The 112,552-nt window shown below is 36.1% G+C and overlaps 8 protein-coding genes and 1 long non-coding RNA gene across 22 annotated transcripts; 4 read left to right on the top strand and 5 right to left on the bottom strand.

Annotated features, from left to right (window-relative positions):
• Positions 1 to 1,906: 1,906 nt before the first annotated feature.
• rpl30 (ribosomal protein L30) lies at positions 1,907 to 4,818 on the top strand. Its single transcript, XM_026288983.1, has 5 exons — positions 1,907 to 2,009; positions 2,124 to 2,172; positions 2,872 to 3,017; positions 3,157 to 3,287; positions 4,715 to 4,818. The coding sequence occupies exons 2-5, from the start codon at positions 2,152 to 2,154 to the stop codon at positions 4,768 to 4,770; spliced, it is 354 nt and encodes a 117-aa protein (XP_026144768.1). The 5' UTR covers positions 1,907 to 2,009; positions 2,124 to 2,151; the 3' UTR covers positions 4,771 to 4,818.
• A 1,467-nt stretch (positions 4,819 to 6,285) lies between these two features.
• Positions 6,286 to 16,867, bottom strand: laptm4b (lysosomal protein transmembrane 4 beta). The gene is made up of 7 exons (XM_026288982.1): positions 16,576 to 16,867; positions 15,279 to 15,396; positions 13,742 to 13,815; positions 13,349 to 13,471; positions 13,169 to 13,267; positions 12,261 to 12,356; positions 6,286 to 9,115 (listed from the first exon to the last, which is right to left on the bottom strand). The coding sequence occupies exons 1-7, from the start codon at positions 16,666 to 16,668 to the stop codon at positions 9,041 to 9,043; spliced, it is 678 nt and encodes a 225-aa protein (XP_026144767.1). The 5' UTR covers positions 16,669 to 16,867; the 3' UTR covers positions 6,286 to 9,040.
• Positions 16,868 to 18,855: 1,988 nt separating this feature from the next.
• On the bottom strand, positions 18,856 to 27,570 carry mtdha (metadherin a). Of its 4 annotated transcripts, none has more exons than XM_026288980.1 (11): positions 27,061 to 27,570; positions 26,304 to 26,456; positions 23,372 to 23,456; positions 23,088 to 23,252; positions 22,921 to 22,968; positions 22,556 to 22,723; positions 22,140 to 22,223; positions 21,465 to 21,589; positions 21,282 to 21,383; positions 21,058 to 21,172; positions 18,856 to 20,466 (listed from the first exon to the last, which is right to left on the bottom strand). In XM_026288980.1, exons 1-11 carry the CDS (start codon positions 27,412 to 27,414, stop codon positions 20,399 to 20,401), a joined length of 1,467 nt encoding a protein of 488 aa, XP_026144765.1. In that variant the 5' UTR covers positions 27,415 to 27,570; the 3' UTR covers positions 18,856 to 20,398. The 4 variants fall into 4 exon arrangements, with proteins under 4 accessions (XP_026144765.1, XP_026144766.1, XP_026144763.1 ...); XM_026288981.1 differs by having other exon boundaries at positions 23,088 to 23,249; positions 27,061 to 27,568; XM_026288978.1 differs by having other exon boundaries at positions 26,304 to 26,459; positions 27,061 to 27,564.
• A 1,782-nt stretch (positions 27,571 to 29,352) lies between these two features.
• Positions 29,353 to 35,258, bottom strand: rrm2b (ribonucleotide reductase M2 b). Its single transcript, XM_026288977.1, has 9 exons — positions 35,083 to 35,258; positions 34,410 to 34,559; positions 32,850 to 32,966; positions 32,634 to 32,767; positions 32,135 to 32,229; positions 31,898 to 32,031; positions 31,644 to 31,748; positions 31,440 to 31,553; positions 29,353 to 31,349 (listed from the first exon to the last, which is right to left on the bottom strand). The coding sequence occupies exons 1-9, from the start codon at positions 35,092 to 35,094 to the stop codon at positions 31,197 to 31,199; spliced, it is 1,014 nt and encodes a 337-aa protein (XP_026144762.1). The 5' UTR covers positions 35,095 to 35,258; the 3' UTR covers positions 29,353 to 31,196.
• Positions 35,259 to 35,413: 155 nt separating this feature from the next.
• azin1b (antizyme inhibitor 1b) lies at positions 35,414 to 41,763 on the bottom strand. The gene is made up of 12 exons (XM_026288976.1): positions 41,595 to 41,763; positions 40,047 to 40,190; positions 39,327 to 39,503; positions 39,021 to 39,194; positions 38,748 to 38,920; positions 38,183 to 38,311; positions 38,012 to 38,093; positions 37,837 to 37,911; positions 37,587 to 37,749; positions 37,275 to 37,390; positions 36,976 to 37,193; positions 35,414 to 36,575 (listed from the first exon to the last, which is right to left on the bottom strand). The coding sequence occupies exons 3-12, from the start codon at positions 39,426 to 39,428 to the stop codon at positions 36,500 to 36,502; spliced, it is 1,308 nt and encodes a 435-aa protein (XP_026144761.1). The 5' UTR covers positions 39,429 to 39,503; positions 40,047 to 40,190; positions 41,595 to 41,763; the 3' UTR covers positions 35,414 to 36,499.
• Positions 41,764 to 48,055: 6,292 nt separating this feature from the next.
• Positions 48,056 to 66,778, top strand: atp6v1c1b (ATPase H+ transporting V1 subunit C1b). Its single transcript, XM_026288975.1, has 10 exons — positions 48,056 to 48,352; positions 48,449 to 48,502; positions 48,760 to 48,845; positions 49,097 to 49,159; positions 49,236 to 49,351; positions 49,934 to 50,002; positions 50,529 to 50,621; positions 51,159 to 51,252; positions 51,618 to 51,741; positions 66,534 to 66,778. Exons 3-9 carry the CDS (start codon positions 48,840 to 48,842, stop codon positions 51,738 to 51,740), a joined length of 564 nt encoding a protein of 187 aa, XP_026144760.1. The 5' UTR covers positions 48,056 to 48,352; positions 48,449 to 48,502; positions 48,760 to 48,839; the 3' UTR covers position 51,741; positions 66,534 to 66,778.
• Positions 66,779 to 68,622: 1,844 nt separating this feature from the next.
• On the top strand, positions 68,623 to 69,723 carry si:ch211-215i13.3 (brain and acute leukemia cytoplasmic protein). 4 transcript variants are annotated; one of them, XM_026288974.1, is made up of 3 exons: positions 68,623 to 69,011; positions 69,258 to 69,337; positions 69,585 to 69,712. In XM_026288974.1, exons 1-3 carry the CDS (start codon positions 68,828 to 68,830, stop codon positions 69,675 to 69,677), a joined length of 357 nt encoding a protein of 118 aa, XP_026144759.1. In that variant the 5' UTR covers positions 68,623 to 68,827; the 3' UTR covers positions 69,678 to 69,712. The 4 variants fall into 4 exon arrangements, with proteins under 4 accessions (XP_026144759.1, XP_026144756.1, XP_026144755.1 ...); XM_026288971.1 differs by having other exon boundaries at positions 69,258 to 69,382; positions 69,585 to 69,700; XM_026288970.1 differs by having other exon boundaries at positions 68,625 to 69,011; positions 69,258 to 69,382; positions 69,582 to 69,723.
• LOC113119453 (uncharacterized) lies at positions 69,186 to 69,740 on the bottom strand. The gene is made up of 2 exons (XR_003294457.1): positions 69,646 to 69,740; positions 69,186 to 69,282 (listed from the first exon to the last, which is right to left on the bottom strand). It is a non-coding gene; the product is annotated as an uncharacterized LOC113119453 (long non-coding RNA).
• A 1,911-nt stretch (positions 69,741 to 71,651) lies between these two features.
• Positions 71,652 to 111,442, top strand: spire1a (spire-type actin nucleation factor 1a). 8 transcript variants are annotated; one of them, XM_026288962.1, is made up of 20 exons: positions 71,652 to 72,204; positions 75,862 to 75,893; positions 92,118 to 92,351; positions 95,635 to 95,760; positions 98,840 to 98,911; positions 99,022 to 99,186; positions 99,766 to 99,852; positions 99,983 to 100,112; positions 101,865 to 101,906; positions 103,658 to 103,705; positions 105,064 to 105,233; positions 105,309 to 105,402; positions 105,506 to 105,648; positions 106,270 to 106,287; positions 107,761 to 107,787; positions 108,371 to 108,508; positions 108,685 to 108,755; positions 108,840 to 108,867; positions 109,220 to 109,374; positions 109,806 to 111,442. In XM_026288962.1, the coding sequence occupies exons 1-20, from the start codon at positions 71,892 to 71,894 to the stop codon at positions 110,053 to 110,055; spliced, it is 2,343 nt and encodes a 780-aa protein (XP_026144747.1). In that variant the 5' UTR covers positions 71,652 to 71,891; the 3' UTR covers positions 110,056 to 111,442. The 8 variants fall into 8 exon arrangements, with proteins under 8 accessions (XP_026144747.1, XP_026144750.1, XP_026144748.1 ...); XM_026288965.1 differs by lacking the exon at positions 101,865 to 101,906 and having other exon boundaries at positions 71,653 to 72,204; XM_026288963.1 differs by lacking the exon at positions 106,270 to 106,287 and having other exon boundaries at positions 71,653 to 72,204.
• The last annotated feature ends 1,110 nt before the right edge of the window (positions 111,443 to 112,552 follow it).

Raw genomic sequence — 112,552 nt, 5'->3', positions numbered from 1 at the left:
GCACACTCCCATACTCGAGTATTAATAACCTGCACCTGTTCACAGTCCAGTCACCATCTCACCTCCACATAAAAGCATACATCTCAGTCAGCAGTTGTCTGATCTCGTAACTTCACAGTGGAACTTTTCCTGTCTCAAGTCACCTGCATTGACTCCTCTAACATACCTCTCTTCCTATACCTCCTTATCAGCACAAAGCTCCTAGACTCCTGTGTTCCTCCTATGATTCCTCTCCTATGTCTCTCCCGAGGTGTTTGCAATGATTCATCCACCCTGGTCACCCCACTGTCTGTAAGGAGAAAACGAGTATCAATTCCAGCTATTGCTACCATAATCTTCAGAATGCTTCATACTGCATTACTTCCTGCTTGATGAAATACCTGTTTAAATAAACTTTGATATCACTTACCTACTGTTCCCGAGTCTGTGTGTTACAATAAGGTCATGATTTTGATTGACTTTGAAAGTGAAGTGACATTCAGCCAAGTATGGTGACCCATACCCAGAATTTGAGCTCTGCATTTAACCCATCCGAAATGCACACACACAGAGCAGTGAACACACACACACACACACACACACACACACTGTGAGCACACACCTGGAGCAATGGGCAGCCATTTATGCTGCGGCGCCTGGGGAGCAGTTGGGGGTTCGATGCCTTGCTCAAGGGCACCCAAGTCGTGGTATTGAAGGTGGAGAGAGAACTGTACATGCACTCCCCCCACCCACAATTCCGTCCGGCCCGAGACTAGAACTCACAACCCTTCGATTGGGAGTCCAACCCTCTAACCATTAGGACACGACTTCCCAATACAACACACAAATCAAACTTAGCTTCATGTGCTATTCATAAAAAAAAAAAAAAAAAAAAGTTGGATCACCTGCTTCTGAGATTCTGAAGTGTGCAACCATTTTGGACACTTTATTATGCCATGAGCCACATGAGAGGAACCAACAAGTTCACAAAGTACACAACACAGCTGACATGTCGCTCACATGACAGTGCCAACAAGGTATGTGTGGATTTAAATCTACACCCATGCAAACATGTACTTTATTAACATCCAAGAAGTGATTTCTTCATTAAATACAGAATATTTTCTGACTATTTGTGTCATTTTAGATAATTAGTTTAATTGACTTTGGGTGAATGAGGGAAAATATCTGAGGTGCTTTCCCACTTTACTAAACAAAGAAACAAAAATATAAGATCATTTCAGATGTTCTTGTAATTTTGTAGTTTTTTGACTATTTGTCTGTATAGGATATGTTCAAAATAGTAATAATGAGAAATGATTATGTTTGACAGGTATAGGCCTAGATTTTTTTTTTTTTTTTTTTGAGAAAGCCTTACACATTAACATCCGTGATGTTTTCATTGGAAAGATCATTTTATAGGGTTATTAAAAATAACCAGAGAATAACCAAGGGATTAAAAAAAGTAATTCTTAGTTTATTTTAAAAATAACCACCCTGCAATGTTCTGGGAACGTTTTTTTATAGTTACAAAATAAAAATATAAAAAAAATATAACCTGAAAAGAATGTCTCCCTAACGTTAGTATTTGGTTCTAATAAAACGTCAGGGGAACGTTCTGTGTTTGCTGGGTTGCAGTGGTTCTCAACCGGGGGCTTGAGGCCCATTAAGGATTATCAGCAAACGTCGGAGGAAGCCTCAAGTTAAAATAAGAAGCATTAAAATAAACTAATTCATCAAGAATTTTTTTTTTATTTACTCCCTCAACTGTTTTTTCTTTTCTTTTTTATAACCAGGGTTCAAATTTCCTGAAAACTCTAGTAACATGATTAAAAACGTGTGATTTCTAAACATGGAAAAGCTGTTTAAACTAATATGATTCTTTTCTGAATACGCGTCACAGGGGGGCTTGTTCTGAGATCAGCGGTCTCGAGGCTTCGAGTTCTCGCGAGACGGGCGCTTGAGGTTTACGCGAGCGGTGCACGCTGGGAAGCCCTTTCTCTACGAGGCCATCTTGGTGTGATCAGGAGGTGAGCACAGCTCTGTCGGAAACTATTAAAATACTTATTTTAAGACTTTCGTCAAGGATACAAACGCATAATTTTGAAAGTGTAGGTCTTGATCTGTCGCTCTTGTGTGTTCAGGTTGGCCAGATCGGACTAATCAGGAACAATGGTGGCTGCAAAGAAAGCGGTGAGTGCTCGCCGGAGAACATCACGTGGAAGCTCCGCTACAGGCCTGACTATAAAAAACAACACGTTTTCATCCACAGTTTTTGATTTATAAGATTAAAGTTACGCAGTTGAATTGTTAATGTGCAACATTACGGTGTAAATGTTTGTCTCTATTCGGGGACGGGCTGTTGGTGGGCTAATTGTGAGCTAGTTCATGAGTGCAGCTGCTTGACAGGATGTTTTTTCCAGTAACGTTACAGAGGTTTTGCATCGTGTGTATATCATTATTAATATATATTTAATACGTGTCTCAACAAAATGTAATGTGTCTTTATCAGACAAACGCTTATTACATAAATTCAATTATGTCTGTATGTGTTGTGAATGTAGAACGGGAGCAATACTTATGAAATGTCATCGAGACACTATAACTTTAGTATTGAATTGTGGTTGTCTGTGAAGCAGACGTGATATGGTCATGTTATGTGTACTGTTTATAAGTTCATTGATCTCTGTGAATGGGATGTGACTTGAATTGCTTTAGAAATGTAGCTTATTTGTGTAAAAAGTGTATATTAATGTGCTAGACTCTTTTTTTTTTAATGCAGAATTCACACCCTTTTCAAAGCAACTACTGATAATAGTCTGATGTAAACTATATTTGAGATGTTAGTCACTGTATTATAGTGTATTTATGGTTTTATCTTTGTCTTCACAGAAAAAGTCCCTGGAGTCCATTAACTCTAGACTGCAGCTTGTGATGAAGAGCGGGAAATACGTTCTCGGATACAAGCAGTCTCAGAAAATGATTCGCCAAGGAAAAGCCAAGCTGGTGATCCTTGCCAACAACTGTCCCGCTCTGAGGTGCGTGCTCTGACAACTGCTTCGCGAATCCACTGTCATTATGCATATAATCTGTGGTGTTTTAGTCGATACAATTGTGTAAGAGTTGAGGATATTTTAATGAATCGTGGGGGTTTTTTGTTGTTGTTTTTTTTTCTAGGAAATCTGAGATTGAGTACTATGCCATGTTGGCCAAAACCGGAGTCCATCATTACAGTGGAAACAACATTGAGCTCGGCACAGCCTGTGGCAAATACTACAGAGTGTGCACACTGGCCATCATTGACCCCGGTGTGTGTTCATGCATCAGCTCCTTTCAGTGGGAGAACTGATGTGACTTCATCTTTAACTTTTTAGGGATGCACGATCATGATTTATCATGCCCGATACTAATTTGTTTTAGAAGCAACCTGGCCGATAGCGATTTTTTTTTTTTTTTTTTTTTTTTTTAAGCAACAAACAAAGAAGGAAAGTGTGCATAAACAAGATGTTTATTTGATATTTAATAGGCCAAACTGGCTTTTGGTTATTGAAAACAATAACCGTAACCATCGGAAATTAACGGCAGTAACTGCACAGGAAGGAGCCTACATTCAATACAACCATAGATGGTAAAAACATCAGCATTTAGCTTTTGTTTTTGAATTGGATTGAAACTACATAGCACTGGCCTTAAGATTAACTGTAACCATGTGAAATTAAAGGCAACAACTGCATAGTTCTACTATCCAAACAACACGCATTCAATAAGATGTTTCTTAATCCGCATGCAGTATTTTAGTTTTTAAATTTGGTTTTAAATAAAAAAAAATTACCAGGTAGAATAAAAAAGTAGGTTATGCTATATAAATTATTCCAAAATGTTAAAATCAAGTAATGTTGGTGTGAATGAAACAAAGGTGAAAAGTGTTTCATCCAATTGGATTCACATATATATTTTTGTACTTGAGCCAATGAAAAATAACTATTTGCTCAAGTTAAAAAATATAGATGTGAATCATTACCCTAAAATTTTCTAATTGGATGAATGAAACACTTTTCAGTGTGCTACAGCAGGTGATTTTTAAATCCAATTAAGTCTAATTAATGTATTTTTAAGGTAAAATTTAATTATCATCCTATACAGAACTGACGTTTACTTCTGGCTTCTCAAACGTGTATGTAAGTTTTACTTAAAAAAAAAAAAAAAAAAAAAAAAAAATATTCAGTTTTGTCACAGTTTAGTCTATATAGTTTCTCATCCAACACGCAAGAAGTTGAGCTGAACGTCGCTTCACTGTCTCCGCTTGTGTAGGGACAGGTACAGTACGCTCGTGCAGTGTGGCAGTACGCCAGCTCCTGATCGCTTCCTGTTATCTGTGCCTCAGACATGTAGCTCTGCACTTCCAGCACTGAACGGTTGCCCATATCCTGCGCACAAATTTCTAAATACTTCCATAAAAACTGACATGATTGCAAATAATTAGAATTTAGTCTGTGCACGCGGGCGCACTTCTGGAAAAATTGGCTAAAAAAAGAAAAAAAAACGTCCGGTTTATGGCCGGTCAACCGGTGCAAAAACTTTTGATGCATTTTAACTGTACTTTTTAACTGGTTTAGTAGATTATATATATATCTTCGACATTGTCCGACTGTCCTTTGCGTTTTCAGTATTAATGTTGTAACATTGTGTCCAGGTAAAATTTATTGTCATTAATGCCTTTCTCTTGCGTTGATAGGCGATTCTGACATCATCAGAAGCATGCCAGACCAGCAGCAGCAGGGGGAGAAGTAGAGCCATTTCCATCAGATCTTATTAGAAATAAAATTGGTTGAAACGGTCCTCTGTGGTTTTTGGTTAATTTTCCTCTCCGATTTTGTTCCGAATTATCGTCTAATGTATAAAAGGCATGAAACCCCCCCCCCCCCCCCCCCCCCCAACACACACACATGACATATCTTTCCAGAATCCTTGATTTGGTCATGGAAAATGTTTATTTTTCTCAGTTTCTTAAAAGCATGAACGGAGTGCAATATTTTCTCTATATTAATGAAAATTATTATGTGTGCTGTGAATTCAACTTGAGCCACAGCAATAGGATGGATATAAAGCCACACTTTCACAACTTCAATATGCACTACAATTTTGCCACTAGAGGGTATAATATGTAATGCTTTTTTTCCCCTTAGTTTTGCAGTTAAAACGTTTTTATCCGTACAGGGTGAATTACAAGTAGAATTCAATGTTATCTTTTGGTTTGAAAAATTCTGTAGCCCAGCGCGAAATCTTTATAAATTGGTCATCCATTAGATTTAATTGTAAAATGTACTGAATAACTTGATTTTAAATTGCTACCAATTATATTTTGCACATGTAGTTTTTCCTCGTTTTAAAAGGCATATGCTTGTTTAAACATATGTAATCTATTTAATAAATTTAGAAGAGGTTGACTTCTTTTACAGGTTTGCGGATAAAATATTTAACGAGATATTCGAATTGCTCACCTCCACGGTTATCTGAATTAAAATTGATGATGTCATTGCATTGGCAATGTGCCAGTGTCAGCAATACATAGTTTGTGTAAACCAGGCACATTAATACTGTAAACATGCAAAATGAGACTCTTTTTTTTTTTTTTGAATTGTAAAATGCATTCACAAACCTTATATCAAAACGGTTCACATACTCCCTAGTGATTTAATGCAGCCTTTGAGATAAGGCTGAGGCATTAGAAACATGCTTCTGCATTTACATACTTTTTTTCCCTCCTAAGGATTTTCAGCACAAAGTAAAAATCTGACATGCCTAAAGTGCTTGAGCAGAGAAAACATCAAACACTCTCTTCACTGACGTGATTGCCCTAGTTTCCTCAGTCACGTGTAGTCGGTTTTGAAGTCTAATTCTTAAGTACCCACACAGATAAATATAATCAGCCTCAACTGAGCGTGTTCAGTGAGCTTGCAAAATGAAAGGATGAATAGGGAACTGGAGTGATGAGCGTGAGATTGCAACTGTGCTTCAGTAAGAACCTCGGGCTGTGTTTCATATACTAATGCATCACTGGACAGCATCCTTTGAACATCAAAAGTAGGTCAGTGGATGAAGTGCATCTATATTTCAGTTTCTTGTAACTAAAGTAATTGGTAAAAACCCTGACACAGTTCTGCTGAGGCACGACTGAAAGTAGGTGAATCCGTCTCCTCTGGTCAAGCAAAGATAATGCCACACTTTAATTGTGAAGTCACTCCACTTTAAACTATCCCAGGTCTCCCTGGGCTTCCACAGACATCAGGCAAAAGACAGCCATAATGAAGCATTACTGGAATATTTTATTGTTTAGAAATAAGACATAAGCCATTATCAACCCAGTACAGAATGTGTAACGAGACAAAAACAAACATTCTACCTACTGACAAGACATTGTTCTGGGTTTCTGAGAATTCATTTTGTGATATCCATTGATAATTACTTCATTTTTATGAGAAATATTGTGAGAATATTATAATAGAAATTACAGGTCACAATAGCAAAAATTAATATTCCAAATACACAGCGTAATTGTTTTTTATGATAAAACTGTTTATATGAAGCTATTTCGGAGAAGCTTAACTGAAGATGAAAGTCTACGCACAGGACGTTGAAAGAAAATTCCTAAATCTATAAATCTACTTTCATATTTTCTTCTATATCTAATGTACTATGATGAATAAATGTAAGTATATAGTCATCTTCAGCTATGGAAACTTGTTATAAAATACCCTTGCATAGCCACTGTATATAAAATTACAAATGTTCCCAATAACAGAAGCTACTCTGAGCTAGAAGGTGACTGGGGGAGATGTCATGCCATCTTAACTCGGCTACAAGCTAATCTACTGTCGGGGTCACATCGTTTACTTTGCATCTGTCACAATTACTGATTAACACACCATTCATCACAGACAATAACATGAATGAATAATATTGTGCAAAAACATTGCAGTCTGCAGCCACAGATGGTAACCTAGTGATAATGACAGAAAATGTACACTAGATCTCTAAACAGGTGCGTGTAACTTCACAAAATGACAGAAATGATTTCCTAACACCCATAATTCCCATTTATTCACTGAGCACTGTCTGGTTCAATGAAGGTCAAGATAAGTCGAAAGCATTTGTGGCATAATGCCAATTACCACAAAATCTTGTCCCTTGTATTCTTTAAAAATAAAAAGAAGCAAAAATTAGGGTAGGTTAGGCACCTACAATGGAAGTGAATTTTTTTAAAGGATTTTAGATGTGAAGCTTCTAGTTTCATAAACGCACTTACTTTAAATATTTTTTCTTAAAGTCTGTGTATTATTTGAGCTGTGAAGCTGTTCAAAGGGTTAGTTTAACCGAAAATGGATTTAAAAATGGATGGATTTATTAATTGATAAAGTCGTTCCAACCCCTTAAAACCTTTGTTCATCTTCGAAACACAAATTAAGATCATTTTGATGAAATACGAGAGGTTTCCGACTCTGCATAGACAGCAATGCAACTGAAGCATTCAAGACCCAAATAGGTAGTAAGGACATTGTTAAAATAATCCAGGTGACATTAGGGGTTCAACCTCAATTTAACGAAGCTATGAGAATACTTTCTGTGTGCAAAGAAAACAAAAAATAAAATTAACGACTTTATTCAACAATCTCGTCTCTTCCGCATCAGACTTCGACATGCATTCATGGGAGTACCACATAAGTATTCTCGTAGCTTCGTAAAATTATGGCTGAACCAGTGATGTAACATGGACTATTTTAATGGTGTCCTTACTACCTTTCTGGGCAAATTAACTCAATAGTTAATGACAAGATTTCCATCTTTGGCAACTATCCCACAAATCTATTTTAATACTCAATTTAGGGGTTAAATTGTAAAATGGGATATAATGTAACAGAAAAAGCTTGTGATTTATTTTTACACTAAAATCATGTTGACACACCGTGTAATTTTAACAGACTGGTCCATTTCACTTCCATTCTAAGTTCCTCATCTTTAAAGATGCGTTTACCAAAACTTTAGAAAAATGTTGAGACAAAAAAGGTCCATTGTGTATTGTCAATAGCGTAGTGATGTCTGAAGCACGGCTAGTCAATTTTCAAACCAAGCAGCTTTTGTTCGTCAATGTGGAGAATTTGCGTGCAAGATTTAATGTTGTAAAATCCGTCACCACCAAATTAAATTCTTAATCGCATGGATTCCTAGTAAAACAATGGTAAATGTGATAGTACCTTAAGCCAAATTTTTGCTTTTTTATTTTATTTTATTAAGTAAACAAGTGAAAAGTCCTTTAATTTAAAATCAGATCTCCCATGATGCATGAATCTTTCAAATGTTTCAGTATTAAGTGTATTCAGCTTTATAATGGTTCACAGGATCGTTCAGTCTTTGCGACATCTAAACCATCTAAAACTAACGATTAGCATTAGCATTTGATTGATTGAAAGAGAATATTAATCAGTGATTGCATAATGTTTTGGGACATTGTGTATAAAGGAAGACTTACAAAAATGTCATTTTGTTAGATAAAATGGTGTAGAATAGCTCACTTTATTTTAATTTATTTTTTATAACTAATTTAGTTATAGTCTGAGTTATATTCTTTTTATTTCGTTTAGTACAACGAAATTAAAGTGTAAATGCCGGCTTCTTACATTCAGTATATTTCTAGGTAATTCCAATTTTTTAAAAGTGCTCTTACGTAACTCCCGTGTTTATCATGCACGCCGGATTCAAATCTCAGGTATATCAGTAGACAACAACACTACTGAGTAGTTCACAGTATTAAAAATGCCATTGCCGCACATAATCGCAGAAAGTGCAAATCAGATTGGAGCTGATACACAGGATTGGGTTGTGGACAGCTGGGCAGCCTCGTCGAGGGAAGGGCTGCTCAAAGTCATACTGCTGCCTCCAGAGAGGAGACTTGCGTCACACAGCGACAAACAGGAGACCGGGGCCACGGAATGGACTATTGTGACGGAGAGTGTTTCTTTGGGGAAGGTTTGGAAGGAGCGTTTGAAAGAGAGTGGTGTGATTCTCAAGCTGAAACATACTGAGGAGGGGGGTCCTTCGGTGGCATGGTGACGACCTCCTCATAGGGTGGAAGTAGTACCTGAAAATAAGACAGTAACATAATAGTAAATGCTTTACGTATTCAATATGTTCCCCTTTTATGCTGTACACTATATTCTTAATTTAATCAAGACACAAATAATAAAAAAATCATTAGCATACACTGGTTGTCATTAATATTAGCTTATAGTATATAAATTTAACTGTAGTATAATCTGTCAATTAGATTTCAAACTGGAATGAAACAGAACACGTTATGCAAAAAGTTCTAAATGGGGGGCTATATTTCTGTATAAAATAAACTGTTACTTAGAATGCTTTTGACATTTCTACACAATTTTGTGAATGATAGAGTTTAAAGAAATCTAATATGTCTAATATCAATTCTGGTTCATTCATCACACTGGAGATTATTGGTCAAGTTGAGAGCACTGCATTGTGGGATACATTACTCTAGTCAGCTTCTGCACATTTTGGCAAATGCAGCAGGTTATCCATATAGAGAGCCCCCCACATGAACATTGGAGAGAAATAAACAATGTCACAGTGGAACAAAAAGGAATAATGGCTACAAACTGAGAATTCATTTTCCACAACTTAGTTAATTCCTCAGTTGGTATTTTTGTTTTCTTTGCACACAAAAAGTATTCTCGTAGCTTTATAAAATTAATGTTGAATACTTTGTCACATGGATTCTTTTAACAATGAATTTGCTATCTTTCTAGGCCTTGAACGTGTCAGTTGCATGGCTGTCTATACAGGATCAAAAAGCTCTCGGATTTCATCCAAAATATCTTAATTTGTTTTCTGACGATGAACTCAGGTCTTACGGGTTTGGAACAACATGGGGGTCAGTAATTACTGAAAGAATTAAAAATTTTGGGTGAACTAACCCTTTAAATTATGATTTACCTAATTAAACAAATTATTACAAAAATGGCTACGATATAACTAAAATGAGGGGAAAAAATTTGTACAAACTGGCCCTGAACCAAAACATTGGGCCTAATTTATAAAACACGGCCAGGAATTAAAAAATTATGTAAACAAATTCTTAATTCGTCGTCACAAGATCATTTTTTTTCTGTACATTGTACACTATACATCTTGGTATTTCTTTACATAGTGTACATATTTGATATCTTGGATATACTAGCATTGTTTTTGTTACTATTTTGAATAAGATTTATTATTTAGAGATTTTACGTTTTCATCCTAAGTTAAGTTTGTTACATTTTTGCTTTGCTTTTATCGTTTTTATTTATTTATTCAAATGTCTACATAGTTTACATTAAGTTTTATACATAATGCATACTAAAGATATAATAAGTGTAGCATGGAAGTATGTTTTGAAAATAGCCATTGATCGATGGTGCTTTAGAGGATGCAGGTTTGAATCCTGTCTGTGCCTTACTGTCTCTATCTGTAAAAAATACATTTTAAAAATTTAATTTGTGTTGCTTTGCTAGCCACCTGTAAACCAAGGCCATGTCAGACATAAAACTAAAGCATTTTTAAGCAAGTCTGTGTCAGAGGGTCCTTGAAATGCTATCTGTGTTTCCACAGAGGGAAGTTCATTCTCCCTATACAGAAAAACCAGCCCAAAACTTTCTCAATTATTATGAAAAGGTGAGCTAATTAGTAATATGGTCATGAATGCCCCGAGGGGATCACATTTTCTCCTTGTCAGGATGGCTGGAATGGGGATTTCAAATGAACCAAACAAGTGTGGACAGTTATGTAACTGCCTGCAGCTGAATGGTGAAAAAGCTCCATGCTTCTCAATGGCCTTTTATTTCAGTTCTTTCTGTCTCTTTTTAAAGCATCTGACCACTCATTATACTGGCTGTCCATCTGTGGAATTCAGCTGTGGAACGATTTAGTCAAATCACCCACCCATAAAAAACTTTTTTTTTAATAATTATAAACATACAAATAAAATGCATTCCTCTATGTCACTTTAGATAAAAGCATCTGTCAAATGCATTAAATGTAACTCTTCATGCATGTGAGTTGTCAGTGACTGGAGGGTCAACAGAGCAGCAGGACAGACAGACAGACAGATGCAGTAAGACAGGATTACTTATGGCAGACAGCAGTGAGATTAGAGGAAGTAGATGAACACAGCACACTGCCCTCTCTAATGCCCTCCATAAACACTGACTCAACCATACAGAGGGCACGAGGAGAGCGTCATCACGATCCTGCTGCGATGCACGTCCGAACATCCCCTATAGCTGTGCAGAGATAGACTCTATGTGTTTTTATGACTGAACTACATGTTGGGCAGGGAACCGAAATGGGTGATTCTTGTTATATTTTGTTTGGTTAATGGTATTAAAACAGTTGTATTATTTTGCTGACATGTACAGCATGACCAGTTTAGCCTGATTTGGGAAAGAATGACTTGTGTGGATCAGTTACTGTCAGTGAATCGATTGATACGACTCACAAACTCACTGAATCAGCCTAGATAATCAAATCATATTCAATTCACATTTCACTTACTGAACCATGATTCATTACTTTGTCCAAATCCGAATAAAAGTTAAAGATATACATTCAGAAAGTAATTATTTCGCATTTTAGCAATGTTTAATTTTAATGTAATTTGTAATGTATTTTTTGTAATTTAAATGTTACCTAAATAATATATTTTTTAATTAGGTATTTTGTTTATAAAATATGGTATATGGTATAATAAAGGTTGTATCTTGTGTTTGTTGCCTCCTTAAATGTAAGTAAGGACCTGGGTTTATTAAATAGAATCAAAATCAATCTCCTAATGATTATTATCCATAATTACACTACCCCCATTCAAACATTTCTCTGTTCTTAAAATAAGTTTGAATTTATTTAATCAATAATACAGTATAAACTAGTGTAATATTATTACAATGTAAAATAGAAAATAGTTATTTCTTCCTGTGTTGGCAAACCTGAATTTTTAGCAACTTCACAACAGCTTTTATTTTTATATCTGCTGAATACAGTACAGTATGTAAACAATATTTATCTTGAAACTATGATACATTTTTCCAGGATTAGTGATGAATAGAAGCCTCAAAAGAACAGAATTTAGTCGAAATAGTCTTTGTGTGTTATTATGGAGACATTTGCAAATATGAGTGTAAAGATACAAGACTCCGTTAAACAGTTTAGGTTCATGTAAACCTCTGACTTACTGTAGTGTCATTCGTGGTGACATAAACCAGGACCTCTGTAGTGCTTCTTCCACTGACGTATCTGTAGCAGTTCCACACACAGGCAATAAGGTAAGCCTAAAGAGAAAAAGAGAAAGAACAGCCGCTGATGCTAAATAAAACACCATCATAAATCATGTACATATGGCTTAAGCAATAAAAAATAATGAGCCACAGATACAGTGCCTTGTCTACACTATTTAGTTTCCAGCGGGTAAGAAATTATAACAAGAGCATATGGGACAAATAACATAAACGTCATTTTTTTTTCTTTTAAAATCAATTTGTTTGTTTTTTAATACACAAAATGACAGTATGAGCTAAGGTTGTGCTATAACTGGTCACCTTTCTTTTTTATTCTTCATTTTTAATAATGACCATCTTTTTACATCAAAGAACTAGTTCACCCCAAAAAAAAAAGAAAAATTAATACAATGCTGACAAATCTTAAAACTATCAGCCAAAAATTGGCTTTTACTGTTCAAGAAATTAAACCTTTAGTAAAATGTTCAGTCTAAATGTTTTTTTTTTCAACACATTTGCCACTAAAATCAATGATGACGTTCATTCTCAGAGGTGATTTAGACATATCACAATGCAACAAACAGCCTAGTAGACTGTCATGCATACAACAGCACGAGGTTAATTTTAGCACACTGTGTTTATCCCAGCAGAGTAATCTGCCTCTCTCTAATGCGTGCAGGCTTTCATAAAGCGATTTGTATCACATCTGAAGTCTACTGGAAGAGTCAGGCTTCTAGAAGGACGACACAGTGTTTGTCTAAAGCAGTCACCCTGCAGGCTACTGTGCATCACATCTAGCTATAGTGAACAAAACATGATCTAGCACGTCACAATAAAGGGAAAGCAGTACAGTTGTTTCTCTTTACCTTAAAGGCTAAGATGCATCCAACAAAGAGGAGCACTGCTAATACTAGGCACATGTTGTTTGTGGACATCAAGTCCTCTTTGTATGGAAAGGTCCCAGGCTGTTAAAACATAAAGACACATGGAATCAATAACACAATGATGCTCAGCAAGTCATTTTAAGAGTCAGATCAGACACGTACCAACTGCTGAAGATAGTCCTGTATGGTGTTGGGGTAGACAATAACACTTATTGCTACCAGTGTATTAAGAGCAAAGTCAAAGATCTGGTAGCAGAAGAAAGGAATGATCCATGCAGCATGTTGCTGAAAGAAAAGAAAGAAATCATTTCACTACGGAGCACAAAATTATGAATTAAGCATTTAATTTGATTGATTTAGCGGAGTATTATTTGATGATCTTCAATCATCTTTCAATCACCAATGGAAGTTCTGTTATATTAACTCACCCTGCTGTTTAAGTTCAATGCAAGAAAGCCAGTCTCATGGGTTTGAAACAACATGATGCTGAGTAAATTATGGCAGAACTTTCATTTTAAGGTGAATAGTCCATTTAATAATAAGCAAGTTTCAAACCTTATATGCACCGTATGTCGCCATCCCACAAATCAAAATCATCAGCAATGAAATTGCAGCAGCGATACACATGTCTGTAAAGGAAATACACAACATCAGATCTTCACAAGCAATATTGAGACTAACAACCAAAATGTACCATCTAGGATTGGGTCTAAACATCTAAATATCATGATTTCTCTTGTAATATGACAAGAATTTCACTAAATGTAATTTTGTCTGGCATTCACTTCGAGTCGGGATTCTGCTGAGCTCACTACAAAAACTCAAATAATGCTTGGGATGAATGTTTTTATTTTTAACATCAACTGTTTTAATAATGCAAAATCAACTATTCTCCTTGTAAAGTTCATAGAGAATTTCTTGTAGGCTATATTTCTACAAATTAACTGCAATAACTGAAATGTAGACTGGGCCGGATAAATCGAATAAGATCCAAATCATATCGACCTGAATGAGGAATTTAATAGAAATGGATCACATTAAGACTGTCGATCAGAATTCAAACAGATCCGAACATTAGTGTCAATAGCCAGAAATATCATCAAAGTGGAAAATATATCTGTCTAAAATGTAATAAATTTTCTTGTTAAGCATTGAAGTTTCTTTGAAAATGCAGTGAAATATATCTATTTATAGATATCTAGAATTGTCATTATGCCGTAAAATTTCTTAAAAAAAAAAAAAGTATTGCAATATATCCGTCACATGTGATAAATTATTTTGCATTGAAATTTCTATGAAAATATATCTGTGTACATTTCTGAATGATTCATTCATGGACCACCTTACTAATTCATCAGAAAAAGCTAGAGACTGACATACGAGCCAGTAACATTGTCCGCCTAAGTTAACATTTTAGTAGCTCGGCCTAGCTCTCACAAACATTACAGGCACCATGAACTAGTTACCTGACCTGCTATATATATAGTGCTGTGTTTCCAAAACCAGACTCGCATTCTCTCCAAAACACAGGCATATCTCATATTCTTGAGAAATAAACAACAAAAAGCTTTATAGCCTAGTAAGCACATAGTGGAGCAAAACAAGTGAAATATCTGCTCTAACTCCTTATAAACTCTGGCCTTAGTTTATAATTTTCCATCTTTTTAGAGTATATAATATTAACATTAACATCCTGAATTACTATTGCAGATTGAGTTAACCTAATGGCTAATATTACAGGGTTTTACTAATCTCTGACACTGAAAGTACATTGAGTTCAGTGGTGCTGCTCTTTGAAATGGAGCTCAAATGTTAAAGGACACTCCACCGTACACTCTGTCTACTTCAGCGCCTGTTACAAAACAGGCTTCATATAACAGATGCAAAGCTGTCCAGAGTAATTACAAGGAATCATAGTTTGAGTCCTGCTGATGAGAGCCGGTTTTAATCAAAGTCACCAGAGCCAGAATCTATAGCCGCACAGACAGCAGTGAAACACGATAGCAGTCTTTGAAACTTAAAAAGTGGATGAAGACTTGTTTGCTCATACTGAAATTTAATAGCCATAGGGGATTAAATGACTCAGACGTACTTGCATCGTCCATGACATCCAGATCCGTGCCGAGGTCAGAGCTGGTGAGGTGGTAGTGGTACTGGACCGGGTCATTGAGAGCCGACAACAGGATCAACAAAACCACTGCATTGATCAGCTGAAAAATATTATTATACAACTAATTATTTTTAACAGAATAAGATGAAAACGTCATTGTCTATTTATGGTGTAAATTACATTTTGCAATAAACTTTTTAGATTAGTGTACTGCTCAGTTTGTTATTAAGTTATAATACCTGCAGTATCTTGTGTGAAGCATAAACACACAATATAAAGTATTTGCATTCACTTTCATAATACATGTTTAAATTAATTAATTCATTTATTAATGATATGTGTGTGTGTGTGTGTGTGTGTGTATATATACACACATATATATAAATTGTATATATTATACATAATTGTACATATTATTCTAGACCTGCTGAAATGTTTGACATTGCTGTTAGACTTCCCAGACCAAACAAAATAAGTCCCATGAACCATAGTCTAATGTTAGCTCTGCACAACTGACAAATCATAAATTAAATGAATCTGTGACACACACACTGCATTTATCCTCATTCAGTGTCTCTGATAATGTTTTGTCTGTGACAGCATTTTCCTGTCTGTGTCAGTAAGCATCACGGTTGTTTTTAGGTTAATGAATTCTGCTGTTCCTTGCAGTGCAGAAGAAACTGGACGGGACCAGAATAATCTGTGCATTTGCATCTCCTATGTTTCAGCATTCTGACAGAGAAGAATGATAAGATCAAGGATTTATTTATTTATTTCATTATCACATAAAAGGGCTCTGGTGTCTAAAACAAGCCTCAACTTTCAGATTAAGACTAGGTGGAAGTAGGACATCGTGGGAGTAAATACGATATTGTTTGGTTGTTCAATTATTTAAGGCTTCTCTGGTTTTCTTTTTAATTCTGTTTTCAGATTCTGGCAGCAGTGTTGCTCTGTGGCATTACCACAATAGCCTAAACAATATTATTGGACATTATAAAGATGTGTGCAGAATTTTAAACATCAAACGGATGTTTTAAAAAAACACACACAAGATTTAAAAATAAACCACTATTTTTATTCATTTTTAATTGTCAAAGACAAATTTAATACAATACAATAAAGATGTATTGTATTGTAAATGAATTAATTTAGAATTCTACTAGTGTAATTATTATTTACTAATAAAGATCATGTTCCAAATAGTTTTTGTTGGATATAAAAATAAACAGAAGGGCTATAAATACGTGTGTTATTAAATGTAAGAGTTGTATTGACTCACCATATACCAGATGCCCAGGATAATGGTGCCCGTCCGTACATGACAGCACAGACAGCAGCTGGTCGAGTACCATCTGTCCCACGGAGAAATCATCTTCACGTCCAAAAACAGCACGATCTAGTTCATGTATGGCCTTCTAGCTCGAAGCAATTGTTGTTGTTTTTTATTTAAATCGATGTTTTTTTCAGGGCTACAGCTCACCGTCGCAGCATTCGGTTGCCGTTAAATCCTGAGTCGTTTCCGTTTCCCGTTAGCGTCCCGTTCGTTCCCACCGCTGCATTAATCCAGCTCATCTCCGCACCACGTGACCGGAGGGGGATTTGACGTGACGTCAGACGCAGGGGAGTCCAAATTAGGATTTATTTTTGATACAGTTGACAACAACAATGTTGTCATTCAACATGGGGCAATTTGTCACAATGGAACCTGAGTTTATCAGCAAAACTCAAAAAAAAAAAAAAAAAATTTAATAAAAAAGAATGAAACTCTAAAAATACAAATATTGTAAATAAAACACAATTATAAATAACAATTAAAACATAAAAAAAACGTATAGAATTAAAAAATAAACTAGCCCAGCCTGAAGAATATAATATGAATATATTATAAATGTTACAAAATGAAACGATGACAAAAACTGCTGGCCTCTTTGCTTAAACTAGACACGGCTGTGAAGGAAAAACAACTGATATTTTATAAATATCTCTACGATTTTTTTTTAAATCGTACGTCTATTTAAATCTTTTACAGTGACTAAACTGTCCATGGTGACAGGAGTTATGAAAAACACTGGAGCAAAGATGTCTTCAGATTTATCTTCCCTTGGTTACAAAAGTGTACATAATCTGCTCCAGTGAGATTATATGAAGGATCCAGTGTTGATGAGGACAGGGCTCTACGTGACACAGGAGGTGAGCAGATGGGCCATGCCAATGAGACTGTGTGTGTGTGCTAAGCCTCTGTGGGCGGCAGCTCCTTCACTGCATCAGTGGATTTAAAGCTCTCAGCTCTCAGAGAGTCTCAACCGATGGAAGTTAGTGTAACAACATGGTGGCTGTACAAAGAGTGCAATGTTCTCAGGTTCACCTGGAACTGGAACTTTCACAACTCAGAAATATATTTAAATATTTTTGTCCTCAGGGTTTTTGATTTATTATTATTAGTTCTGTTTTTTTTTGTATTTGTGTTTTAGTTGCACAACACTCAACTTCTGTACATAATTGTACTAGCATTCAAAAGTTTGGTGTCAAATTGTATTATTATTATATATATAAATCATTACTTCTATTTTGCAATTATGCATTTGCTCAAAAGTGACAGTAATTGAAAAAAAAGAAAGAAAAAAAGCCTATTAAAATTTTTCCTCACTTTTGTTCGTCAAAGAATCCTGAAAATAAATGTCATGGTTTCCCCCAAAAAACTTTAAGCAGCACAACCATTTTCAATATTGATAACAATAAGAAATGTTTCTTGAGCACCAAATCACCATATTAGGTTTCTGAAGGATCACAGGTTTGCATGATGCAAATGAGAGCCAACCCAAAACTTTTGAATGCTTTATATTGGTGGGCAAATACACTCCCACTGACTACTATATTAAAAACAACTATTTAAAAACAGATAACTCTTATAAATATTGGGATTAACAAATGTCTTTGCAAATACCTACTTGTATGAATTAAAAAAGACAAACTATATTTCTTTATCAGGTTTTAACAACAGTAAAGCATGGCTACCACAGAGAATGGTTGCTAAAAGAAGTCCCTATCTCTTTGGGGGGGAAACATAAATCAATAAAAAAGGATTAATGTACCACAGATCTAAAATGAAATGAGAAAAAGGCAGGGGCAGCCGCCTCTGTACACGTGACAAGAGACTGCACTTATTGTCAGGCTGCTGCAAAATCGAGCAAACCAACAAATCATTGTCTAGTATATATTTTTAGTGCATTTGTTGATGGATAAATAAAAACACACAATGTGCTGTATTTGGAGCATAGATTTAAAAACAAGTCAGTATGAAAACAACTGAAAAAAAAGAAAAAAGAAAAAAAAAGACCAATTGCAATTCAGCCTGCAAATATTATGATTAGGCTGTGGGTTGTATTTTGAATTCTGAATTGTTCTATTGATGTAAAATTGAACAACAAGACTATTGGCTGAATTATTTGCAGAAGTGTAATTTTTTTTTTGTTGTGGCTTGATGCATAAGAGTACCTTCCTAAAAAAAAAAAAAAATAATAAAAAAAAAAAAAATAATAAAATAAAAAACAAGAAAAGCTCTGAGCCCAAACAGCATTTTCTTTTATTTAACAAATCAACAGCTCTAAGCTCAAGAGCAATCTTCTTTTATTTAACAAATCAACATAGAAATATTGCATTGACTTAAGTAAACATGATCATTCTTCAATCCATAAACCGGTAGAAATACATCGTTCGAGTAACCTCTAGAATGATAAACCAAGGCAGGCATCCGATGCTAGTCCAGAGTGCCTCAGAAACACATGATCTACTGAAATTTACAAAACGACCATGGGCAAAACACCACTAAGTCAACCCGAATATGAATATGCATTAAAAATCCCCCTCCCAAACCCACCCCACATCCATCCATTCATCATCATCATCATCATCATTCATTAAAGCCTATTTACAATGAGTGGTACTTGCACGAGCAAACAGAGAATCAGGACGTTGTTCATCAATATAAACGTTATTAACTTCATGCAAGTGCAACACTGACATCAATTAAATCTGAAACCAAAAAAAAAAAAAAAAGACTTCAACATGACGAAGAGAACAGAAAGCATACACTACTAAGTATAGATTAAGGCAACAGATTCCTGATACTTATACTGTTTTAGTGTCATGGAATTAAAGCTGCGCTAATCATCATCAACGTTCCCAATTAAAATCACATAAACCTACTAACTTACTCAGTCAAATCAAAGATGAACAAAAATCAAATGTTCACATTGTGCAAGAAAACAAAGTAAATACACATGGTATTTTACAACCTTCAGCACAGTGCAATTACAAAGAGTTTTACCATAGAAAAAAAGCCCTTATTGTTTTAAACATATGGCGTGGCTTTTTCAACTTTAGTTTGCAGAATATAAAGCATTAGAGTCAACAAACAGTTGATTAAAAAGGGAAGAGTCATAACATCTCCAAGATCCACATGCCCAGTTACATGGGTAAAATATATATATGCAATCAGGACGGAAGAAAAGCTCTAAGAAAATAAGATTAGCATTAAAAAAGGTTTCTGTAATATAACTGTTATTTATAGGGTTACAGTAAATCACCTGCTGTTTTTTTTTTTTTTACTGCTCAAGCTATGTTCCAGAAGTACTGCTGGGGGAGACACCGGCTCGCAGCGCCTCTCTGTGGCTTCTAACTCTAACTGCAACACTTCAGCAGCACTAAAGTGCCACAGGAACAGTAATAGATGGAAAGTAGTTCCTTAAGTTTTCCAAATGAAATTCAACACTCCAACTTCAAAACCAGTTAAGTAGCAGTTAGAAAATAATCATGAATGTTTTGCTCCACTGAAAGCATGTCTGATATCAAGGATGAGAAGTATTCCTTAACAAACTTCAGTGTAGTGTAATAGTGCACATGGTAGTGTTCCAGCCCATGGACTGCTCACCTTTAATCTAGATTAGTCTTTTTTTTTTCCTTTTACAGAGTCTGTTGTGTTTCTATTTTTGATTTTATTATTATTATTATTATTCACAGTAAATGTATTCAGTATAAAATTCTGTACTGTGAAGTTATTGCATAATCTATTTGCATAAACTATCCTGGATGTTATTTGCGGTTCATGTTTCTCTCCTGGCCTTTTTCTTCTGAACTTGCTTTGGTTGTTCCCAATTCTGATCAGATTTCTCTGCGGGAGCAAAAATAAAGAATTTTATTCAGCATGATTATTATTAGTTACATTATTATTATTATTATTATTATTATTATATACTGCAGGGACCCCAAAGTCAACTTTGAACATTTAGGATTTAAAATGTAATTAAACCTGGAAATAAAGTTTTAAGATTTTGAGGAAAAAAGAGGGGGAAAATTAAAGATATTCTGAAATGTACATTTTTAAATAATAATAAAAAAGTTTAATCCAAATTATGCAGGAGATATTCTCTGTAATGGGAAAATGGTATAAAAAAGGAGGAACATTTTCACTCTACTTTTTTGACAGTATGTGGTCAAATGCATTAAGTCACATATGCACATATGCTGAACATTCTCACTAGGGATATTACAACCAAACAAAATTACTTTATATAAATGTTAAATTAAATAAAATACAACATTAAACCTTTTCATTTAGTTTAACTTGAAGTACGCACAAAAATAACTAAATCCAACAGATTACACATCCTATCTAAATTAACAAAGAGTACTAAAACTGAACTAAACAATCTATTGTAATACTGTATCAATGATACTACGATCTGATCTGTGATCCACTCACTTTGTGAAGACTGTGGAGGGACGTTTTGCTTGGATCCCTCATCTTTAGGAACATGAGGAGGATGAGGCTTGACAGTCGCACTCTTCTCTGCAGGAGCAGAAACTACTTGAGTCACCTGGAAGAGGAACGTACAACTTGTTCAGTCATGCAGAACTCAAGCAGGGTTGACATTTAAGTATTTGTTCATTGTGCCACGGCTTGGTTTATTGGGACGTGTTGGTTACCTCAGCAGCTGGGCCGTCTTCTTCCGTTCTCTTTTTTTTCTTTCGTCTTTTGGATTTTCCACTTCCTGCAGGATCTACCTTGTCGTTGTCATCATTGGATTCCTAAATCCAGATGAAATCGTTAAATCTACTAGAAGTTTTGTTGATATAAGTTACAAAAAATAAGACTGTGTTTTTTAATACCACAAGTGGCTTGGAAACAGGCATCTCTTTCAAAGCGGGGGGATCTATTTTGTACTCGACATAATTGTCCCACGTCTCAGTTGGAGCGCTCCAGTCTGAGCTCAGGTCCTCGGTGGCAAGACCATCTGAAATCATACGGAGATACTGATGAGGTTAACAGTCTTTCATAATGTAGACTACCACTCAAACGTTTATGGTCTGTGTTTTTTTATTTATATTTTATTCAGCAAGAACACTTTATATTGATCAAAAGTTACAGTAAAGGCTTTCATAAATGGTACAAAAGATTTTTTTAAATAGGTGATTTTCTTTTGAACTTTCTATTCATGAAAGAATCCACAAAAATATTAAACAGAACAACATTAATTTGTGTTCGAGCAAATCTGTATTTATGAATGATTTCTGAAGGATCATGTGACACTCAATACTGGAGTGATGATGCTGAAAATTCAGCTTTGCCGTCACAGGAATAAATTAAGTTTTAAAATATATTATTATAGAAAACAGGCATTTTAAACTGTGATAATGTTTGACTGTTGTGTTACTGTGTTTCTAATCAAATAAATGCAGTCTTGATGAGCATAAGGGACAAAGACATTTTAAAAGGTCTTACAGATCACAACCTTTTGAAAGAAACGTTCATCAAGTAGATAGAGTCTAGAGTTTTGATCTTACTGAAGTTAGGCCATTGACTGTCAAAGGTGGGTCTACTGTCCCATTGCCTGATTTCAGAGTTCGATTTCGTCCCAATCTCTCCACCTGCAAAAATACACAGAAAAGCTTCATTCTTCAAGTTTGTAGTTTTGTTAGCCTTCAAGAACACAATTTTGTGCTCTTCACAAGCATGACAGTATCTGATGGGATCATTCAGAGCAAGTTTACTGGGTTCCGTTCTGCCTTAACTCTACCATAGGTTTGCTATGTTACTATAATTTTACGCTTGACATCTTAACATAAAATTAAGCAAGGTGAAATAATAGAACAACCATCTACCATCTGATGATTACCACACAACAAGAAACTTTAAGATCGGTCGCAATAAACCCATAAAACAAATCACGGCAGGGTCATAAACAGCTCTGATTTATTACCCTCGGACTCTTGTTTCCTGGTGGTGTTCTCACGGTTCTTTTGCCCAGGGGTCTTTTTCCCAGCAGGCAACTTTTCGTTGTTTAAAGCGTTTGTTTGGGTTGGCTTCGCAGAAACCTCTGTCCTTCCTCCACCATTAACAGAGTTCACATCCTTGCAGTTAGACAACACTAAAAGAAAACGGTGAATCTGATAAAGTAAGTTCTGTCACATCATTATCGTTTGTGGATGGTAAGATTCTTTTTAAAGAAGAAGTCACAAATTATGCATTTATTTGATCAGTAAAAGCATTAACACTGAAATGCTACAAACTGAACACAAACATTCACAGATTCTGTATTCAGTCTATGAAAAGTGTCATTTTTACCTGAGGGTATAATGGTGTCACCCTTCGAGGCCTTGGCACGTGATGACTCTGCAATACAAAGGAAGAGCACTTCAATGGTCAAAGCTAACATGGGTCTTAAAGGAAATCATGCCGGTGAACATTTTCTTGGATGCCATGAACAAGCACTGAATTTAGGAAATGCCTACCCTTGTTCTTTTTGGTGCCAGCAGGGGCTGTAGCAACAGGTTGCTCCACCTTCTGGCTGGCACGATCTCCAACCTCAGGACTCCCAGAGCTGTCACCAGGGCCCTTCTCTTTTTTGCGCTGCTGACGTTTTTCTCGATGACTGACCTTGGTTTCCCAAGCACCTGCTAAACACAGTCATACTGAAAGGGCATCTCGTAAAAGCAGCTCATTTGAATCACGAACAAACGACCTTAATGCTGAAAAAGTGAAGTTGACATTACAGTTCATTAACCCAGTTTCATACCTTCATCAGGTTCCTTGCCATCAGTGGAGGAAACAGCTTGGGTTGGCTTCACCTCTGGTTTTGGTTTCTTCTTGTTTTTCTTGGTCTACATAAGAACCAGAAAAATTAATTTAGAAGTATCTTTCTCTCACGCTCACACTCACTACAGGCACATAGTGACAGACTGTTATAAAGCTTTCTTAAAATAAGTATTCGACCTTGGAAAAAAACATGCCTAAAGTCGAGGCCTTGGGACAAAGTACACAGTTTCCCCTCTGGATGTACCCTACATTTGCTGTATCTGCATTCTCAAATTACAGGCCGATACTGACACCCGACCTCTCTCTCAATCACTGTTTACAGACTGAACCAAGGCTGATTCAAACTTTCACAGCACTGCTGTGCAAAAGAGTCAAAAGTACTTTCCAAACCGGTCAAGTTTTGTTAATGTGCCCTACAAGTGGGGTTGGAAATTTCATAATTACAAATACAGAACACATGAATGACCAAGCAAAGCATATTTGATGATGACCGTGCATATTTGATGTGTTAATACAGATATATAATAGGAATAATACCATATCTATAATCTACTGTCTATAAATATAGAGTCTATAGTGCAGACATTCATAAACTTTTTGTCTGCCAAACCCATTTGTCTAATTTCACTTGCAAAATATCCACAAGCAACCCATGAGAACCAGAACCCTAATTGAATTTTTAATAGTTTAACAACAGATTTGCTTGTTCATTGTTCTCTGATTGTCACATGGTGTGCAGGTAAACAAATAATGCATTTCATTTGCCTTTGTAAGTGTTTTATCATTACGTCAGAGTTACAATACTAATATTTATTGATGCTTTTATTAAGATAAGACAATATGTAGACAGTAAGAATGGTGGAAGAGAGAGAGGATAAGGGAATTAGGATAGGTTTGCGAGCCGAAACTCAAACTCGGGACGCCCAATATGCAATAGTTCAGCACTAGGGGTGTAACGGTTCACAAAATTCACGGTTCGGTTCGATACGATACACTGATGTCACGGTTCGGTTCGGTTCGGTACGTTTTAGATACAGCAAAATGCAAAAACATCTCAACTTTTCAGAATGCCGCAAGCGCACCGCGGGTCATGTGACAAGAACTAACCAATCAGCTTCATCCTTTCCCATAACAACGTTGAAACTCAGCCAAGATGAAGGAACAGCTGATTATAGTTGTATATGGATTGCAATTTTGAAATAAATTTAGTAGCAGAGCTACTGCAAGCGATTTTTAGAGCTGCAAATCCATTTATCCTTCGCTGAAATTTCCGCGTCTCATGGAGAGAGCACGTCATTGTTGCTTAGCAAAGACAGACGCCTCATGACCGCTTCTGCCCGAGCGCTTTGGAAAGGAGGAGAAAGACGCGCCTAGCGTTTTCCACGCGTTTTTAGGCGCGATATGTGAACGGCCCCTAAGGCGCTCGCTCACTCAGCACGCGCTGAAGGCTCATTGCAAAATGTCTAATGCATTTAACAGACCAGAAATATAAGATCCTAAAATAACCAACAGGTCTGGTGTTTGGGTGCACTTTGGATTCCCTGTAAGCTATAATACTGGTGTCTAAATGCTGCAGGCATAGTTTGTTGCGTGCATGTTTCTCCTTTTTTTCGTCTTTTCCCAGATACTGACACAATAAGGTGATGTCGGCGTAAATGAGTTGACATGTTTCAAGTATTCACGCTGGTGTTTTTTTTTTTTTTTAAAGCAATGAAGCAACCGCGCGAAGCCCTCACTATATAGGATTTTAGAAAGAATGCAGAGCACTAGTGTAGTGTGCAAACTTACCACAGTGTGGATTTCAGAAAGTGTGCAAAGACTTCACGTGCACACTTACCATAACATGGATTTACAAATAATGTTCTAAGGAGGGGCTCTCATGTCACTCTGATCGAGCAGCTCATAGATGGAATCATGCATCTCAAACAATATGTTTGAGAGTCATCTTCTTTTTCTAGTCTGTTAAACGCATTGGCCATTTTGCAACGAGCCTTCAGCGCGTACTGAGTGAGCGAGCGCCTGACTGAGTCATAACATAACATAAACATAAGTTGGTGTTTTTTTCTTCTTCGGGAGTGTCAGGGGCGTTGCCTGTTACGTCGTTTGGGTTATTGGGCTACCTTGTTGAACGCATATCATTATATTTCTCTTTTTTTTTTCCAAATATAATTAATTAGTCCAACGAACCGTTCGGTATGCATAATGCGTACCGCGTACCGAACCGAAAGCGTCGTACCGAACGGTTCAATACGAATACGCGTATCGTTACACCCCTATTCAGCACGCTGCCTACAAAGCTATTGGCACCGACTATTTATTCTTGAATTCTCCACTTTTGGAATCGCTTTCAGAATTGTTTTATTCCAGCTGATGAATGATAAAGCAGCCAACTGAGATTCACTCAACTTCAAAGAGCAAATATTTCAATCAGAAGACAATATAAATACAGCATGTGCTTATAATTTATAGATAAATATAGTTTTCCTTATAGTTATCTTTATATTTATCATTCTTAGTGTGAACAGGCTTTTAAATCACTCAGTTTTAAAGGTTTGCTTCACATCCACTTATTATATCATGTATAAATATTTTTATTCAAAGTAGCTACTTGGAATTTTTGTATTAATCTTTTGCTTTGTTAATGTCACTTCCATGTTGTTTCTGACTTGAGCGTTTGGTATTACATCACAGAGATATACAAGTTTTTCAGTCAAATCACTGTACAAGCATGTTCAACGTTTTTAGCAAATCTCCAAAGAACTCTAACTGTTGTGCTTCTCAGAAAAGCAAAAGAAATGCACCACAGCTGCGCAAAAATGCCTTTTTACTACAAATTATTGTTACTACAAATATATCAACATAAACAAATACATTTCCTCAACAAAACCAGCATGAATACTAGGTGGACCAACCTTTGTGTCCGCAGGTATCTGTGCTGGAGCTGGAACTGGAGCTGGAACAGGTGCTTTTGCTGGAGCTGGAGCAGGAGGGGGTTTCTTTTTCTCCGCAATGACTTTAATTTCCTCCCGAGGTTCAGTCACTGTCTGTCCATTGGCCTGGGCCTTCTGCTGCGGGCACATGACAGTTACACACCGACAATTACAAACTCCTCATTTCCTTCCTCTATCAACCGACAGTGCTTGAAAACAACCCTTACGCCATGAAAACCGTCACTACGCGGATCTTTTATAATTTACTCAAAAAAAGGCGGCGTTTAGCCAAAACGAAACTTATGAGCGTGTCTGCTAAACTGTGCTACGTGGCTCTTCTAAGCTACCGCCTTCGTGTCTGTTTTATTACTATAACTTGCTCGTAGTCAAATAACAACGTCAGATTTGTTAATTTAACACTAAAGGTGAGGATAAGCAATACGGAATTAAACAGTTATGATTGGAAAATAATTTCTGTGTGAACAGCTGATTCTTAGCGGTTTTGACAGGTTAGCACTTTAGCAGCTAACGTTGACGTTACTCGCGCAAAACCTCTATCAAAGTCAAGTCAGCTAAATATGATTTTTAGGAAGAAAATGTACCTCAAAACCTAGAAGGCTGCCTATCTAGATTTCATTTTTGGGTATCACACAAAGGCTGTCTAGGAAGACTGATGTCTTAGTTTTGAATCACAGCCATTAGCATTAGCAAATCACAATCTCAGGCCGCTTAACTTTACCTTCTCGGCTGCTTTCTTTTTGTTCTTCTTTTTCGGTTCGCTCGGTTCGGTCTTCACAGTCTTCGGTGGGACGGCGGCCTTGACCGGGGTCTCAGCAACGGCGGTGCTGGGGGTCTCAGGAACGGGCACAGCTCGACGCCTCCTCCGTCCACAGGCCGCGAGCAGCAGAAGCACAGTCAGCCCGATCAGCGCCGCGCTTAGAATCAGCCACGACGGACACTGCTCCGGCTTTATCCCCAGATCAAGCCCCAGCTCCAGCCGGAGGAAGTCCAGGCCGGAGGACAGCAGCCCGCGGATACGGTCAGACACGTACTCGGCTCGCTGTGTAGCTAAAGCTCGCCAGTCCTGGTCCATTTTAAGCAACGGACAGGAACCGCACGCAGACTGAGAGTGAGCTGCTCCTGGCAGCGCGAGAGAGTGAATGGAGAGAGGGAGGGGCTTTGCGATCTCTCGCCTTCTTACATTATGACTGTGTCTCAAAACATATTAATCTGACTATCTAGACAACACTTTTGGTCGTCTCTGGAGGGCGCAGCATTTTTGGTCTTATGAAAAAATTTGTAAGGAATGTATCCTCTTTATATTTTTGAGAATTTTTATCTTTAAATAAAGTTTTCGGCCTCACTTCCTACTGTTACTTTTTTTTTGATTGATGTAGACTGACTTTGACTTATCTTTTTATTAAATTAGTAATAAAAATGCGACAGATTCTTGAAACAATATTCTTTTTGATGTTTCTATTGATTTGTTTGCTTTCCTTAGCTTATGTTTCCGTTAATTAATGCATTTATTTTTCTTTCACAGTTCCACAACTGATACTTTCGAGAAAAAAAAAGAAAAAAAGGCTGCATTTACTTACCTTCATTTGTTTCAATTTGTTCTACCACTGATCTATAATAACCATTATATTGACCAATGGTTACCGTCCATCCATCCATCATCTCACGCTTATCCGGGGCCGGGTCGCGGGGGCAACAGTCTAAGCAGAGATGCCCAGACTTCCCTCTCCCAAGCCACTTCTTCCAGCTCTTCCGGGGGGACCCCGAGGCGTTCCCAGGCCAGCCGGGAGACATAGTCCCTCCAGCGTGTCCTAGGTCTTCCCCGGGGCCTCCTCCCGGTGAGACGTGCCTGGAACACCTCCCTGGGAAGGCGTCGAGGAGGCATCCGAAATAGATACCCGAGCCACCTCAACTGGCTCCTCTCGATGTGGAGGAGCAACGGCTCTACTCTGAGCTCCTCCCGAGTGACCGAGCTTCCCACCCTATCTCTAAGGGAGCGCCCAGCCACCCGATGGAGAAAGCTCATTTCGGCCGCATGTATCCGGGATCTTGCCCTTTCGGTCATGACCCACAGCTCATGACCATAGGTGAGAGTAGGAACGTAGATTGACCGGTAAATCGAGAGCTTTGCCTTACAGCTCAGCTCCTTCTTCACCACGACAGATCGGTACAGCGACCGCATTACTGCAGAAGCTGCACCGATCCGTCTGTCAATCTCACGTTCCGTCCTTTCCTCACTCCTGAACAAGACCCCAAGATACCTGAACTCCTCCACCAACCTGAAGTGGGCAATCCACCCTTTTCCGACTGAGAACCATGGCCTCGGACTTGGAGGTGCTGATTCTCATCCCAGCCGATTCACACTCGGCTGCAAACCGTCCCAGTGCACGCTGAAGGTCCTGGTCTGAGGAGGCCAACACGACAACATCATCCGCAAAAAGCAGAGACGAAATCGTATGGTCCCCAAACCGGACACTCTCCGGCCCTTGGCTGCGCCTAGAAATTCTGTCCATAAAGATTATGAACAGAACCGGTGACAAAGGGCAGCCCTGCCGGAGTCCAACATGCACCGGGACCAGGTCTGACTTACTGCCGGCAATGCGAACCAAGCTCTTGCTCTGGTTGTACAGGGACCGAACAGCCCTAAGTAGGGAGCCGCCGACCCCATACTCCCGGAGCACCCTCCACAGGATGTTGCGAGGAACATGGTCGAATGCCTTCTCCAAATCCACAAAACACATGTGGACTGGTTGGGCAAACTCCCATGAACCCTCCAGCACCCTGGAAAGGGTATAGAGCTGGTCCAGTGTTCCACGACCGAGACGAAAACCACACTGTTCCTCCTTGGGCTCACCACCTGCAGGAGGTAGTGTAAGGGGCCGGTGCATAGTGGATCGGGTAACAGTCGTAGGCGAGACCCTCGACGACCCGATCTCTGGACACGGAATCTGGCTTTAGGGACGTGGAAAGTCAATGGTTACCGTATTTTAGATAAAATCAATAAACAAATAAATCTGTGGTAATCTTTATTCAATCTGGGTTTGTCATAAATCAGAAAACAACACTGATTTAAGTCTCAATAGCTGCATAATAACACTCAAGAAGATTTCCCTTTCAACTGAATTCTTACGTAAATGTAATAATTCAGTTTTTTAATTTTTAATAAATATACAGATATTTCTAAAATTCTGTTTTTGACATTATGAGGTACCATAGCTTAATGAGAAAAAGAAAATAATTTAAACTGCAACATAACACAACTGAAAAGACTGAAAAGAAAAAGAAAAAAAAACCTGGAGGGGGTCTGAATAGATGTTTTTTTCTTCCCAGTATGTTAATAAGCCTGCAGGCCAGGATTTCCATTTGCACCCTATAACTTATAGGACTTATAAGTTATAATTGCAGGGATGTTAAAAGTCCTCAAAATGAAACTTGAGTTAAAGTACACATACTGAGTGAAAACGTACAACTTTAAATTGTACTCAAGTATTAAAAAAAGTACCGTAATCTAAAAATCAATTAATAAAAAAAGATTTTCTTGTTTTATCATATTGAATGACCTTACAAAGTTTTAGTTGGATAGATAGAATGGTTGGGTAAAGGGAAAAAAACAAAAAAAACACAATGAACATGACAAAATTAATAAAACTATACAAAATTAACACAACAGCAAGCCATAAAACCCAAGTTGAAGGATCAGTGTCATCTTAAGTGATTACAGGCATGTGTAAGAAAAACACTGATGTTTTAAATTTCACTCTCATTTACGCTTTGTGTTGTTTTTGAAGAGTGCATTACATGGACTAAAATATTTATTGTGGTTATCTGAAGAAAGGGACTTCTGGGATGACATGAGGGTCAGTAAATAACAGAATTTTAATTTCTCATCTTCAGAGCAAGATGTGATGCATATTCCAGACAGAATACAACTCATCAGGGGCATTAAAGGTTATTTTCTTAAATATTGGTATGTGACTGATTTTGATTAATTACTTTAATTAATAGGCACATCCTGTAATTGTTTAGATTAAAAAATAATTAATTGACAACCCCAATTGTTACTCAGTATATCATTCTAATACCTCTTATCCACTTTCCATTTTCTGTCATGCAATATTTTTGGAGATTTGTAACATTTAACAAATTCAAAGCTATCATGGCCACCAAAATATTAACTGTATTTAAAATCTCATTATTGATTTGATTTGCATTCAATCTTGTGCATTCAGCTAATATTTTGCACAGACAGCTAATAGACAACAAATAATTAATTAAACTGGCTTAAAATAAATTGAAGCCAGACATTTCCCTGATGAAAGTTACAAGTAAAGTTGAAACTTACCTGATTACTGTGTAACATAAAATAAAATGCAAAACTGTAACATCTGTAATAAAGTTAAAATAAAATTCTGAGGACTTTATAGTACTGTATTTTCCTCTGAAATGTGGCCCTGGAGCATAAAATCCGTCCTATGTATTCAGCTTTCAGATAGTGTATAAATCTCAATTTAAAAAAATTGACACTTGGGTCACAAATGTAATCAAGTAAAAGTACAAGTAGTCAGTTAAATTGCACTTGCGTGAAGAACAAATCCCCCAAAACAATACTTGGGTACAGTAATCAAGTAAATTGTAAAAATATCTAAAACATCTTTGAAATTCTGGAAGTTTACAAAAAACAAACCAAAATAAAATTAAACCTAAAAAGTCTACAGTTTATTGTTCACGTTCTTCTCGGACTTAAAAGCAAAACAATTAAAAACAAAAATTTTAAAAAGTCAAATTTCTGACTTTTTTCCCCTGCAGAATATAATAAAACTGTCCCAAAAAATAAATAATAATTCCTCTAGTTCATCGTTAGAAATCTGCATCGAGAGTGAATTCACAGTCCATCACATTTGACATCACTCCAAGTCGTTGGTATTCACCCACCCGCTTCTCGAAAAAATTTGTTTTTCCCTCCAATGAAATCGACTCCATGAAGTCGAAAGGGTTTTCTGACTTGTAAACCTTTTGAGACAGAATTTTAAAAGCATCGTCATATAACTATACAGATTATAAGACAAAAAAATCATAACACAATCCTGATAAAATACTGACTTTGGGCAATCCTAGGTCCATTAGCAGCCGGTCAGCCACAAACTCAATGTATTGCTTCATGAGAGAGCAGTTCATCCCGATCAAATTGACGGGTAAGGCTTCTGTGAGAAACTCCTACAGAAAATCATGCAAATACAAATGCAATTACATTCAAGTCTGAAAAAATGCATTCTGCATTACTCAAGTACAGCAAACTGTACGTACCTGTTCGATGCTCACAGCTTTTGTGATGATGTCTTTCACTCGGTCAGCAGATGGTTTCTTCACCAAGTAGCTGTACAATAGACATGCGAAATTACAGTGCAGCCCCTGTGAAGGTTCAGATGGCACAATCAATAATCAATAACAGCCTTGATTAGATTTTCAGTGGGACTTCTTATTATCTCTAAAGTTTTTATCATGGACACAGGATAACAAGTCTTGATCAAAACAAAATGTAAATATCTTAAATATTTAACCTCATCTCTGCTGATGAGTTCATTGGAGTAGGTGAGTCCGGCCATCAGGCCTCTTTTCTTCAACCAGTAGATGGCAGCAAAGGATCCAGAGAAGAAGATTCCTTCCACTGCTGCGAATGCTACTAATCGCTCTCCTACAACCAAATAGATAAATGTATATATACACTGCTGCTGATCAAGTGTAATAAATATTTTATGCTCATTTTAGGAAGAATTATTATTTTTTTGTTCACACACCAAAAGTTGCGTTTGTGTCAGAGATCCACTGTAAGGCCCAGTCTGCTTTTCGCCTTACACAAGGCATGGTGTGAACTGCATTAAACAAATAGTCCCTGTAAGAAGAAGTTTGGATTTAGAGAGAAAACAAATATATATAAAAAAAAAAAAAAAAAAAAAAAAAAAAAAAAATCTATATATATATATATATATATATATATATATTATTATTATTAATATTATAATATATAGTGCTGTTGTTTTGTTTAATGTCACTATCTATGATTGTTTATAACATGTATATTACAATTTTAATCAAAGATGTTCACAGGTAGAGCAATCATTAACTTTGTGTCTTATGTGTACAATAGTTTTTTGTGGTAAGAAAATAATGTTTTGCAAAGTTGCTTATAAACCACACAAGGTATTTAACTGAATCTTACACCTGTCACCTGTGTACAAGCACTTTAAAAGCTGTAACTGACTTTAAGTAAAGAAAAACACTTTTCACTCAAATCACCTCTCTTTTAGATCCCTTATGTAGGTGTTGATAAGCATGCTGTACATTTCGGAGTGCACGTTCTCTATGAGGATCTGAAAGCCGTAGAAGGAGCGAGCTTCTGGGATCTGCACCTCTTGACTGAACCGCTGCACCTGTGACAAGTAAAGACATGATGTTTGGAAATAACTTCTTGATCTATGCAGTATGAAATTTTCCATTAGGAGATGCACTTGCCAGGTTCTCGTTGACTATCCCATCACTTGCTGCAAAGAAAGCAAGTACATGGGATATGAAGTGTTTCTCTTCAGACTTTAGGCTGTCCCAGTGAACCAAGTCCTTTGATAAATCCACCTAAACAAACCATTGAAATGTTTATCAATTAGAGCCCCTTTCACACTGCACGTCGGACCCGGCATATTGCTGGAACATTGCTGGGTCGCCTTTTGTGTGAAATTGATTCCAGCATTGAAACCCGGGTCGGGGACCTAGTAACATTGCCGGGTTCAACCCGGGACGAGCGCTGTGTGAACAAAAGCCAGATCTAATGCCGTGTCGAAGTGATGATGCGCATTATCTTGCGACTCTTTTACCGGCTGTTTTGAAGGAAGATCAACATTTTCTTCAACCGGTTTATTGAATCGAACTGTCAGAAACAACTACTGATGATCCGAAAAAACCGATGCAACCGGTTCTTGACTCGTGAAGGAGTCATTATCTGGCTCGGCTCGGTGTTCATCTCTTCCTTCACATCAGTTCAGTCAGTGTACTGTAAGAGTACATTAATTACTCCGGGATATTGGTTTGTTTTAACTCAGAGGGAGTGTCAGCCACATTAAATTCATTCAAGTAATTTGTGGATTAAGTCATTTATTCAGACAATGCTGAATAAAGTCGTAGTTTTTGCTATTTTTGGACCAAAATGTATTTTCGATGCTTCAAATTCTAACTGACCCTCTGATGTCACATGGACTACTTTGATGATGTTTTTCTTACCTTCCTGGACATGGACAGTATACTGTACTAGTTTCAATGGAGGGACTGAGAGCTCTCGGACTAAATCTAAAATATCTTAAACTGTGTTCCAAGATAAAAGGAGGTCTCACGGGTTTGGAACGACATGAGGGTGAGTTATTAATGACATAATGGGTGAACTAAACCTTTAAGACTAGCAATGTGTGCTAGTAAAGTAAATAAAGGACATTTTGATTTCATGTGTACTTTAAACTTTTAAACTGTTTACTATATTATAATGAATATTTAATATTACATTTAAACTTTGACATGTTGCATATTAATTTTACTATAGATGAACCTCAAAGCATATGTTAGTGTATCCTGTGTTACTCTATTATGATGCTCTATTTGAGAGCATTTGTAGTGTAGGTATAGGGCCCAAACATAACCTTAAGCCCTGTCCTATGTGATATCTATATCAGCGTCCTGTATTGTCTGTCACAAACTCTGTCTGGTCGATTCGAATTGGCTGTCAATGTTTTTATCGTTTATCAGCTGGGAAAAAATTGATCTGAGAGCAATTTCAACGATATCATTCTGTGCTATTATCGTTATAGCCATGGATTGGATCACGCTGTTCTTACAAAGTGAGAACAATCACAACTTTATTATTACAGTTTTTTGGGGTGAATTTAATACCACCAGAGCCCCGGCGTGGCGGTCGCACGTTGTAATTATTTTGATGGTACAACAGTACAATACATTCAAGTATTTTCATCCAGAATTGGCAAAATTATCATCTTAATATTAAATTGATAAATAAATACAAATAATATTCACCTCCTCGACTGTCCAGAATGAAGCCTGGGCTTGTTTGTACATTTTCCAGATGTCAGGATACTGAATAGGGAAAATGACAAATCGCTTTGGGTTTTCTCTGAGAAGGGGTTCGTCTTCAACACTGTTTGTGTCAACATGCCTGTGACCGTTCTGCAGAAGAAACATAAGTTAATAGAGGAATACGCGTGTTTAAAGATTTCAAATTCACTATTGTCTTCATACATCTACATCATTCATTATGAAAGCGCGAGGGGAACGAACCGATGACGAATCTGCTTACGAAAAATTTAATTGGCCGGCTTTCATCTACACGTGATTTCAACGACAACACTCAATTCTATATACATAAAATATAACAGCAGAAAATAACCATCAAAATCCGTTTTTGATTCCGTGTATCCAGAGCCGTGTTTATCCGTACCGTAATGCTACAACGTATATTTAATCCACATATCGCTGTCGCTATCCGCGACACATAATATTTTTCCTGACACTATCATTATTATACAAAATACGTTAATTTCATTTTCATAAATGATATATATCGTTGTATTTAACTCCACGGTTACTTTACCTAAAGCGCGAGGCTCTTATGAAAGCCCAGAGCCGCATACATAACAAGGCAGGCAGATTCAACATTTATTCTAATGCTTTAGAGTAAGTTTATTATTACCTGATATTCCATAATGTTCGCCAGAGTGTGTCTTAGACCAGAGTTCACGGTTATATTCGTCTTTGGTCAGCAGCGGTCTCTCTGCGTCGTCTGTCATTGAGGGTTAGCTCTTGTTTTAAAGTCTAGGCTCACAACACGCGTCTAGCTCCTCCTCTACTGTACAGAAATTAACCCTTTCGCTTCTCATGTCTTACATAAAGCTAACATTATTAAAATAAGGAACCACCCTCAGCTAGTTCAAAATATATGTAATGTCAGTCCGCATTGCTTTGAGAATTCAAGTTTACATCAAGCACTTTGAGACAAACAAAAAACCGACTCGATCGTATTTGCTCAGAAATGTATTAAATTAATATTTAATTACTTTTACAAGCACAATTTTACAGCCAAAAACAGGCAATGGTCCATTAGTGGACTTAGACAAAAGGTATATTTCATTTCTAAGAGGTCTGATATTATAAAACAGTGAGCTGTTACAACCAAACTTAGACACCATGCTAGAGACACAAGAGGTTTAACATGAATTTGAAATATACAACATTTGAATTTTTACGATTTTAGATTGAGAACTAGTGCATTGCAGCATTTCATCTGATTGTGGTGAAACTTGTTTTTTAGGTGTTACTTAAAGTTAATGTGATCTCTGTTGTTAACAGAATCATAACACCAGGCAGTCTTTATAGTTTTATAAAGCATACCATTAAAGAAAACATGAGCCCAATTTACATGGATCTTCAACTGATAAACTGGCAGAATGTTTGAAACCTTTTGAAGGGACACTGCAAATTACAGCACATTCAACCACAGAGCACTGTGAAACATATAAGGACCTTTGGAAATACTGTCATGTGATGCACCACATGTAATGAGGAAACCATAATTTGGCATGAGGAGCACAGAGAAGCTCCCTAATCCTATAAAACCCTTGAAAAGTGAGAACAAGAGAAAAGGGACAGAACTGCTAAACCAGTTTTCACTTGTTCAAGCACTATTTGTGCAGAATCTAAAATCTATCCTGATTTGAGACAAATGCATCTTGTTGTACGGACAACTCATTTACAAGACTGTCAGTAGGTCATCTATATATGTATACACAATAAAATAAAATTAGTTTAAGATCTATGTAAACGGTGTTTGATTTAAGAAACCCAAGATTTGGGTGCCATCTCCACAGTTATCCATTTTGTTGCATATGTTATTTCAGATGGGTTTTCTGTCATTCTTTTTGAGTGATAAGGAAAGTTAGCCTTGTGTAATTGTGAGAAACTGAGGTAACAATATCAATCAATTAGTTTTTGACCAAGTCATTATTTCTCCCCCACCAAAACAAATATAATCTTCCACCCCTTGACTGTAGGAATGTTGACTCTGCAAGCTATTCACATGACCAGTGGTTAGTGGACAGAGCTTGGCTCTTTTACAAGCCATACTGGACCAATGAGAGGTTTTTCATGGTATCATCAAGAGAAATTCCAGCCTCTTGCATCTCAAACCTAGCGGAAAACAACAAACAGCATGATTTTAACTTTAACCCTTGTGCTGTGCTGAAAGTCCTTTACCTAATTATGCTATATTATCACCAAATCCTGTATTCAATCTTTCTGTCAACATGTTTTCTTTCAATAAGCACATGCTTTGTATTGATCCAAGCATATGCAACTCAGTTTTTGAGCGAAAAAAACAACAACAAAAAAAACAATTTTTTGTTGAAAATTTTGCCAATGTTCACTCAAAAGCTCAGATCAATGAGGCCTACGACCAATCAGTTCCAGATAAAAGCTAAAAAAAGATTGAATCCAGAACATAAAGTGACAGAATCACTTTTTATAATGGGTGAAATAAAAACCATTTGAAGCCAGAACAAAAGGTCAAATGCAATGTGATCTTAATCACCAGTCATCTGTGGAGATGGTGTAATACACAGGTGGTTGGTCTGTGTCACTGAGGGTTGCTGGACCCTCCTGACCACTGGCCCCCATGTTGCTGAAAATGAGCCAGTCCCCAACAGCGAGCTCAGGGAGCAGGCAGTGCTCCACCACCTGGTCCAGTGGGTCACACGATGGACCCCACAGGCTGCTGGAAAACACGGGCTCATCTAGGGTGAGCGACAGCTGAGAAACACAAAACAATGAGTTTAGAAATCTCAGGCTTATAACTTAATCAACTATTGTTTGTACATGAGTGTTATTTACCTTGTGGACAGAAGGTGTGGTGATGGCTTTTCCAAACAACTTCCCCATGAAAGACCCATAAACACCATCGTTCATGTAATATACAAATTCTGGTCCATCGTTTGGGGCCAGCTTATCTGGAGTGCAAAAGACACAGTGAGAAAATAAGGCAGATGTATCTAATGCCACATTTGAAATTGATCAAAAAAGTTCATCAAGCTTGTCCTAAGACAAGAACGCATTTTGGTTTTAAGTTTTAGGACAACTTTGATGAAAGGTTTTGATCCACTTCAAATGTTGACAACTGTATATCTCAAACATGATGGGACTCACCATGAGTGCTGCTATGGAGATCCCGGTATATTGCTTTTTTGCCAATAACATTGACAGCCAGAGTGAAGGAAAACACAAAGAAATTTCCCGGTTCACCGATGACACTCACTCCAGATGCTGAGGGGAAATAGGCCTCCATTAGGGGTTCAACGATCGAATTTACCTGATCAAACAGACATGAAAGAAAAGCTTTGAGTAAGTGGATGATATTCAAAAAAAGAAAAACAAATAAGACTCATGCTTGCCGTACCTGTTTCAACTGAAACTCAGAACCACTGAATCCTCCACCAATATCCAGGATCTTCATGTCAAAGCCTAGTTCCTTCTGCAGAAGTAAGGAAGACTCAGCACTCCAAGAGATACATGACATGTACTAATAAATATAAATTAAATGATTGTATTATAACGTAAATATTACTACTCACCGCCATGTCAAAGATGCAGCGGGCGTCTGACAGTGCATGGGTGTATGCTTGGGGATCTCGGCATGATGCTGGTACCTGGAACCTGCAGAAAAAAAGTCCCACTTTCTAAAAGCTCTAAACAAGACAAAGTGATTCTCAGCAAATTAGTGGTGACCAAGTCAGTTGACTTACGTGACTCCAACCACATTCACACTCAACTCCTTGGCCATTTCCAGAAGGTGTCTACAGCTCTTCAGGGAGCAACCAATGGTCACACTTGCTTCCTCAACCTGTGCGTCAGTAGACACTTGAAGCAAAAGCCTGTTAAGAGAAGAACAGTGCAGAAGGAGAATTACATCATAATATTATATAATAAACACTTACTATAAATAAATAATACAATATAAAATAAACTACTAACTATTAACTACAAATTTTGCTTCAGTAAAATCCTAATTTGCTTCTTATTAATAGATAATAAGGTATTTGTTAGTTTAGGCATGGGTTAGGATTAAGAGCTCTAAAACACGGTCATGCAGAATAAGACATTAATACGTTCTTTATAAGTACTAATTAATAAACAATATGCAAGTAAAATGTATGCTAATAAGTAACTGGTTAATACTAGATGATTGGTCCTTTAAACTAAAGTGTAACTGAAACTTTAACTGACTTTTGAATGTCCTATAAAATACACATGCATATATATTGTCACAATGTATATTATACACATACACAGTATGTTTTAAGGACTTACTTTGCCTCTGGATGAACACGGGCAATTTTGCGAAGCTCTGCCTCATTTTCACACACCAAATAGTTAATGCCGATCTTGGCCGCATGTTTAATGAGTGAAAGCTGCTTACAAACTCCAGACAGGATGATGTTCTCAGGAGGGACATCATGATTGAGTACCAATGTGGTTTCAGCCTGAAAGTAGTAAGTACATTTCTATAAGTTGGTGTGCCTTCAAAATATACGTTTTTAGATCTTTCCAATATCTGTAGCTAGGTATCAAATAAAAAGTTACCTTATTTGCACAGACAAAACCAACGCCAAGAGCAGACAGGACTTCAATGACTACAGGGCTGCTGTTACAGCTGACTGGGTAGAAGGGGCGAATGAGAGGCATAGTGGTCTTCCACAGGACATGCTGTCTCATTAGGGCCCCAAGGTCGGCCACAACAAATGCATTCTTTTCAGCCTGATAAACAAAATCAGATCGATCAATGAAAAAGACAGAAACAACACCGCTGTGTTCCATTTGTTCACTAAAACAGATGTTCATAACACAGCCTGACATTTACTTGGAGAGAGACTGATTTTCTGAACTCACCAGATTCTGCTCATAGACGTGGTTCTCGATAACATCATCAAGGGTCGTTCCTCCCTCAAGTAGTTCAACTAAGTAGTTTGGTGCATCAACAAATCCTTTCATCTCAACCGTATTCCGCAAATCCGACAATCATAGAGAGTTTACTGAGCCGCTGGGGTATTCTGGGTATGCAACAAACTGTTCAGGGGAAACCAAAACATAGTAGTTTCATTACAGCAACATGCGTAACATACAAATATCATTAGGTTTTCACACAAAACTTTACGTCAAGGTGTACAACTACAACACCGACCCACATATTTCAAAACAGTGTGTTTAATGAGCAAACTTTGAACTGGAAGTTCAAAGTCATTGTAAGGTTATCATTGATCTAAATAGGGTTTCTATGAGGCTAATAAAACACAAGAGGCAGGGAAAATGAATCACATAACTAGAGAAAGCATCACAAGTCCATCTTTAGAGATGATGACAACACACAGGCTTCAAGAATGTGGCCTACAGGCTATTTTGATGGTATTACCAATGGATTTGTGCAGTAGAAACGAGTGACAAAGTTGTTACCTATAAGCCACCATCAGTGTTATGTAAAACCAAACACAATCCACTACAGTTGGATGAGTGCAGACAGAGATTTTCAGCATAATTCAATAAATCATACTATTATGTAAATGTCTCCCAACGGTGCTTCAGGAGGGATGTGTCTAATGTTTATGAACTCACATGGACAACGTGGGAGATGGTCCTCTCCTGCTATCAACTAGGATCCCAAGGCGGCTCAGCGTTGAAGTCAAACTGCTCGCGGTAGAGGGCCTCCCCTAGGCCTTCTGGGTAGCGATTATACACTCGCAGAGAGAGTGGGGAGCCCTGTGAAGCCACAGAAACAGGTGTATACATCAGTATTTGACTTACAAGAGCAGCTGATGGATTAAGTAAACTTATATAAGACAAATGTACCCAGGCAGGTTAGAACATTTCTGAAATAACTCTCGACTTTTCTTAATACAGATGCATTACACATTTTCAGCATCGCTTTATTTGTAGGCTGTGTTTTTATGAAGTGACCGCTTATTTATTGCTGTACTTTGTACTTAACTAGTTAAACGGACCCGATGATCAGATACTCCATGTTCTCATTTTTAAGCATTCAACAACACAGTCTTATCTGGATCTTCCCACATGTTATCAATAAATGAAGTAACTTGCTGAACATTTATCAGAGGTCATGGTGTTTGTTTCTACACGTGGACACCGCCTTAACCATATAAAGCCTAATGTAGCATGGCATGACACATTCATTTCTTAAGCATCTAAATGATTAACAACTTCATTAACATTTGGCTGGAGAAACACAACCTACTACTTTTATATTGTTAGTAACATCGTAAGATGGACAATTAAGGGACTAAAGCAAGTTGATCACCTTTTAGAAACATCATGTTAAAGCATGAATATCAAATATAATATATTTATATGATAAATATGAAATCATCTTTGCATTATATTTTTCAATCATCTTACAAAGAAATTTTATTGAAAGGTACAGAATGACAACTAATATATATATATATATATATATATATATATATATAAAATCCATAATTCAGAAACTCATCTTAATGTTCTCACTATATCTTAATACATGGGTTATGAAATCCTAATATATATCCAAAAAAATAAATACTTTAGAAAAAAATTATTTTCTCTAAAGGTTCAATAAAGTGTTCTAGTTAAAAAAAAAATATATGTTCCCAGCTATTACTTCACATGTCAAACTTTACATTTATAGTTATTATGGTATAATAAGCATAAAAGTGACTTTTGTTTTGGTATGAGGTACGTTAATGTTTTACCAAAACAGATGTTTCTTAGAAAAACAAGATTTTAAACACACTTAGGCCTAACTAGTGTCAGCATAATAGACAATCTTATATTAGAAAACAGTTAAGTTATTATATACATGTAATGTGTAACACGCTCGTCATTCAATAACCTGATAGGACATGTCATAAGCGCCTGGGTTTGTCCACTGAATCAGCTCACTAACCGTTTAGCAGACTAAACCCGCGCCATTTATATAAATAAACATGTGAAATCCTCATAATTTGTGAGTTTTAAATGTATTTCTCGTTGTCCTTCACGCAGCACCGCCGTTGCCCGTATAACAAGCGCGAGTACAACCAACCGCCATGTTGTGTCACGGCTCCTTACAGCAGACGGAGGATTTCTCCGGGATGAAGACTAAAAAACAACAACAAACGCAGTACTTACGTGAGATAACGGCCTGAATGATTTGGAAAATCGTCTTCTCTTTTTCGGCGGAATTTTTAAAGAGTGGTGGGGACACAAATAGAAGAAAGAAGATGGGCTGTGTGTGCCATATGCCTGGGCGAGGATAGCTCGGCGGAACACAAGAGCGCTGCTGTCGGTCTCAGGAAGAAATGTTCGCTGCTGCTGGAGGTAGTGATGTGTCGTTCTTGAACGATTCGTTCATTTTGAACGAATCTTTAATGTGACTCGGGAAGAACGAGTCGTCTCGGGGAGTGATTCGTTCAGTCGCGCATGCGCATTATTCTATGGGTTCTGTTCTAGTAGTAGTAATTCACCTGTCATTCAATGCAGTCTTGAGCCGGAAAGAGAATTGATTAGTTCATAGTTCGAGTCTATCGGGTTTTTGACTCGTTCCTCAATCACGTGACAGCCCAATACGTTAAACCCAATGCAGCATGAGCCGGAAAGAGAATTGATTAGTTCATAGTTCGAGTCTGTCGGGTTTTTGACTCGTTCCTCAATCACGTGACAGCCCAATACATTAAACCCAATGCAGCATGAGCCGGAAAGAGAATTGATTAGTTCATAGTTCGAGTCTATCGGGTTTTTGACTCGTTCATTAATCACGTGACAGCCCAATACGTTAAACCCAATGCAATTTGAGCCGGAAAGAGAATTGATTAGTTCATCTCATGAGTCTTCGGGTCGAGTCGTTCCTTAATCACGTGACAGACCCATACGCTAAAACCATAGACACTGACAGTAAAAGAATGCAGATAATTGAATAGTTCATCTTTCGGTTCTTCGGGTTTTTCGTTCTTTTGTACTGTGTGACAACATTGGCTAGAGTAATTAGTTCATTTACAACTTTCCTTAAAAAATGGGTGCGTAGTACTTATTTATTATTAGTATTATTTACTCTTACAGTAACGTGATGCATTTCTGGTTTCAAATTGTTGTTTTTAATTTCTGTCATGGTGGTACTTTTCCATAACACTGAATGTGGAAATAAATAGTTGGTTATGCTTAAAATGTTGATCTTTTTTTCTGTCTGTTTGTTTTTGTTTAGTTGTGCAGTTATTAAATCAGATTGTCTGTGTAAACCATACTTTTGTAACATATGACACTTTATAAACATTAAAAACACTGTACATACTTTTGAATAGTTGTTTATTGTTTATTACAGAAAAGCTTTTTAACAAAGAAAAAAATTAAATTAAAATAATAAAAATGTAAATAATTAAAAATGAAATTAAAATGAAAAGATAATAAAGCCACAGGGTCTAATAACCTTAACAAATGAACTTTAAAAGTACAATATATAAAAAAAAGAAAAACTAAATATTGCACAACAAGCTATTCCCAAAATAATTTTAAACCATTTGAATAAAAAATAAATGAAAATTAAGAGATACTAAAGCAATGGAGCCTTATAACAATAACAAATTACCTTTTAAAATCACAACAACAAAAATATTGCACAACAAGCTAGTCTTTTTCTAAATAAATAAAAATAAATAAGCTTTAAAATAAATAACACACTGTGGCTATATTTTTAGGACTTGCTTTAAGGCATGTTTACATTATTAAAAAAACAACAAGCTCCCTGACCTTGGATGGGCTGAGTCTGTGAGTTCTTCTATCTGAGATAATCTGCCCAGTTTTAGAAAAAAAAAATTCAGATGGCACGGATGTGGCCACAATGCAAAGTCTTGTCTTTGTGACTTCAGAAAGGCTTGTGTATACTGGTGAACATCTCCTCCACCAGGCCAGAGGGTCTGATGTGCGGGGTAAGAGTGGCTCTGCAAGGTTGGCCATCATAGCATCTGAGGTCTCAGAAGAGGTAGCAGAAGGCCTCAAACTTGCTACCCTTTCGTCAAAGTCTTCCCAAAACATGGCCCCTGCACTGGCAGTGAACCAGGATCTGAAACTCCTCACTCTGAGCTGGGTTAAAACTGTTAAAGCTGAAGTTATCATAACCTTAATGTCTTTAACATTTGTCTTTAACATTAATAATTCAAATTCAAAATGTTATTTGCTTTTAATGTATGTCATTATGTCCTTTTTTGAGCAATCTTCTTATACATATATTACACCAATATGTCAAGTCTGCCTAGGAAAAGCAATTATTATACCAGCAAACTCAAAATTGGAGTAAAAATGAACAAACTAGTCTATAAATACTTTTTATTGTAAGCTTGGATTATTATATTATTATATAGCCTAGTGTTTATTTACCGATAGACAGTCAAGAAGACAAATTAATCAAAATTTTATTTATAACAGGGTTTTATTTATTTATAAAATAATAACAAACCACAGATCCTCAACAAACAGTAACAAAAACACAGTGACAAATGTCAGAAATAGCGCATGGGGCTGTCACGTGATTAAGGAACGAGTCAAACTCGACCCGAAAGACTCATGAGATGAACTAATCAATTCTCTTTCCGGCTCGAGACCGCATTGGTTTCGCGTATGGGGCTGTCACGTGATTAAGGAACGAGTCAAACTCGACCCGAAAGACTCATGAGATGAACTAATCAATTCTCTTTCCGGCTCAAGACCGCGTTAGTTTCGCGTATGGGGCTGTCACGTGATTAAGGAACGAGTCAAACTCGACCCGAAAGACTCATGAGATGAACTAATCAATTCTCTTTCCGGCTCAAGACCGCGTTAGTTTCGCGTATGGGGCTGTCACGTGATTAGGGAACGAGTCAAACTCGACCCGAAAGACTCATGAGATGAACTAATCAATTCTCTTTCCGGCTCAAGACCGCGTTAGTTTTGCGTATGGGGCTGTCACGTGATTAAGGAATGACTTAAACCCGAAGACTTCTTGTCAGATAAGAGGTGAGATGAGCTAATCACAGACTGAAGACCCAGGTAAAGAATGAGTATTTTTTTCTTTATCTCATAGCATTTTATTTTTGTATTGTTTGTCGTGTGATCATCTTTGCGTAAGTACTAGATGTGTTGGGGAGGTAGCACTTAATATTTTAATAACATTTTGCTAAAATGAACGAAATGAACGAAATGACTCGAAAAAAGATTCGTTCATTTTGCTGAACGAGACTCAAAAGTCCGAGTCGGTAAAATGATCCGAACTTCCCATCACTAGCTGGAGGAAGGCGGGAGAAACGGTTGATAGAGAACAAGGGGCAGGGCCTAACATACTGTTTCTACTACAGCAAAGGCTTGGCTTGCGAAGAGCTACGTGACTGGCTCAAGTCTGCTCGTCCTGGGGAGGATTTCCAAGAAACGCCAGCCCACTCTCATTAATATTCATGAGCTCAGCCTTTAGCTTAGTAGGACTCGGATAGCGGTGGGCGGGGCCTCCTGTACTCATGAAAGAATCATGTTCTTATGGCAAATTCCTTTTAGAGAAACACGTGTATGGGCCGACGTGGGCTCTGTTTATATTGCTCAATACTCTGCTTGTACTTTCTGACACGCTTCACTTCTCTTTTTTTGTCATTATATGAAAGTCATTGTTGTCTAATTGAGAATTATAGTATTTTTTTTGCCGTAGTGTAATGTACATTGTTATACTATACAACCATATCACCAGATCAACCAGTGAAATAATTTAAAAATGTAGTTCTGTAAATTTTTTGTTAAACGTTTGATCATCATCAAACATCAGTTGTATTCCTTCTGATTCACAATGAAGAAATCAACAATGCTGAAGTTTACAGCTGGCTAAGCTGTCATTACAACATATCACAACATACACACCACTGTAAGATGCAAGTGTTTTCAAAGCTGTTTATTAGGTGAAAGGTCATATTTTATGGTTTCAGGTTCTAGTTTGTTTGCCAAAGAATTTCAGATAATTCCCTTAAACAGACTAAAAAGCTTAATTTTCAGACAAATATCTTGTTACAGTGCACATGCCTACACTGAAGGTCTTGTTTTGTTTCAGTGAATTGATGGCAAACATTGAGATCCTTGACACTTTTTCTGCAAATCATGTTATTTACCAAAAATAATACATTTTAATTGACTTGAATTTAACATATTATCTTGTATCAGTTAAGTAGTAACATAAATGTGTATCAGTTCATTATCGTATTGTGGCATTACTGGCAGATTTCTATGCTGTTGGACACCATGCTGTACATGCTCAGATAACATTAACCTATATTTTATCTGCTATATCATATTTACACAACCAGTTTAATTTAGGTGAATTAGTGAATTCAGCAATTACGATATTGAATCTCAGGAACATCTTTTTTTTACAACTGTATGTATGAAGTGTTAGTTACTAAAGAATGTAATACGTTTTGAGTATCACAAGTTTAGAGTTTTTATGCAAAACAAAGGTTGTCTGATTATATGTAAGTTGTATTTAGATAAATATAGATTTCTTAAAGCTGCTCCAAGTTTGGCATTTAAACAAATCATTTATTTGAATTGTTCTTTAAACATTTTAATAAATTGTAATACTTAAAAGTAGCTATATTTTTATATATGTATTTTGGCATATACCAGTTTGTTATTTGAAGGGTTAAAAGATCCCCACATTGCGCATTCTGAACGCATTGTCAACTAGAGCGAAACACGTCTCTCCGATCAGCTGACTGGAAGTTTGATGATGAAGTGTGTTATCTGTGTTTCAGTAATGTTTTATTAAAACTATTTTCAGTTTTAACAGATTCTTTTGTAGATTATTGAAGTGACTTATATCAATGGTAAGTATCGCCGAATAAGATTTTTTTTTTTTTTTTTTGATAGTTGTGACAGGCTATATTTACAGACATCAGAAAAGCCCATTTAACCCATCGCATCACGTAATAATAATTCCTTACATTTATATAGCGCTTTTCTCGGCACTCAAAAATAGAAGGGATAATCTTCTTAATCACCACCAGTGTGCAGCATCCACCTGGACCTGAACGTGTACTAGGCTAAATCAGTGTGCACTTGTTCAGTCTTTAAATGCTGTTTTATAACAAAGTTCGGGAGGAACAGTCGCAGTTCATTAACCTGATTAACACAAGTGGAGACCAATCAGTAATCAACTCATGACAAGGTATAAATAACAGCAGAACCTATCTCTGTTCATCGACGGTTTTCAGCATCCCTCCTCCACCCCATTTCTCCTCACTTATAGATCCATCTACTCTTACCACAACCGGGGGGAGTACTCTGGGTTCGGGCCACATCCCGAGCTCGGAGCCCTCCACCCGGACAGCACGCCAAATACGCATAAACTTACGGTATTAATATACGTAGATGTGAACTCGTGAAACACACGAGTAAAAGCAGGACACCTGTTATATGTTGAGGGGGACAGCTTTTATTATCTACTGCTGCCAGTGTTGGGTAGAGTTACTTTGGAAAGTAGTTAGTTAGGTTACAACGTTACCATCAATTAAAAGTAATCAGTTATGATACAGCGTTACCTATTCATAAAAGTAACGCGTTAGAGTACTCATGCATTACCAAAAATTAAAAGCCGTTTGCAGCGGCTCACACACGACAGACACAGCCCCCGGCCCCTTTAAATGCACCTAGAAGTCGTGACTCCCGACAATGAATAACGTCAGTCATCTGACTAAATTAACACTGCAGGATAACATTAACAGGAAAGACAGTCAGCAATCGGCTATTCCACATGGCGTTTTATTTATTTATTATCACAGAACATATTATTAATCAAAATTCGCACCTAACGTAACCAAGTATGCTTACTTGTAAACACAACCTTAAACAGGCTTGCAGATTTAAATCCATTTAGAAATGATGAACAACCAGCCAGCCAATGATCTAACAGAAATTAACAGCTGCCTGTCAAACAAAAATGATAACAAACCGAATTAAATCCTTCACTGCCACACAGGCAAATGACAAATCGCTTAATAGCCGAACTAATAATCATTAAAGTGTCACTCACAGTCACAAGCCTAAATTCGCTTTAACACAGTCCTCTTACATTTACTCTTCAAAGTAGTGATTAAAACGTAGCGTTAAATTTGAGGTAGAATTTTTGGCGACAGAAGCTTTTCACCAAAGCAGAGTGTGCATTTTACCGTTATGTTCTTTTCTTTTTCGTTGACAAATTGAAAATAATGTGCATACTTCCATAAACCAAACGCTGTCCTCTCTGCCATCTTGCCGGGAGTTCGAAAAAAAAAAACCCCCACACACACACACAGGGTCAGGCGCAGGGCACAGACGCATCACAGCCATTGACTTTACGATCACAGAGTTTCGGCTCCGCTGATACATCCGCAGGTGGCACATTAGACCTAGGCATACTGTCTGACAAAAAGCAGGCTGCAGTCGGGATTTTCCTTTCCTTAAAATAACGGATTACTTTTTTTAAAAAAATAACGAAGTTACTGATTACTTACGCACGAAACTAACGCGTTAAGTTACACATTTCAGGAAAAAAGTAATTAGAGTACTCTAACGCGTTACTTTGTAACGCGTTACCCACAACACTGACTGCTGCTGAGTTGTGACTGGTCATTTTTATGCAATGAAATGTAGAAGTGTGAATTTGCTCATACAGTCAATCTTGGAAGGACCTCTGTAATCTATTTGACAGTGTCTCATTGGCCATGAGAATTGAATCTCTGTGTTAAAGGACCCTCTGCGTGATCATTTGAGCAGCCATCATGACAGAGTTCTGGTTGATCTCGGCTCCTGGAGAGAGGAACTGCCAGCAGACATGGGACAAGATGAACACGGCCATAGCTCGGACCAACCTGTCCACTAACCACAATTTCAGCATACCTGAACTGAGGGTAAATGACTCCTCGTCTTCTAACTCAGTTAAAGCACTGGTTTATTTACCACACATTTCTCATCTATCTAATAAGTTCTGGGGTGTTTCTCAACAGGTGGGGACTCTGGATGTCAGATGAGCTTGCCAAACTGGACTCTTTCGTAGAGAGGTTTCATGTCTACATTTGACATTTTACCAGAGCGTTCAGTTAAAAATTATCCATTTAATTATTTTTTAAATATTATTATATTTTGATCATTATCAATTACACACTATAGTTCCTATAGTTCCCTTGATGGGGTTTTGAAGCTTCTGTCATGTTAAGTTCTCTAAATATATTTAAATGTATATTTAGCCAGCACAGCTGTTAATTATTATTATTATTATTATTTTTGATTTTCTTTCTTTATTGCTTTTATTTCCCAGCGTAGTGAGGAAAGGGGCCCAGTACATGGCTGATGTGTTAGAAGACAATCGAGATAAAGTTCAGGAGAATCTTTTCACCAATGGAGGCAAGTGAACTTAAAATCCTCAATACATACTAACCACAACATTGATGGTAAACAATGCTACTCTTAATTATTATCTAATGTAAAAAAACAAAACATTTATATAACATTTTATAAACATAAAAATACATGTAATCTTTCATAGTCTAGTCAGTCATATTTTAATGTCCTAGCACATTACCTTATAAAGAGTATTTATAATGAATAAGTCTTTCCATACTGTTGATCTGGTCAAATATGTTACACGGTTCCAGTGGGATATGGCCAAGTATCCAATCAAACAGTCCCTTAAGAACATCTCAGAGATCATGTCCAAGGTGAGGCGTGTTATCACTGTTCATAATACAAGGAGATTGATTTTTCTTCAAATGTCCTGTTTTGTTTTGTTTTTAGCTAGTGAGTCAGATTGACAGTGATCTCAAAGCCAGATCTTCAGCTTATAACAGCCTAAAAGGGAAGGTTCTGGAAACTGAGTCTGGAGAGAAACAGAGTCTGGAGAGAAAGAATTTGTAAGTAGGAGTTTCATTTTCTTCCTTATTTTTTAGTGAAATTCGGTGTTGCTTCATTTTAAGTGACCTTAAATAACAACATGTCTTGTCCACTAGAGGGAGTCTCTTGACTAGGAGCTTGGCTGATATAGTCAAGAAAGATGATTTTGTTGTAGACTCTGAATACCTCACTACTCTACTTGTAGTTGTTACAAAGTAAATTAATCTGGATTATTTGTGTTTTCTTTGTATTTTGTGCTTTTGAAAATTCTGTCTGTATTTACTCACCCTCATGTTGTTCCAAACCTTTGTATTTCTCTATTCTTTATATTGTAAAAGAAGAAATTTGAAATTATATTGGTCAGAAAACAGTTTCTGTTCCCATTGAATTTTTACGTAAAGTTTTCTGTCTATACTGTGGAAGAACCATTTTTTTCTTACCAACAAAATTAAGAATATCTTCATTTGCATTTTGCAAAAGGTGTGAGTAGATGACACCGTTCTAATTTGTGGGTGAACTATCCCTATAACTTAGAATGAACACATTTAGTTTTATTATATGTGTTGGAAAACTCATTTTGGTCCTTTTTATGGCCTAAAAAGGACTAGTTATCCTGACTGGCAGAAGACACATGAAACTCTTTCTGAAAGGGTTATTCCAAGATCCACAAAGTGAGTAAAATTTAATGATGATCTTAAAACAAACTCACCTAAAGTATACAATAAGGAACTTTGTGTTGCCTGTATTTCAATCTTGACATCATTATGCTTTGCTTTTGGTGGACATGTAAATTTGGCTGTTGACTGTTGCTCTTCTGTTATTGCGGTTACACACAGTAATACACAAATTACAGTACAGTGCAATATGCTTCTGCACGCAAACTATGCTGTCCAAAACACTGTGCACTCTTTGTGCTCAATTCATCAACAAGAAATCATAATGAAGACTAAGGAACATTTCCACACAGAGAACAAATTTCATTCAGCAGAAAGAACATTTCCAAGACTTTGAATAGATCTCATTAAACAAAACATGAAACTGTGAACCGTGAACCTGAACAGAACTGTCAGTTTTTAGAAAAATGAATGAAAGGTCTAAGGCAGAAACAGTTTGTACACTTAATGAGTCAGAAGTTAGAAAATGAGAAACACCTACAGTACCTAACTTATGTTTTTTATAAATCATCCTTTCTGTTAGGCTTTTATTTGAAGACCAAGACAGCGGGTTGTTAAGTGTGACACTCTTCAGGAAGGCTGTCGATGACTTTAAACACAAAGCAAGAGAAAACAAGTAAATCCTTGAAGCTTTACAGTCTATAGTTGTTATTTTGTCAAATGGAGCTGAAAATCAGTTTGAAACCATCCTGTAGTCTGAAGTCCTTAAGTGTATTTCAATGTCAGATTTGCAAATATACTGCTGTTCAAAATATTTTGGGTCTTATGTTCACTAAAGCTACATTTAATGTCATTTTTCCTTTGATGGCAAAGTTGAATTTTTAGCATCATTACTTCAGTCTTGTGTCCCTTCATGATCCTTCAGAAATCATTCTAATACACTAACTTATAACAAACCTGTAATAAAAGTTTTTTTTAGGATTGTTTTATGAATAAAAACATATTTAAAAAAGACATTGTCTTAATTGAAAATACTCTGTAGACCGTTTTATCCCATATTTCAAGTGTAAAAATATTCTCAGATTATGAATAACATACTGTTGTAAGACTGTTATGAAGTTTCACAATGTGTTTTTGATGTTTACTGATGCCATCATGTCTTTCAGCTGAATCAGAGGAAAGCTGACCCTGTGCTACTGATTTTGTTTTTCAGGTTCACGGTCCGTGGTTTTCAGTACAATGAAGAGGAGATGAAAGCAGACAAAGAGGAGATGACTCGCCTCTCCACCGACAAGAAAAAGCAATTTGTATGCATGCAGCTGTCTAAATTTGATTCTCTATTGAACATGATAAAAATCCTCCACAATGTTGTTGATGAGTAACCTCAAAACCCATCAACCTCACAGCCAGCTTGAGAGGCCCCGGGCCTTGATTAGTCTTCATTTGAAGTAATAAGAAAGAGAAAAGAAAAGTAGTGATAACAATGGTCAATCTGCTCTTCTGCACCTCAGGGTCCTTTGGTGCGTTGGCTTAAAGTAAACTTCAGTGAGGCTTTCATCTCATGGATCAAGGCACTCCGGGTTTTTACAGAGTCAGTCTTGACTCTTGTTTAAAGCGTATGAATTGATTTCATATGTAGCTGTAGTAAGACCTGCATGTTTATATTGAACAGGTATGGGCTGCCAGTCAGTTTCCAGGCCATGCTGCTTCAGCCAAACAAGAAGAATGTAAAGAAACTGAGGGAAGGTCTGCAGGATCTTTACAAACTCTTGGACAGCAGTGCAACTGTTATTGATGTGAGCTATTATAAAGATTATTTTATTTTTTTGGAAGAGGTCTGTTATGTTCACCAATGCTGCAATTATTTAATTAAAAATACAGAAAAGTAAATAGTGGTAATAATGTTAAGCACTGATGCAATTTAAAGGGGTCATATCATATGACATTGCTAAACACAACATTATTTTGTGTGTTTGTTGTAATGCAATGTGTTTATTTGGTATTTTCCACATATCGTAAATTATTGTTGCTCCTCTGCCCAGGCTTTCTGAAACATAACATTTAGATTTTTACAAAGCTCCTCGAGCTGAAATGCATGGTGTGCTATGATTGGCCAGCTATCCAGTGTGTTGTGATTGGCCAAATACCTCCAAGGTGTGATGGAAATGTTACACCCCTTATCATATTTGGATCCACAAAGTGTCTGCATAACATGGCAGCAGACATTTGGGTGGTGTTATGCAAATCTTTCCACACAGTTAAGTAGATATGTGGGGTGTGTTTAAATGAGGCATTTATGGATCTTATATATGCACAAACATATTGTAACATTTAAAAGATAAAGGAAAACTTGAAATCGCAAATTTGAAATCAATCTGCCATCACAAGAATAGGTTAGATTTGAAATATATTAATATACAGTTTATTATTATTATGGCAAAGCTGAATTCTTATTAGCAATCACGGCAGTCTTAAGTGTCACATGATCCTTCAGAAATCATTCTAATATGCTGATTTGCTGCTCAAGAAGCATTTCTCATAAATTATCAGTGTTGAAAACAATTTACAGACTACCATTCAAATGGGTTATGAGATAAAAATGACTACTTTTATTCAGAAAAGATGCATTAAATTGGTCAAAAGTGACAGTAAAGACATTTATAATGTGACAAAAGATTTATATTTCAATTAAATGTTGTTTGTTTGAACTGTCTATTCATCAACAAACTCTACAAAATGTATCAGTTTCCACAAAAATATGAAACAACATTGATAATAATAGGAACCATTGTTAATAATTTAGCATCACTAAGGCCGGGTTCACACCGCAAGTTGCAGCAGAGCAGAAGCAGCGCGTTAGCAGCAGGTAGGCAGAGCAGAAGCAGCGCGCGCCTATTTTGCTTTCACACCGGCAGCGGAGGCAGCGCGCAACTGAACAGCAGATTTTGGTCAGAGTGCTCTATAATGGGTACGTTCGCATTGCTTTATTTCCCCATTTAAAATACATTTAAATAAAAAGACTTGGCAAGAAGCTTTTTTAATTAATAATTTCATTGTTACTTTTGTTGGATCTTTGTTTTGCTGTCTTTGTTTTCCGTGCAGTATACGTGTTGTTGATAGAAGAAAGGCCATTGCGCTATATTTGTTATTAAGGAGACTAAAAAGACGCAGACTTTGGGTTCATCCCATTAACCGACGTAGGAGAGAACATGGTGCATATTACCATCTTGTCACTGGGTTTGTTTGCAATCAAATTTACCAAAAAACACCCTGAAAACCAATTTAATAAACGGTTTTAAATTATGTGTATTGTAAATGGTTCACAGCCTTGACTTCCTGCTCATCTTGAAATCAGCATTTACTTGTTTATTATAAATGCATGTATCACCTGCTTTTGTTATTTGTGTGCTTATGTGTAATTTAGAAATTGTAAATGAATGGTTCCAATTGAATCAATTTTGAATCAAATATTGAGTTGTTTGCTCGTGTGCCAGCGAAAGCGTCAAAAACACTATAAAATGTATTACCATCTGCAATAAGAGCCGCTGCAACTTCATCCCATGCTTTTTCCTTCTCCTGCAAGTCTTTATAAAGCACATTGTGTGGATCATAAAGAACTTGATATTTCTCAACTTCCACGATGAGACGAGTGTCGTCCATTATTGTCTTTCCAGGTGCACTCTGAAGACCACTGCCTGTGACACCACGTGCTGTTGTTTATGATTGTCAGCACGACATCCGTTCTTCTGCCAATATATAGTCCTAGTTAAAAGAATACGACAACTACTAATAATAAATAAATCTCCAAGGCTAAACTAGCAATATAAATTATTTAAAGTTGTTTTTGTATTTCGGCAAAATGTCTATTTTTGGATAGAACTGTAAGTACTTTAACAGATTTTGTAAAGAAAAAGAAAAAAAACAATTTATGAAAAAAAATATAATAAAAAATTGAAAAATATGTGGTTTAAAATATCATAATTTTTTAATGTAATTTGCTAAGAACACAGTAGATATCATTAATGCAAATTTTGGGCAAAATTCGTTTAAGTACATGTGTATTTTGGCCATGATCATGATCATTTTGGCCATGGTCACTTTATCTTCTATACATATTTTTTTTATAATAATTTCCTTTTCGTAACATACTCTAGTTCTTGTTAAAACACCCTAGATGTGCTTTTTTTGTGCAGTTAGAGCACTTTTTGTGTGAAATCATATTTATTTTGTCTATCAAAGGTGTACTTTCACTTTAACTGAGCGTCAGCAGAGCAGCAAAAATAGACCCAGCGCCGAAACGATCGCGCACCCGATTCGAACGTTATCACTCGATTGAATGGGGCGTTATCAGCAGTTATCAGCCCATAGAAATGGGCCAGGAGGGGCCTCCTGTGCCTACTAGTAGGCTCAGAAGGCCGTGATCATCCATCCAAATGGTTGATCACCCACAAATATACAAGAGAAGACTCCAGATCCAATCCCAGAATTCCTGCGGGAACGTTGCGATATTTCCTGCTTAATATTTTCAGGTAAGACTATTAAAATTATAAAACTGAGCATTTAAACTGTAATGGAAAACAATACATACACTCGTATTGCGTGTCATGATTGTTGACATGAGATAACCGTATAGCGAAACGTTATCGCTAACGTTAGGCCATATTACGTTATTAGCCTGTCGTTACGTTAACGTTGCATGCTTTATTATGTGAGCATTAACGTTGCTGTATTTACTTCTGAAGCTAATGGGAGAATTTAGTTTCTAGTTAAACGCAAAATTAAACTGTAAACATTTAAAAACTTTTTACACTCTTACAGGCTTATTGCATATTGTGTATGCTCGATAACGCCTCACTGAAGCCAGATCATAGGACTAATGTAACCCATATCGACTTGAGAGAAATATTAAACACAAGACATATTTTAAGGCTGTTTGGAAACCTTGGGATCTTGACTAGAATGTAAAATAAAGTTCTGTGGGTTTGAACAAAGCTTGGCTGGATTTGATCCTATATCAGGAAGCTTTGGATCTGTCTTTCTATCTATATACCTTCTCAAAAATATAAAGGGAATACTTAACAACACAATATAACCCACAAGTGTTCCCTTTATTTTTTTGAGCAGTTTATCTATATAGCTAGCTAGGTGTGTATCTATCTATTTATATAATCTATCTTTAGATATAGATCTAGCTCGATGTCTATTTATCTATCTATCTATCTATCTATCTATCTATCTATCTATCTTGCAATCTATATATCTAGTTATCTAGCTAGCTGGATCTATCTAACTATCGCACCAAATATCCCTCATCTGACTGCATCCCATTTTCACTCATGTGTTTCTGTCTTTTAGGCTGTGATAAGAAGTACGGTACGGGTTGCACTTTGCTTTATGTAATAATTGTCAAATATTTTGATTTCAGATATGGGAAAAGCACTTAAGATGAGCACACGTTTCAGGAACGTTAAAATTAAGCTGGTGAGGAGGTCTATGGTGGGCCCTGCAAGTTTTCTACCTCAGTCAAGGTCTTCCCCATCCCAGCTACAAACAGAGCCACCCTTCAGACCCTTCTATTACATCTCAACTGACTGAACCTGATGATGTGACACAAGCTGTTCTGAGAGCGCATACAGTAAGGCAAAGAAGAGAGAGCTTCATGCCTGGGATGCAGTCAAGGATGAGATGCTTAAGGTGACGTTTGAATGTTCAGCACCGATCACTACCCAGTGTGCTGTCTGCCGAGAACATGCTGATTATAGGTGCATTGAGTGCAGCTCCACTGCAGTGTTCTGTGAGGTTTGCCTGAAGAGGATTCACAGAAATTTACTGCATCTTCCTGAAAAGTGGAATGTAAGAACAATAGCATACAGTCTTACATTGCTATTGCTATACTTGCATACAGACAGCAAACTCACAGTAATGTCAACAGATTCATTCGATACTTCGAATTGTTTTAGCACTATGCAGTATCAACTGTTAGTGTCACAAGTTTGTTGTTTTAACAACATTAGAGCTATCCATCTTTCTTACAGAGTGTTTACTATGAGCCATCCTCCCTGGGATTATTCCTATATTTACCTGAAGCCCATGGCACCCATGCTGTGTACACAAAGGACATGAAGATCATTGTCAGCACAGGTTTGTCATTTTACCTGATACAAAATCTTAATGTATTTAATTTTATTGACAGGTTAAGGAATTCAATCCTATTACATGTGGAGTAATGATTTCCTTTAAGGAATTAATCAAATTTGTGATGCAATAAAAAAAAAAAAAGTCATGATAGTTATAGTTTATATACTATCATGATAGGTAAAAATGTATAGCCTGAATCCACTGTAAGTCGCTTTGGATAAAAGCGTCTGCTAAATGCATACATTTAATTTAATTTATACTGATATGGTAGTCTCTATAGTAGTACTAGGTTATGTTTTTATGTTATTTTCCTCTTTATAGAGGGACGGACAGCCTTCTCCGTCCCTCTGCTAGAGCTTTCTGTTTCTCTGTCACTGGAGTGTCAGGTTTCTGTTGAGGGTTTTTCGCAACACCTCATATCCCATTTTAGGCATCACCACTTCCGACAAAGAAGTTTGGTTGATATTTGCCCACAATTAAATGATGGAACAATATGCCTAGCATGTCCAAAGGTTGGTTATAATTCCAGCGTGGTTCTTGTTTGATTAAATTAATGGCATAGAAATAAAATCTGAATTAATATCAAACTTAAAAGTTAATTTGTGTATGTAGTATTGTAATAGAATAGTAATAGTATAAATGTATAAACCTGGTGCGGGTACAAAACCAGTGTTACTGTAAGTGTTTGTTTTCCAGGCGGATGGAGATATGATTGTCACATTGGATGCCAACTTTGGCCTTGTGAGGAATCAAAGCTCTGGGACAAGTGCGGTTGATCCATTACACGGAACCCGCATGCTTAGAGGAATACCTGCTATCACATCTTGACAGCTCAAAGCCTCGAGGCGAAAACTTGTGAAAAAAGATCACTATTCCTCTCATAAATCTATGTTTTCCTTAAATATTTAGGACTGCAGTAAGCTGCTCTCATTCAAGGTATTATAATATAATATAATATAATTACTTTACTGCGTTACTTGTGCAGACATGTTGTTTTACTAGGTCTGATCTATTTTAAAGCTTAGGCACTGTATTTAAGCATACATATACACCACTAGTCTGTCTGTATGAGTACAAAATTAAAAAATAAACTGTCTATAATTGTTACTGTACAAGCACAATAAAATATTTATATAAAAAATATTGCACTACTGTTATTTTGCATAGAATACATTGTTCAACAATATTTTTGCACACTCATCCAACTGCATTTATTACCACTGTTCTCACGTTCCTGCTCTTCATAATGTTTATATAATCCTTCATTGCTCTGTTCATAATGTACATACAATCCCTACATTGCATTCATATTTATATTCTGTATATACTCTGATCAATATTGTATATAGCAACTCCACTGTACATTCTGTATATCATAGCTTTACTTACTCTGCACTTTTATGTATATGAAACACTATATTCTTGCACTTCTGGTTAGATGCTAACTGCATTTCATTAGCTCTGTACTTGTACTCTGCATAATGACAATAAAGTTGAATCTAATCTAAAAAAAAAAATGTGTTTACCATAATGTAATATGTTATTTACTGTAATGTACAAATGTGTGGGAGGTGTTTTGTTTTTTGTGAGCTCACCATCAAAATCCCCTTCGACTGAGTTGAAATGAAAATAAATTATTGGATCTTGAATCCTCTGAAGCAACTATGAGTTTGTAAAAACATAAAATAAAAGGGAACATAGAGGTTTATTGACTCTACGAGTTACAGCCATGTTTTCAGCCATGGTGCTCTGCACTTATTCACAGCACATTTAAAGTCAATGAAAAGTAATTTACTTAATAAATAACATACAATGGATTTACAGTCATAATCCTTATGTGACAGTGTGCCACATTCAGTATGTGCCTACATAACTGTTATTGGCTTGAAATTCTCCAGATCCAAGCCTATGTAATTTAACACATTTTTTCTCTTCTTCCCATTGGCTGTTTTCGTTTTATTTTCACTTTCTTCTTTCATTGAATGTATATTACATTTAGTTTGTTCGTTGTTCGTTGCCATGGTTGTTACGCTGCTATCGCTGAAACCACGTGGCTTGCATAACGTACTTCCGTCCAAAAGTATTTTATTCACAAGACACTTTTTTTAAAATGATGAATTCAACATTTGTCCACGAAAAAACAACAACAAACAGATAACTCAACAATAAGATATGTTAATATAACTTTTGCACATTTCTCCTTCGATTCAGAGAAATACATTTTTGGTAGCAGAAGGTTACGGAAGTGCATTGTGTTGTGGGCGGGGTTTGCGCGTTCTACATTTCGGCTAAAAAGTCTTAAATAAACAAATATATTTAGATTTTCTTAACGTAAATCATCTAGATGCAGCGTAATTAATAGATTGGTTGTACTAGATATTTGATATATTCAGTAGATATATCTTTTTACAACCCTAATTTCCAACCCTAATTCGCAAACCAGATACTACAACTGCAGTGCTTGATTTGTATCAAGCTGCACTGAGTAGCTATAGGGAATTGTAGTTTTTAAAAAAATCGTGTATTTCTTAGAATTGGATATTGCAAATAGTGAGTTGAGAGTACAGTGTGGAGTTTGGGCGGATTGTAAACATATCTATGTAAACAGATTTTAAATGTCTAACTTTTAAATGGGTTCAAATTACTTTTAACCCGATTTGACAATATCCAGAGCTGTTGACTATATTTACATCATAAATGAGGACAAGAGCTCTCTATAACAGTTAGTCCCATGTGTGTAGCCCTTTTTATTGCTTTATTATAAGCCTTCAAATATGCACCAAGGTGATGTTTCAAAGGTCAGTATTTCAAAACAGGAGCTATGTAGAATCTTCATACTTACATATGTTACTCTCTGGGTCAAGACCTTTCTAACAATGTATGTGGTTTAGCTCTACGACAAAGTTTTAATTTTCTCATTTCACATGCACAAGCCATCTCGGGTGTAGTTTCAGAGAGCTATTTGAAGGCTCAATAGCCATAGCCTATATAAAAAGAAGCTATTTGCTTGTTTGTTTGTTTCTGACTTTGTAAACAGATTTATGAACCCACAACATGACAAATACCCTGTCCGCACACACACACACACACACACACACACACACACAGAGAGACTCATTTTGCATTTCTGTTTGGTTCCCATGTGGCAAATCTAATTATGGGATGGTTCCCCCAAAAATGAAAATTCTGTCATCATTTACTCACCCTCATGTCATTCCAAACCTGTATGAGTTGCTTTCTTATGTTGAACATAAAAAAAGATAATTTGAAGAATGCTGGTAATGGCTGGTAAAAGTTAAAGTTTTTACAAGGTTTCTGAGCAGAAGATCATTAAATGTTTTCTCTGTCCATGTTACCAAAACTCATGTGTCATTTAAAAAGCATGTTTGAAAGCATGTCAATTAATTTCTTTGCATTCATCTAGATGCAATGTAATTAATAGTTTGGCTATACTAGATATTTTATATGTTCAGTAAATATATAATTTTACAACCCTAATTTGCAAACTAGATAAACTAATCAGATTTTAAATGTATAATTAATTATATATAATAAATATAATTGTGACCGACAGCACTTTGAATTAAATGTAGTCTACCCACGGCAGACAACTGCAAACAAAAGTGGAACACACCAGTCCTCCCTCACATAAACTGACAATAAACTTTATTTATCTGAATCCAAGGAGAAACAATTGATATCCTTAACACAGATAAAATGATACCCTTCACATTTTCTCTTAAATGTTTATCATTAAAATAAAAGCGTAACAGTAATTGTGAAGAAAATACTTCAGAGTGGAAGTAAGCAATGCCATAGAAACCATTTAAATTTAAAATAAATAAATTGTAGTGTTCAGCTGTATACCAAAGTTTCTACAAGTACCAGTAACCATCTTTTCAATATATTTTTTTGCCAAGCATCTCCTACTGACAGCAAAACTGTGAAAAATATAAAGTTATGTGAAGCATCTAATCATAACATGAAATCATACTCTGACCCACTGTTGTGAATATTAAGGTGAGGTCCTTGCTAAAACCCAGCCCTACTGAACCAATGACGAAACAGGTGTATATATATATATATATATATATATATAAAAAACCATGTAGACTCAATTCAGTACAATATAACTTTATTGTTCCCCACATAAGTCCTGTATAAAGGAGAACACATTGATGGTGCCAACAAACAACAATAATAAATAAAAATGGGGTGAATGAAAATAACAAAAAGATCACAATTTTCTTCTTACGTGTGAAGTGTGGTCATTACAATAAATTTGCAGCATACACTCTAAAAAACGCTGGGTTGTTTTTTCAACCCAACTGCTGGGTTGAGGCCGTTGGATAGGACTTTGGGATGTTTTAACCCAAGTTTGGGTTGAAAATAACTATCTTTTTTAACCCAGCGGGGGTGGGTTGAGGACGCGGACGTGAAGGAGAGCACGCACGTCACGTCAAAATCGTACGTCTCTCCAGTGCGAGCAGCCGCCATTTTCTCAGCGTGATAGAAGCGAGAAGCGAGTGAAAGACTATGGTAAGTAACGTTAAATATTCAAAATGTAAAGTTATCTTTTATTGTTTACCCGGTTGTATGAAAGGAGGAAGGTTTTATGAAAGGCGGAAACAAAGGAGCTTAACGTTATATCTAACGTTATATAAAAAAAAACGGACGCGGTTTTCGCCTTGGACACGGAGGTCTTAACTGCCTCATGTAACGTTACTGAACGGAGGATGTACTTTTAATATAACGTCTGTGAATGTATTTTGTCATATTTACATAAGATTTTACATTATCTGTTCTCTTTGAGGCGTTAACAGACGGTTATGGTCACGGTTACGCTCATGTGAATTTGTCTTTTTTTTCGCGGTTAAAATGGATGTATGTTTGTCTCCTAAAGGAAACGGCATTGTGTAGTAAAGACTAGCATAATTATTTTGAGGCTGTTGAAGTGGTAACTGTTAAAAGTATGTTTTACATGTAATGTTTCAGACTTGTCCAGCTCCTGTCTTCATTGTCCTCGCGCTGAGAGTTAAAGACACAGAAGCTGTTTGTGTGAGGAGTCACAGACCTGTGTGAGGATGAGGAGGAGGTGTTCTTCTGAAGAGAGGGACAGACGGTTTAAGGAGAGTAAACTTCAGAATAACATCAAGTTATCTTTATTTTTACTAAGACTAAAATAATGTGTGTGTGTTTTTTAGATGTTGAAATCCAGAGACAAGATAACTTCATTCTTTTGAGACTGATGTAAGTTAAATTATTATTACTTTTTTTTTTTTGAAAATTTATGTTTCTGTTGTGTCCTGCCTGTTAACTTCACATTTTGATGCAAAAACAGTGTGATTTTATATATGTATGTATGTATATGTTAATATTTTATTGAAGCCATTGATGTCCCTCTTTGCAGAACTCAAACTAACTGGAGTTAAGGACACACAAGTCTGCTTGTGTGAGGAGGTGGTTTTCTCAGCTTCTTCTGAAGAGAGGGAAAGATCGTTTAAGGCAAGTAAACTTCATAATTTCATGTTATCAGTTGTTGTTTTTTTACTAAGAGTAAAATAATGTTTGTTTTTTGTTTTTGTAGATGTTAAAAGCAAGAGACATGGGAGGAGATCATTCCCTTGAGATTTTATGTAAGTTATTTTTAGAAAATAAATTTTTCTGTTGTCTCCTGCCAGTTTACTTCACATTTTGATGCAACAACAGTGTGATTACATGCTCATTTCATTAAGACCATTGATGTCTGTGTTTTTTATTGCAGAACTCAAACCAACTTTGGAGTTGTCTTGTCTGATTTGGAGAGTCATTATTCTTGGTCTGCGCTCTTAGAGGTAAAGTTCACACAAAAAATAATTTACTTGCCCTCAAGTCATTCCAAACCTATAAGACTTTTGTCTGTCTTTACAACATAAATTAATATATTTTTAGTTTTCTCATAATATTTGTTAATCCATTTATAGTTTAGATAATCAGTATTTTCAAGCTTCATAAATATAGAGTTATTGTAGAAGTAAATTCTGATATTTATATATGAATACATCTTAAATTATATGATAGCAAACATGTATGTTCAAAATAAAATACTGGTCTCCCAGACCAGCAATGGAGGACACAAAAAGAGAATATTAAATATATTCATATGTTTTCCAAAAAATGAACAGAGTTTGTATGAGTCTGGAAAAACATGGGGAGAGTAAATTATGAACATTTTAATTATTTGGTGAACTAACGGTTTGAAGAGCAGCCCTCCATGTACATGAATATTGTGAGGTATGTGAATGTCATGTCTGTTTTAATGTTTCAGTAAAGAAGCTTTCTGAAAGCAATATTTATTCAAACAATATCGCATGTCCTCACACTAGTGCTGCCATTATAGACTTCATGAGAGCTGTGGTAGACTGAGACATTAAACAACCGCACAAAGTGTTGAAACTTTAAAACCGATTATTTACCTATCCTTACGGATGTGAATACACCTCTACCTGAAAATGGATAGTTTAATTAAATGTTTAATTTTTTCAAATGTGTTTCTCTTAGGCCACTGATGAAGAACAGGCGGTGACTGGGATGAATCCTGGTCAGAGAGGAGAATCTTATTTCCCCTAAACTGATGCAGCGGTGGTTTTAAAGGAGGACGCTGCCCTGGATGATGTAGAAGATGTCAGATGCTGTGCTGATGGGGTTTCTTCATGATTACATCAGTTATGCTAAAGAGATCATGAAAATTTACCGTGATGCATGATCTGTATTCATGGACAATGAAACAAACTGTAAGTGTATAATTTGTTAAAAAAAAAAAGTTAAATGCTTTTTCTGTGTTGTTTAGTAGAAAAGTTTACACTCTGTCATTCATACACCTGCTCACATTCTTTCACACACACACACACACACACACACACATGCGTCTGTTAAAGGTTATAATATCAAAGTTAATGTTGTGATTAATTTGTGTACTGTCATGCCAGAATAGTTGGAAAAAAAACTAACTAATTGTAAATTTATTGTATGTGTTTTCGTATATTTTTATACAATATATACAATTGAACAAAGTCCAATTTGATCTTAAGTTATATTCATCAAATGTTCAATGCTTTGTTTATGAACTCTGTAGCTGTTAATGCCATCCTTTTCTGCATTTCTTCTAACATGTTACTTTTTGACTTTTCTCTTGTTTTTAATAAATATTTTCCTTTTGGTAATTATTATTTGTGTGTAAAAGTGATATTTAAAATGAACAACATTTGTAGGTTTAATGCCTAGCTCAATTTGGGTTAATTTTAACGTAGAAATGCATTGTTTCCCCACATGGCTACACTGCGAGTTTATTTTCTGCCAGCAGGAGGCGCTAAGAGCGAGAGAGGTAGGTTTCTCCGGTAACGGCTGCAGAGCGGTACTGAGCTCACAAACGCTGCCTTATCAAGCACATGCGAAATGATATCGAACATTTTCTGAATACAGTAGTTTTCCTTCTGAAATACAGTGATAAAAAAACACCCGCTCTGTTTTTTTAAACCCTGCAATATAGTCATTTTAAACCATAAAAAAGGCAACCCAGCAGGCTGGGTTAAATATGATAACCCAACTGGTTGGGTTAAAACAACCCAGCGCTGGGTTCGTCCCTTTTTGACCCAGCGCTGGGTTGTCAAAATAACCCAAATTGGGTTGTTTTCAACCCAGCAGTTTTTAGAGTGTATGTATGTATTGTGTGTGTGTGTTTGTATGGATGGGTTGGGGGCCGTCAACACAGTAAAAACAACTCAAACAAGTAACAAGATACATCTTCAGGGTGTTAGCATGGTGTCTTGACACTGGCAGTGAAGGCACATGTTCTTTTTAAAGCCACGTGCTGTGTGTGACCATGATTGGCACACTGTGCACTGAGACCATGAGCGCCACTTCTTTCTTGCATTCTTCTTCTTATCATCAAAATGGATGCGGCAGACACAGCACAAATTGCCTCCATCTACCAAAGAAAAAACACAAATATTTTGAAAGTCAAGCCAGTTAGTTTAAATCATACTCATCACTATATTTAAAGCAACATCTCAAAGGCAGCTTGTTCATTTTTAACTGTTGCCAAAGGAATATGTGGGTATTGTACATCAATTCATCTCAGATCTTTAGGAAAACTCTGGGTTTTTCGTTTCAGAAATGGATGTAAATCAAACCTGAAACAAAGGGGTAACTACATTTTAATTTAACAAATCTCATGACCACTTTTTTATTCAGCTGTTTCAAGTTTGATATGGTGGTATGAGTCTTTGACAATTTCTTCAATGTGAGAATATTTGATGTTGATAGCCTTGTAAACAAAAATCAGCTGGAATATTTTTTTGTAACGAACTCATTTGAAATTATGATAAAAACTAGAGATAAACAATCCAGTTGTCTAACACAATGTTCTGCACACACCACAATTGCTGTTGATCATCCTTCCATCTAATACTTTAAGAATACCACTAATGCTTAGCAAATGAATCCTGTTTCCAAACCTCTAACTTCAGTTTCTTTAAGTGCATTGTAATTTGGGCATCCCTCACCTCAGGGTTTAGGTCCTGCGCCCACCCATGTGCCCTCAGTGCTGCTGCCGCTTGAATGTATTTTTGCTTTGCATCTTCCCCCAATGTGGCGCACCTGCCCTTAATATCATTCATTGTGCCTGAAGAAAAAATAGATGCACAGAAAACTTAACGCATTAGTCAGCATCTCCTTTTAAAGTAAATTCATACAAAGATAATCAGTACTTGGGTTGTGAAAACCATTTATTTGTAACAACTCTGTAAAAACAAGATAACGTGTAAAGTAGATGCCCTGATGATTCTTTTCAATACACTCAGCATTCTTAAACTGATGAATGCAATTTGTGTGAGTGAAGTACTTCCCAAATACTATCATGAAAATCTGTTTCATGACACTTCATGTATATATATATAGATAGATAGATAGATAGATAGATAGATAGATAGATAGATAAATTATATAAATATATACACAGCTAGCAAGCTTTAGAGAGAGTGAGAGAGAAAGAGAGAGACAGACAGATAGACACAGACAGACAGCTAAATATATATATATATATATATGTGTATATATATATATATATATATATATATATATATATATATATATATATATAGATAGATAAATAGATAGATTATATAAATATATACACAGCTAGCTAGCTAGTATAGAGAGAAAGAGAGAGACAGACAGACAGACAGACAGACAGACAGACAGATAGATAGACAGACAGACAGACAGACAGACAGACAGACAGACAGACAGACAGATAGATAGATCCAAACCCACAGAACTTTATTTTACATTCTAGTCAAGATCCCAAGGTTTCCAAACAGCCGTAAAATATGTCTTGTGTTTAATATTTCTCTCAAGTCGATATGGGTTACATTAGTCCTATGATCTGGCTTCAGTGAGGCGTTATCGAGCATACACAATATGCAATAAGCCTGTAAGAGTGTAAAAAGTCATTTTGACAGTTTAACTAGAAACTAAATTCCCCCATTAGCTTCAGACGTAAATACACACTCATATTAGCAACGTTAATGCTCACATAAAGCATCCAACGTTAACATAACAACACGCTAATAACGTAATATGATCTAGCGATAACGTTTGCAGACACATCGCAATACGGTTATCTCATGTCAACAATAATGACACGCAATACGAGTGTATGTATTGTTTTCCATTACAGTTTAAATGCTCAGTTTTATAATTTTAATAGTCTTACCTGAAAATATTAAGCAGGAAATATCGCAACGTTCCCGCATTCGTCCAGTAGACTTCCGATTACCGGTGAGCAGGAATTCTGGGATTGGATCTGGAGTCTTCTCTTGTATATTTGTGGGTGATCAACCATTTGGATGGATGATCACGGCCTTCTGAGCCTACTAGTAGGCACAGGAGGCCCCTCCTGGCCCATTTCTATGGGCTGATAACTGCTGATAACGCCCCATTCAATCGAGTGATAACGTTCGAATCGGGTGGATCGCGGCACTGCTGCTTCTGCTCTGCTTCTGCTACGCTCTGCCGCGCAGCCTCTGCGTGCGGTGTGAACGCTCTCATCTGTTAACATAGGCGCCGAAAAAAATACGCGCTGCTTCTGCTCTGCTGCAGCTTGCGGTGTGAACCCGGCCTAACAGTTGAAAAAAGGGCTAGTTCCAAACCTTTATGAGTTATTCTCTTCTGTTGAACACAGAAAGAAGATATTTTGTGTTACCAAACTGGCAGCCATTGACTTCCAAAGTATGAAAGAAGATACAATGGATGTCAGTGGGTACCAGCAACTGTTCAAATACAAAATAAAAAATATATTCAAATACAAAATAGTTATTAAATAAATGCAGTTTTGATGAGCATAAAAAACTGGACTAATTGAAGATATCGAGATGTCACAGCTGATTTGTTCAGTTTTATTGTGTTGTAGGCATCTATGGACATCCCAGGTCTGAATCTCAGCCAGCAAGAGTACTATCCGTATGTTTACTAGAAGATCGACTGCAACCTCCTTGACTTCAAATAGAATTCAAATTCAGATGCACCATTCCATCCTGCATCACAGAGACTGAACCCAATAATTTATTAAACACTTACTGTTTGTCTTTTACCTTCCTCTCACTGCCTCATTGCTTTATATCACTATTTCAGATAAGAGGTCTCAGAATCTCACCATCTGTGTTATTGGTTTCATTTGTTTACAAATGATGAATTTTCAGGGGTTTTAAAATTTGTCCTTTGAGGGGATGTGTGGTCCAACACTGAACACTTGTCTTTTTCTAAGCCTATAATGGCTGTGCATTCTGTTCTTTTTAATGTTCTGTTGGTGCTTACTATGTGCGGGTAATGCAGTGATTATGTTTAATTGTGCTGTTGAGAACCACTTTGTGTGTTGTCTGTGTTTGTGCTTCTACTGTGAGATTAAATGCATTTATGTTTTTGCTGGAAAAGGTGAAATTCACATGATAAATGTAAAGACCAATCAAAGTCAATAAAATTATAGCACATAATTATTATTTGTTTGCTGTCAGGAGTGAGGAACTATATTTAAATTACTATATATAAATAAAATAAATGAATGCATTTAGAAGACACTTTTATCCAAAGCGACTAACAGTGCTAACATTTTTTACCTAACGTGTTCCCTGGGAATTGAACCCACAACCTTGCGCTGCTAACGAAATGCTCTACAACTTGAGCCACAGGAACATACATACATACATATATACTTACATAAAAGATAAGAGATAAGATAAACTTTTTTGTTTTAGACACACAGTAGAGCTGCTGCTTAACACGATAACATGCTAAATACATATAATACAAAGAGAGGCCATCACTGTCCTGCTCACAATATACATTATACACAATATACAAACTAAATTGCACCCTACTCAGTGTTCAACACACCCTTGGTCAACATAAACATATGTTGTTACACACGCTAGATGGGTGAGAGAAAAAAAAAATTATTATAATTGTTGACCTCTGCCTAACTTATGGTTTAATGCTTTAATGGACAGTGGGACAAAATAGTTCTTGAAACGGTTAAGCCTACATTGAGGAACTCGAAAGCGTCTTCCCGAGGGAAGAAGTTGGTACTCAGTGAAGGACATAAGTAGGATCTGAATTTTTTTTGGGCCTGTCTAGCATATGTGACCCTGAACCACAAAACAAAAAGATACATCACAAAAAGATATAAGCTAAATAAATAATAATCCTTAATTGGTTAGGATACAATATTTGGCTGAGAAACAACAGTTTGAAAATCGCCAAATCTGAAAAATCTAAATAAAGAGAAAATTTTCCTTCAAATATTACTAATCAAAAATTAAGTTTTGATATATTTACAGTAGGAAATTTACAAAATATCTTCATGGAATGTGATTTTTAATTAATATCCTAATGATTTTTGGCATACAAGAAAATCGATAATTTTGACCCATATGTATTGATGCAACAAATATACCAGTGCGACTTATGACTGGTTTTATTGTCCAGGGTCACATATGCACTGAATGTGCTGAATTATTAGAAGGAAATGACTGTCATAAAATGACTGTCAAATATCACTCTCCGTTTCCTTAAAAACAGACCATTGCAGCACCACTGTAAAGTAATATCAGGGCACTTTTATAAGACATTAAGTCAAGGGAAAACATATTTTAATAATATTTTAGAGTTTTTATTTAATGACTCTCAATGACTCTTTTTAATTAACCCCTTTTCATTATAAAATGTCAAGTGGTGTAACATCAGACAGAAAGTTGTAGGCTATATCTACAAAATATAACCTACTGACATAAATATGCCTATATAATAGCGATCAAAAATAGCTTGGTTACACCACACTGACATTGATTTAGAATTTATGGACAAATCTAGCATTAAATTGGAAAATAAAAAACTAGCACTCTCATCATCACTCATGTGTAGCCCATGTGTGTGGTTTATAACATATAAATATAAAGGTTTGCGTGTGAACACGTTTTTGGTGCTAAACCATGTCTCTAAAACCGTAAACGTACTCCTCTCTCGTTTGTTTTGGTGCAAAATTGCCTCTACAGTATCACAATAAACTGATGACGTAAAGGATGACAAATCTCAAGTTTGGTAAATGCACGAGGGCACTCATTCACTCACAGCTGCGCGTGGGACGGGAGCATAATCGCGCGCACTCGGCTGCTAGTTGTATTAGCGCATGCATCGCTCCATCTTATTTCAATGGGCTGCGGTGGGAGTCGAGCAGATGCTATTGAACCGCGATATCATGAGAGCTGGACCAGAGAAACCGAATCGACGTGGCTTACCAACACTGATGCTGAAATCCCCAACGGCGTGACTTCTAAAAACCGCGTCGTGCGTGGAGAATCTAGCCATCTTATTAAAGACCATTCAAAACTATCAGGTATATGCTGTTTTGGTCAAAATAAAAGTCTTATATGTATACACATACGGTTGAAAATATAAGCTGATATTTATCTGATGTAAATGCAAAAGTGTGTAGCTTTAAAATGCTGAGGGTTTTCTCTCAATTAAAATCAAAGTTTGTTTGGCTTCATTAGGCTCTTCTGAAACGTCATTTAGTCCAAAAATAGTTTTTAATTCAGGCCAAAAAGAAGCTTTTTGTGAAATATTGTCACTTCCTCCCCAGGTAGAGGTACTATGGAGGCCAGATCCTGTGGAGACAGAGGCAGACAGATGGTTAATGCTGGAACTCAATGTGGAAAGCAGGTTTTGACTTCCAGCACCTGCACAAAAACATCCTGCAGTCATGAGGTTTCAGTCACTGAATCAAAAACGAACAGCTATTTATAAAATATTACACATTCAGATGTACTGTATCATTTGCATAAATCGTCAAACTTCAGGGTTTTGACATTGTAGCCTACAGACAAAGCAGACTGAAAGAACAGCTGTGTCAGTGTTTGAATAAGTCTGCTTTTCGTTCGATATATGGCTTGTTTGTGTTTTACAGCAGATAAGTGACTCAAAGCAGACAACGCATAAGGAGGAAACTAATCATACTGAAGGGGTTTCACCTAATGCTGCATCTAACCCAGGGGATCCATGAGGGGAAAACAACCCCATCTTTGTCTGATGCGGAGGATATACCTCGAAACCCAGAGGAGTTCAGCCATGTGGATTATGGGCTAAATAAGAAACCATAAGCTGTAAAGAGAAAAAGAGCTTCATGAGAGATGATATCTTATTAATGTACACTTAGCCTATAGAAATATGCTTTGCTTTAGTTTGTTGCATAACTGGGTTAAAAAGATGCATCTGATCATTAGCATGGCAAATATAGATTTTAGTCAACCCTGATATCCTCACAGGAGTTACTGAGCAGAGCACATTCATAATGTTAATAAAGTCAAGTTCATAAAATACATTTACGTTAATAATGTTGCACAAAGGAGTTATTGCTCGCAATTAATAAAAGCTCTCAGAATTTCACTGTGCAATTTGAATGCTAATTACATATTTTAAAAAGACAAGGCTACTGAATATTTTTATCATGCCTAAATACTTGTAAAAGCACAATAACAATTATAATTGTTGGTTAATAATAATAATAATTGGTTAATAGTAATTATCTAATGATTGGTTTGTTAATATTATGGCCCTCTTTCTTAATGTTTTTATACAATTTTGTTGGTCATTCCATTCTTGTAAATACTGCACTTTACTGCAGTTCACTGCATATTACAAGGTATTTTTGGCATGTATCTGAAATAATCAGTTATTCAATTTTAATTTAATTTTTTTACCCTGTTGTATTTAGCATGGGCAGTTAAGTGCTGTAAAATCACTGGAACCACTAGATGGAGCAGTTTATCTTACATTTCAAATGCACAGGCACAGATCTGAATGCTGCATCACAGTCAGAAATGTTCAACTTATCCCAAAACTATGTGAATTAATGTCAAATACAAAGAGCAATGTTGTTAACTCTAGCAAAATGTATGATGCAACACTGTATTTGTGTGTGAATTTTATTTAGATTCTACTGTCCAACACAATAATTATGCCATCCCTCATCATCCTCACATCACAACAATTGAAATTCAAAATATTTTATAATTCATAACAGCAAATAAAATACCAAATATAGAAATGCATTAACACAGTTTCCTCTGAAAACATATCTGACACATGGTATAGTCACCTTCACACTCCAGGGACAGACGCTGCAAATTAGTATGTGCAGAGCATCTGCTGCATGAAATGTAATGCTATTCTTTGTCAGTGTCCAGGAAAATAAATAAATAGATAAATAAAACAAATGGGGCATATTTAAGTCTCTACTGATTTTTGCAATATGCTATTTGTTGCTTTTTGAAAAGAGCTGTGAAGTTTTACAACCAACCACCACTGTCTTGTTAGACATGATGTGTTTTTGACATACAGCAAATAAAGCTTGTATGGATAATATGCACAGTATATTAACTTACACAAGAGAACTCGCTGTTTAAGATTTTACCAATTTAGAAATTTTAATTTATCAAATTCTAAACCAGACATGATATTTAAATTAATTTCTTCAAAGATCCCATAAACGTATTATTATTATTAATAATATTATTTGCTTTTACCGTTTGGATTTCTCTAGCTGTCACTTATTTGGTTAATTTAGTTTGCAATTTGGAGTTGTCATCCTTTTATAGAGAAATGGGCACAGCAGCCTAATTATTTATGAATCAGCTTTAATTGGGCAATCAAAAAACTAAATGTTAATCTATTTAAATTTAGCATGGGCCACTGGTGCAAAACCTAGGCCTACTGGCTTATTCCTCAGTCATTTGACCGGCGCCAAGCGTATTTGTATACCAAATAATTGGACATTTAACAGGTTAACATTTAAATTTGACAGATTTAAATTAAACGTTTTCATCCAACTTTAGGTCAAGATTTAACATATGTAGCGTACTAACATTAACTTTCAGATGTGCTACCTTGTTATTTTTTAAACATTAGACACTGTAAACAAACTAATTCTAAAGTTCTTACATTATCATAAAATGTGGTAAAAGTCTTCTTAACAGTTTGTTTTGTGAAACACCTGGCTGAGGATGTGACTGACTCTGAGACCATGCGGAAAAGTCATCCGAGCGCCTCTCAGAGTCGAACAGCAGCAGCGCGAGCTCAGAAGCAGCGACACAGACAGCAGAGGAGGACGCGCGCGCGCGCTGTTTCTAGATGACAGACCTAACGTAAACATACCTTTCCTGGCTCTTTATCATCGTAACACAGTCTCTCCTGCTGTCGGGAATCCTGGAGAAGAAGAATGACGGACAAAGGAATGCTAATCTCACCGTCGGCTCTCCAGGATCCCGGGGATGGAGCGAAACCCGAAGACATCAGTATGGATTGTGCGGACGGGGAAGATGAATTGTGTTTGGAAGAGATTTTAACGCTGTACAGTCAGCCGATCAACGAGGAGCAAGCCTGGGCCGTGTGTTATCAGTGTTGCAGGTGGTTAACTCAAAAACAGAGACGGAAAGAGACAGGTGCGAGTCCACCTGGACGGATTGCGGGTCCTGGAGATGTGAAGATCCGGAAGGACGGGACTGTGAAATTATATCAACAGAGCAATCCAGGTGAACTGAATGTTTACATAAGAAGTACAAGTAACGTTAAATGCGCTGTAAATGGCGCAGCATGAAGCCAGCTAAACAGCAATGGCATTGAGACGCGTTATTTATAACTGACACGTTATATATACTCGAAACTATGATTACTGAAGGCAACTTCGATTTTAGACAGAATTAGAGATGCACCTACACCTCAAACCTAGTATTACGTCGATTTTATTAGGTGTTTTATTCAAAAAATTCAAATATATATTTGTGTGTATATCATATGCTTTGATTTTATTAGCACCTCGAGGTTCGAATCATTCTTCAATGCCATATAAACTACTCTAAAACACCGGTTATATTGTGGCTACCATCGTGCCACTGTAAACAATAGGGCCATGTGATAGATTCATCCATTAGCACCTTTAGTCATGAGGGCAACAAAAGGGATCTGCTCTTTGGCCTATTATGATATCATGCTTCTCCTCTTGATTCAGCATTTAGGCATGTTTATGTATTGTTCAGAATGCACTATTTCTAGAGTGCCAGGTATGAAAAATTTAATTTAATGTGTAAAATACAGCTCTGATGTTATACTCCCAGTCCCATTTAGGTCATTGGATGTTCTAAGGGAATAATATTAAACCATTTTAAATTAAAATATACCATCCGATTACTGGTTCAAATGATTTATTTCATATCATTATGAGAATGAATAGCAAGGATTTGAATATAGCTAATAACTGGCTTCTATTTTAGTTTATTTTTTTAAAAATCATCATCATTACAAAAACAATTAATTTAGAGAGTGGGATTTTTCAGACAGAACTAGTATAATTAAATTTGCAACCATTATCTCATTTGGCTTCCTTAGCCTCAGGCTTTTGGATTTGGCTTCCATCTCTGTTTCTCCTTTGGGAGTCAGTCTGACTGCTTGTTAGAAGTATAATTATTGGGATGAATGTCTCAATCCTTCTATCTCCCTAACAAGGATTTAGACATGATAGTCAGTTATTTGAGCTCTTTTTGCTGTTTTATATAGCTAGCACACTTCCATAGGTTTCTTCTGCTTAATAGGTGATAGTCCATGACCCTCTTAATACAAACTTCTTTTTCTTTTTTTGATGTGAAAAAGATATATCTCCTGTTTCCTTATTAATTATAGAAGTGTAATGCCAAATGTCAAGCAAGTGATTAGATCAGATGGTCCCTATCAGGCAGGAACATCAATGCTTATGTAACATGGTCTGCTGAATTCTGCTCTCCTGGGCAAGTTTGCTGACTTGGCGAATGTGGATACGTTCAGATTACGCTGACTGACCAGTTCTATCAGACTGTGGGTTGTAAAACTGCCAGTTTCTTTCATGGTCCATCCCAAAGCTTGAGAGACTATTAGAGATTTGATGTGTAAATAAGGACCAACATCTGCCTCCAGAAGCCAAAAATATAGGTTTATCTGACATTGATAATGTTTTCTGTCCTACAAGGTGTTGTGATTGCATCAAAAGCATCAGAACATATTGCATATTTGGTCAAAGATGTTGTTGCTAGTATTTTCCATTAGCAAATATTAACATATTTAGTAATCCACTTGGTGGCTCTATTTTAAATTAATTTCCTGACTAAGCTCAAAAATATGAAGCAGCGTGGTTTTGCACCTTTTCCTTTTTGTCCCAATTTTTTTGTCCCTATTGAGCCAACACCATTGTGAATGGCTTTCCACGGTAGGAAGGTCACGTGTATTATTTCCAGTGAACTCCTTTCATTTTTATAGGAAGATAATATTACAGTACGTGTCTGTTTTCGTACAGCAATGTAATTGGCATCTGTTTTGCGCTAAAAGACAAAATAACCTCTTCAAAAACACCTCTTTCATGTCTGGATTGTGCAGGTTAGACTCAATGAGGATTCAGTTTCAGATGTCTTTGCACATTTTCAGTTATATTTGAGTTTCAGTTGTTGAGTGGCCGTTGCAATGACACTGGGCTCATTCATTAGGGGCAGAAATGAACTCTCATGGGTCTCAGCCAATCCCAGAGGAGGCTCTTTCTTTTAACACTGTAACATTATATCTCCAGTACTAAAAGACAAACATTATGATTCTAACCCCAATAGAGATTTTGTGTATTTCACACTCAGTGGGCTCATATTGCATCTCTGTTTGCCTCTTATAGATTTGAGTTAAATATTTCATGTGAAGGTGGTCTGCGGTGAACCCCTGGGTCCCTCTGTATAGAAACGGGAGAATGGGGGTTGTTATGGTCAATTTCCCTTCTATGAAATTTATTCATGGCTGCAACATACTGCACACTTCTCTGGAAAGATGCTTTTAATTAACGGTGCTTTGTAAGGTCAGCATCTCTTTTATTATTGCATAATCATATGCATTACAATTAAGGACCTATCTCGTCCTGCCATTCTCGTAATGCCTAAACCATTAAACACAGACTTACTGAGATCTGTGAGGTTGGTAATCTATGGTACATGCTGAAGCCATCAGCATGCATTTTTTCAATTATTTTTTTATAATCACACTTAACAGCATAATTGGTGAAAAACTATATTACCCATGTTTTTGCAAAAAAATCTGCCCCAATCATAGAATCAAAACAAACAAATCATGCCAAAAGAACTCTTTAGCACCCACCTGCTCCCAAGAATCACTGCGAATCACGTAACAATCTCCCTACACTCTCAAGACTACTTAAAGTACACATGAAATCAAAATGTACTATATTTATGTTGATAGCGTACATTGTTTTTTTTTGTGTGGTGAACAATTCATCCGTGCAATTCAATTCACAAAAAAATAGTTTGCCTTCCTAATCTTTAATAAAAATCTGAGAATGCTCCTTTCCTGTAAAACGACGGCCCTTTTGTGATGACGTCAGCTTGAGCTAAGGCATGAGCCTAAGCACACCCCTTCAACTGTCAGTGCCCCGTGAGTAATGACAGTGCATTCTGAATGAAACGCCTACTTCACTACATCCAATCAGTTCACGGTAGAAAAACAAACAAACCACGCCCTCTGTTTTCCTCATTAAATATTCTGTTTCTCTCGGAAGTACATCAAAATACGGAAGTAAAATTGGTCGCAAACTTCAGGTTCACGCGGACTTTAAATATTTATGTTTATATGCATATTTTGCAAAAAAAATAAATTATATTACTTTCAAACACATAATCAAGATCAATAGTTTTATATTTCTCCATCGTTTGTAATTTGATTACATCAGTTGTTGTTGTTCTTTCCTGCAACACTGTCCTGAAACTTTTGTACATTTTAAATTCCTTTTATACATGATTTTGCTTCAAATAAAAGTTTGAAACGTTTTGATTGACCTAATACGATAGAAAAATATACATAGGAAAAACTAATACTTCTGGAACCAAGGCTGCAGAAATAGTACTTTTGCAAGTGCATAGCAACTTCAATCCAACAATTGCAATAGCAGCACACTAACAACCATCCAGAACACCTAAGCAAACTCCTGGCAACCACCTAACAATCCTTGACACATTAGCAGCTACCAAGAATTGGAAAAATCTAGCTCTAGATGGTCAAGCTTGTTGATAAAGAGAAAATTGTAACTTGTAAAAAATGGTATATGTGAATTTAAAATATTAAGAATGACAATGCATATCTGATTTGTTTCTTTTTTCTTCTCCCCATTACAGATAAACACCTCCCTCCCTGTTCATCAGTAGAGGTGAGTCATGTTCTCTTTTGTCGAGGTGCCAGACTGGTTTTTGACTTTTGAGAGTCATTCTGTTGCTATATTTGGTTTCAGACATAAGTTTGACAATCCATCCTGAGGAAACAGCTAGTTTTCCTCTCAGTATGTTTGGTTTCTGAAGGTTTCTAGAAGCAGGTTGATGGTATTCATTAGCTGTTTGTTCTTTGTCGGTGTGATGTGGATCTCAGCCTGCCTCAGAGATTGAGTGTTTTGGTCTCTAAAGCTCCCTGCCACTTTGGGAAGTAGCCAGAGCTTTGCTGAAATCCATTTGGAAATGGTTTTCCCAAGCTTTTCAGCACCAAGAGATCTCCTGCTGTCCGACCCGAACAGAACAAGACATATTTACTACCTTTTGATTTAGTAAACAGGAGAGTTCTGTACATATAGGTGCTGTGTGTTATGCAAAAAATACTGAAGATCTTTTGGCTAAATGTGATAGATTTTAAAATGCCCTCAGCGGTAACAGATGGGCCCACTAGAGGGGTGCGCACATGCAAGCATTCGCCCACACAGCAACACACACAGACTCGCAAACAAAAAGAACACATGCGGCTGTGCATGCATGCATTCGGAGCCTTCTCTGAACGAGATTATCAGCAGAGCACTAGATGATAGACTCGTGACTGTGAATGGGAGGATATTCAAAGAGGAGAACAGCAGGGCCCTGCCTGTTCTGCACACAAACACTATCCCTCTCCTATTGAGTTGATACATGGCAAAGATAAGCCATTTTGTAAACATTCATGAGCCATGTGACAACTTTTGATAATTTTATGTTTTTCAATTTGAATGGTGTCTGTTCCTTGCTGATGTATGTAATGTGAGCAATTCAAATCGGCCATAAATGCAGTTTTACTCACCCTCATGTTGTTCAAGATTGCTTGACTTGCTTTCTTATGTGGAACACAAAAGGAGACATTTTGAATAATGTGCTGGTGGCTCTTTTCCATGCAGTTGCCTTGAGGAAAGTACAGAGTTGTTAAGCTTCAAAAAGGACTCAAAAGTGAGATAAAAGTATCATAAAATAGTCCATATTTAGTGTCTACTGAAATCAAATGATAGTGTTGTGTGAGAAGCAGACTTAAATACTGATAATATTAATAGAAAAGAGTAGCAATGATGAATTTTAGTGAATGATCAATTTGAGTCAAAACTTTGAACCATTGTTGTTATTGCAATGCAAATTAAAATTAAAACTAGAAAAATCATTTTCATTAATTGACAAGAAAATGTAAAATGTTACCTTCACAACTATTGTTACTGAAACTAATACAATTAAAATACATATAAATAAAAGCTAAATAGAAATATTTTAAAAAGCTAGAATTAAAAAAAGAAAATTACTAAAATTAAAATAAAACGTGTGTGTGTGTATATGTATATATTAGGGGTGTAACGGTTCACAAAATTCACGGTTCGGTTCGATACAATACACTGGTGTCACGGTTCGGTACGTTTTAGATACAGCAAAATTATAAATTTCCTTGATTAAAATTTTTTTATTTATTTATTAAAACTAACGAAGTATGTTTTTTTTTTTTACATTGAACAATGATGGAGCTATTCTTTACCCATCTTATGGTGTTTTCTTAGCAGCATACTGTATAAAACAAAAACAGCTCCTTTTTAAAAAAAAATGAAAAGGTTATATTGTTGTAGTAGTTATGAACAAATACAAAGATGTAACTTTTTATATGGAAATCTATAACTCTTTATATTGAGTGTGTTTTTAATCAATTGGTTCTCTATAGGGCTTATGCTTTTTGGAACAAAGCAGGAATTATGGTCTGGCTGAAATGGGCTCGTGAAGGAATATTGTAACGGGGCTCAATTACATTAAGCATGTTCTTAAAACCTGCGTTTTCCACTATAGGCGCTCGCTCACTCAGTTCGCGCTGAAGGCTCGTTGTAAAATGGCTAATGCGTTTAACAGACCAGAAAAAGAAGATCCTCCAATAACCAACAGGTCTGGTATTTGAGTGCACTTTGGATTCCCTGTAAGCTATAATGGTGATGATAGAATGAATGGTAAATAGTAAGGTCGCATATCCGCAGCTATAACGTAAATGTACCAATCGCCGCGGTGATCTTTTGCCCTGTTTGAATCCATTGGAAATGTTTGCCTAAATGCTGCGGGGATAGTTTGTTGCGTGTATGTTTCTCCTTTTTTTCGTCTTTTCCCAGATACTTACACACTAAGGTGATGTCGGCGTAAATGAGTTGACATGTTTCAAGTATTCCCGCTGGTGTGTTTTTTTTTTTTTTTTTTTTTTTTGCTGGTGTACCCTATTGTCATATAGATGCGACATACCGTTGTTTTTTTATCCACCACTCTCTTGCCTTCACCATGGCTTACAGGGAATCCAAAGTGATATATATATATATATATATATATAAGCTAATTCAATTAGAATTGTATGATCTAATTCTGAATTATTTGTTAACAAATTAGTTCCTGCGAAGAGACAGTTGCACTGAAAAGTGCAACCACTGCAATCTCAAAATACCTCTTTTTGTGCTCCTCTGAAAAATAAAGTCTTGCAGGTTTGGAACAACGTGAGTGTAAGTAAAGGATGACAGAATCTTTGTTTGTACATAATGTTTCATGTGTACACTCAGTGAGATCAGAGCTTTGGGCTAAGGCGTCCTCCTTGTCATAAAGCCTACACTGTCTGAGGGCAGTAATGAGACAGGGTGTGTGTGTGTGCTCTGTTCTGCATGACTGCACCTCTCGCTCAGAGATCATGTGATGTTGCAGTATGCATGTTTAAGACCTCGCCCTCATTTGAGCGTTGCTTCTACACTCAATGAAGTGTTAGCAAACTGCTGCTTAACACAGACAGGCCATGTCCACAGCCCCCTCTGGATGTGTCCCAATCCGACGGCCCAGTGAGTCAGTGTCTTGTAGGGTTTTTGCATGAAAGTGCCTCCTATGGAATCTGGTATCAGAAAGCCATCATAGTGTTCCACCTATAATCTACAACAGATTAAAGTGATCTTATTTATTGCTGCAATACTTATTTCTGAGTAGAAGAGTCAATGATGAGTAATCAATTAATTCACTTCTGTTTCATGTGGTTTGACTTTAAAGTTATTACATTTGAAATTTAATGACTTTAAAATGTCATGTGGTCTAACATGCATCTCAATCTTTATATGATAATGTTTTGTAGTAGTATAGTTAATATTAATATATCTAAAAAAAAAAAAAAAAGCTAATAGAAGATGATTTTTCCAAACTCTTCAGTAAGGGTTTCTTTTCATAAATTGATTTTCTTTAATTGGTCTTTCATCTTCTTTGTGATATCAGGACAGTTTTATCTCAAAAATGAATTTTTTATTTTTATTTTTTATTTATTTATTTTTTTTTTTTGTTAAAACATCATAAAAGATTTTGTAATGTATTTTGAAAAAATTAATGGATGGGACAAAAAAAGAACCCTTTGTGCAGTAATATTTAGTTTATAATAGTATTAATATTTAGAATTAGCCTTAGTGTTTATTTTGATTTTTCACTTTTAGTTTAGGTTTTAGTAATTTGATCTGGTTTGGTTATTTTTTTCTATTTCTATTTACGTTTTTAGTCATTTTGTTACTTTAACTTAAATACCTTTTATTTCACTTAATGGCAAAAGTAGCATTTCTAATTCATTTCTAAGTTTTTGAAGTTTTAGTTTTCATCTAATATTTGTATTTTATTTCAGTTTTACTTCAATTAATGCAAACAGTTTTTAGTGGTTAACAATAACATCACTGCTCTTGTGTCATTGAGCCAGATATCTAGGCCAGCGAAGGTCACATTTGTGCTATAGCCTCAAAAACCAACGTGATGAAGACATCTTGCTAGACGGGATGTTTCAGGACAGATTGATTTTTCAGCTTTCAGAGACAGTCATAATCTGTCTCAAAATAACCATTATTTGTTAATAGTTTACAGTTAATCATTAGTTGTCACTGCAGAATCATATCAGTCCTTGTCCAAAATGCCGTTGATTGGGGAAGTGCTCTCTGTTGGGCTTCATCCAGCTCGCTCTGGCCTTTGGCAGTTCACCCGGACAGAATAAGGCGAGCTGACCCAGTTTTTCTCATTAACTCAGTACTGTTGGCAGGACTCAAATGCATTTTAAATAGGAGAGTAGTGTTCACATTTAGATGCCTTGGCTTCTCACCAGGGACCTTCAGCTAAAAACAAACCACTCCGTCAAAATCAGACTGAGAAACTTGTGGTTTATACATGCTTCCATATTCACCATTGTGCATCCTCCAACCTGTCATTAAAGATTTTTTGAACTACAAGCTCTGGAAGATGAAAGATATTAATTTTGACCCATAGGCACCCTGATAGTTTATTGAAAACCCATGAGGATCACTGTGTTTCCTCCTCCAAGGTGCACAGTCAAAGAGGATTAGGCCCAAGAACCAGCTCAGTGGCTAAAGTGGGAGTAATGAGAGTTTCTCAAAGATACAGGTCATACTACCGGTCTGTGGTTCTGTTCTCGAGCTGTTAGACCAGCTTTGGATGTTGAGTAGGAATGCTGAAGGTCTGTAAAATACCTGTCGAGACTTTTGTAAATTCCCAATACAGCTTCCCCTCACTGATTGATGTTATTTAACGATCTATCTCTGAAATGCCCCTTGTCTCGATTTCGCTTTCTCTTTTTTTTGTGTGTGGGCTTGAATTTGTTTGTTAGCTGTGAGCTTGTTGCGCTCATGGTTTTCTTTATCACAGCACAAAGCCTGTTTCTTTCAGCTCACTGCATAACTTTCCTTCCTCAGCTGACGGTGTGAGTGTGTTCGGAGGAGGTAGAATGTGTGAGTACTTTGGCCTATACACACAGCCTTGACGCACAACCTTCATTTTCCTATTCACATCTGCTGCCAATTTACGCACAACCGTTACTTTTAAGTCATGTAATAAACCTCAAATTACATGTTCTCTTATGTTGTCTCGCGCCTTCTGGAAGATTCTTTGAATTTCAGCCGGTTTACAGTCTAAGAACAAGATATGAAGACTAATTGTGAAATTTACTAGAAAATTACAAAACTTTTCCACAATGTTCTGTGTTTTAATTCAATTAATAAACAACCTTAAAAAGCCACGTGAAAGTGAAGAAATAATGGTTTATTTTTGTCACATTACTTTATGGTGATGATGATGATAATCATTATTTCATTTTTTAAAATCTAATTATTTATTTAAGTGTTGTAAAATTGATAAAAAATATGATATAGTATAAATATAAAATGTAATATAATATGCATTTTACATGTTTCATAACTGTGACACCCCGAAATATTTGCATAAAGCCATGCTTTGTAGTCAGCTGAGTAAGATCACTTGAGTGTAAGATGCGTGTAAGTCAGTCTAGAATCAGTTTTATTCTTCACATTTCTTGAACTTCGCCCTGACGTACTTTTTAAATAATGTGATTCCATCCAGTGTGAAATAAATGTTATAAATCAAACCAAGAACTGATTTATCAATGTTTGGTTAATCAGTCATAAACTCACCATGCATGTGCACCTTGAGTTATTAATGGCTCCTGCATGTCTTAAAATTAAACAAACACTGTTAAATATCAGAAAGAAATATCTCTGCTATGGTATGGCAAGTCTCCATTAGGTTTGTGATCTCTAACCTGTTGCTTCCTTGGCTTTTGTCACCGAGTGGTTAACTTCTGCCGAATGGCTTTGTCTGAGAGAAGTTGATGAGGTTTATGCTGGTTTGGCCTTGAGTCAACCTAATAAAGTTACAACATCCTTTCCCAGAGGACTTCAAGGGCCGTGAACAGCAGAGTGAGACTAATGGTTTTAGGTTTCTGATGAAAAACATCGTCTGCGGCCCCCTCACACAGATCGTCTGTTAGATTGAGTCTGCTGCTTTGAGCTCACCGGGGTTCTGGATCTGACGGCTTTACTTGCTTTTTCTTCACTGCTGTCTTTCTCTCTGTCTTGCTGAGAGCGATAGCAGCTACATCATCATGGTATTGGAAAAAGTTTGGGGTCAGTAATGTTTGAAAGGTTTTGAAAGAAGGCTGCATTTATTTGATCATAAATTCAAAGCAGCAATACTGTGAAATATTATTGCAATTTAAAATAGCTGTTTTCTATTTTAATTAGGCCTGTCAAATCAAATAATCACGATTAATCGCATCCCAAAAAAAAAAGTTATAATTTTATGTATATTGGATATATTTCTTAAACGTTTCCATGCATTTATATATACATATAGTACACAGACACATACAGTATATTATGTAAACACAAAATTTTATTTTGGATGCGATTAATTGTGATTAATCAACCAGGCAGTCCTAATTTTAATGTATTTGCGAAATGTAATTTATTTTCAGCATCATTACTCAACTCTTCAGTGTCACATGATCCTTCAGAAATCATTCTAATATGCTGATTTAAAGCTCAAGAAATATTTCTTATTATTGTCAATGTTAAAAACATGTCGCTGCTTAATATGATGTTCCATGATATATTTTGTTAGGGTTGGATTAAAAACAAAACAATATCTCACTGACACTGACCACAAACTTTTGAACAGTTGTGAATATTTTTCTTAAATATTTTTTTAAGAAAAGGAAAAAGGCACTATTTTGTAACATTTATGAGCTGTATCTTAAGCTATATGTGCAAGAAAGTAGTAAAAAATGTAAGTTTAGAAAAAAGATTTGGTTATAGCACAGTGATACATTTAGTCCTGACTTCTGTTGTGCAAAAAAAAGGGACAGTGCAGTGTCTCTCAGCATCCCTGAATGAATGTACCCATCCGTCTCCACCTTAGATGCTTGAGCGAGGTCATAGAGAGGTAAGGGAGTATGATTTTTTTTCTATGTTAGAACAGTAGCAGAAGTCGTCCCCTGGTCAGTCTCTGGACGGGACAGTGAGTCACAGTGTTCGTCTGAGGGAAGCAAATGTCCGTCTTGCTGTAGGGCTCTGGATGTAGCCCAGATCATTATGTAACCGTTCACTTTTTCTCTTTAATTCACTTTCACTTTTGTACTCCATTCTTTTGCTTTCAGCTGGTCATCTCTGTGCCAGTCAGCACTCAGTGGATGTCTGTACTTCGGGATCCAAATGTTCCTGGGAAACAGTTCTTACATGACCCTTAGGCCACATTTACACTAGTGTATTTTCATTTTAAAATGATCCGCGTTTACACCGTGTTTCAGCTGTGTTCCAGAAACAAACTCCATCTACACTACATAACCGAAAATGCATGTCAAGTGACCGATCATGCACACTGGGCATGCACGTAAAAGTGTAAACAAGAAGTCAGTTGCTAGTCATTGGCAGGTTCAACAATGAGCATGATGGCGAGAAAAAGCAAGGACTTCTTTGTGTTAAAAGATGATGAGATGGAATTGTTATCCAAAGTAACTAATGATTACAAGGTGACCATGGTGGCCAAAAATGTCAATTGGGAGACATGCCAAAACAAATACATTGACATATTCAACAGAGACATGATAAGGTTACATGGTCGTGTAAAAAGGACGCCATCCTTTTCGAAAGTCTTCGTTTTGGTCCGTTTACACTGAAACGCAACCCCGGAGTTTTCAAACTAAAATGGTGTTAGCAGGGTTTTCCGAAGTCTCTGTTTGTGATTGAGGAAAACACCAGAGTAGTGTAAACGATAGGTGTAAACGCATGAATACATTATTAGTAGTAATATTTCAAGAGGAACACTTACTAGACTGAAGCAACTTAGGTTTCCTTCATTTTTAGAAAAGTTATGTTAAAATGTGATTAACAATCAAATGTACAAGAACTAGCTTTGAACATAATACTAAACAGTAAAACTAAGAAATTGCATTAAAAGATATAGTGGCATCTGATATGTATGTAAGTAGTCTGATATACTGTTATAAAAATCTCATGATTTAAATATCAGAATTTTATCTTGCTTTTGGGTCACCGCTGCAACAAATTGCATATTTTTTCTTTAGTCTGGGCCCTGGATATAAACAGATTCAGGCTATTTAAAATGCCAGGTTTACATGATTCAAATCACAACAATATTGCATTGTCATATTTGTTACCAGCTATATTTTTCTTTTTGCAAGTGAAATGATAAAACAATTATCTCAGTATATGGTGAAAACAAGGTTTAATGAATAGGAATGTCCATTCTGGTAGAAATAAACATTACATTACAAAGTTCCCATATTTGGTTGGCAGTAAGTGTTAATTTCTCACCCTTTTCAATATAGTTTGTCCAGGGCTGGAACAAAATACCACAGGACCCTTGGACAAAACCGCAGCCCCCCCACCACCTAGATTCATGTTATTGTAAAGTAACTATATACTGTAAGTTTATCAAGGTGTGGTTGGGACCTCTGGTTGTCTGCGGTCTTGAAGCATGTGCTCTGTATGCATAGTCAGAAATCAGCCCTGATTTTATCCTCAAAAACTCAACATGATGCAGTTATGTAAAATAGAGAATAATGGCATTGTTCTGGTCCTCTCCAGTGGCTCATCTCTATATGATGCTGGGAAAATGGTGGAGAAACTTTGCCTTGGAGCAATGATGTCATGTGAGAAGCGCTCCGAGAACAGTAGCCTGTGTATTCAGCGTGAGAGATGGATAGAGCTCGGGAGAAAGGAAAACAACTGCATAATAATGTGAATTTAGACATATTGAGTTGGATGAAATATCACTCGAGTCAGTTTAAGTAGATGAGGTTAGGCCTGTCATGATAACAAATTTTGCTGGACGATAAATTGTACAAGAAATTATCGCGATAAATGATAATATTGTTGTTCTAAGACCAGTCTCAACTAATATAATGATAATGGCATAATAAGCTTTTTTTGTGCTCAAGTTCGTTATTTAATGCAGTGATGTGACGTGCTCGCAAAGCGCTCGTTTTTTTCCAGGCGTGTCCGCACCGCATCGAGTTAAACACAACAGCTTTTCAGAATGACGCAAGCGCACAAGGTCATGTGAGAAGAACCAACTCAATCAGCTTCCTTCGGGGTGCAACACTGCAGAGTTTTTAACTTTTCTTCTAAAATTAATCTTGTAGCAGAGTTACAGCAAGGGTTTTTCGGTGGTGGAAATCCATTGCTGAAATGTCCTTGTCACGGAGATCGCAGCTGATGGATGTGGATCATGACATGTTACATTATTTAAATAAAAATTGAAAAAAGAAATTATCGTGGCCGAACAAATTTGAGCTCATTTTTCGCGACAGGCCTAGTTGAGGTTGAAGGTCAAACCAGGGGTGTTCGTATTCTTTGTCATAGAGCTGCAGTGTTATGTGTGTGTAAGAAGTGGCTGGATGTTTTGGTTCCCTCTGTCAGCTCAGTTCCACATGAGTGACCTCTTTCGCTCCACAATCACTGATCTCGGTCTCATCTTACAGAGAGAGTCAAATCCAGATTGAACTGTTCAGATGGGAATGTTTGCTTGGATCATCTTGAGTGAGATGAAATGAGCAGAGGTTTACCAGTGTTTGTATAGTTTATTCTTGGTAGTGCTGGAAACCCACCTGGTGAATGAACAACTATTAATGGAATGTTGCTATGGAAACACTTTTGAGTGGTTTGGAAAGTCTTTTGGGAATTTTATGAATGTTCCGTCTCTCAGACTGAGTGGTCTATTTTTTGTAGGTCAAGGAAGGAAAATAGAGCAACTGCCATGTTGAACGGATAGTTCACAGAAAAGAAGATATTCAGAAGAACTGTGGTAGCCAAACAGTTAATAGTAGCCATTGTCTTCCATAGCATTTCATTTTATTTTATTTATTCATTCTCAGGGTGAGTAAATTACATAATTATTATTATTTTATTTTTTTTACTAGCCCTTTAAGTAGGATTTGTCATGAAACAGAAACCTGTTACAATTAATTGAAAATAACAATATTTAATTCGCTACAACAGGGAAAAATTGTCACAACATTAAGGGCAAATAATAATAATAATAATAATAATACATGTGTATATATTATAATTCTATAATATTTATTTATTATTATTATTATTATTATCATTACATTTTGTTTACGTGTTTTGCCTTTTTCTTTCAACTGTGAGAAATACATTAATGCTAAATAAATTTATTTGCAAATGTGCACATGCAAAATATTATTTTAAATGTAAAAATTCTAAACTAATAATAATTCTAAGAAAAATATTACTACTATAATACAACTGCAATATAAAGTAGATTATATATTAGTATGATATTAATATTTTAGTTTACAGAAATCAAATTACGATACTTGCATTTATTCATTTCTTATTCTGGCAGATGTTTCTGATAAAAGGTTTACAAATGCCTATTGCAAATTTAGTGTAATGCTGTAATAAACTGTCCACAAAATGTTGTAAATTATGCAGATGTGAAAATAAAATGCACCTGGTGCTTATGTTAAATTCATAGCAGAGATAGTTTTACATTCACAGTGAACTGAGCCGCTCTAAAACACCAGATCATGACCTGCACTTGTATTGATACTGCAGAAATTGAGTAATGAAGTATTATAAGAACATTTTTTTTTTAACTATTCAGAATTGATGTGTATCAATAGATCTATATTTATAATCTATAATAATAATGGCAAGCAGTCAGAAACATCAAGGATATTAAGTTTGCCTGATGCTTAATTCCTTTATCAATAGCATGAGTCTTAGGTTGCAACTAATGAATGGTTTTGGTCTTCCTAAGAAACTCATCTTGTATTCTGATGTTAATATTAGTGCAATAACCCCTTGTGAATTGACAGACATAAGTGGTGTGAATGAACTCTGTTGAAGAGCCTGTCTCTTCTTGTCACATCCGCACTGTGTTGTAGATGGTCCATCTTAACAGGATCCGTCATCTATTAATAAATAACCCGGAAACCTTCCCTCCTTTTTGCATAATGTGATTGCACTCAGCACAGGCTGTGCTATTGATTATGCTTCAGGTCTGCTGTGGACGATTTGGCACAGCTGATGTTCTCTTAATAATGTTTAATGTTCAGAAAAAAAGTATTGGGAATATGCTGATATGAAGGCTGTTTGTTTGTGGCACGTTGTTAAGTGGTTACGTGCCTCTTATGTATGCGGTTGTGCACACATTCGTTCATGCATCATGTGCTTATGTGTGTGTGTGTGTGTGTGTGTGTGTGTGTGTGTATGCTGGTGCTTCAGCGGACAGCTGACTGCTGCTCACATCTGTGTAAAGGCACTGGCATGCTAACTCAATAGAGGAAGCAGAGCCGTACCCAACTGTGTGTCTGACACAGACAGCTCTTGTTAGTGTCAAGATGTTGTTTGCTATTTATCTAGAGCTTCTCGAAGTGAGACTGAAAATCTGTGTGGATGTAAATAATTGTCTGAATTAGGCTTTTATTAGCTGGTTTGGCTAATGGTGTAAACAATCCTTGCTCTTCGTATACTATCAATTCTGTAATCCATTACCCAGGATCACTGCTTTATTCCAGTAGGTTCACTAAATTGTATATACAAATCATAAAATATTGAAAAAAAAAAAAAACATAAGATATACTATATTAATTTTTTATAATAATCTATTATTTGTAATGGTATAAAAATAATAATAATAATAATAATAATCATTATTATTATTTGGCACGTAAAATTGTGTATATATTATTTTATGATAGTAAATTATAACTATTATTATTATTTGATTATTATTATTATTTGATTATATACAAATTGAACCAAAACTTGTTAATATAAATTATAATTAATAATATAATATAATTATATGTATGTATAATTATTTTTTGCTAATAAATCATATTTATATATTTTTATTGTGGTAAATTATGATAGTGTTATTATTATTATTATTATAAAAATAAACAAATTGTTAATATTAATAATAAATGTCATAACAATAAAATAATCTAAATAAAGTAAAATAATAAAAATATTATATATATATTAACATTATATTTTATAATTTTATTTTTTAAGTTATTATTATCATTATTATTATTATTATTATTAAGTTTTTCTTGAAATGTGTAAAAAATGCACATAAAATTATCTGTATGTATCTGTGAAAGTCACCGTTTACTTTTACCATTTTTACTTAAATTATATATATAAAAATAAATTTTAATTAAGCTATTTATAATTATTGGGCAGATGCACTTCATAAAACTATCTAATGGTATCTCGGGTAAAAGAAATAGTCCCAGTTATACATGCACAAACAGCATAACAATTCAAGACTAATTGTTAGGGTAATAAAAGTTGTTCATCCTCAAATCAGGCCTTGAGAAAACAATCTTGGGATGTGCCTCGCTGCAGTGATGTCATGTGAACTGGGCTGAACGAAGACTGGCCTGTGTCTTCAATGTTTTGGATAGTGTGAGACAGAGAGAGAGGAAGGCAACAGCATCATGAGTGTCAGGGAGATTTGAGAAAGTGGATTTGAGGCCTGGTTTTCTGTTTGATAGACAGTTTGACCAATAAAGCAAATGTTCAGTGCTATCAGAAGATAGACAATGATGATAAAGAGCTGATCAGATCACAAATGATATCATGCACGTCTAGTTAAAGTCATGTGCTTCTGACTGGATTTAGTCCTGTGTGTGTTAGTGTGTCTCTCCTGCAGTTTTTCTCCAGCATCGCTGTGCTTTCTCACACTCACATTTCTTCTGAGTCACAAGCCTGGAGAGAAACGGCAGAGAGAATAGTCCTGTGTTTCTTCAGTGGTTTAGGAAATCTGCAGGAGCTCTCTGTTCTCACAGTCACACCCTCCACTGCCTCTGAATTACATGCATGCAAACGTAAGGGTATACAGTACCTCAAGCACGCAATACCTCTGCTTTTCAAAATTTGCCAAAACAGGTTGCCTCTGTAATCTAGCATATATAAATATAAAATAAGACAATACATAAAATAAATACTATGTTGCATTTTTAGCATGGGCAGCTCAACAAAGGCCAAACAATTAAATTGAGCTTTGGGGCTGTTAGTTACTGACGTGTGCTAAACAACACTTTCATTATTTAACAGATGATGAGCTGTCATTGCGTCTGTATCATCATACAGCATTCTCGTCCTCCCGACTTCCTCTTCATGGCCTCCTCATGTTATGTAAAAGCTCTGCCTCTCCCAGATGTGTAACTGAGGTGGCTGTTTGATGTTTTGTTGATGTTGACCACACCTGGAAAGCCGGAATCTAAGGACATCATTGAAAGATCGTGCTTGTGACTGATTTTTTTATTCGGTGAGATTTATGAAGCAAAAGGCAGGAATATGTTATTTACACATGAGCGCAACACAGAAACATGGAGTAATGACGTGTCCCAAGCAAATCGGTTTTGTAGTATTTCTTTAATTGATCTATATCAGTTGTTATTAAGTATTCACAGAATGAATATTATTGAATTATAATGATTAAATATGTAAACATGTAATTTTGCATGCTTGTTTACTCTATGTAGAAATTAAGAAAACTAAATCCATGAAACATTACTTGAGGTAAAAATATTTTATTTCAACTAGTTGCTTATAGTTTTCTATGAAAAATGAAAGTTTAATGGCAAAAGACTGTAAAAATGGTACAGTACCTGTTAAATGGTTAAACGTAAGTAAAAAACTGTATTTGACAATTTATGTAATTTTACTTTTTTTTTTTAAGTGGAAAAAGAACATGTACAGTAAATAACCGTAAATTGACATTCCCATAATTAAAATGCGTTACATTTTTGTTGAAAATAACTTTCTTCTTAGTTTTGTACATTTAGGGTTGTGTTTTACGTCTAATGTTGTTAAATTAATGCTTATTAATTGCATTATTTCAGTTCCATGTGTGTTACCATGATCATGTTTGTGTGAATGGCACTGTGCACCTTCTGTATATGTTCATATTTAAAAGCTCATGTGACTTTCTCACCATCACATGTTTTTGGTGGTTATCAGTGTATTACAATCTTACAAAACAGATTTCAGTACTTCAATAGGTTGGTATATTAACATTATATCACTTAATGGAATTAAATTGAAGTTAAAACTGTAAAATCTAAAATGTTGCTACTGTATTTTTTTACACAGTAAAATTCTGGCAAACCACAACTGATTTTATTTTTTACGGTTTTGGCCAGAATTGTAATAAACTGTAGATAGATCCCAACATTGTGGTGATACGAGTAATTTTATATGACATATGAGATTTTGTTTATACTGCCCACTCCTAATATTAAACAACGAAAATGAATGAGTAATGAATGAATCCTTCTACACACTGTTTAAGGCCCTCTCTATGTTTACAATCCCACGCATGCTAGACTTGCTGGTAGCTGAGCTCTAGCGCAGTGTATTACACAAAGGATTAGATTACATAAGAGCAGGACACTTATAATATTTGCTTTCCTCATGACAAGGATTAAAGTCTGGAACACAACATGTCATTAGCAGGTATGAACTACTGCAGATCCACACCTTGAAAAGTGTCAGTGTTGACACCGAGATCGGAGCGCTGGAAGTGGTTAAATGTTTCAGAGACACGATGTCCAGTAGCGAAGCCTCATCTGTTTGAGCAGTCGCTTGCATAACAGTAATTAAGCTGGATTTTATCTTGTCACTGATTAAGGCGTTTTGTATAACCTCCTTTATAAATATAATTAATTCGCTGTACTGTGTTTGAGTCTAGTTGTAGTTTATTGACAAAGGGTTGAAGACAAATCTGTACATAGATTTTCTGTATTCCTCCTTATTTGATCTAGTTCTGACCTTCTTTTTGTTGTTTTTGGGATGTTTGCCATACTTTTGCAAAAAAAAAAAAAAGTTGGTTTTACCACTCTTTCAGTAATTGCATAATGTAATTTGCTCTGCATGAACTGTTCTCGCAGCTCAATTGTATTAGTTAGGTTTAATTGATCGCTCGTTGGCCGTCGGGTCATGTCAGTCTCCTGAGCACAAGCTGCAATGATTCCCAGGATGATTTCCATGAGTACATCCGCTCCTGCTGCCTAAACTTAACTCTGACATGATTGAATTGAACTGGTACAAAACAACACCAGTCAATCAACCCCTTGATGGCTCATGATAACAGAGGGCATCTTTGTTCGGGATACTGCATGGGTTCATGTTTATCTGGAAATGTGATGCACTGAAAGATACTCGTTTTCACTGGCCCTGAGGCTCAAACTAAACATTGCTGCTATTTTTAGAACGTTTACATAGCTTATAATGTGTCAAAACATTTTTTTAATGTTAATAAATAACTAAATAGTAATGTGAATAATTAAACCTTGATAAACGCTGCAAGTGGAACATCGACACTCAAGCTGACGTCTCTGACTTCTGTAGAGCCTGTTTATAGCTGAATTAAGCATGTTTTACAATTTATGAATTTTTCACTTATTGAACTAAACTGAATCAACACTAATCTGGCTTGAGTAGAATATTGATGCTATTGTCTTCTGTAGAGCTACTTTAATAGCTGAACTGAGTTCGCTTCATAACTACTGACATTCTTTGCGACATTCACAGTTATTTAAAGAGGTCATAGGATGCTACATGCACTTTTACGAGATGTTTGAACTGAAATGTGTGTTGGCAGTGTGTACACAACCACCCTGTAATGATAAAAATCCAAACATTTTTTTTTTTCTACTCAAATTTTTCCCCCTTCTCAAATCGAGCCGATCTCAGATGTCTGTAGGTGTGACGTCACAAAAACAGGCCCCTCCCACGATCGTATGATTGACAGTAGTGTTTCAGCACCGACTGGACTGGTGTCTTACCTTATACCCATCCTGAGTGAGCTGTCATCAGTCCACCATTGTTTCACTTTTATTGGAAATAATATCTCATTAGCATAAATAATACATTAATCAATGAATATATAATTCTTATATACTTTTTACAAAACATGTATCACAAATGGCATAAATGCAAAACCGGCCTGACTGAGCATTATTGTCAAGCCTTGTTTGAGCCAAATATCCAGGGTTTGTCACATCTGAACATCTGAATTCCCCCTCCATTAAAGCATGCAGGCCTCTGAGAGTCATAAGACTGTAATGAGGCTTATCCGAGAGGTTGTTGACTCTTTCTTTCTTTTGAGCTAATCTCTGATGTCTTTTATCAGTGCTCATGATATGGGTTGTAAAATAGAAGTTTTGGTCATAGCACGTGTTGCTTCTGATATCATGACTTTATTGTTATTTATTCTCGTTTAATAAGTGTGATTGTAATTGTGTGTTACAGATCATAGAGTCTCTGGGTATAATGATCTACAAGGCTTTGGATTACGGCCTGAAGGAGCATGAGGAGAGAGAGCTCAGCCCTCCTCTGGAGCAGCTCATTGACCTCATGACCAACATGGCACACACCGAAACAGACTGTCCTGATGAGGGATATGAGGCAACGGAGGAAGAGGATGAGGGAGAGGAAGAACCCACAGAAGTCTCCAACATCCGAGGCTATCGTGACATTATTTCTGTAAGTATTGATAGAGCGTTTTACATTGACTAGGCTAATTATTGGCTATTTTGTTATTATTGGCATTGGCCGACAACTGTGATCGCCTGTCCAATCAACAGAAGTGGTGTTTGCCAATTTGACCAGCTACTAAAAACAGGCCCCTCCCACGATAGTTTGATTGACAGTAGTGTTTCAGCACCGACTGGACTGGTGTCTTACCTTATACCCATCCTGAGTGAGCTGTCATCAGTCCACCATTGTTTCACTTTTATTGGAAATAATATCTCATTAGCATAAATAATACATTAATCAATGAATATATAATTCTTATATACATTTTACAAAACATTTATCACAAATGGCATAAATGCAAAACCGGCCTGACTGAGCATTATTGTCAAGCCTTGTTTGAGCCAAATATCCAGGGTTTGTCACATCTGAACATCTGAATTCCCCCTCCATTAAAGCATGCAGGCATCTGAGAGTCTAATTATTGGCTATTTTGTCATTATTGGCATTGGCCGACAACTGTGATCGCCTGTCCAATCAACAGAAGTGGTGTTTGCCAATTTGACCAGCTATATATAAAACAAAAATTGTATAGGATTGTATACAAATACTGTTTTTATTAAAATGTACGTAATATATATATATATATATATATATATATATATATATATATATATATATATATATATATATATATATATATATATATATAAATATAAATATATATATATAAATTATAATGAATTAATATTTCTTTATTAATGAATTTACCATTTTTTATATAAATGTTTTGTTTTAATCAAAATTATATATTTAATTTATTTATTTATTTATTTGTTTATTTATTGCATAATACAATCTATGGGATGCAATGCAAAAAAAAAATTTAATCTAAATATTACCAGTAATTAAAACACTTTAGAAAATAGAATTTTAATTAAAATTTAATTTTATTCATTCGTTTTTAAATAATTATTAATTCACAGATAAAGTAAAATATTAATGAATTCATTTTGAATTTTAATATATGAATATATTTTAATCTGAATATTGAACAGGCGTGGATTGTCTTCCTCGCAGATCCTGAGTTGGGTTTATCGTCTCTCTCTAAAGATCGGTGTGAGTGTTATTTACTGAGAGTTATTCTCTCAGCTGGTATTCATTATGCTGCTCCCTCAGGCCCACTCCAGTGACTCATTACCCTGAGACTCCTTAAAGGCCTTCAGACACCTATCAGCAGTGGCTATTTTACATTACATTCATATCTGTCAATACTCTAATGGAGAAGCTCTTTACAAACTGTGGAAAGAAAGAATATGACCAGACTGAGACCACACAGATTAACATTAACAATACATCACTTTTAATCGTAACAAGGAATACCATGAAAACATCCATGGAAGCTGTTAAATGACAAACAACCCAGAAACATATGGTCAGTTTGGTTCACAATATGTTCTGCACTATTCTGCAGGGCCATTTCAGGACTTGTTAGATAATGTCTGTCCTTTCATGCCTTCCTTTCAGTCTCTGAATTTAGTGATGAGGTTGAGTGCAGAAATGAACCGTGACATTAGATTTCTCCGAGCTGAACCTGGTGAAACCTTTTAAATTCTCTTTTTAGAAAGAGAGAGATTGACAAAAATAAAGATGAACGAGAACATAAGATAGTGAACTTCCTTTGAGGCATATGCCTCTTTCATTATCTCAACCCATTCGTGTGGAATGGGAAAATAAGAGTACTTCCTGGAGTGTTTCTTTAACTTCTTTTAGCGCATCCTCCTTAAATGATTTTTGCTTCTTATCTCTCTCCAGTCAGGTCAAGCAGGTTTTTTTCCCCAAGTTGAATTCACTTTCCTTTGCCATAGACAGTATTCTCGTTAAGCGTGATTCCTCAGTAAATCGCGTCATGGGGACGGTGAATCTACGCTGTGTAAGACATTCCTGAAGAGGGCAAAGCCCAAAGGAAGGTGTGGGGAAAAATGTCATTAAGCCGGTTTGAGGTGTATTTGGTACGTGTAATTGTGCATTTTAAAAGACGTGTCATTCTCAAACTATTATACTTGAGTCTCTCTTCTGAGAACTTTAAATGGGCCTGTGTTTTTGACCTGACAGGCATGCTAGCTTTGGGTTTGGCTCTCAGCTATGTGCCAAAACATAATGTGTTAACTCGTTACACAGATTCGGAAGATGATTTTCTTTAAGTCTGTGGAAAAGATGCAAGGATTAATTTATCAGACAGAGTTGGAGACCTTAAATGTACTTCTGTCCTCTGAAACACAGTCAACTATTTTAGGAAAGAGACTTGTTGACAAACAGAACAATTACTAAGGATTTGTAGTCGTACTGTAACCAATTTGCTCATGAATGGACCAAAGCAGTGGAATGTTTGAGAGCATTTCTGTGAGGTGTATTTATAGGAACATTCAAATGGGAAAGAATTCAAATTAAACATTCAATTTCCTCTGATTCTTAGTTTGCTGTCAATCTAAGGGACAAAAATATAGGACAATATGATGGTTGCCCAAACAAGAAAGTAGCATCGTGCAGAGTTTCCTAAACTGGGTTTTGTGAATTGATGAAAAGGTACTTAAAGGTTACTTAAATCAAAGCTACAATTTTAACAAATAGGGTTCTTTTCAATGAAACCAATCAAAATTAAACATTAAATATTTCAAATAAAATAAAAAAATCTAAATATTAACTTAAAATCTCAGAGGGTGCTTAAAAGATAAAGATAGATCAAATTGTCAACAATATTATATATTTTAGGTTAAAAAACAAAACAAAAGACCTTCATCATGCATATCCAAACTTATATAAATGTGAGCTCAATCACATTAAAATGACATCATCAATGTGAAGGTGACACCATCAATTACTAATAACACCCAATGAATACATCAACTCCACTTCCTCATATAAAAAATTCACACATATATATATATATATATGCACACACGTTATAACATCACATTAAATGCTTCATCATTCATGTCATGGGTGATTTCTCATGATGTAATTTTAGCTCACATTTGTATGTTTGAATTTGCCGGACACATTGTCAATAAATTACTGTTTTTTTATATATTTGCAAGGTTTGGCAGGGTGAAGGTTTTTCTTTTGCTTTTTATTTTTTGGGGTCTTTTTCTTCTACGTACTCATCTTTTAGCTGCAGGTGTGCGATCATTGATTGTTTTTGTTAATGGATATTTTAGGTCGAAAAGGTTCTGCTGACAGAAATTTAGGCTGTAATGCTGTGATGTACGTCTCACTGTGTTTTCCTCTCCAGCTGTGCACGTCTCACCTTCCCAGCCCATCAGATGCTCCCAACCACTACCAGGCCGTATGTCGAGCCCTGTACGCAGAGACCAAGGAGCTACGCACCTTCCTGGAGAAGATCAAGAGTGCCAAAGAGGTAATGACCCTCATATGACACTCCTCTAGTCACGTGTGAATCCAAAATGATCCTACAAGTACCAAAACTGAGTTTGAGTTTTTGTTCCATCAATGAAACTGCATTAAAAAAAATCTGAAATACACACACACACAGAGATATGCTTTCTCATATTTATATATGTATGTATATATTAGAATTTTCTCATTTTTAGCTTTACTGAAACCACAGAATCGCATTACAAGCTTACCAAATTATGTACAAACTGCTTTTTCTTTTCTTTGTCCCTCCATTTAGTTTAATTTTTGAAGAGCTGTATTTTCAGTTCTGTGTCATGACTGCCAAAAAAAGCAAGTGAAATAAAAACTAAAACAACAACAAAAATGTATAGTAAGCATCTTACAAAGATATTGACAGGGTGAAAATCAAAAAGCATGATGCTGTTTTATCAGCTTGAATAGAGTTAGTGGGCTGACAGCACAAGTGACTCATAAATAGACTGCGGAGGTGGATCGAAACCCGTGCTTTATTACCCAACACATTGTCATATGCTTGTTTCATCAGGTTTTAAGACTGTATCTCTTGTGCTAATATGTTTTTGTTATTGGACTGTAAGAATTCTTAGATAGACACATCTACATTTTGCAGTTATAACAATGACACCATTAAGCGGTATATATGTTTTCAGAGGAATGGGTATAATAATGTTTGTACGCTGAGGAAAAAAGGTACAAAGACTGTCAGTAGTAATGTCTTTACCAATTTTTGTATTTTTGATTTATCTTTAAGTTATTAATATGCACCCTTTAGGGGTAAATAAGGTCAAATGTGTACTTTATAAAAAGGTACCTCCCCACTGACAGCTTTTGTACCTTTTTTCCAGGGGTCTGTTTTCTTTAGGTTTCTGTATATTATTTCCACTTGTCTCATTAAATGTCTGAAGTAACTTATTGAGTCATTTGTAAAAAATAAATAAAGACTTGAATGTGCCAGGCTCTTATAGCTTAAGCTTGGTAAGTTGAGACACTTACTGTACTCTTGAGATGACTGTCAAAAAGTGTTTGAGCGATTTATAAACAAACATTATTATGAAGTGTTATTGCTTCTTATGACATAGTAATATGTGCAGAAGTCTTAAAAACAACATTTGCAATAACATAGCCCACATACCTTCCATTGAATGCATGTCTTAAATGCAACACAGAGACTGAATGTTCCCATCAAGTCATGCTGAAACTTTTTCTTTTTTTCAAGAGATTGGTTCTGACATTTCAGTTGTCAATTATGAACAGCTTTACCTGCTAAAACTTGAAGACATGTCATTATTAAACAGCATCAACTGCTTTTTTTTTTTACATAAAGCAACATATGTCCAAAACACCTGTAATTACATCATGCATTTGAAATTAATAATGTATGACGTATTACATAGAGATATTAAAGTATTATTTTATTACTGCTTTGAAAAAAACTTTCCCCTTTTCAGAATTCAACAAATATTTGTGGATGCTCTTCTTTGCATGAGTTGTGTAACACTAAACTTGGCAAGGTTCGTAAGAAGCTGTTTTTAAGGGGATTGCACTGTGATTCAAATCAAGTTTATTTGTATAGCGCTTTTTACGATACAAATCATTTCAAAGCGACTTCACAGAAGATTTAGTTTCTACAATTTTTAGTAATAGCTTATCAGTGGTAACGGTGACTGTGATCTGCTAGTCAGACAGTGTTGTTTAGCCCTCTATAGTACAGTATGTGGCTGTTTAAACTGTACCATGTAATCAAGTGGCATGTGAACACCATGTAATATGAGCCCTATCCCATTGACTGTGTTCTTTCTCTCAGAGGCATTAGTTTGCATTAACATGCTTTCTATACTGTAGCTCCTCCTCCTTTCATAAAGGAGGCCTAATCCAGCAGCACCAAGTGGCACTGGGTGGAGGTCACATGTCTCTGTGGGTGAAACCGGAGCAGCTGTCATGGCTCTTACAACAGGTCTGCTCGGTCCTGAACCAGAAAAAAAGTGTGAGATAACATTAGCAAATACATATTACTTGCGAGTGATAGAAGTATGAGAATTAGGATGCAACCTAGATCAGCTGCTCGGTTGAATATTACTGACAGGTTTGTTAGGACAAGGTTGAAACTTAACACTGCAGCATAGCAGCACTTTTCCAGAATGTGGTGTAAGAAATCACCCCTGCTTTAGAGAAAAGGCATGCGGAGAGCAAAAAATCAGTTGTGCGGTTCTTTTGATCCTCGCCAGATTGACAGAATAGTCTCACTCCAATGATTCAGAGAGTCTACAGGTTTTTTTCCCCTGTGTTTCTTTTTCTTTATCATGCATGAATAAAATGTTCCTTTTTGGCTTGTGTTTTGTGATGCAGCACAGTTGTGTTGGCTTTAAGATATCAGAATCTTTCTGTTCAGATATTGTTAGCTCTGTGTGTGTGTGTGTGTGTGTGTGTGTGTGTGTGTGTGTATGTGTTTTGTTCATTCATCATCAGGGCAGGGTAAACTCTAGAGGAGACACACGTCTCTGCTTCACTTTGAGATCTTCTGAGGGAGACTGCAAGCTCACTATAGAGATTTGATAAGCAATTCAGGCGACAGCAAAAGAATGATTTATTGTTCTGACCATAAGCCTGACTTACATAATTCGAAGGTTATGCTGAAAAAATAAAATCCTAATATAATGATACACAATTTCATTTGTCCTGTGATGGTAAATCTAATTTATTTTACCATGAAAGTCAAACCACTCAAAACAAACCAGATGTTTACTGACGTTTACTGAACACGTTTTTGTAATTTGTCTGTTAACCAGTGCAGGTGAAACAACCTTTATCAATACCATAGCTGCGTACTGATCAAGCCTTAATGAGGGTGAATCGATTTAGACCCAAGCCTGACCAACAATGGATAAATCGACTTATTTGAATCCAGACTGAGGACAATCTATGTTATTTTACATATCAAACACTAAAGGAATGCCATGTTTATGGAAAAATATATGGATGGATGAAGGCATGCAGGATCTCAAGACCTCTGGTCCACTACTTAATACTAATTAATACTAATACTAAATCTTTCTCTTTTTCAGAATTTGCAGAAGATGGAAGGAGAAACCGAGGAGCCGGTCAAAGACTTGAATGAGTTGCAGAATGCTGACTGGGTGAGAGCAGTTCCCCTGAGCATAACGGTGCTGAATGCATTCAGACTGTGCTGTTGGTTCAGGACCGTCATAAGCCATGGCTTATTATGTACTGTGTATATTTTCCACAGGCACGGTTTTGGGTGCAGGTGATGAGGGACCTGAGACACGGTGTGAAGCTGAAGAAGGTCCAGGAGCGTCAGTATAACCCTCTACCCATCGAGTTCCAGCTCACGCCTTATGAGATGCTCATGGACGACATCCGCTCCAAGCGCTACAAGCTTCGCAAAGTCATGGTATAAATGAATCCTGGGTCATGTCAGCATCTATGATCAATATCTATTTTTGAATTTCTCCACGAACATAAAAGCACGAGTCATTTTTCCCTTTGTACCAACAGTACAGTCGCACATCGCAATTCACCTTTATTGCTGTTTGTTGCAGAGATCATAAACCACAACAATGTTTACTTTGCTTATCAGAAATAAAGCAGGCTTGTTTCTGAAGCTGCAGGGTAGAAAGAGCTTTATAGGGTTGAACTGGATCAAGTGAATGGCACTGATAAAAAATAGACATATAAAGAAATAGACATATAAAGTTGCAAAACTTTCAGAGAGATGCTACGTCAGAGTCAACACCTTACATGATAGCCCAGATTGAATAGAGTGAGGTAATAGGTCAGTTTTTGTTCACCTACCACACCTTCAGTTATTAATGCATGGACAATAGCTGTTATTATTTTGATGCATTCTTTAGAGAGGACACACCTTTGAAATGCGTCCTTTGTTTTCTTTCAAAATACACAGACTTTAGGTTTTAGTTCACTGGAAGCATATCTAAGATTTGACCCCCGCTGTGCCTTCTTTCTGCTGTAGGTCAATGGTGACATTCCTCCGAGGTTAAAGAAGAGCGCTCACGAGGTCATTCTGGAGTTCATTCGCTCCAGACCTCCACTGAATCCTGTGAGCACGAGAGCATACACAAACACGCTTAGCTTTGGTTTAAAATGATGCAGATCAATGAATACAAATGTCACCTAGTCACACAAACCTGTTAATCGCTGTGCATGTGTATGTTTGAATGTGCTTTAAGGTTTCTGCTCGTAAACTAAAGCCTCATCCTCCAAGACCTCCCAGTCTTCATGAGCGTATCCTGGAAGAGATCCGGTCGGAGAGAAAGCTAAGGCCCGTCTCACCTGATATGATCCGTAGGAGTCGACTCGGTTAGTTCACTTTATCACACTTGCTCTCATAAACACACAGACTCTTATTCATTCATGCACATCATTTACCTAAAAACATATATATATGATTATTATTATTATTTGATTGTAAAATAATACCTAATAATAGCAATTAATAATAATAATAATAATATTAATAATATTTTTGAAATCTCATGTAGCCACGTTTATTAATCATAGTACTCCTAAAAAGAATACTAATTAATTATTATTATTGTTTTTGTTGTTTTACACTTTTTGTTATCATTGTACAATAATAATAATAATCATTGTTATTATATTATTTGTAAAGAAAATCTTAATTAAAAAGATTTCTAAAAGATTAAGCACAAACATTTTCATCTTGATAAACATTTTAATCAAATTTAACCAAATTAAATGTCCAAGTTTTTGACTGCTAGTGTTTACTTTAACACTGCATAGACACCGTGTCCACGTGTTTATTATTCTGTGCACAGATATTTTTACAAATGCATTCTGTTCAAATTCAGTGTACATCGTTTATTTTAAATAGCTTGTATTTACACTTAAAGCCAGCTTCATGTTGTGTTAGTTAACCTATATATCAAGCATATCAGTCATGTAGAAGAATGTGAGTGTGTGTCAGATATTGACCTCAGGTAATGACAGCAGTGCAGGTGTCTGACAGTGTGTTAGTCTCATGCATGGCTTCTTGTGCTACACTCAACGATTTGTTCACTAACCGTGTCTGTAGTACAGCCCTGTGTCTCTAACTCTGCGCCGCCCATTTTATCTACAACTGTAAATCTCCAATTACATTACTCACCTTTTTAAAAACATACATCCACATTGTTACACGCCATTTGATTCTTGTACTGTACATCAAAGCCATTGACATTTACAAGGTCATAGAGAAGGTACATAGTCTTAATAGTGGGTTTGCCTTGAGATTTGGTCTCACAGTGGTATTTTGCCGTAGGTGTCAATAGTTAAAGATTATGAAGTTTAAAGTTGAATGTGCACTTGTACATAAAGACCTCTAGGCTGTTAATGTGAATGATTGTATAGTTACACAAGCATAAATCTGACAATTATTACATTGGACTGAATGTGATCAATGTTGAATAAATAGATTTGAGTCAGTTGCAGCAGACTTAATAAAGCTTAAGGTTTCCATGTATGTACCGTATATCAGTTTGTGTGATGAAAAGAGTCTGTTGTTTCCTCCAGCTGCCTAAAAAGACAAAAGTTCAGTGTCTACAGTCTATAAACCTTTAAAACTTAATACATACAATAGATATTTACCTTAATGTCCTTTAAGTGAGTAGTTGGACTTTACTTCAGGGAATTTATTTTTTTAACATGATAAATAAATACATTTTTCATTTATAATACCTAAAGTAGTATAAAACGTTAATTGTATTCCATTGTTTGTGTAAATGTGATATATACATGTTGTCAGAAAGCTTCATCAGTCCTACCTTTTTTAATGTGAATTGTACTGTAGCTTTGTCAGTTTTGCCTGTGCTGGATAGTGGTTGTTCAGTATGAAATGACAAAAATAACATTTATTCTTTCTTGATCCTAAAAGAAATGAATTGTTTTCTGGCTGCTTAATTGTCAAATTGTGTTCCTGTTTATAGATGGAGAGGAGCATTCTTTATATCTAACATTAAATGCATTAACGTTTAATGCCTTGTTTTAACCCATGGCTTTATTTATCTTCTCCCCCCTCTCTCTTCATTCATAACCTCTGCCTCTTTCTCACAGTAATTCGCCCACTTAGCATGTCAGTCAGTTTTGACTCATCAGGTAAAGACTTCATTGTGGCTTCACCGCTGTCAGCTCACTGACCCTGTGGCTTCTGTGTTTGTGCCAGACCCCTGAAGTGACTCCTACCCTCATGTCACGCTCCTCTGGTGGTGGGGTCGTGACATTGAACCTGTTAGTCCATAGAGGAGGAAGGGGACAAGGCAGTGCCTCCAGTCTTGACATTGACATTGACATTAAGAAGACTGCTTGTCGGTGGATAGAATTCTTCAAACACTATTTACATAGTTTGGGTTAGAATATGGCATACATTTGGTTAGATTTTTGGTCTGGACGATTCAACAGTGGAGATTTTGGGCTGTCAGAATTGATGGATTTATAGAAAAAAATTTTTTGGCTTCAGACTATTCCAACCTGTCGGAGAGAGTGTTGTAATTGTTAAAAATAGAGTTAGATTAGTTTTCTGTTGTATTAAAACATAATTATATTATTTAAATAAATAAATAAATAGGAATTTCAAAGAAACTAAATTACATTTTTTTTATTAAATTCATTCTTTTAGCAGATGCTTTTATGCATTCAGGCTAACATTTTTTACCTAACATGTGTTCCCTGGGAATCGAACCCACAACCTTTTGCACTGCTAACTGAGCACTGCTGATGCAATGCTCTACCACTGACCCACAGGAACACTGAGAAAATAAACAGAAAAAGATATATATCATAAAATAAAATATGATATTAATATCAGTTTTGAAATGGAAAAACTAAACTCAAAAAAAGAAAATAGAAATTAAAGTGCAAAAATGAAATAAATGCTAAATAGAAATAAAAAAAGTAATATATTCAGATTTTGAAAATTGTGTACTGTATTAAAGTTTCAGGATAGCTTTGCATAAAATCTAGCTCAGTTATTCCAGTAGGTTTACGGATAACCAGGTAAGCCACATTCAAATAAAAAAATTCAAATCAAGAGGGTAAATCCAAAATTTTATAAGCTTTTCTGTGAGTAATGACTTTCAGTCAAATCCATTCAACTCTAGATGCTCTTCCATGTTCGTAGCTAACATTAATACATATAGTGATGGTTGTTAAGACTGGTTGGATAAGATTTGCTGTGGTCTGTGAATGGAAGAGACCGTAAAATGGATTATGGACTTAAACTCTCATGAATTGGTTCCTATTGTAATTCTTAATGACCAGAAGATGCCTAATAGACTTTGGTCATATTATATCACATATTTAATTTGATGCCAAGTTTTAAAACCCTTTATTTTAGGAATGTTCACACTGACAGCAATTTGCAACAACTTAAAGTAATTCATCTCCTATGAGAGTTGAAGACATGGCTGAGAGCCAGCTCAGCTTTCATTCAATGAGAAGTAATGCAGATTTAATCAGTGTCAGTAATTAATGAATAAAGCCCTTTATGCAGACAGTATTTCCTTCCCTTTCCCTTGTGTTGTATTAAATAAGTCATACATTAAGATTTATAGTTTTTAATGCAAAGTAGTAGCTGTTAGCCTCCAGTATGGCTGCTTGCCCTGGACTTTCCTCTGTATGTCCTCCTGCTACTAAACCGCACTGGTCCTTGCACCTCCAAATCCCACAAATCCCCTGTCCTGCTGCTTCTGTGTGGCTGCACCGTGCCTGTGCTTCTGTGTGCTGGTGTCACAGAGCTGCTGATTGGTTTACCTAAGTGTACTTTACACTTTTATATTGGCTCACTGTGTGAATGTCAGGTATTGAAAGGCCTGTTTTGGGATCATATTGAAGAATATGTTCCTTTCTAGGCGCAGGCAAAAGTATGAGCACCCCACAGGACTTGTTCCGAAGCTCAGGTAAAGTATTCCTGACGCAATCATGACTTTCACATTGCTCCCTCATGCCCCCGAGCCCCGTGTGAGAGAAATGTCTTGGTTTTGAGAGCTTGAGTATGAAACAAACACAAACTGTGTGAGTGAGCAGCAGAGCTCGCAGAATTAATTTCTGACTGAGGATTAGTCTAGTTTAAGAAGGGTTATGTAACTCTGGGTCTGCAGGCATCAATATTTAATGTGCTGCAATGTTTATTTTTATACTCTGTCCATCTAAGTTCTATGAATATCTCATTTGAACCTCAACTGACCAGGAATATTGCTTTTCAACTTAGTACATTTGTTTTCTTAATATAGAAGTGATCAGTATCTAGTATATCGATCTTTACTTTCCTAATTGTTTGGATTGGATTCTATTAGTTATGCGAAAATTTTCATACATCGCATATGTAGTTTAAGTCTGAATGAGAGTTTTTAGGGTGTTATGCAAAAGAGATTTTACACTACAGTTCAAATGTTTGAATTAATACTTTTATTCAGGATACATTAAAGTTTGTAACGTTATTAATGTTGCAAAAATATTTTCATATATTTAAAAAAGCAGCCCTTTTTACTTTCTATTCTTAAAAAAAATCATGTTTTTCAAGAAAATATTAAGCAGCTCAGACATCTTCAACATTGATAATATAATGATAAATGGAATTCTATCGGTATATCTGAATGATTTCTAAAGGATCATGTGACACTGAAGACTGGAGTAATGATGATGAAAATTCAACTTTGTCATCACGGGAATAAATAAAATGTCAATATCTCAGATTATATATAATATAAATTCTAAATTATAATATTTCACAATTGTTTTTTATTTATTTACAGTATAAGAAACTTTTGAACAATAGCTTATTTAAACTTCTATTGACTTGATTTAGTGAATTATAGTTTTCATTGCTGTGGACATCAGTGTTATGTAATTTCATCACTATATACTGCCGTGCATAATCAGAATAATTTATGATATGGCTTGTTCAGGAAAGCCATTATTGATTTGATGTATAGAACTCAAATCTGTTCAGTTGTAGTCTTCATCTGATTTTAAAGTTCAAACCACAATAGATATGAGTTTTGAAATCCAACTGTCCTCTTTTTCCACTTTGGAAAGTCTTCAGCTGTTGCAGAGGAACGTTTCTTAGCATCATGTTGATGCATTATTCATTACTGTGTCAACTAGTATAAAAAAACAAGAAGATCTGATTTCAACAGTTCCAATCTAGATCTGTAGACTTGTAAAACAGTTTGTAGTCAGGTGCAGTGCAAACAAAGCATAGTTTTCTTTGCTCTCCTGATTGGTGTCTGATTATGTCCATATTGTCCACACACAGACATCCCTGACGGACACCGAAAGTTGGCCATCAGCACACTGTCCCTGGCCAATGGCACGTCTCCAGCTCGGAGCCCCGTAAACGGTGTATCTGGAGGTCAGGCGCTGTCCCAGAGAAAGAGGTTGCTCAAAGCGCCTACGCTGGCCGAGCTTGATAGCTCCGACTCGGATGTGAGTGGGTTTTATATCTTCTGTATTGCAAAAACATTGCCAAATGATTGTTAACATCTCTTTTTCGTCCTGTAGGAGGATCAAAGCACTCGGAAGTCTGACAGCAGCTCTAGCGTATCCGCCTCACTGGTTGAGGACACGTCTCCAGAGTCCGTCATGGCCAAAAAAAGTAAGACTCGTCTTGAAATATCCAGAACTTTTTATTCACAGTCCAACCAAAACCTGTCACTGACTGACAGTTCTTTTTCACCTCAATTTTTGTCTTCTCCCAGCTCCTCCACAGTTCCTGCCCATATCTTCCACCCCTCAACCTGACAAACGCTTCGCTCCTCAGAGGAGGCACTCCATAGAAAAAGAAGACCCCACCAGCGGGCGGCCTTTCCTGCCTCCGTCTCGCCAGAGCTCCAGATCTCTGGTAACTGGAACAAACACTACCTTTAGCTCCATGCTTCTGCCTACAGAGTTGTTTTTTCCTGTTGCACAAATCCCGGGACAGTAAATGAGGGTAATTTAGTGTTGAGCAGTCAATTGGCTGCAGGCTGTATTCACACTTCTCTGTCCTGAGTCTTATAGAAGTATAATTAGATTCTCAGGATTCAGTCTAGTGTGCAGCACTGCAGGTCTTTAGTGTAGAGAGAGAGAGATAAAGTAGAACTTCTTCAGTTCAGAAACCAAATCAAAGGCTGATCTGTGGCATACAGCAATTTTTAAAGTCATTGACATTTTTCAGTGAATAATGACTTGAATATCTTTTTTTACAGCTTATTTTTGACTAAATCTTACATGAAGCTTCATTTATGAAGAACCGACTACTTCCGATTTAGCCATGCTGACTGTATTTGATCAGTTTCAGTCATTTTAGGCAAGACCAATGTCGATTGCGAAACCTTTGAACGGTTGTAAATGATATAATCACAGAGCACTTACAGGAAAATGATTGTTAAACGCTTCTAGATAGTGAGTGATACTGTAGTTTTATTGCAGTATAGATAGAGAGCTGTAACCGCTCTGCTTTCTTTCCTGCTTTACACTGAAGCTGTCTTCGGACAACAAGGTAAAGGACACCGTATTCTACATTCTCATGCTCACAGATTTGGTTACATTATGTTGGAGGAGTCATTTCATCACTGTTTCGTCTGCAGTGGCTTTATTCGTCTTCCAGCAGGGCAGTTGCTTCATGTGTGTGTTGCACAATGTTTCATGGCCAGTAGGGAAAGCTGCTGAAGGAAATGGCCCACACTTAAATCACTTCAGTTATATGTCGTCAGAGTGGTTTATGATCGAACGGATAAACTGATTCGCTCAACAAACTTCCTCCTTTTGAATAATGCAAGTTATGTGCATCATTCAAACAATGTTAGATTTAGATAAGTAAGATCTAGATAAGAAGGTTTAATAAGTACGGAATAGTGCAGAGATAGGAGGTCAAATTTACTAAATAATAATAGTTATATTTATTATATTATATTTAGTGCCTTCAAACAATAATCACATTCAAAATATATTTTTTTCTTTACATGTTATGTATGTGTGCTTTGTATGTTTATTATGTGTATATAAATACACACACACATGTATGTATATATTTAAGATTTTTTTTTATTTTATATATAGTTTAATATAAATTATAAAAATATAAATATATGCATGTCAATATTTTCTAAAAATATTCTGTATGTGTGTGTATACAGTACACACGTATATTATGTAAAGAAAAACTTTTACTTTGAATGCGATTATTCATGATTAATCATTTGAAAGCACTAATTATATTATATTTTATTATGTCTCATTTTCTCATTCATTACTTTTTAATTTATAATTTATCAATTCAATTAAAGATATCCAATATGCTTTGTTAAAATAGTTTTGTCTGAGCTTTGCTTTTTTTTTTTTTTTTTTTTTTTTATATCGGCTTAGCGTTTGTTATATTTAGATATCTAAATCAATAATTTTAGTTTAGTTTAGTTTAATTAGTTTAACTTTACTTTTTAGTTTAGTTTAGTTTAGTTTAGTTTAGCTTAGCTTAGTTTAACTTAGATTAGCTTAGCTTAGTTTAGCTTTGCTTTGCTTTGCTTTGCTTAGTTTAGTTTAGTTTAGCTTTGCTTTGCTTTGCTTAGTTTAGTTTAGTTTAGTTTAGTTTAGTTTAGTTTAGTTTAGTTTAGTTTAGTTTAGTTTAGTTTTGCTTTGCTTTGCTTTGCTTTGTTTAGTATTTGAAATACTAATGGAGAGTGATGCTTCATTTTTTTTTCTTTTTATAATTAATCATCAATACAATTAAAGACATTCCTTGCTCTTGTAAAATTATTTTCCGTGAACTTTTTCCTTTTTCTGGTTTCTTGTTTTATGCTATCTTAGATTTTTTTGTCCCTTTAGAATATTTTTTACAACTTTTATTTAATATTTACTTATTTGTATAACATTTAGGGAGCATCAGTAACACTTTTTGTTATTGTAAATGAAACTATACAGCAGTTATTTTCCACCAAATGCCCCCAAAAAATCCAATGTTGTTTTCTTTGGTCAGACTCACGCACTAGGCAGCGGTCGCGCGGTACGTCCCGTCAAACTACATATTACTTACACTAACAATGGGTGACAAAAGGGCATAAAAGCCAATATGAGTCTCTTATTCTGTAGTTCACAATACATGATATATCTTTTTAAAACATAGTTATATAGTATAGTAAGGTGGTTGAATGTAAGAATTAGAGACATGTGTTGGCTTTTATGTGTGCTTGAATCAGTATGATCTTTAAAGTTTTTGTATTTGTGTGTAAGGACTAATCCTGGCTGGGGCGCCGTGCATTGTTTTAGCACAGAGCATGAACATTTCTATTCATCATTACATGAAAATTTTGCATACAAGACCTGCCCTGTAGAGCTGAAACTTGCATAACAACATAAACGGACAGTTAACCTTTCCTCATTAAAGAATTAAATGTTCAGCTCTGTCTCCATTGCCATTGTGTTGTGGGTTTTGTTGTGTGTTTTGTTTGGCAGAAGGTGTAACCATTATGTTGATCTAGCATGTGATGGTTTTTTCCATCCCTTCGTTCTCGGGTGTGACAGCATGGCATGTTTAAATATGCGGTGTACACTTGGGCTTGTTTGTGAAAGTGTTATGTTTGTTTCAGGAGGAGTTCTGCTACCCCGTCGAGTGCCTGACTTTGACCGTGGAGGAGGTGATGCATATCAGACAGGTTCTGGTTAAAGCAGAGCTGGAGAAGTTCCAGCAGTATAAAGACGTCTATAACGCGCTGAAGAAAGGAAAGGTAAATTTACTCTTCACATTCATTGCCCAGTCGATATACATTAGCCCAAGTGTATGTTTTGGGATCGTCTTCTTGTTTGGAGTACATGATGCCTAAAAATGCTGTCTATATAGACAGCTCGCTAGGTGTGTGCAAGTGTGTATACAAGTGTTTCATTGTGTAACCCTTCCTCTCAGCTTTGCTTCTCATGTCGGACAAGGAAGTTCTCGCTCTTCACCTGGTCCTACACCTGCCAGTTCTGTAAGAGGTGGGCGGAGCTTTTCATTTGAGACTTTAAATGAAGAAAGTGATGCGCAGTGGAATCATATTTGTTCTTCTTTTCTTCTCACAGGCCCGTTTGTTCACAGTGCTGTAAGAAGGTACATGTCACATCCTAACATCTTATGTTCACTAAGGTTGTATTTGATCAAAAATACAGTAAAACAGTAAATATTATCACAATTTAAAAGTCACATGGTCCTTCAGAAATCATTCTAATGAGCTGATTTGCTGCTCCTTTTATCATTATTATCAATGTTGAAAATAGTGCAGCTTTTATTTGAAATCGAAATCTTTTGTAACACTATAAACACTGACTTTTGATCAATTCAATGCATCCTTGCTTAATAAAAGTATTAATTTCTTGAAAAATAAATCTGATAAAAACCCCAGATTTTTAAGCAGTAGTGGGTTTTTTCACTTTGCTAATAACCTCATACCCTCTCATCTCAGATAAAGTTGCCGTCTAAGCCTCATGCCAGCCTGCCCATCTCCTCTCTGGGCCCCAGCATCCTTCCCAAAAAGGAGTCTGCAGCGTCAGCCGCCACAGAGAAGCCCCCCTCCACATCCAGCCACAAGCGTCACAGCCTTCAGCGCACCATGTCCAGGTGAGCTTCACAGATGATGATAGAGCCTGTGTCGTTTGTACCAGGATTCATAAGAGAGCTGCAGAGGGTTTGAGACATTAAACATTAACATTCAAATAAACAACTGGGACTCATTATTGTGGCAGAATAAAAGCTTGAATTTGAAATGTTAAAAGCTCAATTGTTGGAGCCAGTGTTATTTTACTATCATTGAGATTGAGAAAATGAATTTCGTCATTTTATTCTGTTTTTATTTTTGTATTTTCTCTTTTCATTTTAATCTTAGTTTTTTTTTTTGTCATTTAATTGTGTCATTTAAATTATTGAAATATTAAATTCAAATCAAATTGGGTCCTATAGGGTTCAGCTTGCAAAAAAGTTAGTGAACTCTGGATCTGTAGCGTGTTAATGTCTGCCAGTAAGATCATTTCTTGTGACGATTCCTCTCTCAGATCCTCAAAGCACGCTGAGCGCTCGTCCTCCAGAGACGAGCTGGAGCTGCCGGAGCAGTTCACCGAAGACTGGAGCACCATGGAGGTCTGCGTGGACTGCAAGAAGTTCATCAACGACATCATCAGCAACAGCAGGCGCAACCTGAGCACCAAACGTGCCCGTCCGCCCCGCAGGACCCACTCCGTCTACATGCCCAACACCAGTTCTTCCAACTACAAACCCTCAGAACGGACTATCAAAGAGGTTTAGGATCCGAAGTGTTTGGCACGGTCACAGTGTGGTCCTTAAAATGCTCCAGTTGATCGTGATGGTGCCAGGCGGAAATTCGCTTATGTTACACACTGTATGAAAAATACGGCCTCTCTTGTTAGCTTTATAACGTTCCTCCAAAACCACTTCTTTTCTATTTAAAAAGTGCCAGAGGTGAAGGAATAAAGCCGTCCCTCTTCCAGCATGAGTCCTTAAGCACCAGCCTTCTCAGGAAAAGCTTTGGAATGTAGTTTAACACACTTTAAATTTACTTTGACCAGCTTACCCAGAATGAAATGACGGTGTAAAAAAAAAAGTTATGGCAAGGCTGCTTTGATCACTGAAAGGCACAAGGCCTGAATGTACATTATTCAATGGAGCTCAATCGTATGTAAATAGTTGCTGAATGCTCAGCCTAAATGTAAATAGGCATCCAAACTGACTTATTTTCCCCCTTTTAGGAAATACTAGTCGATTGCTGTAAGACCAAGAGACTGTAGATTTATTCAGCCTCCGCAACCATTCAAGATCATGTCTTACCAAATGTTTTTTCTTATTGTTTGTTAAAACTGCTGCTGTGATTGTGACATGGTCCAAACGAATGCGTCCAAAAACGAAAGTACTTACAGATAAATATATTTTTCCTGTCTGATGGCAGTGTTTTTGAGATTTTAGTCAAAGATGAGGGTCAAGAAATGTTTTTTTAAGAGCTTTAGTGTTTCTTAAAGGAGTGATCGGCTGTGCCAAACAAATCTCCACTTTCTGAGCAATACGTGTCTTGGACCTGATGTACATAGTCAATAACATTTACCGGAGATGGTGACGGCCCAAAGGGGAAGCCAGTTCTCTCTTTTATATGGGGAAGTGACTTTTGTAGGTTATGTTTATGTACATTCTGTTAATCCGAATCTCATCTGATCCACTTATCTATTAAAATAGGCTCTATTGTTATAAAGTTATGATTTATGATTAATAAAGATTATTTTATTTTTCAGTGTCAAATGTCACTCAACAACTAAAACTATTTAGTTATTTTTCAGCTGCACATTTATTTGACGTCTTCAAACTTTGTAAATTAATTTATAATGTATTATTAATTACTGTTTTGTGCAATGCAACACCCCAGGAGACTTTAAATATGAAGGTACTGAAGTCATATCAGGGTTTTTGGAAGGATTGTTTCTGTTTGTGCTTAAATAAAAAAAAAATAAAAAAAATGAAATACACACTTATAAATAGACATGCACTGCAATGGTGTACAGGCCTGTTCTTTTGTTTTGTGCAAAGCTGACTGTACTGCCTTCCTCTGAAGATCGGTGTGCATGATGATATCTATGATTTTTTTTTAATAAGAACCGAATTGCCAATAAATAAAGCATCAAATTTGAATATTTGAAATTGAATTTGATTTTATTACACATTCCTCATCAGATCTGCATAGACGTGCCAATGGAGAAAAATGTCCTTACAGTTATCATATGATGAATATAACACTACTAGGGTGTATTAAAACATTTAAATTAGATTACCCAATGAGCCATAAAAAAGTGTGAGGATGTTAATGACACCGGCAATTTATTATAATTTGCAAATGATATGAGATACCTTTTAGTTTCAAAATAATGCAAACTTCTCAACATATTGATGCCTTAATATGTAGCCACATTCAAGTGACCAACTTGAATAGACCAGTTTGTATTACAGTGCGTTTAACAGAATGTACTGTTATTTAACAACAGATATTATTCAGATCACAAAAGTTTTGAGTTTTAACTTGTGAGCTTTGATCATTACGTAGTCTAGTACTTTGATAAAGACTGTAGTGTAGTGTATCCCTCATTATCTCGTTTTTTACCCACGTTAAATTCAATATGGCGTCTAACCTGAGGCCTGTTGGACGGTTTCTAGGGTCTTTGGACGTTTGAATTTGAAAAAATAAATAAAAATACTAAAGATTTTTACTTATGATTTTGACATTTGACTGGTTAAATCAAGTGAATGTAATGGGAAAGAGACAGAACTGCAATTCTCCACTAGAGGGCAGAAAAACATCACTTTTTCAACATCTGACTAAAACTTCTGCATTTCTCAAACGGTTATGTATAATTTACATTTAGATTTAAATCTATTAAAGTAGCAGACGCTTTTATCCACTGCGACTTATAATTGAGGAATACATCGAGCGAACTAGAGACAAATAGACACAGGAATTTCTCGAAATACCCATAGACTGTTCATACCAAGTTTCAAGCATTGTTAAAAATAAATAGAAATATTAAAGAAAGGAGAAAACAAAAATTGTCAGGGAATCTCTCTTTAAAAGTAAAGTAAAAGTAATTTTGAACAAAATAAATAATCATTAATATAGTAAATTTTTTCCCTTCACATGTTGTGTGGTAAACACAACTGTAGAGGGCAACAAACCACTCTCTAAATGTGACATAGGCTTCTGCTTCATTTTGTACTTCGACCCTGGTTGTGGCTCCTTCTCCATTAC

Source organism: Carassius auratus, chromosome 19 (genome assembly GCF_003368295.1).
Source record: "Carassius auratus strain Wakin chromosome 19, ASM336829v1, whole genome shotgun sequence".
NCBI lineage: Eukaryota > Metazoa > Chordata > Actinopteri > Cypriniformes > Cyprinidae > Carassius > Carassius auratus.
Note: the sequence above shows the minus strand (reverse complement) of the source record. Positions and strands in the feature narration are given on the sequence as shown.

Excerpts from the sequence above, each read along its gene's own strand:
- rpl30 (XM_026288983.1), top strand. The coding sequence starts at position 2,152 with ATGGTGGCTGCAAAGAAAGCG. Across the intron at positions 3,018-3,156 it reads AACAACTGTCCCGCTCTGAG|GAAATCTGAGATTGAGTACT; the intron begins GTGCGTGCTCTG and ends TTTTTTTTCTAG. Across the intron at positions 3,288-4,714 it reads ACTGGCCATCATTGACCCCG|GCGATTCTGACATCATCAGA; the intron begins GTGTGTGTTCAT and ends TTGCGTTGATAG.
- laptm4b (XM_026288982.1), bottom strand. The coding sequence starts at position 16,668 with ATGATTTCTCCGTGGGACAGATGGTACTCGACCAGCTGCTGTCTGTGC. Across the intron at positions 15,397-16,575 it reads TCCTGGGCATCTGGTATATG|CTGATCAATGCAGTGGTTTT; the intron begins GTGAGTCAATAC and ends AATATTTTTCAG. Across the intron at positions 13,268-13,348 it reads AGGACTATCTTCAGCAGTTG|CCTGGGACCTTTCCATACAA; the intron begins GTACGTGTCTGA and ends ATGTTTTAACAG.
- mtdha (XM_026288978.1), bottom strand. The coding sequence starts at position 27,414 with ATGGACCAGGACTGGCGAGCTTTAGCTACACAGCGAGCCGAGTACGTG. Across the intron at positions 22,969-23,087 it reads TGGCACCAAAAAGAACAAGG|AGTCATCACGTGCCAAGGCC; the intron begins GTAGGCATTTCC and ends TTTGTATTGCAG. Across the intron at positions 21,590-22,139 it reads CAGTCAATGGCCTAACTTCA|ATGGTCTTGCCACCGAGGAC; the intron begins GTAAGATCAAAA and ends GTATGATTTCAG.
- rrm2b (XM_026288977.1), bottom strand. Across the intron at positions 32,967-34,409 it reads CATTCTGGACAGTCGAGGAG|GTGGATTTATCAAAGGACTT; the intron begins GTGAATATTATT and ends TGGTTTGTTTAG. Across the intron at positions 32,230-32,633 it reads ATAAGGGATCTAAAAGAGAG|GGACTATTTGTTTAATGCAG; the intron begins GTGATTTGAGTG and ends TTCTTCTTACAG.
- azin1b (XM_026288976.1), bottom strand. The coding sequence starts at position 39,428 with ATGAAAGGATTTGTTGATGCACCAAACTACTTAGTTGAACTACTTGAG. Across the intron at positions 37,750-37,836 it reads CTGAGTTTCAGTTGAAACAG|GTAAATTCGATCGTTGAACC; the intron begins GTACGGCAAGCA and ends CTGTTTGATCAG. Across the intron at positions 37,391-37,586 it reads TCTCCATAGCAGCACTCATG|ATAAGCTGGCCCCAAACGAT; the intron begins GTGAGTCCCATC and ends TTTGCACTCCAG.
- atp6v1c1b (XM_026288975.1), top strand. Across the intron at positions 49,160-49,235 it reads TCTCAGAGATCATGTCCAAG|CTAGTGAGTCAGATTGACAG; the intron begins GTGAGGCGTGTT and ends TTTTGTTTTTAG. Across the intron at positions 50,622-51,158 it reads CACAAAGCAAGAGAAAACAA|GTTCACGGTCCGTGGTTTTC; the intron begins GTAAATCCTTGA and ends TTTGTTTTTCAG.
- si:ch211-215i13.3 (XM_026288970.1), top strand. The coding sequence starts at position 68,828 with ATGGGCTGCGGTGGGAGTCGAGCAGATGCTATTGAACCGCGATATCAT. Across the intron at positions 69,012-69,257 it reads AGACCATTCAAAACTATCAG|GTAGAGGTACTATGGAGGCC; the intron begins GTATATGCTGTT and ends CTTCCTCCCCAG. Across the intron at positions 69,383-69,581 it reads AAACATCCTGCAGTCATGAG|CAGATAAGTGACTCAAAGCA; the intron begins GTTTCAGTCACT and ends TGTGTTTTACAG.
- spire1a (XM_026288962.1), top strand. The coding sequence starts at position 71,892 with ATGACGGACAAAGGAATGCTAATCTCACCGTCGGCTCTCCAGGATCCC. Across the intron at positions 107,788-108,370 it reads CACTAGGCAGCGGTCGCGCG|GAGGAGTTCTGCTACCCCGT; the intron begins GTACGTCCCGTC and ends TGTTTGTTTCAG. Across the intron at positions 108,509-108,684 it reads ACGCGCTGAAGAAAGGAAAG|CTTTGCTTCTCATGTCGGAC; the intron begins GTAAATTTACTC and ends CCTTCCTCTCAG.